General features: G+C 42.3%; 3 protein-coding genes, 1 long non-coding RNA gene and 1 pseudogene across 7 annotated transcripts; 3 read left to right on the top strand and 2 right to left on the bottom strand.

Moving 5' to 3' along the window:
• Window positions 1–86,170: 86,170 nt before the first annotated feature.
• Window positions 86,171–104,707, bottom strand: mad2l2 (mitotic arrest deficient 2 like 2). 3 transcript variants are annotated; one of them, XM_014135438.3, is made up of 9 exons: window positions 104,627–104,707; window positions 94,909–94,958; window positions 94,659–94,777; window positions 94,494–94,565; window positions 94,253–94,353; window positions 92,035–92,129; window positions 91,672–91,745; window positions 86,758–86,850; window positions 86,171–86,608 (listed from the first exon to the last, which is right to left on the bottom strand). In XM_014135438.3, exons 2-9 carry the CDS (start codon window positions 94,946–94,948, stop codon window positions 86,567–86,569), a joined length of 636 nt encoding a protein of 211 aa, XP_013990913.1. In that variant the 5' UTR covers window positions 94,949–94,958; window positions 104,627–104,707; the 3' UTR covers window positions 86,171–86,566. The 3 variants fall into 3 exon arrangements, with proteins under 3 accessions (XP_013990913.1, XP_013990912.1, XP_045549099.1); XM_014135437.3 differs by lacking the exon at window positions 104,627–104,707 and adding an exon at window positions 95,140–95,234; XM_045693143.2 differs by lacking the exon at window positions 104,627–104,707 and having other exon boundaries at window positions 94,909–95,175.
• On the top strand, window positions 103,902–105,383 carry LOC106566889 (uncharacterized). The gene is made up of 3 exons (XR_001319964.3): window positions 103,902–104,138; window positions 104,676–104,812; window positions 105,032–105,383. It is a non-coding gene; the product is annotated as an uncharacterized LOC106566889 (long non-coding RNA).
• Window positions 105,384–111,285: 5,902 nt separating this feature from the next.
• On the bottom strand, window positions 111,286–125,303 carry LOC106566887 (leucine-rich repeat-containing protein 47). Its single transcript, XM_014135436.3, has 7 exons — window positions 124,653–125,303; window positions 123,855–124,334; window positions 123,495–123,611; window positions 122,785–122,900; window positions 116,838–116,940; window positions 113,265–113,354; window positions 111,286–112,006 (listed from the first exon to the last, which is right to left on the bottom strand). Exons 1-7 carry the CDS (start codon window positions 125,214–125,216, stop codon window positions 111,785–111,787), a joined length of 1,692 nt encoding a protein of 563 aa, XP_013990911.3. The 5' UTR covers window positions 125,217–125,303; the 3' UTR covers window positions 111,286–111,784.
• Window positions 125,304–125,406: 103 nt separating this feature from the next.
• LOC106566926 (centrosomal protein of 104 kDa-like) lies at window positions 125,407–130,472 on the top strand. The gene is made up of 3 exons (XM_082960001.1): window positions 125,407–125,539; window positions 126,093–126,212; window positions 129,983–130,472. The coding sequence occupies exons 1-3, from the start codon at window positions 125,433–125,435 to the stop codon at window positions 130,218–130,220; spliced, it is 465 nt and encodes a 154-aa protein (XP_082816127.1). The 5' UTR covers window positions 125,407–125,432; the 3' UTR covers window positions 130,221–130,472.
• LOC145850349 (centrosomal protein of 104 kDa-like) lies at window positions 130,389–140,819 on the top strand (annotated as a pseudogene). Its single transcript, XR_014379937.1, has 6 exons — window positions 130,389–130,418; window positions 130,869–130,952; window positions 131,112–131,174; window positions 133,211–133,287; window positions 134,085–134,253; window positions 138,437–140,819. The product of XR_014379937.1 is annotated as a centrosomal protein of 104 kDa-like (transcript).
• The last annotated feature ends 3,360 nt before the right edge of the window (window positions 140,820–144,179 follow it).

Here is a 144,179-nt window from a genome sequence, read left to right as displayed (position 1 = left end):
GTGACGCACGCTTACTAAAACTTTGTGAACATATTAGTCCATCAGAGGAAAATACAGTAGAGCAGCTCATACATCAATCTCCTTTTGGCTCACTGAGGATGGGTTACGCGTATTAGCTTCTTAGTAACATGACAGGAGGATGCTCCCCTTAGCTTTACACTAGCTCTAAAGCCAACCTTTATCTGGTGTTCAGTATCCATTCACAGACTGGTTATCGTACATCATGTCATGACTCGTGTATCATGTTTGTCAGAGAAGTGAAAAGAACACATTTACAGTGTTCAGACCCCTTGACTTTTCCACATTTTGTTACCTTACAGCCTTATTTTAAAATGTATTAAATTACTGAAATATCACATTTACATAAGTATTCAGACCCTTTCCTCAGTATTTTGTTGAGGCACCTTTCGAGTCTTCTTGGGTATGACGCTACAAACTTGGCAGACCTGTATTTGGGGAGTTTCTCCCATTCTTCTCTGCAGATCCTCTCAAGCGCTGTCAGGTTGGATGGGGAGTGTTGATGCACAGCTATTTTCAGGTCTCTCCAATGATGTTTGAGTAGAGTTTAAGTCTGGGCTCTGGCTGGGCCACTCAAGGACATTCAGAGACATGTCCTGAATCCACTCCTGCGTTGTCTTGGCTGTGTGCTTAAGGTTGTTGTGTTGTAGGAAGGTGAACCTTCACACCAGTCTGAGGTCCTGAGCTCTCTGGAGCAGGTTTTCATCAAGGATCTCTAGGTACTTTTCTCCATTCACTTTTCCCTCGATCCTGACTAGTCTCTCAGTCCCTGCCACTGACAAACATCCCCACAGCATGATGCTGAAACCACCATGCTTCACTGTAGGGATGGTGCCAGGTTTCCTCCATACGTGACGCTTGGCATTCAGGCCAAAGAGTTCAATCTTGGTTTCATCAGATCAGAGAATCTTGTTTCTCATGGTCTGAGAGTCCTTTAGATGCCTTTTGGCAAAATCCAAACTGGCTATCAATGGCCTTTTACTGACGACTGGTGTAGTGCTGCAGAGATGGTTGTCCTTCTGGAAGGTTCTCCCATCTCCACAGAGGAACTCTGACCATCGGGTTCTTGGTCACCTCCCTGATGGGCGGCCAGCTCTAGGAAGTCTTGGTGGTTCCAAACTCCTTCCATTTAAGAATGATGGAGGCCACTGTATTCTTGGGGACCTTCAATGCTGCAGAAATGTTTTGGTACCCTTCCCCAGACCTGTACCTCGACACAATCCTGTCTCAGAGCTCTCCGGACAATTCCTTCAACCTCATGGCTTGGTTTTTGCTCGGACATGCACTGTCAACTGTGGAACCTTATATAGACAGGTGTGTGCCTTTCCAAATCATGTCCAATCAATTGAATTTACGACATGTGGACTCCATCAAGTTGTAGAAACATGTCAGGGATGATCAAAGAAAACAGGAGCACCTGAGCTCGATTTCGAGTCTCATAGCAAAAGGTCTGAATAGTTAGGTAAATAAGTGTCACGTCCGTCGTAAGCAGTGGACCAAAACGCAGTGGGAATGTAAGTGCTCATCTTCTTTATTTATAAAGAAACGTGATACAAAACACTTAAACAAAACAACGACGAAAAAACAGTCTCGTAAGGACAAAATGACTATACAGAGAAACAACTACCCACAAATCCCAATGAAAACACACCCCTATTAAATAGGACCTTCAATTAGAGGCAACGAGGAACAGCTGCCTCCAATTGAAGGTCAACCCAATAAACTAGACATCGAAATAGAAAACCTAGAACGAACATAGAAATACACTAACATAGAACATTAACCAAAAAGCCCCGAAATACCCTAAACAAACACCCCCTGCCACGCCCTGACCAAACTATAATAACAAACAACCCCTTTTACTGGTCAGGACGTGACAATAAGGTATTTCTTATATTTTTAATACATTTGCAAAAAATTCTAAAACCTGTTTTCGCTTTGTCATTATGGGACATTATGTCTAATACATTTTTTAATGAGGCTGTAACGTAACAACGTGGAAAAAGGGAAAAGGTGTGAATTATTTCTTTATGCACTGTACCTGTATACCATTCTTCAGATTCAATGCAAACAAAATTGTGGAATCACTGTTCACAGAATTGTAGAATTGTACAAGGGATAATGTAAAGCACATTCCTTGGGAAGCAGACAGAGGTAAATGCAGAGAGAAGGAAAGATAAAGCAGTTGGAATAGTATTGGTTATTTATCTTCCCAAGTCATCAAAGCTGCTCATCAACAGGGTGAAAATGATTTGCTATGGTTGCGACACCACTTACACTGCCTGGCTATATGGCAGCTTGTCAGACCCAATCATATATGGCCACACACACACACACACACACACACACACACACACACACACACACACAAAACCTCTTGCATGCACAGACACGTGCACACACTCTCTCGCTCGCGCCCACACACATGCACACACTCGTATACACACACACACACACACACACACACACACACACACACACACACACACACACACACACACACACACACACACACACACACACACACACACCCCCTTGCATGCACGGACACATGCACACACTCCCTCGCTCACACACGTCAGCAGATTAGAAATTCAATCAGCATACATCCCTTGTGCTTACACCTACAGTTCCCTCCCTTTACAACCAATGGAAAAGATAGGGAGCGCTGCATGGCAGTAATGTCCATCCTCTTCCATGGGCCAGACTCTCACCAAGTTCTCCATGTTATCAGCACCGAGGCCCCTGCTCCTTCTCCATCACCCTTGGGGAGCCGTGTCAATCCTTGGCCAGGCTAAAGGGGCTGGCTCCTCTGCTCGCTGGAGGGTGAAATTAGCCCAGGCGGCCAGTAGAAAGAAACAGTCAATGGGGCTTGACCAGCCAGGCCTTACCCTGCCTGCCCTGTTGTAAAGCCTCAGGTGAGACTAATTTAACCCCCACTAAGGGTAGAAAAACGAAGGGTGTTGGGTTGAAGTTGAGAAGGTTGCATCAGATGCGGTTAGAATACACCTCTGTTAGGGACTGTTTGTTATTCTCAGTTCAGGTTCAACCTGGAAATTTGAAATCTCAGGTACACCAACTGACTCTGAGTTCAGCACACACACAGTGTACACACACACACAGTGTACACACACTTATCCATGTTAGGATTTCATTTCAGCCTCTGAGAAATTAAAAATAATCTCACTTTCCAGTTTCCCTGGTAAGGTTTCAAGGAGAAGTAGACCACCCTCCTATCCAATCATAGCAGGTCCCAAATACTTGTTTGGCCCTGTCCAATCACTGATATTTTTTCCCAAAGTGAACAATGCATTCACAGTAAGTGTATTATCAAAGGATTGTCTGAGAGAGTACTAGTAGTAAAGTGACAAGGGACACATTAAAGAAGCCGGAAGGAAAGTGTGAAACCAAAGCTGCGAAAGATGACAAAATCAGACATTTTACATTTGAGTTATTTAGCAGACCCTCTTATCCAGAGCGACTTGCAATTAGTGCCTTCATCTTATGATAGCTAGGAGAGACAACAACATATCACAATCGTAGCAAGTACATTTTCCCTCAACAATGTAGCTATCAAAGACAAATGCGTTTTTTTAAATATTTATTTAAAAAACATTCCAACAGGATTCCTTCTGGATTTGTCCTGCAAAATTCAAAATCATACCGATTATAGTAGGGCTTTTGTAAAGGGTTATAGAATGAAAAAGTTTTTTTTCAACGTATTCTTCCAAAAAGCAGAGCTGCTCTCAGAAAACCATTACATTTCAACAAGACAGCTCCTGGTGAAATACTGCAGGGTAAAATGCTGCCTGCCTCTCCCACAGGCCACATTGAATATGCTGTTGTTGTCACTTTCAATTGACATCACAATAAAGACTACACCTTTCAGAAAATTTCCCTCCAAATGTCACAGCCATCCTCTAAGGCCTTGAAGGACAGGCAGTCTTAAAAGCAATATTGTCAGTAAACACATAAGAATGGCTGCCAGTCTATCTGGCTCCACCATCAGAATGTGCAGCAGGTGATAATCACTGTGGAGAAATGGCACCTGAAGTGTTTGAACTTTACTTTTCTCATCCATATGTGCTCGGTGTGTCATGTCCATGGCCTGTCTATCCAGATTCCATCCTTTCCTCGAAGCAAACTGCCATTTCAGAACTTATCACCATCTGCAGCTCAATCATGTTCATTCCCCTAGCAAGGAGTATATGGATGCAAGGTTACTATGCTATGGAAATGTTCTTATACATGCAATTCAATTAAATGTGTTGACTTACTTTTTGATTGATGTTTCCAACCACATTCACAATTTCCCATAATATGTCAGATAAACTAAGATCAGTAGATTAACAAAGTGAGTATTCATATTATTTTTCTGTGTATAAGTTAAACAAACTGAGCCAAATAAAATGTTCTGCTCCCCTCATGGATTCTCAATTTTCTGCACTGAATGGAATATTATTTGGTGTTATTTTGCACAAGTTGTTATATCACCATCAAGAAAATGTTGGTGGTTACTGAGAAAAATAAACTAACGCATTAAGCATGCTGAGAAATGTTCCTCTTCGCATGTTGAATTTTCTGTATAACCTATTTTTGCAAAGAAGAGCTAAAGCAAGTTGCCATGGATACCATTCTAATTAGCCAGCCTGTGCTTGTGTATGTGTTTTTCTCGAACTGTCATTTTCTTCCCGACAGCTTTCTTTAATGAAAAGAGAAAGCAAGAAAGATAAAAGTGCAAACTATCTTCGCAGCACATACAAACTCTGTTTGGGCACATTCAAATCCTATTCATTCTCTCAAAAGGATTACTGCACTTAAGTGAGCTATTTGCTACAATTGGTTGTCATCTTTTGTTTAGTTTACCCACTAAAATAAGAACCAGTAAATTTCCAGATTGTCTATACATTTCTAGCCATCGGGAAAACATAGGCTTTCATACAGTCTGCCAAACATGTCTTTATTAAGTCTTGTTGGTCTGCCCCATCATATCTCACTCATGATGTTTCACGTAAGCTGCAGTGCATGAGATGTCTAATTTTCAACATGAAAAAACTGTGTTCAGCTCAGGGGGCTAAACCTGTTGGGGATACCCCTTCCCGTTTGGATCCCGATTACGGGATTGCTAGACAAGATACAACGCGCGAAATTCAAAACAGAATAAATCGAATAATTTACATTTCTCAAACAATCAACTATCTTACACCCTTTGAAAGATAAACATCTCCTTAGTCGAACCACGTTGTCCGATTTTAAAAAGGCTTTACGGCGAAAGCATAAAGTTAGATTATTTACATTTACATTTAAGTCATTTAGCAGACGCTCTTATCCAGAGCGACTTACAAATTGGTGCATTCACCTTATAATATCCAGTGGAACAACCACTTTACAATAGTGCATCTAAATCTTTTAAGGGGGGGTTAGAAGGATTACTTTATCCTATCCCAGGTATTCCTATTATGTTAGGACAGTATATTGAAAATAGCTGTGTGTAATGTTTTGTCAATGCAAAGACAGGTGTCACCAAAAGCAGAAAACCAGCTAAAATGATGCACTAACCTTTGACAATCTTCATCAGATGACACTCCTAGGACATTCTGTTAGACAATACATGCATTTTTTGTTCTATCAAGTTCATATTTATATCCAAAAACAGCATTTTACAGTGGCGGTGAAATTCAGAAAATATTTTCCCTCAAATGCTGCTGGTGAATCATCGCCACAATTTACAAAATTACTATTCGAAAACATTGGTAAATTATAATATTGTTATTCAAAGAATTATAGATTAACATCTCATGAATGCAACCGCATTGCCAGATTTCAAAATAACTTTACTGGGAAATCACACTTTGCAATAAACGAGGTGCTATGCTAAGAAAAATAGGCTAGGCGATACATGTTAGCGCCATCTTGGAACCATCTAAAATCAAATATACTATTGTAAATATTTACTTACCTTTGATTATCTTCATCAGAAGGCACTTCCAGGAATCCCAGGTCCACAACAAATGTAGTTTTGTTCTTGTTAGCGCGTTCTGTAGGCTACTCAAAATGTACCGAAGCCCGCGGGACATGTCGCCACGAAAGAGCAAAAAATATATATTTACGTTCATTCAAACATGTCAAACGTTGTATAGCATAAGTCTTTAGGACCTTTTTCAATCAGAACTTCAATAATATTCAAGGCGGACGATTGCATTGTCTTATAAAACGTTTCGGGAAAGAAAGGGTCCCCACACGCAGGCGCGTCATAGTAGACATGGCCATCCGCCTATGACCAACTTTCCAGGCCTCTCGTTCGGTCAGTTTTTACAGGAGAACACTCAAACCACTTTGTAAAGACTGTTGACATCTAGTGGAAGCCTTAGGAAGTGCTAAATGAATCCTAACTCACGGTGTGTCTCATAGGCAAAGTGTTGAATGTGATTCCACAAATCAGATTTCCACTTCTTGCATGGACTCTTCTCAGGTTTTGGCCTGCCATATGAGTTCTGTTATACTCACAGACACCATTCAAACAGAGTGTTTCCTATCCAAATCTACTAATTATATGCATATTCTAGTTACTGGGCAGGAGTAGTAACCATATTAAACAGTGCTCTCCAGCTGCCAATAGGTAAGAAATACTGTATGTTCTCATTCCATTATATCTGCTGCTGAACCCATGGCCTTGATCTCTCCTGGGATTCTAGACCAAACATAACTTCACTGGCTGTTACAACAGTTATACCATGGTGTCATTCCAGGCAGAGCTCCTGTCCACATCTTATGTTGAATTATTGTTGTCAGACATTGTTTTTGTGTTTTAGTCTTGTAGTTTCTATGTATTGAATTTGTATTGCTTATTGTGTTCATGTTTTCTAAATTTGTTCTAATAAAATTGCATTTTAAATAGGAATGATTTGCTTCTGTAATATACATACCAAAACCATATTATGTTTTCATAGACGTTTGTGTACATGTATGTATTCTTTCAAACCATGTGTAAGTTTCCCATTACATGCTACACCCCCTCCATCACCTGGAAGCTGACCTCCAAAGTCCTTTGTTTCATCACCTGAGCTAATTACAATCATCATAATCACTATTATCTTGTCATTATCTTTATGTTAGTTAATTGACTCGGAGATCTAGATTTCCTTTCCTTTTGAACGTTTTCACTTTCAGACAATGCAACAGACGGAGATCTGGAGTCAACATCTGCCTGTTGAGAAAAGACTAGTCTGTCAAACTAATGACTATCTCAACAACTGTACACAATTATCTAAAGTAATTGATGGCTGTCTGACACAATGCCGCCTTTTGTGATTCCAAAGCTAATTGCATGGCAAGAGGGGAAGAAGCAACGTAATTACAGCAATCAAAAAAGTGTGGAAATCAACGTGAATTTCAACATCATTAATTTGTGTCCAAAAGATTTTAAACAGCCCTGGCACTATCGATTTCATGAAGTGAGGATGTCAAGCAAAAATAAGGTGTCAATTATTTTTGCCTAAATTATTTTCCTCTGCGGTCGCTGTTTTGAGAACCATGCAAAAACAAAAAAACTTCTCAACAAGTGAGGATTGTGTAACCTTCTATGACATGGCATGGCATGGTGACTGGCTGGTTCTTTGACTGCAGATCCCTTTTGCAGAGGCTTGTGCTGAGCTGTGGAGCCTGGTGTCACCGATAATAAGCCCCTTTGAGACCAAGTACAGTAGTGAGGTCTGGGAACTGTCTGCATATGAAAGGGGCTTGTGCTCATGTCCTAGTTTTGAAATTATTTTGGGGGACGGGGATTTATGGGATAGTGTGGGGAATTAGAATCTAGCCAGATAAAATTCAGTGACATGAAACCCAAGCGACATTCAAGTTCAAGGTGACAAAGTATAGAGGATTACACTTTTGAGATATTTAACTTGTTGTTAGGCCTCCTGTACAGTATGAGACCTTACATTTTGGATTCCACAGATTACTAATAATGCAGACTTTTGCATCATATTTGGTATCATAGTGTGTCTCCAAAAGAGTTTGCACAGGGGCGTTTCCATTGTGATCCCGTGTTGACTCAGGTGGGTGTTTCAATAAGGGACAGAGGCTGCGAGTGAGATGAGTAAAGCATTGTTTTATTGATCGTTTACTAGACAGGGATTCCTTGTCACCTCTGGGTCATCCTGTGGGACTGGGGGGAGGTAAGAAAAGGAAGACTGGAAAGGGGGAGGGGAGAGGAGGAGGAGAAGAGGTCCGGTGGAGTGTCTGTATCTGGGCAGAGGATCTGCCAGACCAGCACACGTCTTACGGAGGCCCAAAGGGTCAGATGTCCAGAGGGTCAGGAGCCTTTATCGGAAGGAAGGTTTTATCTGACATTTGTCCCCACACACAGACACACATGCCCGACAGATATTTGGAATGGGATTTTTCTCCCTTCTACACATTTATCTGGAGGGCACTTTATGCTTACTGACTGGTGTGTGAGCTTTCACATCTTATCTGAAAGTTTGTCAGCCAGGTTTGGCATTTTAAGAGAACACACACACAACAAACTCAGTGCACCCACACAAGTGTGCATGCACACACAAACAGGATGCATATAAAGAGTTATGTTTAGGGTTAGGATAAGGATTAACGGTTAGAGCCAGGGTTAGTAGATAGTCTGTAGAGCATCTACAGATGGACTATCCAAATGAAGTGTTACCAAAATTTCCACCACATGATTATGGTATCATAGTAACCAAATTTCAACATAGACAAAACTTTTATAAAATATGTTCAATTTGTACCTTTAAAACAACAGCAGATCTTCAATGTTATATCCACTATTAGAAAAACAACTATAGACTGGGCAGCACCTCCTACTGGATAATGTATCCATCTACTCCTATTCAGAGTTTTAACCAAGCCCAGACGTGCTAAGCTATGAAATTTGTTACTGACTATTACCAACGTGCTATCGGAAGATGATTGTTGTGCGATCTCCGCTTAAAAAACGAAATGGATTCTCACTGTTGTAATCGAAGTCATTCCAAAGGTTTAAAAATAATAGGGATCAGTGTCCCGTCCAAGGGACGGTTGAGCTAACGTAGGCTAATGCGATTAGCATGAGGTTGTAAGTAACAAGAACATTTCCCAGGACATAGACATATCTGATATTGGCAGAAAGCTTAAATTATTTTTAATCCAACTGCACTGTCAAATTTACAGTAGCTATTACAGTGAATGAATACCATGCTATTGTTTGAGGAGACCACAATTTTGAACATGAAAAGTTATTGATTAACAGTCTAAAACTTTGCACATACACTGCTGCCATCTAGTGGCCAAAATCTAAATTGCACCTGGGCTGGAATAATACCTTATGGCCTTTGGTTTTTTCTTTGTATTATCTTTTATCAGATCTATTGTGTTATTCTACTACATTCCTTTCCCATTTCCACAAACTTCAAAGTGTTTCCTTTTAAATAGTACCAAGAATATGCTTATCTTTGCTTCAGGGCCTGAGCTACAGGCAGTTAGATTGGGGTATGTTATTTTAGGCGAAGAATTATAAAAAAGGGTGGATCGTTAAGAGGTATTAATTTTAACAGAGCAAATGAAACATGACCATACTTTATCACTCATATATCAATGATGCTACTTTATTTAAGCCTGTATGGCATTTACAAAGTCATCAACAGCTATTGTTTCAATTCAACCCAGAATTCAACAAAAAATATATGATACAATAGGCCTATGGTTTCAAGTTCTGGTTGATTTCAAATACAATGATATTTAGTGATATTGAATTGTGATTGGTTGTCAATGCAACCAAATACCATAATTTGAAAGAGATCTATCTTCTGCTTGGATAGTTCCATACGTGCCACTGACGTAGTCTGGCTTTAATTCCAGTTTGTCTACAAATTAATAATTTATATATTGGATTCAAAGCTACATTTGAAGTATGAAGTTTACGTACACTTAGGTTAGAGCCATTAAAAATCATTTTTCAACCACTCCGCAAATTTCTTCTTAACAAACTAGTTTTGGCAAGTCGGTTAGGACATCTACTTTCTGCATGACACAAGACATTTTTCCAACAATTGTTTACAGACAGATTATTTCACTTACAATTCACTGTATCACAATTCCGGTGGGGCTATTTTTTTACTTCGATTTTTGGTTGAGATGTTCAGTTGAAGTCGGAAGTTTACATACACCTTAGCCAAATGCATTTAAACTCAGATTTTCACAATTCCTGACATTTAATCCTAGTAAAAATTCCGTGTCTTAGGTCAGTTAGGATCACCACTTTATTTTAAGACTGTGAAATGTCAGAATAATAGTAGAGAAAATTGTTTATTTCAGCTTTTATTTCTTTCATCACATTCCCAGTGGGTCAGAAGTTTACACACACTCAATTAGTATATAGTACCATTACTTTTAAATGGTTTAACTTGGGTCAAACGTTTCAGGGAGCCTTCCACAAGCTTGGCCCATTCCTCCTGACAGAGTTGGTGTAACTCAGTCAGGTTTGTAGGCCTCCTTGCTCGAACATGCTTTTTCAGTTCTGCCCACAAATTTTCTATGGGAATGAGGTCAGGGCTTTGTGATGGCCACTCCAATACCTTGACTTTGTTGTCCTTAACCATTTTGCCACAACTTGGAAGTATGCTTGGGGTCATTGTCCGTTTGGAAAACCCATTTGCGACCAAGCTTTAACTTCCTGACTGATGTCTTGAGATGTTGCTTCAATATATCCACATAATTTTCCTGCCTCATGATGCCATCTATTTTGTGAAGTGCACCCGTCCCTCCTGTAGCAAAACACCCCCACAACATGATGCTGCCACCCCCGTGCTTCACAGTTGGGATGGTGTTCTTCGGCTTGCAAGCATACCCCTTTTTCCTCCAAACATAACGATGGTCATTATGGCCAAACAGTTCTATTTTTGTTTCATCAGACCAGAGGACATTTCTCCAAAAAGTATGATCTTTGTCCCCATGTGTAGTTGCAAACCATAGTCTGGCTTTTTTTTATGGCGGTTTTGGTGCAGTGACTTCTTCCATGCTGAGCATTCTTTCAGGTTGTCGATATAGGACTTGTTTTACTGTGGATGTAGATATTTTTGCATCTGTTTCCTCCAGCATCTTCACAAGGTCCTTTGCTGTTGTTCTTGGATTGATTTGCACTTTTCGCACCAAAGTACGGTCATCTCTAGGAGACAGAACGCGTCTGAGCTGTATGACGGCTGCGTGGTCCCATGGTGTTTATACTTGAGTGCTATTGTTTGTACAGATGAACGTGGTACCATCAGGTGTTTGGTAATTGCTCCCAAGGATGAACCAGGTCTTGGCTGATTTCTTTTGATTTTCCCATGATGTCAAGCAAATATGCACTGAGTTTGAAGGCAGGCCTTGAAATACATCCACAGGTAAACCTCCAATTGACTCAAATGATGTCAATTAGCCTATCAGAATCTTCTGACATAATCTTCTGGAATTTTCCAAGCTGTTTAAAGGCACAGTCAACTTAGTGTATGTAAACTTCTGACCCACTGGAATTGTGATACAGTGAATTATAAGTGAAATAATCTGTCTGTAAACAATTGTTGGAAAAATTACTTGCGTCATGCACAAAGTAAATGTTCTAACCGACTTGCCAAAACTATAGTTTCTTAACCTGTTATGGCTAGGGGCAGTGTTTTCACGGCTGGATAAAAAACGTACCCGATTTAATCTGATTATTACTCCTGCCCAGAAACTAGAATATGCATATAATTATTAGCCTTGGATAGAAAACACTCCAAAGTTTCTAAAACTGTTTGAATGGTGTCTGTGAGTATAACAGAACTCATTTGGCAGGCCAAAACCTGAGAAGATTCTGTACAGGAAGTACCCTGTCTGACCATTTCTTTGCCTTCTTTGTCATCTCTATCCATTACAAAGGATCTCTGCTATTACGTGACACTTCCTACGGCTTCCATGGGCGCTCAGAGCCCGGGAAAAAGCTGAATGACGTAATTCAAAGCCCTGGCTGAAACACACGAGCCCTTTTGCTAAGTGGTCTATCAGAGGACAAAGGGCTTAGGCGCGTGCACTGGCCGCCCCCGTCTTTCTGTTTTTCCCTCTATTTACCGAAAAGCAGATTCCCGGTCGGAATATTATCGCTTTTTTACGAGATAAATTGCATAAAAATTGATTTTAAACAGCGGTTGACATGCTTCAAAGTACGGTAATGGAATATTTAGAAATTTTTTGTCACGAAAAGCGCCATGCGCGTGACCCTGATTTACCATTTCAGATAGTGTCTGGAACGCACAAACAAAACGCCGCTATTTGGATATAACGATGGATTATTTTGGACCAAACCAACATTTGTTATTGAAGTAGAAGTCCTGGGAGTGCATTCTGACGAAGAACAGGAAAGGTAATAACATTTTTCTTATAGTAAATCTGATTTTGGTGAAGGCTAAACTTGCCGGGTGTCTAAATAGCTAGCCCGTGATGACGGGCTATGTACTTAGAATATTGCAAAATGTGCTTTCACCAAAAAGCTATTTTAAAATCGGACATATCGAGTGCATAGAGGAGTTCTGTATCTATAATTCTTAAAATAATTGTTGTGCTTTTTGTGAACGTTTATCGTGAGTAATTTAGTAAATTGTTAGTAAATTCCCCGGAAGTTTGCGGGGGGTATGCTAGTTCTGAACGTCACATGCTAATGTAAAAAGCTGTTTTTTGATATAAATATGAACTTGATTGAACAAAACATGCATGTATTGTATAACATAATGTCCTAGGTGTGTCATCTGATGAAGATCATCAAAGGTTAGTGCTGCATTTAGCTCTCTTCTGGGTTTTTGTGACATTATATGCTAGCTTGAAAAATGGGTGTCTGATTATTTCTGGCTGGGTACTCTGCTGACATAATCTAATGTTTTGCTTTCGCTGTAAAGCCTTTTTGAAATCGGACAGTGTGGCTAGATTAACGAGAGTCTTGTCTTTAAAATGCTGTTAAATAGTCATATGTTTGAAAAATGGAAGTTTTCGGATTTTAGAGGAATTTGTATTTCGCGCCACGCCCATCATTGGATATTGGAGCAGGTGTTCCGCTAGCGGAACGTCTAGATGTAAAGGTTAACAAGAAATTTGTGGAGTGGTTGAAAAACGAGTTTCAATGACTCCAACCTAAGTGTATGTAAACTTCCGACTTCAACTGTATAAACTCAGCAAAAAAATAAACGTCATCTCACTGTCAATTGTGTTTATTTTCAGCAAACTTAACATGTGTATATATTTGTATGAACATAACAAGATTCAACAACTGAGACATAAACTGAACAAGTTCCACAGACATGTGACTAACAGAAATGGAATAATGTGTCCCTGAACAAAGGGGGGGTCAAAATCTAAAGTAACAGTCTGTATCTGGTGTGGCCACCAGCTGCATTAAGTACTGCAGTGCATCTCCTCCTCATGGACTGCACCAGATTTGCCAGTTCTTGCTGTGAGATGTTACCCCACTCTTCCACCAAGGCACCTGCAAGTTCCCTGACATTTCTGGGGGGAATGGCCCTAGCCCTCACCCTCTGATCCAACAGGTCCTAGATGTGCTCAATGGGATTGAGATCCGGGCTCTTCGCTGGCCATGATAGAACACTGACATTCCTGTCTTGCAGGAAATTATGCACAGATCGAGCAATATGGCTGGTGGCATTGTCATGCTGGAGGGTCATGTCAGGATGAGCCTGCAGGAAGGGTACCACATGAGGGAGGAGGATGTCTTCCCTGTAACACAGCGATGAGATTGCCTGCAATGACAACAAGCTCGGTCCGATGATGCTGTGACATATCGCCCCAGACCATGACGGACCCTTCACCTCCAAATTGATCCCTCTCCAGAGTACAGGCCTTGGTGTAACGCTCATTCCTTTGACGATAAACGCGAATCCGACCATCACCCCTGGTGAGACAAAACCGCAACTCATCAGTGAAGAGCACTTCTTGCCAGTCCTGTCTGGTCCAGCAACGGTGGGTTTGTGCCCATAGGCGACGTTGTTGCCGGTGATGTCTGGTGACGACCTGCCTTACTAAAGGCTTACAAGCCCTCAGTCCAGCCTCTCTCAGTCTTTCGCGGACAGTCTGAGCGCTGATGGAGGGATTGTGCGTTCCTGGTGTAACTCGGGCAGTTGTTGCTGCCATCCTGTACCTGTCCCGCAGGTGTGATGTTCGGATGTACCGATCCTGTGCAGGTGTTATTACACGTGGTCTGCCACTGCGAGGACAATCAGATGTACGTCCTGTCTCCCTGTAGCGCTGTCTTAGGCATCTCACAGTATGGACATTGCAATTTATTGCCCTGGCCACATCTGCAGTCCTCATGCCTCCTTGCAGCATGCCTAAGGCACGTTCACGCAGATGAGTAGGGACCCTGGGCATCTTTCTTTGTTTAAACCCTTTACAATGAAGAGCTGTGAAGTTATTTGGATTTTTACGAATTATCTTTGAAAGACAGGGTCCTGAAAGTTTAGATATTTATATATATATATATATATAATATATATATATATATATATATATATATATGTGTGTGTGTGTGTGTGTGTGTGTGTCTTTCAGACTCAGATGGTGAATGAATAGTGATTGTGCTATAATACCAGGGCTGCCAAAACTGTCAGAAAGTCAGGGCCCCAGCAGGAGGCCTAGAGGCACCAACCACTCAGCTGCAATGGCACTGCCAGGACCAGTCACTCCCAGTCACACCACAAGGTCTGGATGTCTGCAACATCTGTGTGATTATGTAGAGCAGAGAGGATGGTAGAACAGAAATATAATTCCTAGAAGGGACAGAGCCTCTCAGACCATGGTAATTTGACTGACCTCTCATTCTATTTCTATGGGCGGCACAACCAGAGCATCATAGTGTTGTTGTCTTCATGCTTTCATGCATTATGATTTCACAATTATACTCAGTATACATGATTTCCATTGGAAGATTAATTATACTGAATACAGTGAAGAAGCAGTAATTGCGGCACAATGGAAATGCTCCCACATCGAAGGATCTGAGGATCGCTAGAAAGCAAGATAATGAGACCTCCCTTGGGCAGAAGGGTTGATGGTGAAATCAACTTCCATTGAGGAATACAAGGTGTACTAAAGCTATGCAAATTCTTACACGCAAAACGTTACTCCTGCAATACAGCAATGTAATTACGTCAGATAATACATTTACTGTCAGTGGTAGTACAACCTTTGTGATCACTGAAACGGCACATTAGGTTGTGGGGCGTTAAAGCTAATAATCTCTCGGGAGATGAGTCGATTCTATTAACTCTATTTCACACAAGTGATTCTTTATTATAAGCTGAACAAAAGACGACCAGATGAAGAGGATGGAACTGGGTTGTGTTCCTGTGTTTGTCATTTTCTGCTTCAATGCGGACTGTGCTCTCGTTTTGTTGGGTGGTTGGAGAACAACATTTCTAGGGTCAGCAACATCTAGGCAATTAAAAAGTCCAGTTTTCTCAAATTGCATGAGCCTTTCAAATAGATAGCTAGAAGCACATACTGGTGGTAAATGAATATACCGATGCAGTTTTCAGCACCATGGACAGAGGCAGAGGCACACAGTGTACTGCACAGTAGAACAGGAGGGGTTTGAATTTCAACACCAGTGCTGAAAGTGCATGAGAAACAATGGACAAGGTAACTTGTAGATTTACAGCTCTCCTCATGAGATGTGTTATTGAGATGAAACATACAGTAGCTGTAAATGGTGGGGTTTGTGCTCCTTTCCTTACTCAAAACTTTCCAATGCAATCAATATGAATGTCTATTTCAGCACTTCTATTTCAAAGTATTTTCCACTGAGCCCCAGACTTCATGAACATTCCAGGAGGGTCTTCACACATTGCTGTACATGCAGCACAGTGATAGAGAAAGCGAGAGAGAGCGAGAGGGTGAGTCGGGGGGGGTGGCCTATCTCCTCAACCAATACTGCAGTGGTTGGTAGCACTGTGGGCTGCTCCCTACACTGTAGCAGGCTGAGCGGTCATTAATAGTCAACGAGGGAAGACCGTGGGGGATTTCAGTGGGAGCTTGATAATTCAATCTGTCAAGCACAAGCTACAAGCTTGGCCAATTAGCTGTAGAGAAGACAGCTTTGACCCTGGCCGTTCCACTTTCCTTCCTTCTCCGTGGAAGCATCCCTGGCGCATGTTAAAGCTGCCTCACCATCGAAGCCATCATGCCTGCGGAGGAGCCACTGGAGCAAGAGAAGTCCAATTAGGAGAGAAGACCCAGTTTAAAGGGGCTTCCTTTCCCACTGTGGACAATGCATAAGGCAACCACTGAAAAGATTATGAGCTTTGAGGTCCGGAGACATTCCCAGAGACATAGAGAAGGTGCTGTAGTCTTATGTCTTATGTATATGTTCTTTACCGAACAATAAGTATGTTTTACATTAGAGGATTTACACGCTCAAGTTATCCTCTCCTCACATACATCGGTTTGCCTTCTTCTGTAGCTGCTCAAAACCATCTACCTACCACTAAATGGTGCAATATGTCTACAGACAAAAATACTATTCCTTATTGAAATGTAGAAGATAAGGGCCAGATGAGTCTACTCTTTTGTGAGAATGGCTCTCAGTAACATTTTCCAAACCTCATCTCAGGTGCTCAATGCACAGATCTCACAAAGAACATGTTATTCTCCATGCTAAAGTAGAATGTGTTGATGCTATTTCTAGCCAAGCCAGATGGAAATGTGTCCCTATTACTGTAGGTGTTCTATTCATAGAAAAGTTTGTGTTCGTATACTCTTACATGTCACAAAGTATGTGATGCTTACTTTCTGACTGCTGGAGTGTGGAAGGTTGCTAATGTAGTAGGCACACTGATGTGCCTGCTCTCAAACAGTGCTAAAGGAGGGGGGAATGTTGCGTTTATAGACAGATGGTCAAGCAAGGACTGGTAATTGACAGTTAATTGACAGATAATTGTAAATGCTTGACAGGTGTACTAGAATGCTAACAAATGAGCCTTTAGTGAGCTCCCTTGCTTTCTCTCTTGCTGTCTGTCAGTCTCATTTGGGGGGAAGAATTCTCTCTTAGCTGGCCCTCCCCTCTTCCCTCCTCCCTCTTCCCTCTTCCCCCCTCCCTCCTCCCTCCTCCCTCTTCCCTCTTCCCTCTTCCCTCCTCCCTCCTCCCTCCTCCCTCTTCCATCTTCCCTCTTCCCTCCTCCCTCCTCCCTCCTCCTCTTGCAGAGCTGATGAGAGCCAAAGGGTCGGTCTCTGCTAAGTGCCACGTTCCAATTATCATCCTCCCACATTCTGTGGATCCAGATGCTTCTTAAAGTGATACAAAAGCAACTAATTAAACACTTAAGCGAGTGTGTGTGTGCGCCGTGCTTGTGAGCGGTTGAATGCTGGAAGCGTGGGGGTTTATGAGAAAAGAGAACTTGCTGAATGAAAGACAGAGCCTGGTGAAAGACAGTCCTCCTCCTTTCATCCTCAAGGAGTACATGGGAGAGAAAGAAGATGAAAAGGTTGACCTTCATATGGGAGGTTGGTCACATACTGGTTTTTATAAAAAAAGTCTCCCAAGCAGAATTCTCAGGCTGAGCCGTAATTGATTAGGCAATTATTATGAATTACTTTCAAGATTATCAAATTGACGCGCAATAAACCAGAAACATGCTTTTGGTTCCTTTACTTTCAAGAATTCTGTTCTTTCTCTTCATTTGGGTTTAATTGTGCTGCACACAGAGAGAGCCACGAACATAATGAGCATGTGCCATTCTATTACTGTGGATTGGTTCAATTGAAACTAAACCAGCTAAAGCAATCAGCTGCTTCATGCGTGGCTATTGGGGGAGACGCGGGTGGCAGAGCGGCAAACATTTGCGAAACCTCAAGGCAAAGCTTCAGTTGGCACAAGGCTGTAAGAAGCAGTATCTTGGAGCCATACCAAGCTCGTATTTTATCTGTAGATTAAAGAAACAGGAAGAAAAAGAGGTAATGTAAGAAATGCTAATTACCCAAGACAAAGGCTCCCAGCACTGTCTTGATGTGTGTGGCGGCACACACATATTTAACTTGCGTATCTGTCTCTCATCAATGGATGTGCGTGTTTGTGTGTGCTTGTGTATGTGTGTTTGCATGTGCATCCCCACAGCCTTTCAAGCCATCTGTATATTATGACTGTCTGAATGCCAGCTCCATCCAGAGACACCAGAAAATAGAGAAATCCCACACACTGGGCTCTGATACATAGTCCCTAACAAAAGCTCTCCGACTAATGATTCTCTACATTTCTATTCCCTAACACAAGGTCTTATTTTCAGAAGGTTGTGTCATAACACACCAAGGTCATTTATGTGTTCCCAACATTGCAGTCTGTTGCAGTGTCCAGCACAAGCAAGCCGTTGACATTTTGTATTGGAGGAGGCAGGAGGCCAGTCCACATTTAAAATGCAGCAATGTACATTTGTATTTGGCAAAGAGATTGCCCGCCTGTATTTTGGCACACGCTGTCTAAAAGAAAAGAGAGCTTGCATAACACCAGTGAGGCATCATGAATATTAACTCCACTGTTTAAAAGCTGGAGAACCATTAGCATTCTAAACACAGACTTCCCAATTAATATGTGATATCCTGTGCCTGGGTCCAGACAGGTTGACTCCACACGTGTGTCTCCGTGGTATTACCGAACCAGGTTCCAGTCTGGAATGATGTTGAGGAAACATCAAAGTGGGTGAGACAGACGATCAAACACAACTGGTACAACAGCTTTATCCCAACCTTTAGCGCTAGCTGCTAAAAACATTTTTTTTTTAAATCATCCATTAAAAAGCATGATTAAGCAGGCTACTTACACCAGTGTTGGCAGAGTTCAGAAATGTGTTGGATGAAAAGGAAGACGGACTTTTCTGATGATCCTTCACTGTGATCTACATATCTGTAGATATCTCATCCCACACACAAGCCTTTAAATCCCGTGACACCCTGTGGAGATTGGGCCTTGGTGGTCAAGTTACACTGTAAACTTGGTATCGTTTGATTGGTTCTTGGTTCTTGGTTTTGGGTTCTGAAGGTTACACCTTCAGATGTTATAAATGGAAGGAAATGCCTTTATTCTCTCTCTTATCCTGTATCCAGTCCATGGAGGAAGGTTGTATGATCAATTCTCATGTTCTAGCTTCTAGTCCTAGCTTCTTTGTTCATGCTTTGTATTGTAAGTTAACCTTAGAATCTATATGCCTAGAAGTATGCTTTGTAATACTTGTAACTTAAGCGTTATGCCTTGTATGCGAATCCATTCATTGTACAATGTTAATTAAATATCTGCCTTTAATATAGACAATTCTCAGGCCAATTATTGCTAGTCAATGTTAACTCATTGCCTAATGCTTGCTTGTATATTTTAATTATCTTTATGGAGTCAGATGAACATTTAAATAGGCTAATTGCTTAGTATTATTATGAGTCACATGTGAGGTGTATATAATATGCACCCAGATCATAAGATGGTCTTCATCTTTGCTTTTATGAACCCATGTTTTATAGACTGGGATCTTTCTAGTCTTCAGGAAAAAAAACACTAATGATTCAGGCATGATGAATTACATTATCTCCTTCACCCAGGTACATACACTTCTACTGTTAGTTTGATCCAGTACACTCTAAAATTATTATTTTTAAATAAAAGGGATTTACTTTGTGTACATGCAGATAAATCCCAGCTTCAAAGGCAGATAAATGGTAGAGTTTGCAGATGGAAAGAGAAAGAGAGAGAGAGCAAGAGCAAGGCTGAGGGGGAAAAGACACCGGAGGTGGGAGGAGAGAAAGAGGACAGAGAAAGACAGGAAGGGGGTATTCTGTAGAATCTGGACCTCCCTTCATCATCAGCGGGAGCCTCAGCGAAGCTGACTTTTTGGGGTTAGTGCAGCAGGGACCCCCCTATGCAGAACACCTAAGAGAAGTTAGCTCGGAGATAAACATCACAGCGAGACACCAGATTAAAGCAATGCACTGCTGCTACTGTATACATATAAACACTCAAACACCAAACAGTGTATCTGCTTAACTGCCTCACGACATGATTAGCAAAGCCACGAGGTCTGATTATCTGACTCACACATTCTGTAAAGAAAAAGCATAGACCTAACTAACTTATTCACATGAAACTGTCAAAGAGCAATGCTTACATATTTTGACGGTAAAAGTTTTAATGATCTTTTTCCCCCTTTCACTTACAATGCATGAGAGTGAATGTTAATTAGCTGATCCCAGTGGGCAAGGAGAGAGGCTGTCTGAAGCAGTGGAACATCATCACCCAGCCAGCCCAAATCAACTGCTCTATCTGCTTTGATAACAACGTGCTGTGTTGTATCTACAGTCTAGTGAGCTGTTGCTTTCATTTAGAAAAAGGACAAAAGACAAAGTTGGGTTGTTTCTTTTGGTCTCCCTCTGTCTTCTGGGGATACAATAAACCTGAGCTCCGGACAGAGGGACTGCTATACAACACTGCCCAGAATCAGGATCATACCCTTTCTTCTTTATTGGTTTAATAATAGAGACACTTTGGGCATTATGAAAATACTGTATCCTCCCTCTGAACTCATGCTATGACAAATATGAACAAGTTTGTTTTAGCGTCTCCTGAGAACAAAACAAGCACAGAGATATAATTACAGAGAGACCCCTGGGAGAAGACACCAATCACAAACGAACATATACACACAAGCATGTGCATACACGAGCGCACACACACACACTGTAGTGTGGAGTATTCTTACTGGTTGTCACATGGGTTAAGATACATTTTCAGCATATTATACTGTATATGAATGTTACGAAACCCATAACCAGCCTACTGATTTTGCTGCACTCGTTATGTCTAGAGGTCTTAGACCTAGTTAACTGGTCTGGAACCTGAATCAATGTGTGCATTTATGTGTGAAATCAGCATATGTTCCTAGGTGTTGAATATACATGTGGCCAGGGAGACAGAAGCCTTATCTTGGTCCAGGGCCAGCTCTGTCTTGACTCCTTTGGGTAGTGGGCCCAAGCGGATTATTAAGTTCAGATGGTGATGGGAACAAATATACACAAAAAGGAAAACTACAAATAGGCATGCCTAACAGTTAAGAGTGTCGGACCAGTAACTAAAAGGTTGCTGGTTCGAATCCCTGAGCCAACTAGGTGAAAAATTGGCCGATGTACCCTTGAGAAAGGTACTTAACACTAATTGCTGCTGTAAGTCGCTCTGGATAAGAGCATCTGCTAAAATGTTTTTAAAAAAACAACCAAAAAAAGAACCATCAGCCTCACGGCTTACAAGCCGGGACACTGACTGATGATCTTAATTGCCAGCACCTAATGTGCTTATCAAGCCTTGGTTCAGCACCTAGACCCGGTTGTTGCCCCCTGGTGGATGGAGTGTGGAAGTGTATCCTGGATAGTGGGTTTGTCTATGTCCTAACACTAACCTTCCCCCCAAACATCAGCTGTCTGAGCAGCTTACCAATCACTGTACCTGTACACAGCCAATCTGTAAGTAGCACACCTGACTACCTCATCCCCATATTATTACTTACGCTCTTGCTCTTTTGCATCCCAGTATCTCTACTTGCACTTCATCATCTGCACATCTATCACTCCAGTATTAATGCTAAATTGTAATTATTTTTGCCTCTAGTGCCTATTTATTGCCTACCTCCCTACGCTTCTACATTTGCACACACTGTACATAGATTTTTCTATTGTGTTATTGACTGTACGTTTGTTTATGTGCAACTCTGTGTTGTTGTTCTTGTTCCACTGCTTTGCTTTATCTTGGCCAGGTCCCAGTTGTAAATGAGAACTTGCTCTCAACTGGCCTACCTGGTTAAAAAAGGTGAAATAAATAAAAATAAATATCAAAGCAATGAAATGAAATGTAATTATTTTGTGGCTGTTACTTATCTCATATGCTAGGAAATTGAAAAGTTCTGTCTTTGTAGCTATGGTTGGTGTGACTAGGTGTTTAGTGGCTCAAGTTGCTTTAGGAAGGTTGTTACTTCCTCTGCTTTGAAGTTGAGAGGGCACAGGATGTGAGTGAATTGAGTATTCTGTGTAATCTAATGGAGTCTTCCATTTAAATGGGATTGATGCATTGGCACCATGTCTAAAAAATATGATCCATTCGTTCAAACATCTGAACATAAACATACTTTGCTGCAACTACATTAAGGAGAACTCTCCCAATCTGACAAGGTAAAACTCTGTTGTTCTGCCCCTGAGCAAGGCAGTTAACCCACTGTTCCCTGGGCGCCGAAGAAGTTGATGTCGATTAAGGCAGCCCCCCGCACCTCTGATTCAGAGGGGTTGGGTTAAATGCGGAAGACACATTTCAGTTGAAGGCATTCAGTTGTACAACTGACTAGATATCCCCCTTTCCCTTTCCTCTGGCCTCAAGGAAAGGCTGTAAGTAACAACTCAAACAAGAAGCGAAGCCCAAAACATTCCCTCCTGGAAACATCGTCTTCACTCACAACGGTTCCTCCTTATCTCTCCAGAAACACCTGCCATGTTGGTTCCTACTTATCTGGTGATTACAGCTGTAGTCATTTTGTTGTAATTCACAAAACCTTATTTTAAAAATAAATAAATATCATAAAATGCACAGTGGCTGTGGCCCGCTGACTGAAACTCTTGAAACGTGTTGTTCTGAGTGTAAAATGAATAAGTCTAGTCAAGCTATTGTTGGCTCTGGGATTGTTATTATTCTGAGTTGGTGAGGAAACGAGCAGAACTTCTAGACAGAGATCTGATCAACATTACAATGATTGGCTGTCGTGTTACACTCTATAGACCAAAAGTGAATAATGCCTTGACATAGCCTAGCAATTAAGACAAAGTGAAATTACATCAAGTTTAGATCTCTTCATAATTCCCAACTGACACAGGATATACTCTCTGAAGTGCCATTATCGACAGTTCAAACTGTGAACTATGACATCAGAATAATTTTGTTGTGGTGGTTATGAATTTTTGCCTACATAGTGCAAAGAAACTATTTCAGCGTGCATTCTGCCTAGAGATCTCTCACATCAATGTATCATCCAAAGACAAACAAAAGAGATGACGTGCTAATTAAAACATGTGAAGGTGAGGAGGATCATTTACTTCAGGCTATGACACACTGATAATGAAACACTTTGAACAGTCTCCATGTGACTGACACTGGAGCACAAACATACATTTACATTTACATTTAAGTCATTTAGCAGACGCTCTTATCCAGAGCGACTTACAAAATGGTGCATTCACCTTATGATATCCAGTGGAACAACCACTTTACAATAGTGCATCTAAATATTTTTAAGGGGGGGGGGGGGGGGGGGGGTTAGAAGGATTACTTTATCCTATCATAGGTATTCCTTAAAGAGGTGGGGTTTCAGGTGTCTCCGGAAGGTGGTGATTGACTCCGCTGTCCTGGCGTCGTGAGGGAGCTTGTTCCACCATTGGGGTGCCAGAGCAGCGAACAGTTTTGACTGGGCTGAGCGGGAACTGTGCTTCCTCAGAGGTAGGGGGGCCAGCAGGCCAGTGGTGGATGAACGCAGTGCCCTTGTTTGGGTGTAGGGCCTGATCAGAGCCTGAAGGTATGGAGGTGCCGTTCCCTTCACAGCTCCGTAGGCAATCACCATGGTCTTGTAGCGGATGCGAGCTTCAACTGGAAGCCAGTGGAGAGAGCGGAGGAGCGGGGTGACGTGAGAGAACTTGGGAAGGTTGAACACCAGGCGGGCTGCGGCGTTCTGGATGAGTTGTAGGGGTTTAATGGCACAGGCAGGGAGCCCAGCCAACAGCGAGTTGCAGTAATCCAGACGGGAGATGACAAGTGCCTGGATTAGGACCTGATAGTCATAGAGATGCACTTTGAAATAAATGAAGGAAATTAGGAATAATAATACCACTGATACATCATTTGAAAGAATGTGTTCATTGAACAAGTATTCACACAGCCTCTGGGATCTCCTCCTCTCCTACTGAAGCTCAAATCTGTCAAACAATAATTCAAAAGACAATTACAATAGCCAGTCCCTATCTACAGTTGAAGTGGGAAGTTTACGTACACTTAGGTTGAAGTTATTAGAACTTGTTTTTCAACCACTCCACACATTTCTTGATAACCAACTATATTTTGGCATGTCGGTTAGGACATCTACTTTGTGCATGACACATGTAATTTTTCCAACAAATGTTTACTGACAGATTATTTCATAATTCACTGTATCACAATTCCAGTGGGTCAGAAGTTTACATACACTAAGTTGACTGTGCCTTTATACAGCTTGGAAAATTCCAGAAAATGATGTCATGGCTTTAGAAGCTTCTGATAGGCTAATTGACATAATTTGAGTCAATTGGAGGTGTACCTGTGGATGTATTTCAAGGCCTACCTTCAAACTCAGTGACTCATTGCTTGACATCATGGAAAAATCAAAAGAAATCAGCCAAGACTTCAGAAAAAATTTGTAGATCTCCACAAGTCTGATTCCTCCTTGGGAGCAATTTCCAAATGCCTGAAGGTACCACGGTCATCTGTACAAGCCATAGTACGCAAGTATAAACACCATGGGACCACGCAGCCGTCATACCACTCAGGAAGGAGACGCGTTCTGTCTCCTAGAGATGAACATACTTTGTTGCAAAAAGTGCAAATCAATCCCAGAACAACAGCAAAGGACCTTGTGAAGATGCTGGAGGAAACAGATACAAAAGTATCTATATCCACAGTAAAACGAGTCCTATATTGACATAGCCTGAAAGGCCGCTCAGCAAGGAAGAAGCCACTGCTCCAAACCCACCATAAAAAGCCAGACTACGGTTTGCAACTTCACATGGGGACAAAGATTGTACTTTTTGGAGAAATGTCCTCTGGTCTGATGAAACAAAAATAGAACTGTTTGGCCATAATGACCATCGTTATGTTTGGAGGAAAAGGGGGACGCTTGCAAGCCGAAGAACACCATCCCAACCGTGAAGCACGGGGGTGGCAGCACCATGTTGTGGGGGTGCTTTGCTGCAGGAGGGACTGGTGCACTTCACAAAATAGATGGCATCATGAGGCAGGAAAATGATGTGGATATATTGAAGCAACATCTCAAGACATCAGTCAGGAAATTAAAGCTTGGTCGCAAATGGGTCTTCCAAACGGACAATGACCCCAAGCATACTTCCAAAGTTGTGGTGAAATGGCTTAAGGACAACAAGTCAAGGCATTGGAGTGGCCTTCACAAAGCCCTGACCTCACTCCTATAGAAAAGTTGTGGGCAGAACTGAAAAGGTGTGTGCGAGTAACGAGGCCTACAAACCTGACTCAGTTACACCAGCTCTGTCAGGAGGAATGGGCCAAAATTCATCCAACTTATTGTGGGAAGTTTGTGGAAGGCTACCCGAAACGTTTGACCCAAGTTAAACAATTTAAAGGCAATGCTACCAAATACTAATTGAGTGTATGTAAACTTCTGACCCACTAGGAATGTGATGAAAGAAATAAAAGGTGAAATGAATCATTATCGCTACTATTATTCTGACATTTCACATTCTTAAAATAAAGTGGTGATCCTAATTGACCTAAAACAGGGAATATTTACCGGGATTAAATGTCAGGAATTGTGAAAAACTGAGTTTAAATGTATTTGGCTAAGGTGTAGGTAAACTTCCTACTTCAACTGTATATCTTTTACATGACTTTAAAGCCTTAATATGACATGAGCTTGAAAAAGTGTTTCAGCAATGATGTTTACAAGCTACATTTTGACTTGCTGTGTTATAGGCTACAGGGTGGATTGCTCTACATTCGAGATAGTAACAGGTATATTTTAACATATCGACTATAAAAAAAAAAATTGGCTTCCACTTCTATTCCCGGTTAGACCATGTTAATCCTCAGCATACGTTCATTGTAGAACAGGAGCATTACAATCCCAGACCGTATGGATTATCAAAAAGTATGCAAAACTGAAAAATGGGTGCCTACGCCTTATTGGGTGTGTCCCCAATTATCTGAGTGGGATCCTTTATGACAGTGGGGAGGATAATAAGATCATGCATAGTGAACCAGCCAAGTCACTGCATTGTATAAGGACAGGTATAGTAACAGCAGCCATGAATCCCAGTCCATCTGAGTCCATGTATTCAATTTGAATGTAGTCAATGTACTGTACATGTCAGCCATTACCGACCCTCATTCAATATTTATCTGCAGGTTAAGCAGATAGAAGTATAGAATGAATCGAGTTAAAGCTGACAGCTGTAATAGAAAATGAACATCTACATTTCTTCTGAAGGCTTGTCCCATTTTGGTACCCTTACCTCAAGGAACTTCTTATTGATTCTAACTAGCCATCAACACAAATGGTGAAAAACTGGTTATTGCAACAACCAGAAACGAATACATTAGCATAATGTCTTTTCTTTTCCAGCATGTCTTGCATGAAATGTGTCGACTGAAAGGGGACTGACTACAGGTTTGTTCTAGTGAGGTGAGGCATGGCAGGAGAGCAGCAGCACCAAGCCTTAATTTACAACTGAACATAATACAGGGAGCAATATTGCCCTCTGCTGTTCAATTCACATGTAAACAGATACTTTATCAAGTAAATGTTTTTTACTTGAAGGAGAAAAGAGACTAGACCTACTAGTAAAAAAAGGCCTACTAGTAAGAAAAGGCCTACTAGTAAGAAAAGGCCTACTAGTAATAAAAGGCCTACTAGTAATAAAAGGCCTACTAGTAAGAAAAGGCCTACTAGTAATAAAAGGCCTACTAGTAATAAAAGGCCTACTAGTAAGAAAAGGCCTACTAGTAAGAAAAGGCCTACTAGTAAGAAAAGGCCTACTAGTAAGAAAAGGCCTACTAGTAAGAAAAGGCCTACTAGTAATAAAAGGCCTACTAGTAAGAAAAGGCCTACTAGTAAGAAAAGGCCTACTAGTAATAAAAGGCCTACTAGTAATAAAAGGCCTACTAGTAAGAAAAGGCCTACTAGTAAGAAAAGGCCTACTAGTAATAAAAGGCCTACTAGTAAGAAAAGGCCTACTAGTAAGAAAAGGCCTACTAGTAATAAAAGGCCTACTAGTAAGAAAAGGCCTACTAGTAAGAAAAGGCCTACTAGTAATAAAAGGCCTACTAGTAAGAAAAGGCCTACTAGTAATAAAAGGCCTACTAGTAAGAAAAGGCCTACTAGTAAGAAAAGGCCTACTAGTAAGAAAAGGCCTAGAAGCGTACATAAAGGTTGACATCCTGGCTTCTCAATCACACATATGATATCATTAGAGTTCAAGATTGGACCATAACATAGTATGTGTAGGATTCAGGGACTTCTCAGAAACAGATGTGTTGTACAGGTCTAGAACTAGTACGTTGTGCTAAAATTAAGGATATACATTGAACAACAACCAATCAAGACATGAATCTGCAATAAATAAAACCAAAACTGCACACAAAACTGCAGACTACCTCATTCTCATTCTAAGCATCTGAATGGTACAGTGACTTTTCTGTGTATTTGTTTTTAGCTATAGGCCTGTAGGCCTACATTAGTAAACTCATACATCTTGATTGAATTAAACAAACAAGTGGTAGGCTAACCCATAGGCCCTAAATGTGCAGAGAATATACTGTATCTGCAGGATATGCAGGGAATTCCACATCAACTCCAGTCAAATTAGAGTGTTAGATCTGTTGGGTTCTGTTGTCAAGATGTGAATGGCAGCAATTCCTTGAATGAATTGATTCCTAATCAGACATGACTAATCTTGGCTCGTCCCTGTCTCCGTGAAATGGTGGAATGCATTCAAGTGGCTTCCCTTTGTTTGCCAACCAGTCTCGCAGGGCCCCTGATATTGAGTCAAACCCAAGCCAGCTCACAATGAGGAACAAATCCCAACTCAAATCTCATAGCCTGACGATAGCACCGGCTATTGATTCCTTTCATAACCCTTGTACCATCATAGCAGGGTGTCTCCCTTCCCCCACACCACCTCTGTAAAGTAATTACAAAGTATATTATTTTATTTTGCGTCCTCTGTATCAGGGTTCTCATCTTTGAAAGCAGTGGCTCAAATTAAATTCTGCCATCTGATAATGAAATCTATTAGGTCCTCCTGGAACCGTCCAGACTTTCAAACAATGCCCCATACAAGCCCTGGTAATAACCAGGAACAATAGAACCTGCTTGTCTTGGTAGCAGAAATAATAAGCCTTCTGAACCCTCTCACTTGTTTAAACATTTTCAAAGTTTGAACAATAAAGCAACAGCCATATACTTGTACTTTTGAATTCCACTTCGGGAATTTCTCCTCCTTTTTGGTCTCCCGTCTTAACATCCTTACTGTAATGTGACTGTCAAACCCTGTGGTAAGACCCCTATAAAAGCCCAAGAACCTCTAGGAATATCCTCAGGAAAAAACGTATCAGTTAAATCTGGCCTTCCAACAGAATGCATACAGAGGGGATCAAAGCTCGAATCTTCAGGTTCATATGTAAAAAAATATAAATTCATGAATTTGCTCTTAAAATGGCATTTGCTGAGCGGTGGCAAAGGCCCTGTCAGCCTTAAGGGCTTGGTAACATTGTTTAATTGGTCTCAGTCTTTCACTCTGTTAATTACTGGATTCCAGGGAGGGGAGAAAAATGCAGAGATGCAGCCAGCTAAAGGCCCAGGGTTGGAGAGAAGAGAAGAATACAAGTGTTGCTCTAAGAGAAAAGGTCATGGTTATCACCATAAAGGGCACTGCACAAATGATTAAAGAAGAATAATTGGCTGGAGCTGTTTGTCTAATGGTCACTGCAGGAGGAAAGTAGCCTATCGACAGCGGTGGAAAAAGTACCCAATTGTCAATCAAATCAAATTTTATTTGTCACATGCGCTGAATACAACAGGCGTAGACCTTACAGTGAAATGCTTACTTACGAGCCCCTAACAAACGACGCAGTTTAATTTTTTTAAAATAAGGATAAGAATAAGAAATAACATTAACAAGTAATTAAAGAGCAGCAGTAAAATAACAAAAGCGAGACTATATACAGGGGGTACCGTTACAGTAATATGTACATGTAGGTAGAGTTATTAAAGTGACTATGCATAGATGATAACAACAGAGAGTAGCAGCAGTGTAAAAGGGGGTGGGGGGGGGGGGGCAATGCAAATAGTCTGGGTAGCCATTTGATTAGGTGTTATGGCTTGGGGGTAGAAGCTGTTTAGAAGCCTCTTGGACCTAGACTTGGCACTCCGGTACCGCTTGCCCTGTGGTAGCAGAGAGAACAGTCTATGACTAGGGTGGCTGGAGTCATTTACAATTTTTAGGGCCTTCCTCTGACACCTTTTAGGGCCTTCCTCTGACACCTCCTGGTATAGAGGTCCTGGATGGCAGTAAGCAGGCCCCAGTGATGTACTGGGCCATTCGCACTACCCTCTGTAGTGCCTTGCGGTCGGAGGCCGAGCAGTTGCCATACCAGGCAGTAATGCAACTAGTCAGCATGCTCTAAAATGGTGCAGCTGTAGAACCTTTTGAGGATCTGAGGACCCATGCCAAATCTTTTCCTGAGGGGGAATAGGCTTTGTCGTGCCCTCTTCACGTCTGTTTTGGTGTGCTTGGACCATGTTAGTTTGTTGGTGATGTGGACACCAAGGAACTTGATGCTCTCAACCTGCTCCACTGCAGGCCCCATCGATGACAATGAGGGCGTGCTCGGTCCTCTTTTTCTTGTAGTCCACAATTATCTCCTTTGTCTTGATCATGTTGAGGGAGAGGTTGTTGTCCTGGTATCACAAGGCCAGGTCTCTGACCTCCTCCCTATAGGCTGTCTCGTCATTGTCGGTGATTAGGCCTACCACTGTAGTGTCATCAGGCAAACGTAATGAAGGTGTTGGAGTCGTGCAGTCATGAGTGAACAGGGAGTACAGGAGGGGACTGAGCGCGCACCCCTGAGGGGCCCCTGTGTTGAGGATCAGCGTGGCGGATGTGTTGTTACCTACCCTTACCACCTGGGGGCGGCCCGTCAGCAAGTCCAGGATCCAGTTGCAGAGGGAGGTGTTTAGTCCCAGGGTCCTTAGCTTATTGATAAGCTTTGAGGGCTCTATGGTGTTGAATGCTGAGCTGTAGTCAATGAATAACATTCTCACATAGGTGTTCCTTTTGTCCAGGTGGGAACGGGCAGTGTTGAGTACAATAAAGATTGCATCATCTGTGGATCTGTTGGGGTGGTATGCAAATTGGAGTGGGTTTAGGGTTTCTGGGATAATGGTGTTGATGTGAGCCATGACCAGCCTTTCGAAGCACTTCATGGCTACAGACGTGAGTGCTACGGGTCGGTAGTCGTTTAGGCACGTTACCATGGTGGTCTGCTTAAGACATGTTGGTATTACAGACTCGGACAGGGAGAGGTTGAAAATGTCAGTGAAAACACTTGCCAGTTGGTCAGCGCATGCTCGCAGTACATGTCCTGGTAATCCATCTGGCCCTGCGGCCTTTTAAATGTTGACCATTTTAAAAGTCTTACTCACATCGGCTGCGGAGAGCGTGACCACAGTCTTGCAGGACAGCTGGTGCTCTCATGCATGTTTCAGTGTTATTTGCCTCGAAGCAAACAAAGTAATTTAGCTTCTCTGGTAGGCTCGTGTCACTGGGCAGCTCTCGCCTGTGCTTCCCTTTGTAGTCTGTAATGGTTTGCAAGCCCTGCCACATCCGACAAGCGTCAGAGCCGGTGTAGTACAATTCAGTATTAGTCCTGTATTGACGCTTTGCCTGTTTGATGGTTCGTCGGAGGGTATAGCAGGATTGCTTATAAGCTTCCGGGTTCGAGTTCTGCTCCTTGAAAGCGGCAGTTCTAGCCTTTAGCTCAGTGAGGATGTTGCCTGTAATCCATGGCTTCTGTTTGGGGTATGTACGTACAGTCACTGTGGGGACGACGTCATCGATGCACTTATTGATGAAGCCGATGACTGATGTGGTGTACTCCTCAATGCCATTGGAGAAATCCCGGGAACATATTCCAGTCTGTGCTAGCAAAACAGTCCTGTAGCTTAGCATCTGCTTCATCTGACCACTTTTTTATTGATCTAGTCAAGGCTTACATTTTTGCTTGTAAGCAGGAGTCAGGAGGATAGAATTATGGTCAGATTTGCCAAATGGAGGGCGAGGGAGAGCTCCGTATGCATCTCTGTGTGTGGAGTAAAGGTGGTCCAGAGGTTTTTTTCCTCTGGTTGCACATTTAACATGCTGATAGAAATTTGGTAAAACGGATTTAAGTTTCCCTGCATTAAAGTCCCCGGCTACTAGGAGCGTCGCCTCTGGGTGAACGTTTTCTTGCTTGCTTATGGCGGAATACAGCTCGTTCAATGCTGTCTTAGTGCCAGCATCTGACTGTGTTGGTATGTAAACAGCTACAAAAAAATACAGATGAAAACTCTCTAGGTAGGTAGTGTGGTCTACAGTTTATCATGAGATACTCTACCTCGGGCGAGCAATAGCTCGAGACTTCCTTAGATATCGTGCACCAGCTGTTATTTACAAAAATACATAGTCCGCCGCCCCTTGTCTTACCAGACGCCGCTGCTCTATCCTGCCGGTGCAGCGTATAACCAGCCAGCTGTATGTCGATAGTGTCGTCGTTCAGCCACGTCTCCGTGAAGCATAAGATATTACAGTTTTAAATTTCCCATTGGTAGTTTAATCTTTCGTGTAGGTCATCTATTTTAATGTCCAAAGATTGTTTGTTTGCTAGCAGATTGGAAAGAAGTGGGGGTTTATTCGATCGCCTACGAATTCTCAGAAGGCAGCCCAGCCTCTGGACCCTTTTTCTCCGCCTCCTCTTCACGCAAATCATGGGGATCTGGGCCTGTTCCTGAGAAAGCACTATATCGTTCGCGTCGGCCTCGTCAGACTCGTTAAAGGAAAAAAAGGATTCTGCCAGTCTGTGGTGAGTAATCTCAGTCCTGATGTCCAGAAGTTATTTTTGGTCATAAGAGACGGTAGCGGCAACATTATGTACAAAATAAGTTAAAAAAAAGAAGTTACAAACAACACAAATAAATGAGCAAAAACCACAATCGATTGGGGAACTGTAAAACGTCTGCCTTCTTCTCCGGCGCCATCTTACAACTAGATACAGTAATAGACAATGACTCAAGTAAAAGTGAAAGTCATCCAGTAAAGTTTTACTTGAGTAAAAGTCTAAAAGTATTTGGTTTTAAACATAATTAAATTTACTTTTGATACATATACTGCAGTTGAAAAGTTTGGGGTCGCTTAGAAATGTCCTTGTTGTTGAAAAAAAAGTAAAATTTTTGTCGATTAACGTAACATCAAATTGATCAGAAATACAGTGTAGACATTGTTAATGTTGTAAATGACTATTGTAGCTGTAAACGGCTGATAATTTTTTGGAATATCTACATAGGCGTGCAGAGGCCCATTATCAGCAACCATCACTCCTGTGTTCCAATGGCACATTGTATTAGCTACTCCAAGTTTATCATTTTAAAAGTCTAATTGATCATTAGAAAACCCTTTTGCAGTTATGTTAGCACAGCGGAAAACTGTTATGCTGATTAAAGAAGCAATAAAACTGGCCTTCTTAGACTAGTTGAGTATCTGGAGCATCAGCATTTGTGGGTTCGATTACAGGTTCAAAATGGCCAGAAGCAAAGGACTTTCTAATGAAACTCGTCAGTCTATTCTTGTTCTGAGAAATGAAGGCTATTCCATGCGAGAAATTGCCAAGAAACTGAAGATCTCGTACAACGCTGTGTACTACTCCCGTCACAGAACAGCGCAAACTGGCACTAACCTGAATAGAAAGAGGAGTGGGAGGCCCCGGTGCACAACTGAGCAAGAGGACAAGTACATTAGAGTGTCTAGTTTGAGAAACAGACACCTCATAAGACCTCAACTGGCAGCTTCATGAAATAGTATCCGCAAAACACCAGTCTCAACGTCAACAGTGAAGAGGCGACTCTGGGATGCTGGCCTCCTTGGTTCTTAACTGACTTGCCTAGTTAAATAAAGGTTCAATTGAAATGCAGAGAGAAAGAAAATAGAGAAATAATAGAAAAGTAAAATAATAAAAGTAATAATAAATACACAATGACTAACGATGACCTGGCTATATACACAGGGAACCAGTAATGAGTCAATGTGCTGGGGTACAGGTCATTTAGGTAGATATGCACATACTGTACAGTGCCTTCAGACAGTATTCACACCCCTTGACTTTTTACACATTTTGTTGTGTTACAGCCTGAATTTAAAATTGATTAAATTTACATGTTCTGTCATCATTGGCCTACACAAAATACCCCATAGTGTCAAAGTGGAATTATGTTTTTAGAATTGTTGTAGAAGTGAATTAAAAATAAAATGATGAAATGTCTTGAGTCAATAAGTATTCAATGCCTTGTCACAGCAAGCCAAAGTAAGTTCAGGAGTAAAAATGTGCTTAAGAAGTCACATAATACATTGTATGGACTCAATCTGAGTGCAATAATAGTGTTTAACATGATTTTTGAATGACTACCTGTCACGCTCTGGCCATAGAGAGGTTTTTGTTCTCTATTTTGGTTAGGCCAGGGTGTGACTAGGGTGGGCATTCTATGTTCCGTTTTCTATGTTTTGTGTATTTCTTTGTTTTGGCCGGGTATGGCTCTCAATCAGGGACAGCTGTCTATCGTTGTCTGTGATTGGGAGCCATACTTAGGCAGCCTGTTTTCCTTTGGGTTTTGTGGGTGGTTACTTTCTGTTTTGTTGAACCTGACGGAACTGTTGGTCATTTTGTTATTTTGTTTAAAGTGTTCTCAGTAAATAAATTAATGATGAGCACTCACCACGCTGCGCCTTGGTCTACTCCTTGCAATGGCCATTACACTACCTCATCTCTGTACCACACACATACAATTATCTGTAAGGTCCCTCAGTCAAGCAGTGAATTTCAAGCACAGATTCAACCACAAAGAGTTTTTCCATTGCCTCGCAAAAAAATCACACCAATTGGATGGGTAAAACAATTAAAAGAAGACAATGAATATTGCTTTGAGCATGGTGAAGTGAAGTTATTAATTACACTTTGGATGATGTATCAATACACTCAGTCACTACAGAGATACAGGCATCCTTCCTAACTCAGTTACTGGAGAGGAAGGAAACCGCTCAGGGATTTCACCATGAGGCCAATGGTGACTTTAAAACAGTACTCTGTACTTTGCTCTGTTCATCTTTCCCTCAATCCTTACTAGTCTCTCAGTCCCTGCCACTGAAAAACATCCCCACAGCATGATGCTGCCCCCACCATGCTTCACCGTAGGGATGGTTCCAGGTTTCCTCCAGATGTGACATTTGGCATTCAGGTCAAAGAGTTCAATCTTGGTTTCATCAGACCAGATAATGTTGTTTCTCATGGTCTGAGTCCTTTAGGTGCCTTTTGGCAAACACCAAGCGGGTTGTCATGTGCCTTTTACTAAGGAGTGGCTTCCATCTGGCAACTCTACCATGAAGGCCTGATTGGTGGAATGCTGCAGAGATGGTTGTCCTTCTGGAAGGTTCTCCCATCTCCACAGAGGAACTCGGGAGCTCTGACCGAGGGACCATTGGGCCCTTCTCCCCCGATTGCTCAGTTTGGCCAGGCAGCCAGCTCTAGGCAGAGTCTTGGTGGTTCTAAACTTCTTCCATTTAAGAAAGATGTGTGCCTTTCCAAATCATGTCCAATCAATTGAATTTACCACAGGTGGACTCCAATCAAGTTGTAGAAACATCTCAAGGATGATCAATAGAAGCAGATGCACCTGAGCTCAATTTCGAGTCTCATAGCAAAGGGTCTGAATACTTATGTAAATAAGTTACACTACTGGTCAAAAGTATTAGAACACCTACTCATTCAAGGGTTTTTCTTTATTTTGACTATTTTCTACATTGAAGAATAATACTGAAGACATCGAAACTATGAAATAACACATACGGAATCATGCAGTAACCAAGGAAAAAAAGTGTTAACCTGTTGGGGGTAGGGGGCAGTATTGACACGGCCGGATAAAAAAACGTACCCGATTTAATCTGGTTACTACTCCTGCCCAGTATCTAGAATATGCATATAATTATTGGCTTTGGATAGAAAACACCCTAAAATTTCTAAAACTGTTTGAATGGTGTCTGTGAGTATAACAGAACTCATATGGCAGGCAAAAACCTGAGAAGATTCCTTACAGGAAGTGCCCTCTCTGACAAGATCTTGTTCTTCTTGTCTCTGTTTATTGAAGACTGAGGATCTTTGCTGTAACGTGACACTTCCTACGGCTCCCATAGGCTCTCAGAGCCCGGGAAAAAGCTGAATGATATCGAGGCAGCCCCAGGCTGAAACACATTTGCGCTTTTGACAAGTGGCCGATCAGAGGACAATGGGCTTAGGCGCATGCACGAGTCGACCCCATGCTTTATTTGCTTTAGTCTTTTTACCTAAACGCAGATTCCCGGTCGGAATATTATCGCTTTTTTTACGAGAAAAATGGCATAAAAATTGATTTTAAACAGCGGTTGACATGCTTCGAAGTACGGTAATGGAATATTTAGAAATGTTTTGTCATGAAATGCGTCGTGCTCGTCACCCTTCTTTACCCTTTCGGATAGTGTCTTGAACGCACGAACAAAACGGCGCTGTTTGGATATAACTATGGATTATTTGGGACCAAACCAACATTTGTTATTGAAGTAGAAGTCCTGGGAGTGCATTCTGACGAAGAACACCAAAGGTAATAACATTTTTCTTATAGTAAATCTGACTTTGGTGAGTGCTAAACTTGCTGGGTGTCTAAATAGCTAGCCCTGTGATGCCGGGCTATCTACTTAGAATATTGCAAAATGTGCTTTCACCGAAAAGCTATTTTAAAATCGGACATATCGAGTGCATAGAGGAGTTCTGTATCTATAATTCTTAAAATAATTGTTATGCTTTTTGTGAACGTTTATTGTGAGTAATTTAGTAAATTTTTTGTAAATTCACCGGAAGTTTGCGGGGGGTATGCTAGTTCTGAACGTCACATGCTAATGTAAAAAGCTGGTTTTTGATATAAATATGAACTTGATTGAACAAAACATGCATGTATTGTATAACATAATGTCCTAGGTGTGTCATCTGATGAAGATCATCAAAGGTTAGTGCTGCATTTAGCTCTCTTCTGGGTTTTTGTGACATTATATGCTAGCTTGAAAAATGGGTGTCTGATTATTTCTGGCTGGGTACTCTGCTGACATAATCTAATGTTTTGCTTTCGTTGTAAAGCCTTTTTGAAATCGGACAGTGTGGTTAGATTAACGAGAGTCTTGTCTTTAAAATGGTGTAAAATAGTCATATGTTTGAGAAATTGAAGTAATAGCATTTCTAAGGTATTTGAATAACGCGCCACAGGATTCCACTGGCTGTTACGTAGGTGGGACGATTTCGTCCCGCCGACCCTAGAGAGGTTAAACAAATCAAAATACATTTTATATTTGAGATTCTTCAAATAGCCACCCTTTGCCTTGATGACAGCTTTGCAAACTCTTGGCATTCGTTCAACCAACTTCATGAGGTAATGCAAAGTCTGCATCCAACTCACACCCTCAAACACATAGATCCCCTGAATGCAGCGCGCTCTCCAGTTCCCAATCACCTGAATTCTAATCAACTGTTCACACACCTGTATGTCATTGTCACTCACTATTTAGTTCAGTTCTTTGCACCCCATCACTGTGAAGTATTGTTTGTTTTGTGACACACGTCTTTCGGAGCTCTGTTTTTCCCATGATTTACTCTCCCATGTATGATTGTTTTGCCTGCCTCAGTAACAACGCCTTTTGCCTATTCCCTCCCTGTACTTTAGCCTATCTACCTATTGCCTGATCTCCTGGACTATGTTACTAGGCTTTTCCCTGCCTGTACTGTTGCCCTTTTGGATCACCTGTGTATGACCTTCTGCCTGCCCCTGGACCCAGCTACCTGCCTCTTCCTGTGGATCTTTGCAATAAACACCTGCTGTGCCCTGGGGGGGTTTACAGAAGATAGCCCTATTTGGTAAAAGACCAATTCCATATTATGGCAAGAACAGCTCAAATAAGCAAAGAGAAACCACATTCCATTATTACTTTAAGATATGAAGGTCAGTAAATATGAAACATTTCAAGAACTTTGAACGTTTCTTCAAGTGCAGTTGCAAAAACCATCAAGCAATATGATGAAACTGGCTCTCATGAGCACCACCACAGGAATGGAAGACCCAGAGTTACCTCTGCTGCAGAGGATACGTTCATTGGAGTTAACTATACCTAAGAAATTACAGCCAAAATAAATGCTTCACATGGTTCAAGTAACAAACACATCTCAACATCAACTGTTTAGAGGAGACTGTGTGAATCAGGCTTTTGTGGTCGAATTGCTGCAAAGAAACCACTACTAAAAGGACACCAATAAGAAGAGACTTGCTTGGGCCAAGAAACACAAGCAACGGACATTAGTCTGGAGTCCAAATTGGAGATGTTTGGTTCCAACCGTCGTGTCTTTGAGACGTGGTGTGGGTGAATAGATGATCTCTGCAAGTGTGATTCCCACCGTGAAGCATGGAGGAGGAGGTGTTATGGTGTTGGGGTGCTTTGCTGGTGACACTGTGATTTATTTAGAAATCAAGGCACACTTAACCAGCATGGCTACCACAGCATTCTGCAGCGATATGCCATCCCATCTGGTTTGGGCTTAGTGGGACTATCATTTGTTTTTCAACAGGACAATGACCCAACACACCTCTAGGCTGTGTAAGGGCTATTTGACCAAGAAGGAGAATGATGGAGTGCTGTATCAGATGAGCTGCCCTCCACAATCCCCCGACCTCAACCAAATTGAGATGGTTTGGGATGAGTTGGACCACAGAGTGAAGGAAAAGCAGCCAACAAGTGCTCAGAATGTGGGAACTCCTTCAAAACGGTTGGAAAAGCATTCTAGGTGAAGCTGGTTGAGAGAATACCAAGAGTGTGCAAAGCTGTCATCAAGGCAAATGGTGACTACTTTGAAGAATCTTAAATATAAAATATATTTTAATTTTAACTTTTTTGGTTACTACATGATTCCATATGTGTTATTTCATAGTTTTGATGTCTTCATTATTATTCAACAATGTAGAAAATAGTAAAATAGAGAAAAACCCTTCAATGAGTAGGTGTTCTAATACTTTTGACCGGTAGTGAATTTCTGTTCTTTATTTGAATAAATTTGAAAACATTTAGTAAACCTGTTTTCATTATGGGATATTGTGTGTATATTGGTGAGGACATTTTTTTATTTAATGTGACTGTCACATCCTGACCAGTATAAGGGGTTATTTGTTATTGCAGTTTGGTCAGGACGTGGCAGGGGGTGTTTGTTTTATGTGGTTCGGGGTTTGTTGGGCTATGTTCCTATGTAAGAGGGGTGTTTGTTTAGAATGTTTCGGGGTTTGTTGGGCTATGTTCTTGTTAGTTTATTTCTATGTTAGTTCTAGTCTTTCTATTTCTATGTTTAGTTAATGGGGTTGACCTTCAATTGGAAGCAGCTGCTCCTCATTGCTTCTAATTGAAGGTCTTATTTAAGAGGGGTGTTTTTTTCTATGGGATTTGTGGGTAGTTGTCTCCTGTTTTGTGTCTGTGCACATGACAGGACTGTTTAGTGTCGTTTGTTGTTTTGTATACGTGTTTCTTTTGTTTTTCCTTCTTTTAATAATTATAAAGAAGATGAGTATACACGTTCTCGCTGCACCTTGGTCTAATCCGTACGACAACCGTGACAGTGACGATCGTCGTCGAAAGGAGTAGACCAAAGCGCAGCGTGGTAAGTGCTCATGATATTTCTTTATTTAACTCAGAACACTAAAACAAAGCAATAATCAACGGAAAACGAACGTCACGTTCTGCTAGCTAACTGAGCTGTACAAAAACAAGATCCCACAACTGAAGGAGGGAAAAAGGGCTGCCTATGTATGATTCCCAATCAGAGACAACGATAGACAGCTGCCTCTGATTAGGAACCATACTCGGCTAAACACAAAGAAATAGAAAACATAGAATGCCCACCCCATGTCACACCCTGACCTAACCACACAGAGAACAACGGCTCTCTCAGGTCAGGGCGTGACATTTAATCGATTTCAGAATAAGGCTGTAACGTAACAAATTGTGGATAAAGGGAAGGAGTCTGAATACTTTCTTTAGGCACCGTCAGTAAAGTAATTACAGCAGATGCACAGCAAAACATACTGTATCATCAGAGCTAATGAGCTTAGTGCTGTTTTTAGCTTAAGGCAAGGAATTGATATCCCACCATGGAGCAGTGTTTGTATTTTTTGTATTTATTAAGGATTCCCATTAGTTCCTGCCAAGGCAGCAGCTTCTCTTCCTGGGGTCCAGCAACATTAAGGCAGTTATGTACAATTTAAAATATTACATGTCATAATACTTTACCCAATACATTTAGTGTGTTTCCTCAGGCCTCTACTCTATCACATACTTACAATATAACACCCATGTATAACATCCATGTGTATGTGTAGAGTGTGTGTCTTATCATATGTATGTGCAGCAAAGGACACACTGCCTATTCCACTAGCGCTAATACATTATCATAACATCTATATTTAAACAAGAAGCAGAGTGGAACACTGTATTTAAACATGAAATTTCCAAAGATATGAGCAAGAGGAAAATCACAGGAGGCCTAATAGTTAGAAAAGATCAATACATGTAACACACACTAGCATGGCATTTAGTCAATGCAATATGAGGTGGATCACCTTAAATGTCATAGGAACACAGTGGTGAGTTAATTGTCTGTATATTCCTCATGTTGCTTATGATAGCTAATTAGGGTATTGTACTTGTTGGGGGTCCCTAAACTGAATGCATTTATAAAAACTGAGGTTCCTAGACTGTATACGCAATATAATGGCACTATAATGACTTTAATACAGGTTGTATTTAAGACAGACAATTTAATAATTCCTCATAAGTGTGAGAATGTAAGTGAATTTCAGAATGGTCTGTAATACCAATATTGTAACATTGAGGCAGTGAAGCCTTCTTGAATCATTGAAACACTCACATCTGTTGTCACAATGGGTGGCACTTAAAGATAATGCATCATAATAAACTTAATGCTTTCATTTAGATCTAGCAAAGTGGAAGCCAGAAAACAGATGGTAGATCTGTATTCACATTTTCAACACAACCTTAGTATTGCGATTGGGACTTGAGATTGTGCCTGTTTTTGTTGGTATCTAGCCTACTTGCATAGAGATTCACCTCCTGTCTTGTGTGAGATAACACATAGAAAAGACAAATCGGCAGTTGTGAGACAGATAATGTAGGGGGCTCCACAAGTGGCATAGATTCCCAAATGATGCTCCTGATGTTTCTACTCTCATTCAAACGTGTTCTACAGAATGATTGTCTGGAAAAGATAATATATTTTCATATGTCATATTTTCAGAGACAGAGAGAGGCAGAAAGAAAGAGAATGCCGGAGAAGGAAAATATGAGAAAAGCTCTGAGAGCGAAGCGTAGAGAGACTAGAGTGAGGAGCCCAGGAGTATCGTCATGCAGTTTCCCTCTTGGTGGTGGTGGAGGATGAGTCGTATGTCCAATAGAGCGTCACAATGCATTTTGTAGCTCTCACTGTTTGGGGATGACTGGCTCACTCCAGTGTCTTCTGCAAACACAGTGAACAGTGTTTTAAGGCCTGGTGTCCTGGTGGGATCCAGTTATTAACCCACACCTTCTGAAACACAAAATCCTCCTCATTCCCTCCCACCAAAACAATCACCTCTCTCCGCATACAGTGAGGGAAAAAAGTATTTGATCCCCTGCTGATTTTGTACGTTTGCCCACTGACAAAGAAAGGATCAGTCTATAATGTTAATGGTAGGTTTATTTGAACAGTGAGAGACAGAAAAACAACAAAAAAATCCAGGAAAACGCATGTCAAAAATGTTATAAATTGATTTGCATTTTAATGAGGGAAATAAGTATTTCACCCCCTCTCAATCAGAAAGATTTCTGGCTCCCAGGTGTCTTTTATACAGGTAACGAGCTGAGATTAGGAGCACACTCTTAAAGGGAGTGCTCCTAATCTCAGCTTGTTACCTGTATAAAAGACACCTGTCCACAGAAGCAATCAATCAGATTCCAAACTCTCCACCATGGCCAAGACCAAAGAGCTCTCCAAGGATGTCAGGGACAAGATTGTAGACCTACACAAGGCTGGAATGGGCTACAAAACCATCGCCAAGCAGCTTGGTGAGAAGGTGACAACAGTTGGTGCAATTATTCGCAAATGGAAGAAACACAAAAGAACTGTCAATATCCCTCGGCCTGGGGCTCCATGCAAGATCTCACCTCGTGGAGTTGCAATGATCATGAGAACGGTGAGGAATCAGCCCAGAACTACACGGGAGGATCTTGTCAATGATCTCAAGGCAGCTGGGACCATAGTCACCAAGAAAACAATTGGTAACACACTACGCCATGAAGGACTGAATCCTGCAGCGCCCGCAAGGTCCCCCTGCTCAAGAAAGCACATATACATGCCCGTCTGAAGTATGCCAATGAACATCTGAATGATTCAGAGGACAACTGGGTGAAAGTGTTGTGGTCAGATGAGACCAAAATGGAGCTCTTTGGCATCAACTCAACTCGCCGTGTTTGGAGGAGGAGGAGGAATGCTGCCTATGACCCCAAGAACACCATCTCCACCGTCAAACATGGAGGTGGAAACATTATGCTTTGGGGGTGTTTTTCTGCTAAGGGGACAGGACAACTTCACCGCATCAAAGGGACGATGGACGAGGCCATGTACCGTCAAATCTTGGGTGAGAACCTCCTTCCCTCAGCCAGGGCATTGAAAATGGGTCATGGATGGGTATTCCAGCATGACAATGACCCAAAACACACGGCCAAAGCAACAAAGGAGTGGCTCAAGAAGATGCATATTAAGGTCCTGGAGTGGCCTAGCCAGTCTCCAGACCTTAATCCCATAGAAACTCTGTGGAGGGAGCTGAAGGTTCGAGTTGCCAATCGTCAGCCTCGAAACCTTAATGACTTGGAGAAGATCTGCAAAGAGGAGTGGGACAAAATCCCTCCTGGGATGTGTGCAAACCTGGTGGCCAACTACAAGAAACGTCTGACCTCTGTGATTGCCAACAAGGGTTTTGCCACCAAGTAGTAAGTCATGTTTTGCAGAGGGGTCAAATACTTATTTCCCTCATTAAAATGCAAATCAATTTATAACATTTTTGACATGCGTTTTTCTGGATTTTTTTGATGTTATTCTGCCTCTCACTGTTCAAATAAACCTACCATTAAAATTATAGACTGATAATTTCTTTGTCAGTGGGCAAACGTACAAAATCAGCAGGGGATCAAATACTTTTTTCCCTCACTGTATCACTCAGCTACTGTTGTTGACATACAGTCTAATGAATAGCTGCATCAATCTGTTCAATCTACATCATTGACATCATAAGTGGCACAGTGTAAACAAAATGAAGAGAACAAAACAACAGCATAGGCCTACAGCCCTTAGCTCAGTACCTCAGGGTCTAGCATCAGACCACAACCTCATCAAATTCACAATATTCAGACATTAGTCTACATGAACATATCCACCTGGATCCTCAGAGTAGAAATGTAGTGTTTTCTATATGGTGTAAGTGTGTGGGGGATACATCCACATAGGTTTACAGGCAACCTGTCATTGAAAATGTCCTTTCTTTTGATGAGCCGTCATTTACAATGCATCAGAGACAAGAACATGATGGCAATTTCATTCAGCTCGCACCATCCATGCAAGGAAAATCCCCATTCTAATTAACATCCCCACTGACCCGAGAATAAACATTTATTTTCCCATCTGCAGACAGCAAAGTTTTCACATTGTCCTTTGATAGCTTCTGATTTACATTTTCTCCTTTTGCAACATTCCACACTCCGTAATTTATGCATACAATTCATGCATAATTAATTTTGAATTTACCACTAAGTTTTAAAATACCAAAACTAATTCTCTAATAATAGAGGTGTGTAGGTCTCCCTCATTAGAAAATGTTTCCATTTTATTTTGGGGGAAAATACAATAACATTTTGGCATAGTGCACACAGACAATTATTCATTTCCAGTGACAAGACTCTGTGAACTATATATTTGATTATTTACCATTTATGAAGGCGCCAGTTCAGTGTCAGACAACAAACTGGCTTAACACTCAGCAGCACTACAATTTAAAAAGTCCAATTCCGTCCACTTCCATTCCAAAGTGAGCACATGATTATGTATGATGTATAATAGAGGACAAAGTGTCCCTTTAAAGGAAACTGACAAGAAAGAAAATGTATATACACATTTTACCAGGATGCTGCTGCAAACACCTGTGTGAAAAATGCTTTGCTTTTTTTAATCTAACAATTTGTGTCACAAAAAGCTCAAAGGAATCTCCCGGACCTCTGGACTTCAGGTGTTTATCACAGAGCTAATGGCTGTCCTGTTCTCTGTTTTGATTGCTAAGCAATTGCGGTCACAAGCTCCACTGATTTAAACTCATACGTTAAATAATCATGGTGCGAAGTGAGCATACCCCTGTGAACACATGCAAATCTGTCCCAGGAAGGCTGTTAGGGTATGGAAATCCTTAAAGGGCTGTTTTCACAGTTTTCCTTAAAGGAGAATAATCACAGTTTTAGAGAGTAACGTTGCACTCAAGCATACCAAGAAGAGAGTGACACGAGTGTTCAAAAAAGACAGTTGTCATCAGTACGGTCATCTCTGTCCTCTCCGGTCAAATAATATATGCACTATACTGCCATATCACTGCTACTGCATGTACAGCAGTCCTATGAGTATGAACAGTAGGTCATGGAAGTCAGTCTACCGTATACTATGTCCCCTTATATAGGGGACCATACCTTAACAATATTGAATGTGACCTTGACAGAATGTTCAGTTATTTTTAATAACCAAACCATTAACATATAGTGATAGCAGCATCAATACAATAACAAAGCAGTTGAGTCTCTTTCATCTGCTTAGACTGTGGGGATGATAAATGAAGGTGAAAGTCAAACTGGCTAGTATGCTGAGCAGGGATGGAATTATCCCCACCAACACTACGAGTCAAATTAAAGCAGTCATGTGTCATAACTTGGCAATTAATAACCCCTCTTCCTGTGAGGCTTTAATGGAGCAGAAGATTTATCAAGCATTAAGAGCTTAACACTTCCTTGCTGGGGCACAGCTATTTGTCAATCACCAAAGAACTATTTTGCGCTTGCCAACTTTTGTCTCTTTCTTTACTTGAATGTCACATTAAATTCATTAGAATCTTGGGTGCACCTGTGTGACCAATCGTTTCCTTCTGGCATGTGCCCGCTGCTGTCCTGCCCTCTCAATTTGTCTTGTTTGAAATGTTGAGGCAGGAAAGAGGATAGATTATTTATATATATATATATATATATATATTGGACATCATTGTAAATGTATTGGAAAACCATTTTACCTTGAGTTGGAATTACTTTAAAATTAGTGCCAATTCTGGAGGATTTACCTACTGTAAATCTGAAGTGAGTTAATGTATAAAAATTAAGTGTTAGTGTGAGAGAGGTTACAATTCCATTCAAGTCTAAACAGAAACTGAACATAATGAGAGAAAAAAAGAGATCCCTAATAATGTATTCAGAGTAGAGCTGAATAGAAAAGTTAAAGCCTGGGGGAAAAACAGATTCACCTCAGCAGATGATACATTTCCATGGAGCTTTATCTTCCTAATGAGTTGAAATGAACTTGGCATTAGTTTGCAGATAGGTGAGGTAATGTACATTTAAAGATAGTGAAGAGAAACACAAGCAGATAGGGGTAAAACATAATTATTCCTCTTTACCATTACATTGCCTTCTATTTACCATTAATATGTGTCACACCCTGATCTGTTTCACCTGTCTTTTGCTTGTCTCCACCCCCCACCAAGTGTCTCCTATTTTTCCCCATTATCCCCTGTGTATTTATACCTGCATTTTCTGTTTGTCTGTTGCCAGTTTGTCTTGGCAAGTTGTCCCAGCTTGTTTTCATCGGTCTAGTTCTGTTTTCCTAGTCTTCCTGGTTCTGACCTTTCTACCTGCCCTGAGCCTGCCTGCCATTCTGTCCCTTGTTGACTCTGCCTTGGATTACGAACCTCTGCTTGACCTCGACCTGCCCTTTTGACTGACTCTTTATGATAAATATTCTGAGAACCGAACCATCCGCCTCCAGTGTCTGCAACTGGGTCATATCCGAGTCCTGATATGGGCATCTCTGGTGTCAGCAAGCCACGTGGAGCAGGGAAATAAATGCAAAAATCCCAACAATTCAACACCATGTTTTTCCCAGCACCAGCGTGATGCACTGTGCGCAAGACTAAAATTGCCTTCCTGGACCACAGGAACCATTTTCATTTCCCACATAAAAGCAGCGGGTGCTTGGTGGCAGTTTGTCAAGATTACACGGTGCAAGGATTTCGTTGAAACATTTTATTCATTGTTTTCTGCTGGGTAGATGAGCAATGTTCAATGAAGAGGGACAACCTATAAGCAAACGAGACAGGAAGTCAGGATAGTGTCGGAAGAAAAGTGTCAGAAAATACAATGTTCAAGACTGTTTCTTTGAATTAAGTCTTCAATAAGTGTATGGTAGTCAGTCTATAACTTATAAAATAAATATTTGAATACCCTGTTAAATCCATCTATTACATCTTTGCTGTTGAGCCTATGTTGTACGCATTGCATCAAACAATTGTTGCTTTCAAATACAAACTTAAAAATAAATGATATGTCAATCGTTTAGGAGTCAATGTTGGTTTGAATGCTTTAAAGTGACATCCACTTAATTAGTTTGACCTTTACGTTGTGAACTAAAGTAACCTGGTTTGGTTTAGCCAGTTAGCTGTCTTGTTACATTGTTGGGCCAATCACGTGAACTCTGTGTTTTCTGGTGCAAGGAACATTTTTGGATTCGTGACTCTGTTCGAGACATGAGAATGGAGACAACACTATTTATTTAGCTGGAACTTTTACATCCGTGAAGATATGAATTGCATTTAGAAAAAATACTGTTGCTTAATCTTATTCACCTGTTACAACTCTAGGGAAACTCTGGTTGAACATCTATAGAATTTACCTTCATTATCCTGCTGTGTGGAGGATTATCTGTGGTTCCTCATATGTAAGACAACAGTTGATAGAGGTGTTAGAATGATATATTATTGGATGTAATGTCACGTTCACTGTCCTCAAACTCCCTGTCATAAATCAGCCAATGCGCAGCGTGCCGGTAATTCCACATTCTTTATTTGAAGATAACCGAACAAAACAATAAACAGGTAAACAGAAATAAACGTGACGCAACTGTGGCGCACACAACACTCACAGAAATAATAATTACCCACAAACACAGGTGGGGAAAAGGCTGACTAAGTATGATTCCCAATCAGAGACAACAATAGACAGCTGCCTCTGATTGGGAACCATACCCGGCCAATCAAAGAAATACGAAAACTACATTGCCCACCCCACATCACACCCTGACCTAACCAAAACTAGAGGAAATAAAACGTCTCTCTAAGGTCAGGGCGTGACATGTAATGTATTTGTATTGTTAGTGAATATTTGTATAGTGGCTGTGTAAAGGCCCTTTAAAATTATTTTTTTAACCTTTATTTAACCAGGTAGGCTAGTTGTGAACAAGTTCTCATTTGCAACTGCGACCTGGCCAAGATAAAGCAAATCAGTTCGACACATACAACAACACAGAGTTACACATGGAATAAACAAACATACAATCAACCCCTTACCTGCCTCGGTACTATGGGTGCAAATTTGCTTTTTGCTAACCCCTGCACATTCACATGAATGTTGCATTATTGTAATATTGATGTTGATTAATGTGCGTTGTCCCTTTTATAAATAAATTAGCCATCGTCGCTTCAAGAAGTTAGCCTGGTTTCGTCTGATCGGGAGCTGTGGAGGAAGGCTTTGTTCCGAGCAAGCTGAGGACTCCTTTCGTGACGCTGGACGTCTCTTCTGTTGCATGCAAGGAATTTTCCGGCATGAATTATAGATAGGCATTTGTCTTAGAATTATTGTTTCAGGGAGCTTTGCTTCGATACCGTGAGTAACATTGGGTTTCCATTCATTTTCTTGAATGATTCCTCACGTCTGTATTGAGCTCAAACACGGGTGCCAACATTGTCAGTGGTGGATTTAATCAGCAGTTGAAAAAATAACAATGTTTTCCCCCACTCCTGTTTCAGTACAAAGCTGAGGGATAGGGCTGGAGAAATGTAACCAATCTAAAATTTATAGACAGAACTATGGATGCAAGGACTGAGCATGATATCAAAATTATAGTTTTAACCATGTTTTGAGGCAACCGTATATAGTGTTTGTTTACATTTGCTTGTTTTAGTAACATTGGAGTGAAACAGGCTTATATTTTGGGTTCTGATGGGGTACAACAGTTGAACTAAGCTCATGAGAAATGTATCAGTTATATTCTTCAAGAATCAATGGGTACAATTAATTCAGAAGTACAAAAATGGATGAAGCAACTGCAGATGTCCCCTTTAGGAGTGCACTCTTTACCCTGGGGTTATGTTTTTCTTTTCCGTATACTGTAATTGGTTGTATTGATCAAGTTTTTGGGAGAGATTGGAAACCAATTAGGTTCTGTTCCTCAAGGTTCTGTTCTAGAACCACTATTGTTTTCACTATATACGTTACCTCTTGGTGATGTAATTCGCAAACACAATGTCAACTTTCACTGCTTTGCAGATGACACAGCTGTACATTTTGATGAAACATGGTGAAGCCCCCAAATTGCCTATCCTGGAAGCCTGTGTTTCAGACAAATCCATGCTTTGTCACTTCAAGATTAGACTACTGCAATGCTCTACTCTCTGGCTACCCGGATAAAGCACTAAATAAACAGCTAGTGCTAAATACAGCTGCTAGAATCTTGACTAGAACCAGAAAATGTGATCATATTCCTCCAGTGCTAGCCTCTCTATACTGGCTTCCTGGCTAGGGCTGATTTCAAGGTTTTACTGCTAACCTACAAAGCATTACATGGACTTGCTCCTACCTATCTCTCCGATTTGGTCCTGCCGTACATACCTACACGTACGCTGCGGTCATAAGACTCAGGCCTCCTTATTGTTCCTAGAATCTCTAAGCAAACTGGAGGCAGGGCTTTCTCCTGTAGAGCTCCATTTTTATGGAATGGTTTGCCTATCCATGTGAGAGACGCAGACTCGGTCTCAAACTTTAAGTATTTACTGAAGACTCATCTCTTCAGTAGGTCCTATGATTGAGTGTAGTCTGGCCAGGCTGTCTCTGCCTGGTCGGCTCCCCTCTCTCCACTGGGATTCTATGTCCCTATTACAGGGGCTGAGTCACTGGCTTGCTCGTGCTCTTCCATCCTTCTTGTCCTCGGGCTCGTGCGGTGGGGGAGATCTTCGTGGGCTATACTCGGCTTTGTCTCAGGGTAGTAAGTTAGTGGTCTGTTGATATCCTTTTAGTGGTGTGGGGGCTGTGCTTTGGCAAAGTGGGTGGTGCTATATCCTGCCTGGTTGGTCCTGTCCGGGGGTAACCTTGTTGCACCCTCTATAACCACTGTGATTATTATTTGACCCTGCTGGTCATCTTTGAACATTTGAACATCTTGAAGAACAATCAGGCCTTAAGGCCATGTACTCTTCTAATCTCTAACAGGCACAGCCAGAAGAGGACTGGCCACCTCTCAGAGACTGGTTCCTCTCTAGGTTTCTTCCTAGGTTCTGGCCTTTCTAGGGAGTTTTTCCTAGACATTGTGCTTCTACATCTGCATTGCTTGCTCTCTGAGGTTTTAGGCTTGGTTTCTGTATAAGCACTTTGTGACAGGAAAGGAAATGGGGATACCTAGTAAGTTACACAACAATGCATTCAACCAAAATGTGTATTCCCCATTTAACCCAACCCCTCTGAACAAGAGCGGTGCGTGGGCTACCTTAATTGATGTCCATGTCATCAGTGCCCACAGAGCAGTTGTTGGTAGTTAGCTACCTTGCTCAAGGGCAGAATGGCAGATTTTTTCAATCTGGCCAGTTCAGAGATTCAAACCGGAGGCCTTTCGGTTACTGGCCCAATGCTCTTAACCGATAGGCTACCTGCCGCCCCAACTGCTGATGTAAAAAGGGATTTATAATCAAATGTTATTGATTCATTGATTGATACTAGATAATACATCCAAGTTAAATTGCATTCAGTGTGTAGTTGTATTTTCAGTTCATTCTTGTTGCATGAGAGAACATTCCTGAAACAGTAATCTAAGCCTTTAATATATTTATTAGTAATATCCCTTGCCTCTTGCATTTCCCCCTAGCGAGTCATTATCATACGAGTTAATTTACTGAGCTGTTCTTTTCACCAGTATTCCCATGATGATTTATCTGAGTTGTGGTGAGCGGGTTACAATAAGAGCAGGTTACAATAAGAGCGGGTTACAATAAGAGCGGGTTACAATAAGCATCATTACAACCGATGTGTGGTTCATACGGTAGTGAGGGTAATGCTAGTCGTCATAACAGAAGATGACATAACCATAACATAAGTGGCCCTTTTTATTGGTCATAATGGCCTATTGAACTCCTAATTAGCTAGCACTTTTTTTAATGCAGACTCTGAAAGTAAAATGTGAAAGTAATAGTTGATAATTCCCATTTAAACTTTATTCAACCTGCACTTGTCATGGTCAACTTAATGTTTGTCAGTTGCCAATAAAGAGGTCTTTCATTTAGTGATATCATCAATGATTATTTTTCCATTACTAATTCTTGTCATGAAATTAACTTTTGAGGAAGAGTGAGCAGAAAAGGATCATAATTAAAGAAAAGCTTCAAATGTCGGTTAGCTAGCTGAAAGTTCTCTTCCCACAATCATGTCATTATATATCAGAGTTTTTAATTCCCGCTGGCCCGAATGCTAATTTAATGCTATGCTAGCACTACTTCCAATGAATTGCTTATGCTAATAACAAGGATAAAATAACTTGGCAATTCAGCAATTGCCCCTGAACCAAGTCATGGATACAAACAAAAATCACACCTATTTTGCCCTTCTCCCTATTTTAAACCTCTTGGATGACATGTTTGAGAAAACAAGAGACATTGTACAGTAGGCTAACTTTCCTCTACTTGCCTATACAATACACTCTTAGAAAAAAGGGTTCCAAAGTGTTCTTTGGCTGTCCCCATAGGGTAACCCTTTTTGGTTCCAGGTAGAACCCTCTGTGGAAGGGTTCTACATTGAACCCAAAGTGTTCTACCTGGTACCAATAAGATTCTACGTGGAATCAAAAAGGGTTCTTCAAAGGATTCTCATATGGGGACAGCCAAAGAACCCTTTTAGGTTCTATAGTAGATAGGCTACAATCTTTTTTTTTTTAAAAGGTGCTGTCTCGCCAATCAAAAGTTTTTGCCCTCCCTACACCCACTCTCTCTCTCTCCTCCACTAATCTCTCTGTCTTTCCTATAGAATCTTCCTTGGACTAGTGCCATCTGATAGACAGATATGACTGGGAAGAGCAGAGCTCAGTGCCATGTCCGCCTCCTCTTCCATTAGCCATCTCCCCTGACACAGAGGAAAAGTGGACGTGTCGCTCCGCAACTGCACTGCTATGACATCGATCCCCTTCCTACCTTGTCTCTGATTATCATTACATTGAGCCACTTTACTTGACTGTTCTTTTTTAATTTCCCTAAAGCTCATTCTCTATCTCTGGCATAAGCACCGCCAACTCCAGAGAATTTGGTAATCAAGAAGCTTATTGATCCAATGCATTATTTGTTCCTTGTTGTAATGTCTGTAACACTGGAATGCGATATTGCTTACTGGATTATAAAATCATAGACCTATATACACAGTAGAGAAAAATGATATACAACCCTTGTCTTTTATTATCTGTGAATATCAAAAGCTATTTATTTTTTCTCACACATATAAACACAGGTCAAGTAATGTCTGTTCTATGAATTTGTTTTTCACTAAGTGAATGTGAATCTGGTGAAATCTGTTATGGTAGGTGGCATTGTTTTCTATTACTCATACCTGTGCCTGCAGGGAATGGAGGAAGATACAGATCCTGATCCTGCTGTTATTCCTCCCGCACAAAGACAACTTAACAAATACAGCAAAGCTCAACTCATTATAGACTATATCAAAAGGCTAATGGACCATTTACTTTGTTTATATTCACAGAGATTTTATTTTAGCTTGATTTTATTTGCTGCAGGTTTGTAGCTGTAAATGTGTGTTTGTGTGTGTGTGTCAATGTGAATGAGCATGTGTGTGTGTGACGTGTGTGTCTTTGCACATACATTTATGCATGGACTATACCACCATCCCTAGTCACTGTAAAGCTGTGAATGTAAACTTCAGCATGCGTGTCTCTCATGTGAACAAAATATCAGGAGTCAAGTCGTTCTTCTCAATCTCCTTCTCCCTACTGTACAGTTTATTGTGTGTCCACACTGAGAGATGGGTCTCTCCATGTTGAGGGCTCCTTTGAGGAGGCTAATCCATTTAGCTTGGCAAAGCATTTTGTTCCAAAGCCCCGATGAGTGCCCACTTCACTCCACCTATCAGATTAGCTGATTTAAGGCTGTAATTGAAGTTGGTGAGCCAAACTATGCCGAATATGTACTTTGTGGCCAGGAAAATGCTTTATTCTCGCCCGAGACTGCCAGCTCTGAGGCCCCCAGTTGACATGAAAGGTGATTCCTCCTCTGTCTAACTCACTGCTGTACTGAATACAAAAGTAAGTTAATTAAGCTTTTTCAGTTTAGAGTAGAGACATTATAAAATTGTGCCTTAACATGCAGTACATCACATACGGATTGTTAAATCAGCTCTCCTCAGATGTAAAAGTACTGATGCTGAGTGAAAGGAACCTCCACATAATCAACACTTTACTGAACAACAGTAGTCTCTAGGTCTAATGTCTATAGAATGAGGAGCGGCTTTCCTAATCTACCAATGTATTTTCTGATCTGCAATGAGTAATGACTTCATTAATGTAATAGGATTCTACTGTGTTTGTGTGTGTTCGTGTGTGTTCGCATGTTGCTGTACGTGTGTGTGTGTTTGTGTGTTGCAGTAAGTGCTTGGTCACATCAAATCCCTGTCAAAGGCACAGAACTTTACCTATGACTTCAAGAGAAGAGGGATTTCCTTGACTAGCAGTCGGTCTTTCATCACACAACTTTCCTAATCTCCTTATGTTAATTTCTAAACCTGCTGGAATGAGAGTACATAAAGCATCAGCACTGGCGCTTGTAGGTTTGTTTTATAGTGAAATGAAAGTGTAAATAAATCATATTAACGATCGAGAGTCACCGCTTTAAGCCTGAAAGCGCTTCAGATTGTGACACAACCATAGGCCTCTTTGTTCTCACTTGTCAACCCCAAGCGTAATCCAGCCCCTCCACCTAAGAGCTTAGTTTTAGGTGTGATTCTGGCTGAGAATGATTTAGTCTAGGTTTGACTTAGCATTCAGCCTCATTTTACGCTACCCTCCTCTCTCTTTTTAACCCTTTCTCTTTTTCTGTAGACCCTGTTTTCATGTTTTTTTTTCATGTTTCTTTACTAGTTGTTGTTTAAACGTTGTAGGATGTAGTTTGGTTTGACATATCTTTGGCCTTGGGGTATGAACTGTTTGACTTGAGGCATCAAAGGTTTTGTAATGGATTCCTATAATGCAATGTCCTCTGCCACTCATGTACAGCAATTGCTTGGGTTAAGCTCATGGGTTTGTCATCCATTGCAGATGAGAGCACCCTGGAGGTGAGAAACTCAGCTTAAGTTATTTGATTTGTGAATCAATTACTTGTAAGGTTATCAAGCCTGCACACTCAAAAGCAATAGCTGCCACCACCCCCCAATGGACATTTATCATTGTCACAGTTCTATATATTATTATTATTGTTTCATACACTTCTCCTTGACCTGCATTGTTGGAGCTCTCAGCTTAAGAATGTCACTGTACCCTGCTATTACATCTGCGACCCTGTGCATGTGACTAATAAACTCTAATGTGGTCAGACCATCACATAATGGGCATAGATATTACTCTTGCAGAATTTCCACGTGGGCGAGGATATTGGAAATGTAATCAAAGCCTATTGGATGATAATTTGTTTTTAACTAGGACAGAAGAATTTATAACTGACTTTTTCCGACACGACATATACTACCGTTCAAAAGTTTGAGGTCACTTAGAAATGTTCTTGTTTTTGGAAGAAAAGCACATTTTTTGGTCCATTTAAAATAAATGCAAATATATCAGAAATACAGTGTAGACATTGTTAATGTTGTAAATGACTATTGTAGCTGGAAACGGCAGATTTTTTATGGAATATCTACATAGGCGTACAGAGGCCCATTATCAGCAACCATCACTCCTGTGTTCCAATGCCACGTTGTGTTAGCTAATCCAAGTTTATCATTTTAAAAGGCTAATTGATCATTAGAAAACCCTTTTGCAATTATATTAGCACAGCTGAAAACTGTTGTTCTAATTTAAAGAAGCAATAAAACTGGCCTTCTTTAGACTAGTTGAGTATCTGGAGCATCAACATTTATGGGTTCGATTACAGGCTCAAAATGGCCAGAAACAAATAACTTTCTTCTGAAACTCATCAGTCTATTCTTGTTCTGAGAAATGAAGGCAATTCCATGTGAGAAATTGCCAAGAAACTGAAGATCTCGTTTAACACTGTGTACTACTCTCTTCACAGAACAGCGCAAACTGGCTATAACCAGAATAGAAAGAGGAGTGGGAGGCCCTGGTGCACAACTGAGCAAGAGGACAAGTACATTAGAGTGTCTAGTTTGAGAAACAGACGCCTCCCAAGACCTCAACTGGCAGCTGCATTAAATAGTACTCGCAAAACAATACCAGTCTCAACGTCAACAGTGAGAGGCGACTCTGGGGGATTGGAAATGATGCAGACAATTACATTGATGGAAGCTACAATCTATCCGAAATATTAAAGATGATCTACCCCCCCAAAAAAATACTAAAATAAAAAATCTAATCTAAATCTAATCTAATCAAGGGCACCAAATGTACGGCACCTGTCTGAGCCACCTCCAATACAAAACCATTTCATATTGTCTTCAAATACCATTCCAGAAAGTAACAACCATTTTCTTTGTTCATCCTCTGAGAGAGATGGTAGAGGAAGATGATCTTGCCAAGTGCTTTATTGTCTTCCCCAGAGTGCTAGGAGCGAACACATTTTGGGGACACAGTATTGATTTATAAACTCAATGTTCCTGCAATCCAGAATGGAGCGTTGCGACTGGGAGATAAGGGATTGCTCCAATGTGGCGAGGCCTTTTACCGGCTTCACATCAAATGGAAAAGCTCAGAGTTTAAGAAAGATTTGTACATTTGTGTATTATTATTGTGGTGTTTCACCACTGCATTGTACATTTTGGGACAAATAAGGTCATGGACTGTATTTGAATAATCTGCCACAACAGTCAACACAACATCTCAAACAAATGTTATAATGTAGCTTGTTATAATGTAGCTTGTTATAATGTAGCTTGCATTACTGATTAGAATTGAATTCTATTTCTATGATTACACCAACCTTTTTTCTTCTTTAACGGCTGCAAACCTCTTCTTTTTCTTCTTCCCGGCTGATGACCCTGTATGACCCTGACTCAGAAATGTCCAGCAGGTAACCACCAATCTATCTGTTCAAAGTATGTTCTTCTTCCTTCTTGTTGTTGTTGTTCTTCTGGAATAATGAACACATTTTATAACACATGAAATACATTGAGTCTTAGTTGGAATAACTGCAATACATCATCATGACTTCCCCAAAGTCAGTTCAATGTAAAGGGGAAGTTCTGTTGGAGTAGTTTGATTCAAAGAAAAAAACACCTCTGATAAAACGTGTGTTATGGAGCAATGCCACAGCCGTGTGGACATGAGTAGTATTGATGACACTACATCTCCAATTCATGTCTTAGCCGTCTTGTAACTTACAGCTCACTAATGTTGTTGTTGATATTTTCCTTTCATTTGAGTTATCATTAGGCTACAGTGTTCACTTCCTTGTTCTCCGGGAAGGTTGCCACAGAGTTTGGTGCCTTGGCGCGTATTCAAAACCGACTAGCTTAAAGTTGATTCATACCAGGGATAATTTATGTTATAATATTTCTGTAATAACTGAGTAGCCTACTCTGAAAAACGGACCTTTTATTCATTTGAAATTGGCATCCTGACATGGCACATGGGCATCATTGATCATTGAACAGCTGGCGGCAGGGTACCAAATATTACACCTGTTAATATGCAACCACCAGTTCATTCTTCAGATAGGACCACAGATTTCACCTATATGAGAAACTAGACCCATTTGCAACAAACCCACCCCACCCTCATTTATTTTGTCAACTGGAACGTTTGTAAATTACTCAAAAATATTGTTACACTGGACTTTGTGCAAACTGCAAACCTCATGTCCCGAGTCCGCATTTATTGTAGATGGAGACTTTAATAATGGAAATCTGAAGAAAACACCCCCTGAAATTCTATCAACACATCTCCTTTGCTACTCGCAGTGTGAACATTCTTGACCATTGCTACTCTCCCTTCCGGGATGGCTACAAGGCCCTCCCCCGCCCTCCTTTCGGGAAAGCTGACCACGCTTCCATCCTGCACCTCCCCACCTATAGGCAGAAACTTAAGCAGGAAGCACCCGTGGTAAGGACTGTTCAACGTTGGCCTGACCATTCGGGATCTACTGAATGCTTCAAGATTGTTTTGATCACGTGGACTGGGATGTGTTCTGGGTTGCCTCTGGGAATAATATTGGTTAATACACTGACTCAGTGACTGGGTTTGTCAGGAAGAGCCTAGGGGATGTTGTTCCTACTGTGATTATTAGAAATTATTCTAACCAGAAACCATGGATAGAAGGCAGCATTCACCCAAAAGTGAAATCAGGAACCACTGCATGTAACCACGGCAAGATGACTGGGAACATGGACGTGTACAAACAGACCAACTATGACCTCCGTAAGGGAATCAAAGAGGCAAAACGTCAGTATAGAGACAAAGTGGAGTTGCAATTCAATGGCTCAGACACGAGACGCATGTGGCAGGGACTCCAGCCAATCACATATTATAAAGGGAAAACCAACGCCTCGCTTCCGGAAAAGAAAAACACTTTTTGCGTGTGATTCGAGAGAGCATGCGCTCATTCCCAAAGATGGGCCACAGTGGAGAGGATCAAAAGCTTCAAGTTCCTCGGCATGCACATCATTAAGGTCCTTAAATGGTCCCTTCACAACAACAGTGTGGTGAAGAAGGGGTAGATCAGCTTTAATGTTGCAGATAGATTGTGGGTTCTATCTATATAATTGTCTGCATCATTTCCAATCCCCCATATATATATATATATATATATATATATATATATATATATATATATATATATATATTTTATTTTTTATTTGTATTTATTCAGCCACACCCATTGCTGACAGCTGTATAAAACTGAGCACACAGCCATGCAATGTCCATAGACAAACATTGAAAGTAGAATGGCCTTACTGAAGAGCTCAGTGACTTTCAACATGGCACCGTCATAGGATGCCAACTTTCCAACAAGTCAGTTCGTCAAATTTCTACTCTGCTAGAGCTGCGCCCGGTCAACTGTAAGTGCTGTTATTGTGAAGTGCAAAAGTCTAGGCACAACAACGGCTAAGCCGCAAAGTGGTAGGCCACACAAGCTAACAGAATGGGACCGCCGAGTCCTGAAGTGCGCAGCGTGTAAAAATTGTTTGTCCTTGGTTGCAACACTCACTACCGAGTTCCAAACTGCCTCTAGAAGCAACATCAGCACAAAAACAGTTCATCAGGAGCTTCATGAAATGGGTTGCCTTGGCTGAGCAGCCGCACACAAGCCTAAGATCACCATACACAATGCCAAGAGTTGGCTAGAGTGGTGTAAAGCTCGCTGCAGTTGGACTTTGGAGGAGTGGAAACACTTCTATGGATTGTTGAATCATGCTTCACAGTTTGGGGAAAGGGCCCTTTCCTGTTTCAGCATGACAATGCCCCGTGCACAATGCAAGGTCCATACAGAAATGGTTTGTCGAGATTGGTGTGGAAGAACTTGACTAGCCTGCACAGACCCCTGACCTCAACCCCATGGAACACCATTGGGATGAATTGGAATGCAGACTGCGAGCCAGGCCTAATCGCCCAACATTAGTGCCGACCTCACTAATGCTCTTGTGGCTGAATGAAAGCAAGTCCCCGCAGCAATGTTCCAAAATCTAGTGGAAAGCCTTCACAGAAGAGTGGAGGCTTTTATAGCAGCAAAGGAGGAGACCAACTCAATATTATTGCCCATGATTTGTTCGACGAGCAGGTGTCCCTTACAGTGAAATCAGACCTTCTTGCTGAGTATCTGCAATAGTACAGTTTGTCAATTTTGAGACGCAATAGCCAGTATACACTACTTGTATTTGTGAGGTATTGACATGTTGAAAGCACCAAGCTGTCTGATTAAATGACCAGCACACAGCTCAGACACCCATGCATACCCCACAAGACATGCCACCAGAGGTCTCTTCACAGTTCCAAAGTCCATAACAGACTATGGGAGGCACACAGTACGACATAGAGCCATGACTACATGGAACTCTATTCCACATCAGGTAATTGATGCAAGCAGTAGAATCAGATTTAAAAAAACAGATGAAAATACACCTTATGGAACAGCTGGGACAGTGAAGCAACACAAACATATGCACAGACACATGCACATACACACACATGATAACATACGCACTGTACACACGTACACATGGCTTTTGTGATATAGATACAGTATGTGGTAGTGGAGTAGCGGCCTGAGGGCACACAGTGTGTTGTGAAATCTGTTTTGAATCTATTGTAATATTTTTATAATTGTATAACTACCTTAATTTTCCCAGACCCCAGGAAAAGGGAATCCATAATGAATACAAATACAAAAATGCAAATACACTTTCTCAAAATAGTCACAATGAAGGCATTGGTTAAATCAAGTAGTTAAGTAGAATCAGGTGGGTAAATAATTGGGTATCAAATGAAGCAATCAAAGGAGAGATTGTTAGGAAAGAGTTTAGGTGGGACTCTGGTCAGTTTGGGGTTACCCAAAGCACATCATGCCGAGAGGAAAGGAGATCTCAGAGGACATCGGGACTAGGGTAGTGAGAGCACATCAGTCTGGGGAAGGCTATAAAATCATTGAGCTCCATCAGTCCACTGCGAGGCAAATCCTTTACAAATGGAAAGCATTTAACATGACAGCAACTTGGCCTAGAAGTGGACGCCCTTCCAAAATATCCCCAACAACCACAAGAACAATAATAAATCAGTAAAAAAGTGAAAACCCAACACTGCCTACCTCCAAAATAACCTTATCCCAACAGTCAAGCTTGGTGGTGGGAATGTCAAGATCTGGGGCTGCTTGTCCTCCTCTGGACTTGGACGACTACACATGATTAAGGGAACCATGAATTCTGAGGTATACCAGGAGATTCTTGAACAGAACGTCAGGCCATCAGTCAAGGAGCTAAAGCTGGGCCGAAAATTGGTCTTCAATCAAGACAACGACCCAAAGCATTGAAGCAAATCTACCAAAGAATGGCTCAGGAGAAAGAACATTTGTGTTTTGGATTGGCCAAGTCAAAGTCCTGACCTAAATCCAATTGAGATGCTGTGGCAGGACCTGAAACTGGCAGTTCATTCCAGACACCCCTCAAACCTCGCTCAATTAGCTGAGTTCTGTAAGGAGGAGAGGGCAAAAATCCCTCAAAACAGATGTCAGAGACTGATTACTGGCTATAGGAGACGTTTACTCCAAGTTATCACTGCTAATGGAGGTGCCACAAGCTATTGACTGAAGGAGTTCACATATTTTTGCACACATCAAATCTGAGTTTCTGTTAAATAAGCCACTTTTGCTAAAAATAATAAATATATATGTAGAGAGAGCTTCTATATCAGACTGTTAATCAGCCACCACTAGACGGCCTCCAACCATACCCTACTCTGCCCATTAGTCACTAGCCGGCTACCACCGGGTACTCTACCCTGCACCTTAGGGACTCCTGCCCTATGTGCATAGTCATTGAACAATGGTCACTTTAAGACACTTGCCAGCTGATCAGCGTAAGTTCTGAGTACGCACCTTTTGGTAGGTGGGTATAAAAATACAAAATAAGATAATGAATATCCCTTTGAGCATGGTGAAGTTCTTAATTACATGTCATTACAACGACACAGGTGTCCTTTCTAACTCAATTGCTGGAGAGGAAGGAAACGGGTCAGGGATTTCACCATGAGGCCAATGGTGACTTTAAAACCTTTACAGAGTTTAATGGCTGTGATAGGAGAAAACTGAGGATGGTTCACCAACATTGTAGTTATTCCACACAATACTAACCTAAATGACAGAGTGAAACGAAGGAAGCCTGCATAGAATAAAAAATAAAAAAGCAAAACTGCAAAATGTACTTTATGTCCTGAATGCAAAGCGTTATGTTTGGGGCAATACATCACGGAGTACCACTCTCCATACCTTCAACCATAGTGGTGGCATCACATAATGGGTATGCTTGTCATCGGCAAGGGCTAGGGAGTTTTTTAGGATAAAAATAGACTGAGTAGAGCTAAGCTGAGGCAAAAGCCTAGAGGAAAACCTGGTTCAGTCTGCTTTCTAACAGACACTGGGAGACATATTCACTTTTCAGCTGGACAATAACCTAAACACATAGCCAGACTTTTAAAAGTTGCTTACCAAGACGAAATGTTCCTGGGTGGCCTAGTTATAGTTTTGAATTAAATCAGCTTGAAAGTCTATGGCAAGACTTTTAAAACTAATAATGGGCAAATATTGTACAATCCAGGTTTGCAAAGCTTTTAGAGACTTAGTGTAATGCCCTGGCCATAGAGAGGGGTTTTTGTTCTTTATTTTGGTTAGGCCAGGGTGTTACATTGGGTGGGCGTTCTATGTTCATTTTTCTATGTTTTTTGTATTACTTTGTTTTGGGCCGTGTGTGGCTCCCAATCAGGCACAGCTGTAGTTCGTTGTTGCTGATTGGGAGTCACACATAAGGAGCCTGTTTTTCCTTTGGGTTTTGTGGGGGATTGTTTCGTTTTAGTGTTTGCACCTGACAGGACTGTTTGGCTGTCGGTTTTCTTGTTTTGTGTGTATAGTGTTCTTACGTTTATTAAAATTCAAAGATGAACACTAACTCCGCTGCACCTTGGTCTACTTCCACAGACAGCCGTTACACTTACCCAGAAAGACTCACAGCTGTAATTGCTGACAAAGGTGATTCTAACATGTATTGACTTAACATGTATTGACTAAGGACTGTCAATAATTATGTAAATTAGATATATCTGTATTTAATTGTCTTTTTTTAAACATTTTTAGAAACATGTTTTCACTTTGCCATAATGAGGTATTGTGTGTAGATGGATGAGAGAAAAACATATATTTTGTATTCAGGCTGTAACATAAAAAAAATGGAATGTGTCAAGGGGTATGAATACTTTTTGACAGGCACTGTACATGTTTCAAGCAGATGACAATAGTCCCTGTACCCAAGAATGCCAAGGTAACCTGTCCAAATGACTATTGCCCCTTAGCACTCACATCTGTAACCATGAAATGCTTTAAAAGGCTCACATCAACACCATCATCCCAGACACCCTGGACCCACTCCAATTCACATACCGCCCACAGATGACGCAATCTCTTTTACACTCCATGCTGCCCTCTCCCACCTGGACATGAGGAACACCTATGTGAAAAGGTTGTTCATTGACTACAGCTCAGCCTTCAACACAATAGTGCCCTCCAAGCTCATCACTAAGCTAAGGACCCTGGGACTGAACCCCTCCCTCTAAAACTGGATCCTGGACTTCCTGACAGGCCGCACCCCAGGTGGTGAGGGTAGGCAACAACACGCTGATCATCAACACGGCGTCCCATCAGGGGTGGGTGATTAGTCCCTCCCTGCACTCCCTATTCACCCACGACTCTGTGGCCGCGCTCGACTCCAACACCATCATTTAGTTTAATGACGACACGACGGTGGGACAGCCTATGGAGGTGGTCAGGTACCTGGTAGTGTATAACCAGGATAACATCCTTTCCCTCAACATCAGCAAGATAAAGGAGCTGATTGTGTACTACAGGAAACAGAAAGCCGAGCACACCCCTTACACATTGATGGGGCCGTCGTGAAATAGATTGAGAGCTTTACACACACCAACACAATCGTGAAGTAGGCACGACAATGCCTCTTCCTCCTCAGGAGGCTGAAAAGATTTGTCATGGGCCCTCAGATCCTAAAAAAATTATACAGCTGCACCAATGAGAGCATCTTGACTGGCTGCATCACCACTTGGTATGGCAACTACTTGGCATCTGACTGCAAGACTCTACAGAGAGTAGTGAGTAGCACCCAGTAAATCACTGGGGCTGAGCTCCCTGCTATCCAGGACCTCTATACCAGGCAATGTCAGAGGAAGACCCTAAAATTGTCAAAGACTCCAGCCACCCAAGTCATTGACTGTTCTCTCTGCTACCGCACGGCAAGCGGTACCGATGCACCAAGTCTGGAACCAACAGGACCATGAACAGCTTCTACCCCCAAGCCATAAGACCATTAAATAGTTAACCAAATAGCTACCCAGACTAACTGTATTGACCCCCCTCTTTTGACTCATCACATTATTATCTTATTATCTATCCTGTTGCTTAGTGATTTTTCCCCTAACTATACCCCTACATGTACATGGCCAACAGTATGTGGATGCCTAATCGTTGAACATCTCATTCCAAAATCATGGCCAACAATATGGAGTTGGTCCCCCCTTTGCTGCTATAACAGCCTCTACTCTTCGGGGAAGGCTTTCCACTTGATGTTGGGACATTGCTGCGGGGACTTGCTTCCATTCAGCCACAAGAGCATTAGTGAGGTCGGCACTGATGTTGGGCAATAAGGCCTGGCTCGCAGTCGGCATTCCTATTCCTCCCAAAGGTGTTCAATGGGGTTGAAGTCAGGGCTCTGTGCAGGCCAGTCAAGTTCTTCCACACCAATATCGACAAACCATTTCTGTATGGACCTTGCTCTGTGCACGGGGCATTGTCATGCTGAAACAGAAAAGGGCTGTTGCCACAAATTTGGAAGCATAGAATGGTCTAGAATGTCATTGTATGCTGTAGCATTAAGATTTCCCTTCATTGGAACTAAGGGGCCTAAACCGAACCATGAAAAACAGCTCCAGACCAGTATTCCTCCACCATCAAACTTTACAGTTGGCACTATGATTTGGGGCAGGTAGAGTTCTCCTGGCATCCGCCAAACCCAGATTCGTCAGTAGGACTGCCAGATGGTGAAGCGGGATTCATCACTCCAGAGAACGCGTTTCCACTGCTCCAGAGTCCAATGGCAGCGTGCTTTTTAAAAATATTTACGCGTTATGCGCTTCAGCACTCGGCAGTGCCATTCTGTGAGCTTGTGGGGCAGAAATTTGACGGGTGCCACGTTGAAAGTCACTGAGCTCTTCAGTATGCGCCATTCTACTGCTAATGTTTGTCTATGGCGATTGCATGGCTGTGTGCTTGATTTTATACACCTGTCAGCAACCAGTGTGGCTGAAATAGCCCAATCCACTAATTTGAAGGGGTGTCCACATGCTTTTAGCCATGTAGTGTATATGTACATACTGTATCTACCTAAATTACCTCCTCCCCTGCACATTGACTCGGTACTGGTACCCTGTGTATATAGCCAAGTTATCGTTATTTATTGTGTATTTATTCCTCATGTTATTATGTTTCTATCATTTTTCTACATTGCTAGAAGGGCCCGTAAGTAAGCATTTCACTTAGTCTACAAATGTTGTTTTCGAAGCATGTGACAAATACAATTGTATTATAGTTGATCAAGCTGTGGGATGAACAGAGCTCTCTGCTGGCTGAGGTGCTGCTGGACTCCTCTCTGAGCTGTGCCTGTTTCCTCAACCCTCTGGAAGACCTGCTAGTGGGCTTCAACCTCATCAGACTGTCCCACCATCACCTGCTGCACTCGACCCTCAAGAAGTCCTCCGCCTCACAGACCTCGCTCACATATGAACAGTGGTATTGATCTGTACTTTGGTTCTTCTGTAACAACCAACATGTAATTTCCCAAAACACTGTCTGTTTGCATCATCACAGAATCCCTGCTTGACCGACAATAATAAGTTAAGGAAGGAGATGGATCCTATTGACATAGAAAATGACATTGTATGAGTGAACATCAGTTTGACTGAGGTTTGACTTCACTAGCCAGTTCACTCTTCAGCCACTAGAGGGCCCATATTTCTCTTAGGAGGAAGAGCAGGAGGTTGTTTGAATTCTGTCTGTCTGTCTGTCTGTCTGTCTGTCTGTCTGTCTGTCTGTCTGTCTGTCTGTCTGTCTGTCTGTCTGTCTGTCTGTCTGTCTGTCTGTCTGTCTGTCTGTCTGTCTGTCTGTCTGTCTGTCTGTCTGTCTGTCTGTCTGTCTGTGTTTTCAGAGCCCTGCTCCTCACACCTGGACAGTTCACCACTGATCTCACACAGATTTAGAGTGTTTTAAATATATCAGTACCAGACAAAAGTTTGGACACGCCTACTCATTTCAGGGTTTTTCTTTATTTGGACTATTTTCTGCCTTGTAGAATAATATTGAAGATGTCAAAACTATGAAATAGCACATATGGAATCATACAGTAACCAAAAAAGTGTTAAACAAATCAAAATAGTTTATATTTGAGATTCTTCAAAGTAGCCACCATTTGCCTTGATGACAGCTTTGCACAATATTGGCATTCTCTCAACCAGCTTCATGAGGTAGTCACCTGGAATGCATTTAAATTAACAGGCGTGCATTGTTAAAAGTTAATTTGTGGAATGACTTTCCTTCTTAATGTATTGTGACAAGGTAGAGTAGGGGTATACAGAAGATAGCCCTATTTGGTAAAAGACCAAGTCCATATTATGGCGAGAACAGCTCAAATAAGCAAAGAGATATGACAGTCCATCATTACTTTAAGACATGGTCAGTCAATCCGGAAAAATCTCAAGAACTTTGAAAGTGCAGTCGCAAAAAGCATCAAGCACTATGATGAAACTGGCTCTCATAAGGATCACCATAGGAAAGGAAGACCCAGAGTTTCTTCTGATGCAGAGGTGAAGTTCATTAGAGTTACCAGCCTCAGAAATTGCAGCCCAAATAAATGCTTCACAGAATTCAAATAACAGACACATCTCAACATCAACTGAAGGCTCTGGGCTGCAGACCGCCGCTGAAGACTCTGGGCTGCAGACTGTCGCTGAAGGCTCCAGACTGGGGAGCGTCGCTGAAGGCTCCGGACTGGGGAGCGTCGCTGAAGGCTCCGGACTGGGGAGCGTCGCTGAAGGCTCCGGACTGGGGAGCGTCGCTGAAGGCTCCAGGCTGAGGAGCGTCGCTGGAGGCTCCGGACTGGGGAGCGTCGCTGGAGGCTCCGGACTGGGGAGCGTCGCTGGAGGCTCCGGACTGGGGAGCGTCGCTGGAGGCTCCGGACTGGGGAGCGTCGCTGGAGGTTCCGGACTGGGGAGCGTCGCTGGAGGCTCCGGACTGGTGAGCGTCGCTGGAGGCTCCGGACTGGTGAGCGTCGCTGGAGGCTCCGTACTGGTGAGCGTCGCTGGAGGCTCCGTACTGGTGAACGTCACTGGAGGCTCCGGACTGGGAAGCGTCATTATCTGGCTTCGTGCCAGGGTTTATCCATACAGGCTCCGGACCATTTATAATCCCTTCAGGCTTTTTGCCAAGGATTATTTCTACAGGCTCCGGGCCATGGATTACCTCTAGAGGCTTTGTGCCATGGAATATCCCTACAGGCTTCGGGCCATGGACCATCACTAGAGGCTTCGTGCCATGGATCATTTCTATAGGCTTCGCCCAGTCGCTTATCACTGGAGGCTTAGATCGTGGAGCTGAAACAGGTCTCACCGGACTAGGAAGACGCACTGAGGACCGAGTGCTCAAAGCAGGCACTGGCCGTACTGGGCTATGGGGGCGAACTGGAGGGAGAGTGCGAGGAGCTGGCACAGGACGTACTGGGCTAAGGAGGAGCATTGGAGAGAGAGCACGAGAGGCAGGCACATGCTCACCACAATAAGCACGGGGAGTTGGCTCAGGTCTCAGTCCTGGCCCAGCCAAACTACCCGTGTGCCCCCCAAACATTTTTTTGGGGGCTGCCTCCCATTCTTCCCATTCTCCCATTCTTCCCGCTAGGCTCCGATATCTCTCTATTACTTGCCCCCAAGTCCAGTTTCTCCTTTCTATCCACTCCTCACTTGACCAGGTGTCCATTTCTGCCCGGGCACACCGCTTGATCCAATCATGGTGGGTAGTTCTGTAATGCGGGTCGTACGAAGGGGACCAAGGCGCAGCGTGTAGAGTGCTCATAATTACTTTAATGATGACACTTAAACAGAAAACAACAAACGACAGGCAACAGTTCCGTCAGGTACTACTTACAAAACGGAAAACAATTACCCACACCAACACAGGAAAACAGGCTGCCTAAGTATGGCTTCCAATCAGAGACAACGATAGACAGCTGCCTCTGATTGGAAATCATACCCAGCCAAAACATAGAAAACAAAAACATAGAATGCCCACCCATCTATCACACCCTGACCTAATAAACAGAAAAACACAGCTCTCCTAGGTCAGAGCGTGACAACCTGCAGGATCGTATGAGACCAGCCACCCGGACAGCTGATGAAACTAATGAGTATTTCTCTATAATAAAGCCCTTTTGTGGCGAAAAAATCATTCTGATTGGCTGGGCCTATGCCCTCCCAGGCCCACCCATGGCTGCACCCCTGCCCAGTTATGTGAAATCCATATATTACGGCCTAATTCATATATTTCAATTGATTCATTTCCTTATATGAACTGTAACTCAGTAAAATAGTTGAAATTGTTGCATGTTGCATTTATATTTTTGTTCAGTGTACTATTTCCTTTGTACTTTTCAGTAGATTATATAAAGGTACACTTTAAAGATGTGTTTCAGGTTCAAACTACATTGTCAAACTATGGTTGTGCTCTCCGCTTATGAGTCGTAAAGGCATACTTTAATGACCGCCTTACAGTGAGGGAAAAAAGTATTTGATCCCCTGCTGATTTTGTACGTTTGCCCACTGACAAAGAAATGATCAGTCTATTATTTTAATGGTAGGTTTATTTGAACAGTGAGAGACAGAATAACAACAAAAAAATCCAGAAAAATGCATGTCAAAAATGTTATAAATTGATTTGCATTTTAATGAGGGAAATAAGTATTTGACCCCTCTGCAAAACATGACTTAGTACTTGGTGGGAAAACCTTTGTTGGCAATCACAGAGGTCAGACGTTTCTTGTAGTTGGCCACCAGGTTTGCACACATCTCAGGAGGGATTTTGTCCCACTCCTCTTTGCAGATCTTCTCCAAGTCATTAAGGTTTCGAGGCTGACGTTTGGCAACTCGAACCTTCAGCTTCCTCCACAGATTTTCTATGGGATTAAGGTCTGGAGACTGGCTAGGCCACTCCAGGACCTTAATGTGCTTCTTCTTGAGTCACACCTTTGTTGCCTTGGCCGTGTGTTTTGGGTCATTGTCATGCTGGAATACCCATCCACGACCCATTTTCAATGCCCTGGCTGAGGGAAGGAGGTTCTCACCCAAGATTTGACGGTACATGGCCTCATCCATCGTCCCTTTGATGCGGTGAAGTTGTCCTGTCCCCTTAGCAGAAAAACACCCCAAAGCATAATGTTTCCACCTCCATGTTTGACGGTGGGGATGGTGTTCTTGGGGTCATAGGCAGCATTTCTCCTCCTCCAAACACGGCGAGTTGAGTTGATGCCAAAGAGCTCCATTTTGGTCTCATCTGACCACAACACTTTCACCCAGTTGTCCTCTGAATCATTCAGATGTTCATTGGCAAACTTCAGACGGGCATGTATATGTGCTTTCTTCAGCAGGGGGACCTTGCGGGCGCTGCAGGATTTCAGTCCTTCACGGCGTAGTGTGTTACCAATTGTTTTCTTGGTGACTATGGTCCCAGCTGCCTTGAGATCATTGACAAGATCCTCCCGTGTAGTTCTGGGCTGATTCCTCACCGTTCTCATGATCACTGCAACTCCACGAGGTGAGATCTTGCATGGAGCCCCAGGCCGAGGGAGATTGACCATTCTTTTGTGTTTCTTCCATTTGCGAATAATCGCACCAACTGTTGTCACCTTCTCACCAAGCTGCTTGGCGATGGTTTTGTAGCCCATTCCAGCCTTGTGTAGGTCTACAATCTTGTCCCTGACATCCTTGGAGAGCTCTTTGGTCTTGGCCATGGTTGAGAGTTTGGAATCTGATTGATTGATTGCTTCTGTGGACAGGTGTCTTTTATACAGGTAACAAGCTGAGATTAGGAGCACTCCCTTTAAGAGTGTGCTCCTAATCTCAGCTCGTTACCTGTATAAAAGACACCTGGGAGCCAGAAATCTTTCTGATTGAGAGGGGGTCAAATACTTATTTCCCTCATTAAAATGCAAATCAATTTATAACATTTTTTACATGCATTTTTCTGGATTTTTTTGTTGTTATTCTGTCTCTCACTGTTCAAATAAACCTACCATTAAAATTATAGACTGATCATTTCTTTGTCAGTGGGCAAACATACAAAATCAGCAGGGGATCAAATACTTTTTTCCCTCACTGTAGCGTTCAATCAGAGTGCATTACAAGTAAAGCGACCAGACTCTGAGAAAGAGGAACAAGCTCCCACATTGCTCCAATCACCAGTCACGGTACTAACACTACTTCCTTTTTACTAACAGGATAATGACCAGTAGCCTTTCCTGCAGTCAAATGACCTAGTGGACTCATGGGTGGAATGTTATTAATATTTTTCATAATATCACACTTATTTTTTATGCAGAAAATCTGGTGTTTCTTTGTCAAACTGTTTTGTTATATTTCAGTCTTCTGTGATGTCTGCATATAAAGTGTAATATTGGGATGTAAACTGAACACATTTCATCTCCATATCTGACATGGTACAGGTGTCTTCTTTTCTTTAAGCCCATAACCATGTGTGGTGTATAGTTTTGTTTCAAAGTAGATTTGTTTAAGACTACCAAGAAACATTGTGTGTGACCCTGATTTAGCCCACTGCAGGTAAAGGTTGAACAAAACTATTCCTTAATGAAGGAGTGTTGTGTAATCAGATGTGTTAGATTTATTTTACTCCATGTTACATTTCTTTGGCACTGTTAGATTGTTAGATCATAGCCTCAATGGCACTGGCCAGTGTGTGGAACAGAGCTGAGGTAATGTTTGGCCTAACGTAGCACAATATTTGGCAGATATCCCCACCAGCAGAAGCAGTGGAGCACATTTTGCTGATCTTTGTCCAGAAACGGCATCGTGAAGGAGTCGCCTGCCTTGCGCTTTGCCAACGTCCTCATTACCTACCCCGACATTCCCAAACCCACCGTCACTAATAGGTTCGCTGTCTGCCATCCTCTGTTTCAAGGCTGTCCATCAACATTATGTCCTCAATGTTTTTTATTGCAAAACTGAAATCTCAACAATGGAGTCTTTATTTGATCCCACAGATGTTCCCAGACCACCACCTCTTCATGCTCCAGCTCCTCCAGCTGCAGAGCCCAGACAGCAGTAGAACCCTGAGTCACAGGCTCCCCCGCCCCTCCCTACAGAGGCCATGTACATTTCCCATACACAGCTCATGTCAGCTCCACACCCTGGCCCTTTGTTATGGCTATTACAGAGCCATTAAGTGTATTCCTCATCATTGACATTGTGTTTAAGGGGGGGGGGGGGGGGGGGGGGCTGTTTTCATGTCATCTAACCATAGCACTGCCTGAAGTTTGCTAAACGGCATTGGCACTTGAATTGGAACCAGTGCTGTTTTTGCTGACACAAAAATTGAGGTCTTTGGCCACACACACCAGTTCTGGGTTTGGTCTTTGAAAGAGAAATGCGTATGCAGAAAATACCTCATTCCTACTGTAAAATATGGTGGTGTGTCTTTGATGTTATCGGGCTAGTTTGCTTCCACTGTACTTGGGGCTCTTGTTAATGTCAACGGGGGTGGCAGGTAGCCTAGTGGTTAGAGCGTTGGGCCTGTAACCGAAAGGTTGCTAGATTGAATCCCCGAGTTGACAAGGTAAAAATATGTCGTTCTGCCCCTGAACAAGGCAATTAACCCACTGTTCCCAGCCTGTCATTGTAAATAAGAATTTGTTCTTAACTGACTTCCCTAGTTAAATATAAAAAATAAAACAGCATCATGAACTTCAGCCAAAAACCTGTTTGCCTCTGCCAGGAGGCTGAAACTTGGTTAGAAGTGGATCTTCCAGCAAGACAATAACACCAAGCACACATCAATGATCTGGAAAGATTCTATATGGAGGAATAGTCTAAGACCCCTCCCAATGTGTTCTCAAATCTCATAAAACATTTTAGAAAAATGCTCAGTGTTGTTATCCTCACAAGGGGAGGGTGCTGGAATATTGAAAACGGGATACAGTCATTTTTACACCTATCTATTTTACTTGTTAAACAAAATATATTTCTCTGGGCAATTGTATTTTGATTAAAATAATAATAATACAAATTTGGCATACAATTTAGATAAGTATTTGTACTATATATTTTATACAGTCTTTTTTGATCATCTTTATGAAGGGATCCAATAATAACACCATCTAAAATAGAATTTTCGCCTCCAGAAATGAGCCTAACAACATATTGGTCCATATTATCAGGCTGCTGTGCTGTCATCTTCCCCAAATCGATGAACTGCTACTATTATTTCACAAAAATATGGTATAAGAATAACCAAATTATTCAAATACAATTAATAAATTAGCCTTTTACTCAACAATAACTAGTACATACAAACAAACACCAGTACCTGGTTTCCCCTCCATATTGAAATCAAGAATAAAACAATTAAAAAAGGAGAAATAAACCAACTTACTTCTGTGCAATGTCACATACAATGAAGCTAGCCCCTGTGCGGCCTCCGTCCCGTATGCGGGACGGACATCCAGCGAAAAATCATATTCCTATTAGCATAACAAAATTTAATAATTTTTTTTTTCTTTTTTTTTTCAAATTATATCGTTTTATAGATACACCTCTCCTGAATCGAACCACGTTGTCCGATTTCAAAAAGGCTTTACAGCAAAAGCAAAACATTAGATTATGTTAGAGGAGTATATCGTAAAAGTAGCCACATAGCCATTTTCCGACCAACCACATGCATCACAAATAACCAAAAAACAGCTAAATGCAGCACTAACCTTTGACAATCTTCATCAGATGACACACCTAGGACATCATGTTACACAATACAAGCATTCTTTTGTTCGATAAAGTTCATATTTATATATAAAAACAGCATTTTACATCGGTGCGTAACGTTGACTAACTATTTTCCCTCAAATGCATCCGATGAAACAGAGCTACAATTTACTAAATTACTATTCGAAAACATTTTTAAAATGTAATGTTGTCATTCTAAGTTTTATAGATGAATATCTCTTGAAAGCACCTGTAATGCCAGATTTAAAATTAACTTTACTGGGTAATCATACTTTGCGATGAAAGGGGATGCGATACTCTGAAAAATAGGCTAACGTTACAGGTCAGCGCCATCTTGGAACAATCGCATATCACATCTAGTCTTGTATACTATTGTCAATAATCCCTTACCTTTGGTTGTCTTCATCAGAAAGCACTTCCAGGAATCCCAGGTCCACAACAAATGTATTTTCGTTCGAAAAAATTACTCCTTTATGTTCCAAGAGCTTGTTCTTGTTAGCGCGTCTGAAGGCTGATCAAAATGCTTCGTCGGCCGCGGGACAGCCATTTCGAGAAAATTCATTTTTTTCCCATTTAGGTTCGTTCAAACATGTCAAACGTTGTATAACATAAATCTTCAGGGCGTTTTTCAACAAGAGAGCCAATAAGATTCGAGGGGGAAGATTGCATTGTGTTTCAAAACGTTTCGAAAGGGGAGGGTAACCAGGGGCGCCGGCGTCATAATGGTGATGGCCCTCTCCGTGTGACCACGTTCCACAGCGTCTCATTCATTCAGTTTTAACAGTAGGAGACTCAAACCACTTTGTAAAGACTGGGGACATCTAGTGGAAGCAATAGGAAGTGCTCAATGAACCATAGCTCACGGTGTGATTATTAGGCAACATGATGAAGTTGAGTTCGCAATTCAGAATTCCACTTCCTGTTTCGATCTGTCTCGGGGTTTTGACTGCCATATGAGTACTGTTATACTCACAGACACCATTCAAACAGTTTTAGAAACTTTAGGGTGTTTTCTATCCACAAGTATTAATTATATGCATATCCTAGCTTCTGAGTTTGAGTAGTAGGCCATTTAAAATGGCCACAAATTTTTTTTTAAATGCGCTGTGGCACCCCCTATCCTAGGCGACCGTCAAGAGGCTAGGGTGGGCCAATTTCTATTGTAGATTTTCAAATTGAAATAAAAACTAAAGTTGGTTCTATATGTATTCCGATTGTGATTATTAGGTTTCATAAACATGATCAGTGCTGTTGGTCAATGGTCAGAGTCTGGGAGACAGGCAGGCTGCCTCTGAATGGGAAGAGAAACAGGCTCGCTTGAGCGTACTGCCTGAGGTTCATAGAAACATTCCTTCACTAATTCTGTAGTCTACTAGAAACTAGATATTTTAAGGTTTATAATACTACCAAAGAGCCCACTATAACCATTACCAATTTGTAACGACTGCAGTAGTGGGTGTGGAGTCAGGCGCAGGAAACAGGAGTAGTTGCTAACGGGCTTTTAATGAATTGCACCGTAAAAGAAAAGTACACCCACGAAAACACAACTGGGTTTGATCCAACAAACACAAGGATCCGATAACACGTACCACTGCATAAACAACAGACGACAACAGAAAGTAAGCCCGCACACAGAACAGGTGGGGAAACGGGCTTAAATACTAAACAAACACTAATCATATACAGGTGCAAACGATCAAGACAAAACCAACAGAAAAGGGAAAAAGGGATCGGTGGCAGCTAGTAGGCCGGTGACGACGACCGCCGAGTGCCACCCGAACAGAGAGAGGAGTCACCCTCGGCAGGAGTCATGACAGTACCCCCCCCCCCTGACGCGTGGCTCCCGCAGCGCGCCGACACCGGCCTCGGGGACGACCCGGAGGGCGAGGCGCAGGGCGATCCGGGTGGAGACGATGGAAATCCCTCAATAGTGTTGGGTCCAGTATGTCCCCCACCGGCACCCAGCACCTCTCCTCCAGACCGTACCCCTCCCAGTCCACGAGATACTGCAGGCACCTCACCCGGCGTCTAGAGTCCAGAATGGCACGTACTGTATACGCCGGGGGCCCCTCGATGTCCAGAGGGGGCGGGGGGACCTCCGGCACCTCACCGTCTTGTAAGGGACGAGCTACCACCGGCCTGAGGAGAGACACATGAAACGAGGGGTTAATACGATAATAAGAAGGGAGTTGTAATCGGTAACACACTTCGTTTATCCTCCTCAGGACTTTGAAGGGCCCTACACGCTGCGGACCCAGTTTCCGGCAGGGCAGGCGAAGGGGCAGGTTTCGGGGTCGAGAGCCAGACCCTGTCCCCTGGTTGGAATACGGGGGCCTCACTGCGGTGGCAGTCAGCGCTCCTCTTCTGTCGTCCCCCTGCTTCCTTAAGGGCCTCCTGGACAGCCCTCCAGGTCTCCTTGGAGCGCTGCACCCAATCCTCCACCGCAGGAGCCTCGGTCTGGCTCTGATGCCACGGTGCCAGGACTGGCTGGTAGCCTAACACACACTGAAATGGTGAAATGTTAGTGGAGGAGTGGCGGAGTGAGTTTTGGGCCAGTTCGGCCCAAGGTATGTATCTGGACCACTCCCCTGGCCGGTCCTGGCAGTCCGACCGCAGAAACCTACCCACCTCCTGGTTAACTCTCTCCACCTGCCCATTGCTCTCGGGGTGATAACCGGAGGTCAAGCTGACCGAGACCCCCAGGCGCTCCATAAATGCCCTCCATACACGGGACGTGAACTGGGGACCCCGATCAGAAACGATGTCCTCCGGCACCCCGTAGTGCCGGAAAACATGGGTGAATAGAGCTTCCGCAGTCTGTAGGGCCGTAGGGAGACCGGGCAACGGGAGGAGACGGCAGGACTTAGAGAACCGATCCACAACTACCAGGACCATGGTATTCCCCTGAGACGGGGGAAGATCGGTGAGAAAGTCCACCGACAGGTGGGACCACGGCCTCTGTGGAACGGGGAGGGGTTGTAACTTCCCTCTAGGAAGGTGCCTAGGAGCCTTACTCTGGGCGCACACCGAACAGGAAGAGACATAAAACCTCACGTCCTTAGCCAAGGTGGGCCATCAGTACTTCCCCTTAAGGCCTAGCACTGTCCTCGCCACCCCAGGATGACCCGACGAGGGTAACGTATGAGCCCATCGAATCAATTGATCATGGACACCAAGCGGCACGTACTTACGCCCTGCTGGACAGTTGGAAGGCGCAGGCTCCAGCTGTAGCGCCCGCTCGATGTCCGCGTCCACCTCCCATACCACCGGTGCGACCAGCTTAGAGGCTGGAAGGATGGGAGTAGGATCGATGGGCCGATCCTCAGTATCATAAAGACGGGACAGTGCGTCGGCCTTCGTGTTCATGAAACCTGGTCGATATGAAATAGTGAACTGGAACCGGGTGAAGAACATGGCCCACCGTGCCTGACGCGGGTTCAGTCTCCTAGCTGCCCGGATATACTCCAGGTTCCGGTGGTCAGTCCAGATGAGAAAAGGGTGTCTAGCCCCCTCAAGCCAGTGTCTCCACACGGTCAAAGCCTTGACCACAGCCAACAGCTCCCGGTCCCCCACATCATAGTTACGCTCCGCCGGACTGAGCTTCCGAGAAAAGAAGGCACAGGGGCGGAGTTTCGGTGGCGTACCCGAGCGCTGAGATAGCACGGCACCCACCCCAGCCTCGGACGCGTCCACCTCCACTATGAATGGTAAAGAAGGGTCCGGGTGCGCCAACACAGGTGCATCAGTGAACAGTGCTTTCAACTGGGTGAAAGCCCTGTCCGCCTCTGTTGACCAACACAAACGCACCGGTCCCCCCTTCAGCAGTGAGGTAATGGGAGCCGCTACCTGGCCAAAACCCCGGATAAACCTCCGGTAGTAATTGGCAAAACCCAAAAACCACTGCAGTTCCTTCACCGTGGCTGGAGTCGGCCAATTACGCATGGCCTTGACGCAGTCACACTCTATCACCACCCCCGAGGTGGAAATGCGATAACCCAGGAAGGAGATGGCTCGTTTGGAGAACTCACACTTCTCAGCCTTGATATATAGGTCATGCTCCAGCAACCTCCCAAGCACCCTGCGCACCAGGGACACATGCTCGGTGCGGGTGGTGGAGTAAATCAGGATGTCATCGATATACACTATCACACCCTGCCCATGCAGGTCCCTGAGAATCTCGTCTACAAAGGATTGAAAGATGGCTGGAGCATTCTTTAACCCATACGGCATGACGAGGTACTCATAGTGGCCTTATGTGGTACTAAATGCGGTTTTCCACTCGTCTCCCTCCCGAATACGCACCAGATTATACGCGCTCCTGAGATCCAGTTTCGTGAAAAAACGCGCTCCGTGAAATGATTCCACCGCCGTAGCGATGAGAGGTAGTGGGTAACTAAACCCCACTGTGATGGAATTGAGACCTCTGTAATCAATGCACGGACGCAGACCTCCCCCTTTTTTCTTCACGAAAAAGAAACTCGAGGAGACGGGTGAGATGGAGGGCCGAATGAACCCCTGTCTCAGAGATTCCGTGACATATGTCTCCATAGCCAACGTCTCCTCCTGAGACAAGGGGTACACGTGACTCTTGGGAAGCGCAGTGTTTGCCAGGAGGTTTATCACACAATCCCCCTGTCGATGGGGTGGTAATTCAGTCGCCTTCTTCTTACAGAAGGCGAGAGTCAAATCGGCATACTCAGGGGGAATGCGCACAGTGGAAACCTGGTCTGGACTCTCCACCGACGTGGCACCGATGGAAACTCCCAGACACCTACCCGAACACTCCTCTGACCACCCCTGGAGAACCCCCTGTTTCCACAAAATCTTGGGATTGTGACTGGCCAGCCAAGGCACTCCCAGCACCACTGGAAACGCAGGTGAATCGATAAGGAAAAAACTAATTTGCTCCTTATGATTCCCCTGCGTTACCATGTCCAGCGGCACCGTAGTCTCCCTGACCAGCCCTGACCCTAATGGCCGGCTATCTAGGGAGTGCACGGGAAAGGGGGAATCTAATGGTACTAACGGAACTCCCAGCTTAAGGGCGAGTCCGCGATCCATTAAGTTCCCCGCTGCGCCTGAATCGACTAGCGCCCTATGCTGGGAACAAGAGAAAAAATCAAGAAAGAAAATTAAAACAAACATATGACCAACAGAGGGTTCTGGGTGAGTTTGGTGCTGACTCACCTGGGGTGAACGAGGAGTGTTCTGCCTGCCTTCTCGACTCCCAGAGGGACCCCCCCAGCACCGGTCGACCGTGTGTCCTCGGCGACCACAATTGGTGCAGGAGGAACGCCCTCCTCCGGTTCCCTTTGATGCAGCCACTCCCAGCTCCATGGGAATGGGCGCAGGAGGGCTAGGAGGTGGAACTGACAGGACCCCCTCTGAACGCCCGCGGGCAGCCAGCAGATTGTCCAGTCGGATTGACATGTCAATCAGTTCATCCAGGGAGAGTGTGTTGTCCCGACACGCTAGCTCCCTGCAGACGTCCTCCCGGAGACTGCACCGGAAATGATCCATTAGGGCCCTGTCGTTCCACCCGGCCCCCGCAGCTAAGGTCCGGAACTCCAGAGCGAAGTCTTGCGCGCTCCTCGTCTCCTGCCTGAGATGGAACAGTCGCTCACCCGCCGCCCGGCCTTCTGGAGGGTGATCAAATACGGGTGAACTCAGGGTAATTCTCCCTCGCTTAGTTGGGGCTGTTCCAGACCGCGTTGGCCCATTCCAACGCTCGCCCCGTTAGGCAGGAGACGAGGAGGCTGACACTCTCCTCTCCTGAGGGAGTCGGTCTCACGGTAGCCAGGTATAAGTCAATCTGCAGCAGAAACCCTTGGCATCCTGCTGCTCCTCCGTCATACTCCCTTGGGAGTGCAAGACGCAATGCTCCAGAACCTGACGTAGGAGGGAGCGGAGTAGGTGGACTACTCTGGTGAGTCGATGGCGGAGAGAGGAGATCACTCCTCTCCCATCGATCCATCCTCTCCATCATTTGGTCCATCGCCGACCCGATTCGATGGAGCACGGTGGTGTGGTGGAGGACCCGTTCCTCCATAGACGGGAGAGGGGTGGTGGCTGATCCTGCTGACTCCATACTTGAGAGGTGCGGGCTTCTGTAATGACTGCAGTAGTGGGTGTGGAGTCAGGCGCAGGAAACAGGAGTAGTTGCTAACGGGCTTTTAATGAATTGCACCGTAAAAGAAAAGTACACCCACGAAAACACAACTGGGTTTGATCCAAAACACACAAGGATCCGATAACACGTACCACTGCATAAACAACAGACAACAACAGAAAGTAAGCCCGCACACAGAACAGGTGGGGAAACGGGCTTAAATACTAAACAAACACTAATCACATACAGGTGCAAACAATCAAGACAAAACCAACAGAAAATGGAAAAAGGGATCGGTGGCAGCTAGTAGGCCGGTGACGACGACCGCCGAGCGCCACCCGAACAGGGAGAGGAGTCACCCTCGGCAGGAGTCGTGACACAATTACTACTCCTTTGATAAATAGCACTCATACTCAAGATGTGCATTTCATCACTTGGCAATAGAAACTTCATTAATTTGAAAAATAAAATGTTCTATTTAATTCTTATTAGTGCTTATGAATGTTCAATTTTACTGTACTATTTTATTTGTTCCATGTTAGCTCACAGATTTGAGGGTTTGTTAAGAAGATAGAGTAGAGTGAAAGACTGTTCTCCTTAAAAGCCTTCCTCAACTTTTTTTCCCTCCACAAACCAAGGCTTCTGAGGACTGAACCAAAAACGTAATTAGCTGTGTGGTGTAAAGACAGAAATCTAGTAACTGCCTGGCACTCTTCCTATCAATCAAATAAATTATTGAGGGGGTCAAATTGACCTGTCTCTAATATTGGGGGGGGGGCCATGACCCCCCGTCACCCCCGCAAGTTACGCACCTGAACACATTCATACATGACAAAACAGACAAAAAATTTTATCATAAGGATTAAGGTTTTAAAGTGTCTGTCCTATATCTAGCAAAGCTCAGGAAATATGTATATTTTTTGGGACACATTCTACTTCCATTCATTTTTTAAAACTGTACCGGGTTACCTTCAGTCTTGGAGAACACCACCGTTTGTGAGAATTTCCCATTTCCATAGAGTGGTCGTATTAGTTTTGTAGGCCAAACCGTTCAGAATCTACAGATGTTTTCCTGAGAAGACAGATTTTCTGGACGTCTCCTGGTCTGCCACTTTCCACCGCAGATGCAGATGGCTTTTGATGGGGATTTAGGCACGGGTGCGTCAATCGACTCTTAAGGATTAAGTCAAGTATTAACATTTTCAAATTCAATTTCAAATCGCTATCATCTAGTCATGTTCCTCAGAAAGCTAGGCAGCCTGTAATCTCTTGCCTCCGTACCTCACTAAGGACAGGCAGGGGGAGGCAGACTGCTGTTGTCTCCATGAGCAGGCCCAGAGAGAGCACACCTGACCTCAAACAGCAGTCTCAGAGGAGAGCAAGCTCTCATAGGCCACCTACACCTACAGTGAACGGTCAAAAGGTCAAGGTACATAATACAGCAGAGCCAGTAATAATGCTTACATTACATGAGTTAATAGTTGTAATTACTTAAAAATACACTTAGGTACACTTGCAGGATGTACTGTATCAACTGTAAATATATATTTAGGGACCTATTCAATCAAACATGGATATTTATTTTCCAGGAAAGCCAAAACATTGTTATTTGTATGCTGCAAAAAATGCTTCTAAGATCTAGGTACCTGTTATCTTGAACAAAAATGTTGTTTTGTGAACAGCAGAAGGAGAGTTAGAATAGGACTCCCAAGAAGAGAGTCCAGCCACAACCCCAGTCCTATACCTGACAGAAGACCCAGCACTGTGCCCATTACAGTATATTACCCAGGCCTGTGGCCATCCCACACCCCAGCCACACCCTTACCTCAGGTAAAGCACCCATCATAGCTCACACTGACTCAGGTAACATAGTGAGCTAGGTATGTATAATAACACATTGTACTTCGCATCACAGGAAGAGTTTGAGGCATGGAGGACAAGTGTCCAGTAGAGGAATAGTGATTGTCCCGACAGACTCATCCAGGGAGGAGGAACAGGGAGACACTTGGAGAAGCTGAGGATGGATGAAGTAGAGAGGAAGAGTTAGAGAGAGTTGAAGAAGAATGTGATGGGAGGAATAAAAGTGGGGTTACGGTAGAGAAGGAAATTGATGGGAGCGACCTAGAGGAGCGACAGAAGAAAGGCTCAAAGATGGAGTGAAGAGAGAGAACAGATCAGATGATGAAACCAGAGCGTTGACACCAGGGGGGTGAAGAAGTTTGGAGCACAGAGCTTTACCCTGATGTAAGTTCACAAACCTTTGTAAGCAGATAGATTCAGTCAAAACATTCATATTTACAATTCAAAACCAAAATAGTTCTACTCCAGTGAAATACTTTAGTGGAGAATGCCATGGCATGTGAAGCATGTCTTGGGAATTGTATGCATGATATGTCTCAATGCAGTGTTTACTTTGCATAATGAAATGCTTAACAGCAGAGAGGGAGAATGATTCATCCTTTCCATGGTACGGTTAATGGGTCAATAAAACGATTTCCCCAATCCAGTAATCGATGCATGGTTTACACCAGGGCTCTCCAACCCTGTTCCTGGACAGCTGCCCTCCTGTAGGTTTTTGCTCCAAACCCAGTTGTAGCTAACCTGATTCAGCTTATCAACCAGATAATTATTAGAATCAGGTGCGCTAGATTAGGGTTGGAGCGAAAGCCTACAGGACGGTAACGCTCCAGGAACAGGTTTAGAAAGCTCTGGTTTCCACTATAAAATGACTAGTCATGCTAGACAAGTACTTTAGCTGTAACACTGAAACAAATGACAAAACTTAGTGTACATGTTCGAAAAGGCTATCATAGAATGAACAACTATTTATCATGATCTTTATTATGCTGGATTATAGTAAATGAGATATGTTTTCTGTTTTCCTCAAGAGTGCTGACTTTTCCTCTGTCCTAGACGTTGAGTCAGATTACAGTTACCCAGAGATTACAGTGGTACAGTAATCTTCATAACATGACCCATATTCATGGTATTACCTCCGTTCATCATTTAACACTAATGTATGAATTTGGTATTAGGCAGTAGTATCAGGTCCCTGAGTACCTCTGGAGTCTTTACTCCCATCCATCACAGACATGGACCAATATACACATCCACGTGAGTGAAGGCAGTATTACCTCAGACAACTAACTCCTACAGTATATAGGGCTTATTGCATATCATATAATCCATATGTACATTCCCTTCAATTCATTCAACGCTACAACTTTCTAGTCTTCTCTCTAGTGACAGATCATCAGTTGTCCTCCTCCTTCGTGAAGGTCAACACAGATAAGGTAGGTGACAAAGAAAGGAAGCTTTTTACCACTATAGTTAAATAACAAATTGCTATTGAATATGTTATTTTCTCACCATCAGAGTTCTGCCAAAGACCCAGCCAAGAAAGGCAGGACACAGTGGCGTTCTGCTCTACCTCAGCTGGAGGACAGTGTTGAGGTCTGGGTAGAGAAGGAACTCCTGAGGTGAGGGGGCTGGTGCATGTATTACAGTAGTGTGTTTCTCAAAACAATTTCATCAGATACTAATCACTGAACAAAAATATAAATGCAACATGTAACAGTATTTAAGATTTTAATGAGTTACTGTTCATATATGGAAATCAGTCAATTGAAATAAATTCATTAGGCCCTAATCTATGGATTTCACAAGACTGGGAATACAGATATGCATCTGTTGTTCACACATACCTTTGCTGATGTCACAATGTTGACATCAGCAAACCCCTTCACCCACACGTCGCCATACAAGCTGTCTGCCATCTGCCCGGTACAGATGAAACCGGGATTCATCGGTGAAGAGCACAATTCTACAGTGTGCCAGTGGCCATCAAAGCTGAGCATTTGCGCACTGAAGTCGGTTACGACGTCGAACTGCAGTCAGGTCAAGACCCTGGTGAGGACGACAAGCACACAGATGAGCTGCCCTGAGACGGTTTATGACAGTTTGTGCAGAAATTCTTCGGTTGTGCAAAGCTACAGTTTCATCAGCTGTCCGGGTGGCTGGTCTCAGACGATCCCACAGGTGAAGAAGCCAGATGTGGAGGTCCTGGGCTCGTGTGGTTCCACGTGGTCTGAGCTTGTGAGGCAGGTTGGACACGCTGACATTATCTAAAACGATGTTGGATGCGGTTTATGGTAGCGAAAAGGACATTCAATTCTCTGGCAACAGCTCTGGTGGACATTCCTGCAGTCAGCATGCCAAATGCATACTTCCTCAAAACTTGAGACATCTGTAGCATTGTGTCGTGTGACAAAACTGCACATTTTAGAGTGGCCTTTTATTGTCCCCTGCACTGGTGTAATGTGCACCTGTGCAATGATCATGCTGTTTAATCAGCTTCTTGATATGCCACATCTGTCGGGTGTATGGAGTGTATTGGCAAAGGAGAAATCCTCACTAACAGGGATGTAAACTCATTTCTGGCAAACATTTTAGAGGAATACGCTTTTTGTGTGTATGGAACATTTCTGGGATCGTTTCAGCTCATGAAACATGGGACCAACACTTCACACTTCACATGAGCGGTTAAAATAGTGTGGGTCAGTGTACGTAGTGTATTTCGCTCTAACTCGTTCCCCTGCCAATCCTAGATATGAGTACCTGCAGAATGTGGGGAGAGAGTGAATTTCCATTAGAGGAAAGGGGACCTGGCGCTCCAGCAGTGGGTCAACCAGCCACACCACACCCGCTATCAGAGTTCCCACTCTGGGGGCCATGGTGAGGCATCATACTGCTGAACCATGGCTCCTGTACAGCACTTTACAGCACTTAAAACCAAGCCATGAGGTCAAAGGATTTGTCCGTAGAGCTCAGAGACAGGATTGTGTCGAGGCACAGATCTGGGGAAGGGTACCAAAAAATGTCTGCAGCATTGAAGATCCTTGTGGAGTAACAGAAGCCACTCCTCAGTCAAAGGCACATGACAGGCCACTTGTGTTTGCAAAAAGACACCTAAAGGACTGTCAGACCATGAGAAACAAGATTCTCTGGTTTGATGAAACCAATATTGAACTCTTTGGCCTGAATGCCAAGCGTCACGTTTGGAGGAAACCTGGCACCATCCCTAAGGTGAACCATGGTGGTGGCAGTATCATGCTGTGGGGATGTTTTTCAGCGGCAGGGACTGGTAGACTAGTCAGGATTGAGGCAAAGATGAATGGAGCAAAGTACAGAGAGATCCTTGATGAAAACCTACTCCAGAGCGCTCAGGACATCAGACTGGGGCGACGGTTCACCTTCCAACAGGACAACAACCCTAAGCACACAGCCAAGACAATACAGGAGTGGCTTCGGGACAAGTCTCTGAATGTCTTTGAGTGGCCCAGCCAGAGCCTGGACTTGAACCCGATCGAACATCTCTGGAGAGACCTGAAAATAGCTGTGCAGCAACGCTCCCCATCCAACCAGAAAGAGCTTGAGAGCATCTGCAGAGAAGAATGGGAGAAACTCTCCAAATACAGGTGTGCCAAGCTTGTAGTGTCATACCCAAGAAGACTCGAGGGTGTAACCGCTGCTAAAGATGCTTCAACAAAGTACTGAGTAAAGGGTCTGAATACTTATGAAAATGTCATATTTCAGTTTTTATTTTATAAAAAAATTAGCAAAGATGTCTAAAAACCAGTTTTTGCTTTGTCATAATGGGGTATTGTGTGTAGATTAATGAGGGGGGAAAACAATTGAATCAATTTTAGAATAAGGCTGTAACCTAACAAAATGTGGAAAAAGTCAAGGGGTCTGAATACTTTCTGAAGGCACTGTATGTATCCTTTGGGTGTCCTGTCCTCTACCATTTTTTGTCAGAGGCATATATTTGACACTCTAGGATCGAGGCTCGGTGAGCAGGGTAGGTACCTGCGAACCAGCCATCCAGCTCCATACTGGGAGTACCCCCCCACAGTTGCCTGCCTCTCCCCAAGGGAGTACCCCCCACAGTCGCCTGCCTCTCCCCAAGGGAGTACCCCCCACAGTCGCCTGCCTCTCCCCAAGGGAGTACCCCCCACAGTCACCTGCCTCTCCCCAAGGATGTACCCCCCACAGTCGCCTGCCTCTTCCCAAGGGAGTACCCCGCACCGTCGCCTGCCCCTCCCCAATCATGCTCCATTTCCACCCCTGGTCTCAGAACCAATATTTTACTTCAGGCCTGGGATGAAGATCAGCCTTACAGGTAAGAGTTGTGACTATGAAACACATTTCCTTCCATTGGACATGGAAGCTCAGTAGGTGAGATAATGTGTATAGTCTCTTATGCTCTTATGCTCACTGTACTTGGCGTTGACTGATCAGATCAAATGATTGACATAAAGAGCCATTGTGTTGAACACTGTGCGATGTTTAACAGTGAGAATGGCAGAATGGTGAACTTACTAAATGACTGAGTTTGACTGTGTGATATTAGGTTGCTTCTTGTGTAAATATTTTCCGTCTGGATTTTTATGATTTGTATGTGAGTACAGTAATGCCACATCAGTCCTGGTGTGTGCTGAAGTCTTCTGTTGTCCACCATAGGCTCTCGATGTCTCACCTCTCTCTGCCGTGGACCATGGAAACCAGGCCTGTGACCAAGAAAATGTGTAACATTTTTGTTACATTGATGGCATTGATGTTTTCTGCAGACACTACATCCTGGCCAATACACTCCCTGTACTTCTCAAGCATCCAGCCTTACAACTTGAAGACAGGCTACTGAGGGAACGCTTCCCTAAACACAACCGTGCTGTATAAGCCAAATCTACTTCCCCCACACTCCTACTGTGAAGACTCATACTACACACCATCAACCAAAGCTACCTCACCTATATGCTCCCAAAGTATACAGTTGTGGCCAAAACTTTTGAGAATGACAAATATAAATTTTCACAAAGTCTGCTGCCTCAGTTTGTATGATGGCAATTTGCATATACTCCAGAATGTTTTGAAGAGTGATCAGATGAATTGCAATTAATTGCAAAGTCCCTCTTTGCCATGCAAATGAACTGAATCCCCCCAAAAACATTTCCACTGCATTTCAGCCCTGCCACAAAAGGACCAGCTGACATCATGTGAGTGATTCTCTCATTAACACAGGTGTGAGTGTTGACAAGGACAAGGCTGGAGATCACTCTGTCATGCTGATTGAGTTCGAATAACAGACTGGAAGCTTCAAAAGCAGGGTGGTGCTTGGAATCATTGTTCTTTCTCTGTCAACCATAGTTGCCTGCAAGGAAACACGTGCCGTCATCATTGCTTTGCACAAAAAGGGCTTCACAGGCAAGGATATTGCTGCCAGTAAGATTGCACCAAAATCAACCATTTATCAGATTATCAAGAACTTCAAGGAGAGCGGTTCAATTGTTCTGAAGAAGGCTTCAGGGCGCCCAAGAAAGTCCGGCAAGCGCCAGAACCGTCTCCTAAAGTTGATTCAGCTGCGGGATTGAGGCACCACCAGTACAGAGCTTGCTCAGGAATGGCAGCAGGCAGGTGTGAGTGCATCTGCATGCACAGTGAGGCGAAGACTTTTGGAGGATGGCCTGGTGTCAAGAAGGGCAGCAAAGAAGCCACTTCTCTCCAGGAAAAACATCAGGGACAGACTGATATTCTGCAAAAGGTACAGGGATTGGACTGCTGAGGACTGGGGTAAAGTCATTTTCTCTGATGAATCCCCTTTCCGATTGTTTGGGGCATCCGGAAAAAAGCTTGTCCGGAGAAGACAACCCACCATTCATGTGTGGGGTTGCTTCTCAGCCAAGGGAGTGGGCTCACTCACAATTTTGCCTAAGAACACAGCCATGAATAAAGAATGGTACCAACACATCCTCTGAGAGCAACTTCTCCCAACCATCCAGGAACAGTTTGGTGACGAACAATGCATTTTCCAGCATGACGGAGCACCTTGCCATAAGGCAAAAGTGATAACTAAGTGGCTCGGGGAACAAAACACCGATATTTTGTGTCCATGGCCAGGAAACTCCCCAGACCTTAATCCCATTGAGAACTTGTGGTCAATCCTCAAGAGGCGTGTGGACAAACAAAAACCCACAAATTCTGACAAACTCCAAGCATTGATTATGCAAGAATGGGCTGCCATCAGTCAGAATGTGGCCCAGAAGTTAATTGACAGCATGCCAGGGCGGATTGCAGAGGTCTTGAAAAAGAAGGGTCAACAATGCAAATATTGACTCTTTGCATCAACTTCATGTAATTGTCAATAAAAGCCTTTGACACTTATGAAATGCTTGTAATTATACTTCAGTATTCCATAGTAACATCTGACAAAAATATCTATAGACTCTGAAGCAGCAAACTTTGTGGAAATTAATATTTGTCATTCTCAAAACTTTTGGCCACGACTGTACACTAGATGCTTTAGACCCTAGCATGGGTAACACTATAATAAAGTTAATAAACCATTTATTAGGCATTCACAGTTCTCACCAAATGTTAAGCTAGTTATTTACACATTTATAAAAACGTTTAAATTACATATTAATGATTAACGTAAGATAATTTATAAGATGTTTAATATAGGTCCTTATAAACCATTCACTAATCATTAGCAGTCTTTTTGCAGTCACTAATCGAAATAATTTCATCTTCAGTGCATTTAATATCGTAACACACTACATAAAGTAGACAAAATATAGACACATTAATATAGGAATTAACATTCATTTTAAATGAACAGGATGAAAAGCTAACACAATAAAACAGTAAAACCAAAGAACAATATAATGATTGGAAGAAGGCGTGTTTGATATACAACCCTCAATGCTATTGTAGATACCCCTACCTGCATTCTCCATCAAATAATAAACAGAGCAAGTGCACTTCTCTAAAGGTCAAATATTATTTGCATTGTACTCAGTCCGTCCATTAGATTTACAACCCCTCCTTGTGTTAAGCAATTCTAATCAGTATCCGAGATTTAAGGAACTTTTATGGTAAGGTGCATTACAGTGGAATGGAACATAACTTGACAAAAAAGTATTATAGTCTACTAAACACTTTATTTTCCAAAGTAGAATGCATTATGAAAAAACAAAACTCAAATACTAAACAAATCAAAAACAACTAAATCCACATTTATTTACAAAGCATTTTTGCAGTTTGGGTTGAGTACTTTCTTATGGAGCATGTCAGTGTTCAACACTTACAATATCAAACCATGCAACCTGTTTGGTCATTCCTGTTATCGACTGTCTAGAATCAGGGCTATGCAACTCTGTTCATCGAGAGCTGCCGTCCAGGAACAGGGTTAGAGAGCCCTGGTCTAGAACTTTAACCAGGTAGACCGTATCCACCCGAGACTGCCCCAAAAAACATGTTTTCGTGAACACAATAATTAACATCATAGTGTAAACATAGCTTCATACAACACAAAAGGGCTGCATTTAGACAGGCAGCCAAATGCAGATCTTTTTTTCACTAATTGCTCTTTTGTTTAACCAGATCAGCTCTGAAAAAAGATCTGTGAAAAGATGTGGTTGGTCAAAGACCAATGAGGGGAAAAGATATCAGTATTGCGCTGCTTGTGTAAACGCAGCCTATGGTACATTTAAACATTGCTTTATACACCAACTGGAAACAAATAGAATGGGAACAAAAGTGCCCACTATACCACAGATAATTCCTCTTAGGCTTTGCTGTAATAACTATGTACATACAAAATTATTTTCATTGTGATGAGCAATGATACAGTACTGAACCGATAACTGACTCTGCCTATCCCCTCTTGCCAAGTCAAACTATGACAAAAAAAACTATTTTTCTCAAAGTTTTCACAGTTCAAGCATTAGAATGAAGATCCAGAGATCCCCACTTTTCCAAATGCACACCTCAACTAGTTGATTATTGTGGCAGCTGCAGTGCAGAGATTGCCATCTTGTTTTGTCAAGCTTGATCTATGAAGCCTTTTGTGCCCTCTCCTCCACATACAGTTGCATCTAAACAAAGAAAATATGTTGTTACATACAAATTGTACACAACATGAAATTATTCACATTCAAACAATATTATCGTCTATTACTATGGGCTTTCATACAAGTGTTGTAATCTTCACAAAGAACCATGCCATTGTTGACCTCCGGCTTACTTTCACAATGTCTGATGTAATGGTCTTCAGGGGTATGAGTCTGGGCTCCTGCATGTGTACTTCCTGCTCATCTGCAACTATCCATGGAAAATCCTGGAGGGGAACATGACAACATCACATGTGGAGTGTACAGGCCCACACACTAGAATACAACATGTGTTTATTTTATTTATTTCACCTTTATTTAACCAGGTAGGCAAATTGAGAACAAGTTCTCATTTACAATTGCGACCTGGCCAAGATAAAGGAAGCAGTTTGACACATACAACAACACAGAGTTACACATGGAGTAAAACAAACATACAGTCAATAATATAGTAGACAAATAAGTCTATATACAAAGTGAGCAAATGAGGTGAGATAAGGGAGGTAAAGGCAAAAAAGGCCATGGTGGCAAAGTAAATACAATATAGCAAGTAAAACACTGGAATGGTAGATTTGTAGTGGAAGAAAGTGCAAAGTAGAAATAATGGGGTGCAAAATAAATAAATACAGTAGGGGAAGAGGTAGTTGTTTGGGCTAAATTATAGATGGGCTATGTACAGGTGCAGTAATCTGTGAGCTGCTCTGACAGCTGGTGCTTAAAGCTAGTGAGGGAGATAAGCGTTTCCAGTTTTAGAGATTTTTGTAGTTCGTTCCAATCATTGGCAGCAGAGAACTGGAAGGAGAGGCGGCCGAAGGAGGAATTGGCTTTGGGGGTGACCAGAGAGATATACCTGCTGGAGCGCATGCTACAGGTGGGTGCTGCTATGGTGACCAGCAAGCTGAGTTAAGGGGGAACTTTACCTAGCAGGGTCTTGTAGATGACCTGGAGCCAGTGGGTTTGGCAACGAGTATGAAGCGAGGGCCAGCCAACGAGAGCGTACAAGTTGCAGTGGTGGGTAGTATATGGAGCTTTGGTGATAAAAACGTATGGCACTGTGATAGACTGCATCCAATTTATTGAGTAGGGTATTGGAGGCTATTTTGTAAATGACATAGCCGAAGACGAGGATCAGTAGGATGGTCAGTTTTACGAGGGTATGTTTGGCAGCATGAGTGAAAGATGCTTTGTTGCGAAATAGGAAGCCAATTCTAGATTTAACTTTAGATTGGAGATGTTTGATGTGAGTCTGGAAGGAGAGTTTACAGTCTAACCAGACACCCAGGTATTTGTAGTTGTCCACATATGCTAAGTCAGAACCGTCCAGAGTAGTGATGCTGGACAGGCGGGCAGGTGCAGGCAGCGATCGATTGAAGAGCATGCATTTAGTTTTACTTGTATTTAAGAGCAGTTGGAGGCCACGGAAGGAGAGTTGTATGGCATTGAAGCTCGTCTGGAGGGTAGTTAACACAGTGTCCAAAGAAGGGCCAGAAGTAGCCTTCCCTGTAGCTCAGTTGGTAGAGCATGGTGTTTGCAACGCCAGGGTTGTGGGTTCGATTCCCACGGGGGGCCAGCACAGAAAAAAAATATATGAAAAATGAAATGTATGCATTCACTACTGTAAGTCGCTCTGGATAAGAGCGTCTGCTAAAATGTAAAATGTAGCCTCGCTACTGTTATAGCCTTTCTACTGTTAAGTATACAGAATGGTGTCATCTGCATAGAGGTGGATCAGAGACTCACCAGTAGCAAGAGTGACATCATTGATGTATACAAAAAAGAGAGTCGGCCCAAGAATTGAACCCTGTGGCACCCCCATACAGACTGCCAGAGGCCCGGACACCAGGCCCTCCGATTTGACACACTGAACTCTGTCTGAGAAGTAGTTGGTGAACCAGGCGAGGCAATCATTTGAGAAACCAAGGCTATTGAGTCTGCCGATGAGGATGTGGTGATTGACAGAGTCGAAAGCCTTGGCCAGGTCAATGAATACGGCAGCACAGTATTGTTTCTTATCGATGGCGGTTACGATATCATTTAGGACCTGGAGCGTGGCTGAGGTGCACCCATGACCAGCTCTGAAACCAGATTGCATAGTGGAGAAGGTGCGGTGGGATTCGAAATGGTTGGTAATCTGTTTGTTGACTTAGCTTTCGAAGACCTTAGAAAGGCAGGGTAGGATAGATATAGGTCTGTAGCAGTTTGGGTCAAGAGTGTCCCCCCCCTTTGAAGAGGGGGATGACCGCAGCTGCTTTCCAATCTTTGGAAATCTCAGACGACACGAAAGAGGTTGAACAGGCTAGTAATAGGGGTTGCAACATATTCGCCAGATAATTTTAGAAAGAAAGTGTCCAGATTGTCTAGCCCGGCTGATTTGTAGGGGTCCAGATTTTGACGCTCTTTCAGAACATCAGCTGACTGGATTTGGGAGAAGGAGAAATGGGGAAGGCTTGGGCGAGTAGCTGTGGGGGTGCAGTGCTGTTGACCGGAGTAGGGGTAGCCAGGTGGAAAGCATGGCCAGCCGTAGAAAAATGCTTATTGAAATTCTCAATTATAGTGGATTTATCGGTGGTGACAGAGTTTCCTATCCTCAGTGCAGTGGGCAGCTGGGAGGAGGTGCTCTTATTCTCCAAGGACTTTACAGTGTCCCAGAACTTTTTTGAGTTTGTGTTGCAGGAAGCAAATTTCTGCTTGAAAAAGCTAGCCTTGGCTTTTCTAACTGCCTGTGTATATTGGTTTCTAACTTCCCTGAAAAGTTGCATATCACAGGGGCTGTTCGATGCTAATGCAGAACGCCACACGATGTTTTTGTGTTGGTTAAGGGCAGTCAGGTCTGGTGAGAACCAAGGGCTATATCTGTTCCTGGTTCTAAATTTCTTGAATGGGGCATGCTTATTTAAGATGGTGAGAAAGGCATTTTTTTAAATAACCAGGCATCCTCTACTGAAGGGATGAGGTCAATATCCTTCCAGGATACCCGGGCCAGGTCGATTAGAAAGGCCTGCTCGCTGAAGTGTTTTAGGAAGCGTTTGACAGTGATGAGTGGAGGTTGTTTGACCGCTGACCCATTACGGATGCAGGCAATGAGGCAGTGATCGCTGAGATCTTGGTTGAAAACAGCAGATGTGTATTTAGAGGGCAAGTTGGTTAGGATGATATCTATGAGGGTGCCAGTGTTTACGGCTTTGGGGTGGTACCTGGTAGGTTCATTGATCATTTGTGTGAGATTGAGGGCATCAAGCTTAGATTGTAGGATGGCTGGGGTGTTAAGCATGTCCCAGTTTAGGTCACCTAGCAGCACGAGCTCTGAAGATAGATGGGGGGCAATCAGTTCACATATGGTGTCCAGAGCACAGCTGGGGGCAGAGGGTGGTCTATAGCAGGCGGCAACGGTGAGAGACTTGTTTTTAGAGAGGTGGATTTTAAAAGTAGAAGTTCAAATTGTTTGGTTACAGACCTGGATAGTAGGACAGAACTCTGCAGGATCTCTCTGCATTAGATTGTAACACCGCCCCCTTTGGCCGTTCTATCTTGTCTGAAAATGTCCTAGTTAGGGATGGAGATTTCAGAGTTTTTGGTGGTCTTCCTAAGCCAGGATTCAGATACGGCTAGGACATCCGGGTTGGCAGTGTGTGCTAAAGCAGTGAATAAAACAAACTTAGGGAGGAGGCTTCTAATGTTAACATGCATGAAACCAAGGCTATTACGGTTACAGAAGTCATCAAAAGAGAGCGCCTGGGGAATAGGAGTGGAGCTAAGCACTTCAGGGCCTGGATTCACCTCTACATCGCCAGAGAAGGAGTAGGATAAGGGTACAGCTAAAAGCTATGAGAATTGGTCGTCTAGGACGTCCGGAACAGAGAGTAAAAGGAGCAGGTTTCTGGGGGTGATAAAATAGCTTCAAGGTATAATGTACAGACAAAGGTATGGTAGGATGTGAATACAGTGGAGGTTAACCTAGGCATTGAGTGATGATGAGAGAGATATTGTCTCTAGAAACATCATTGAAACCAGGTGATGTCATCGCATGTGTGGGTGGTGGAACTGAAAGGTTGGATAAGGTATAATGAGCAGGGCTAGAGGCTCTACAGTGAAATAAGCCAATAAACACTAACCAGAACAGCAATGGACAAGGCATATTGACATTAAGGAGAGGCATGCTTAGCCGAGTGATCAAAAGGGTCCAGTGAGTAGTGAGGTTGGTTGCGGTCACGGCGATTCAGACAGCTAGCCAGGCCATGGGTAGCAAGCTGGCAGAAGATGGTCTGTTTTTAGCCACCTCGTGCGTTTCCGTCGGTAGATTAGTGGGGTTCCGTGTGGTAGAGGGGACCAATCCAATTGGAAAAATGTTTATAGTGGCCCAAGAAAATTGGCCGATAGACCTATTCAGATAGCAGCCGATAAGACAGCTAACGATTAGCTGGCCGCAGATGGGCGTTCAGGTTACGGCGCGACGGAGGGGCCAGTTGGATAACTCCCTCGGGCAGATAATGTCGGTAGACGTTATAGTCGTGAAGGCCCGATGGGGCTCCGCATCGGCAGTAAAACGGGTCTGGATAGGGGATTGTAGCCCAGGAGTGGCTGATGGAACTCTTCAGCTGGCTAGCTCCGGAATAATTGATGTTAGCTCCGGGACCGACGTTTGCCAATAGTCACTCGGATAGCAGCTAGCTAGCTGCAAGATCCAGGTGTAAATGTCCAGAGCTTGCGGTAGAAATCCGGGGATATGGAGAGAAAATAGGTCCGGTATGCTCTGGTCTGAGTCGTGCTGTACAAAACTGGCGATAGCTTTTCGAGCTAAGGGATAGCTGATGACCGCCAACCGTGGTTAGCTGAGTTCTAACGTTAGCTAGTGAACTGGCTAACTTCTGGCTAGCTTCTGTTGTGGATTTCAGATATGAGGTAAATAATACTTCTTTTTTTTTTTTTATTGGTGAGGCGAGTTGAATGAATGTGATTGAATATGATTGAATGTAGGTACACAAACAAGTCAGTGTATTACAATCAACACACATTCTGCATTGAAATGTCATGTTTTTGACAACACTGACCTTGATGACCTGAACCTTCTCCATGTTGCGCGTGGCAGCCTCCCTGGTGTGGACCAGCACTGTAAACGTACATCCTGGGACAGTGGAAAGTAAATAGACATATTAGAATACTATGACCGCTGCTAGACAACGACTTAACAGAAATTGTATGTATAATGTGTATTTTTATATTGTATAATACAGGGCACATTTGGAAAAGAGACCTAGGTCTCAATATGACTTCCCTGTCAAAACAAATATCCACAAGGGAATTTGTTTGGGAATGCAAGACTTAAATAGCAGCAGACCTCCAGCTATCGATTTTCACTGAGATGTTTTTCACTGAGTGTCTCTCCATTCTCCAATATAGCTTTTCTATCTTACCCGGTGGGTTGTTTTCCAGAACTGCATCACATACACTGATCTTCAGGATAACCGCCCTCAGTAACTGTTCCACGTGTGACAGCAATGTATCAGAGCTGTAGAACCAGAAGAGTAAGTCGTAAAAGCTCAAGGTATCGAAAAGGGCATTCTAACAACAAACCATATTAAATCAAATAAAATTGTATTTGTCACATGCGCCGAATACAACAGGTGTAGACTTCACCTCGAAATCCTTAATTACAAGCCCTAAAAAGAAAGAACATTTGAGAGAAAAAAAAAAAAGGAAAATAGTAACACAATAAAACAACAAGGCTATATACAAGGAGTAACGGTAGAGAGTCAATGTGTTTGGGGTACAAGGTAGTTGGTGATTGAGGTAATATGTACATGTAGGTAGTGGGTAAAAGTGACTAGGCAATCAGGATAGATAATAGCAGTAACGTATGTGAAGAGTGTGAAAGTGTGTTTATGTGTGTGTCTATGTGGCGTCAATATGCATGTGTTTTGTGTGTGTGAGCATATGTAGTATGTGTGTGTGTGTGTGTGTTTGTTGGAGTGTCAGAGTGGTGTGTGAGTAGAATCCAGTGAGTGTACATAGAGCCAGTGTAAGAGAGTCAGTGCAACAACAAAAAGGGGGACAATGCAAATAGTTCAGGTAGCCATTTGATTAACTGTTCAACAGTCTTATGGCTTGGGGGTAAAAGCTGTTCAGAATCCTTTTGGTCCCAGACTTGGCGCTCCGGTACCGCTGCCGTGCGGTAGCACAGAAAACAGTCTATGACTTGGGTGGCTGGAGTCTTTGAAAAATGTTTGGGCCTTCATCTGAAACCGCCTGGTAAAGAGGTCCTGGATGGCAGGAAGCTTGGTCCCAGTGATGTACTGGGCCGTACGCACTACCTTCTGTAGCGCATTACGGTCGCATGCCAAGCCGTTGCCATACCAAGCGGTGATGCAGCCAGTCAAGATGGTCTCATTAGTGCAGCTATATAACTTTTTGAGGATGTATTTCAACCTTCTGAGGGGGAAGAGGTGTTGTCATGCCCTCTTCCCAACTGTGTTGGTGTGTATGGACCATGATAGGTCCTTAGTGATGTAGACACAGAGGAACTTGAAGTTCTCGACCCGCTCCACTACAGTCCTGTTGATGTGAATGGGGGCGTGCTCGGCCCTACATTCCCTGTAGTCCATGATCAGCTCCTTTGTCTTGCTTACGTTGAGGGAGAGGTTGTTGTACTGACACCACACTGCCAGGTCTCTGACCTCCTCCCTGTAGGCTGTCTCATCATTGTCAGTGACCAGGCCTACCACTGTCGTATCGTCTGCAAACTGAATGATGGTGTTGGAGTCATGCGCGGCCACACAGTCGTGGGTGAACAGGGAGTACAGGAGGGGACAAAGCACGCACCCCTGAGGGGCCCCCATATTCATGGTCAGCACAGCTGATGTGTTGTTGTCTACCCTCATCACCTGGGGGCTACACATCAGGGGCTGCCCGTCCAGGTGCAGAGGGAGATGTTCAGTCCCGCGGTCCTGAACTTAATGATGAGCTTAAAGGAGAACTCTGGTGTTGAACGTGATGAGCAGTAGTCAATGAACACCATTCTCACGTAGGTGTTCCTTTTGTCCAGGTGGGAAAAGGGCAATGTGGAGCGCAATAGAGATTGCATCAGAGATTGCATCATCTGTGGATCTGTTGGGGCAGTATGCGAATTGGAGTAGGTCTAGGGTGTCTGGGATGATAGTGTTGATGTGAGCCATGACCAGCCTTTCAAAGTATTTCATGGCTACAGATGTGAGTGCTACTGGACAAAAGGTCATTTAGACACGTTACCTTGGCGTTCTTGGGGACAGGGACTATGGTGGTCTGTTTGAAACATGTAGGTATTAAAGATTAGGGTTGTCATGATGCCAGTATCGCAATACTACAATACCTGATTTTCCATGGCAAAAAGGAAAACACAAAGCAGACTAAACACTTTGGTCCTTTAAAAAGCCTACTGTACATAAAATATGTGCTGTAGCTTGGAAAATTAACGTGATTCTGGGTGACAACATAAGGCTTTCCAACATTAAGACTGTTTTCCTCAGGTAATTTTGCCCATTTCATGTTTTTTTTCCTTGCCATGATACATCTGTGTATCGCAATACTGGTATCGTGACAACCCTATTACAGATTGGGTCAGAGAAGTTGAAAATGTCAGTGAAGATATACACTCACCTGATGGATAAAAGAGGAGGCTGTGAAATCTCAAAGACAAATCTCTCAACTGGATGATGCTCTTTGTCCATGATGACCACCACCACTTTTTCTGCATCATTCTGAGGGAGCAATGTAGAACTTCATGTGAGTAATATGTACTCAAAAAAAGTGTGCCCTCATGCAATAACATATTTAGCATGATGAGCCATTGGGTTTGCAAGACTATGTCAATTATTTGTAGGCTAATGTATTCTCTCACCTTCTCAATGAGGGGTTTTACACAGTGAAGAGTATCATGGATGTATTGGTTCAGCTCTGGGTGGCATGACATCTAGAAGGTAATGCAACATGAGTGATGGATATTTTGCAGATAACCGTTAATAGTAGCTGAATAGTTATTACAACGGTGATATTATAACCTTACCTGTACAGGTACATTGTATTTCTTTCTCTTCTGGAATATTCCAGATGGGTACACCTCTCGTACATAGAGGATGAGATGAATAGCCACTTCCAAAAACTCACACAAGATGTCAGCCACCACTGCAAAAGAAGATAGGCAGTAACGAAGATTAAGTCTAAGTAACGAAGCTTGAGTCTATATAAAAATTAAATTGCTCAATTGAAATGCACATTTTACAGGTCGATGTAAAATAATTGATATAGCTAGCTACCTTGGCCAAAATTGAGGTCTTGTCTTGTTAGCGTTGTCATTTTCTGGTGGCTGAGGGATGAGAAAACAAATAATGCCGAATGATATGAGGCCACCTAACGAACGTTTCAAACGTCAAAAAAGTAATTGCAACATGGAACAATTCAACCTCTGAAAACCGTAAGACTGTCGTTTGTAAATCTGTTCTCAGGATTTAATCATAATATGCAGCAAAGATGCGAATAATACCTACAATGTCTGTTTATTTGTTTACATCCACTACTTCTTGTCGTCGCTTGGTTATGACGTTACATGGCGCACACTTATATCGTGTATACACACACTAGCTGACTAATTGTGTGCGCTGTGTTGAATTCTCCGTTCCTCCATCTTGGCATTCCCCCACCACTGTAAAATAAAATATTTTGGAAGCTATAGAATACCTTTATTAATTTCTACATTCGTTTTGCCACATTTATTATATTACAGATCCCTTAATGCATACCTTAAAATGATAGTATGTGAGCTAAGCATATGTATATGCTTAGCTCACATACATACAGTACCAGTCAAAAGTTTGAACACACCGACTTAAGTGTTTTTCAATATTTTCACTATTTTTACATTGTAGAATAATAGTGGGGACCCCAAAACCGTGAAATAAGACATTTGGAATTATGCAGTAACCCAAAAAGTGTTAAACAAATCAAAATATATTTTATATTGGAAATTCTTCAAAGTAGCCACCCTTTGCATTGATGACAGCTTTGCACACTCTTTGCATTCTCTCAACCAGTTTTTTATTTTACCTTTATTTAACCAGGTAGGCACATTTACAATTGCGACCTGGCCAAGATAAAGCAAAGCAGTTCGACACATACAACACATGGAGTCAAACAAACATACAGTCAATAATACAGTAGAAAAATATAAGACTATATACAATGTGAGCAAATGAGGTGAGATAAAGGAGGTAAAGGCAAAAAAGGCCATGGTGGCGGAGTAAATACAATATAGCAAGTAAAACACTGGAATGGTAGATTTGGAGTGGAAGAAAGTGCAAAGTAGAAATAGAAATAATGGGGTGCAAAGGAGAAAAATAAATAAATAAATACAGTAGGGGAAGAGGTAGTTGTTTGGGCTAAATTATAGATGGGCTATGTACAGGTGCAGTAATCTGTGAGCTGCTCTGACAGCTGGTGCTTAAATCTAGTGAGGGAGATAAGAGTTTCCAGTTTCAGAGATTTTTGTAGTTCGTTCCAGTCATTGGCAGAAGAGAACTGGAAGGAGAGACGGCCAAAGGAAGAATTGGCTTTGGGGGTGACCAGAGAGATATACCTGCTGGAGCACGTGCTACAGGTGGGTGCTGCTATGGTGACCAGTGAGCTGAGATAAGGGGGGACTTTACCTAGCAGGGTCTTGTAGATGACCTGTAGCCAATGAGTATGGCGACGAGTATGAAGCGAGGGCCAGCCAACGAGAGCGTACAGGTCGCAGTGGTGGGTAGTATATGGGGCTTTGGTGACAAAATGGATGGCACTGTGATTGACTGCATCCAGTTTATTGGGTAGGGTATTGGAGGATATTTTGGAAATGACATCGCCGAAGTCGAGGATCGGTAGGATGGTCAGTTTTACGAGGGTATGTTTGGCAGCATGAGTGAAGGATGCTTTGTTGTGAAATAGGAAGCCAATTCTAGATTTAACCAGACACCTAGGTATTTGTAGTTGTCCACATATTCTAAGTAAGAACCGTCCAGAGTAGTGATGCTGGATGGGCGGGCAGGTACGGGCAGCGATCGGTTGAAGAGCATGCATTTAGTTTTACTTGTATTTAAGAGCAGTTGGAGGCCACGGAAGGAGAGTTGTATGGCATTGAAGCTGGTCTGGAGGGTTGTTAACATAGTGTTCAAAGAAGGGCCAGAAGTATACAGAATGGTGTCGTCTGCAGAGGTGGATCAGAGACTCACCAGCAGCAAGAGCGACATCATTGATGTAAACAGAGAAAAGAGTTGGCCCAAGAATTGAACCCTGTGGCACCCCCATAGAGACTACCAGATGCCCGGACAACAGGCCATCCGATTTGACACATTGAACTCTATCAGAGAAGTAGTTGGTGAACCAGGCGAGGAACCAGGCGAGGCAATCATTTGAGAAACCAAGGCTATTGAGTCTGCTGATGAGGATGTGGTGATTGACAGAGTCGAAAGCCTTGGCCAGGTCAATGAATACGGCAGCACAGTATTGTTTCTTATCGATGGCGGTTACGATATCATTTAGGACCTGGAGCGTGGCTGAGGTGCACCCATGACCAGCTCTGAAACCAGATTGCATAGCGGAGAAGGTGCGGTGGGATTCGAAATGGTTGGTAATCTGTTTGTTGACTTGGCTTTCGAAGACATTAGAAAGGCAGGGTAGGATAGATATAGGTCTGTAGCAGTTTGGGTAAAGAGTGTCCCCTCCTTTGAAGAGGGGGATGACAGCAGCTGCTTTCCAATCTTTTGGAATCTGAGACGACACGAAAGAGAGGTTGAACAGGCTAGTAATAGGGGTTGCAACATATTCGGCAGATCATTTTAGAAAGAAAGGGTCCAGATTGTCTAGCCCGGCTGATTTGTAGGGGTCCAGTAGCTGAGTAGCTGTGGGGGGTGCAGTGCTGTTGACCGCGGTAGGGGTAGCCAGGTGGAAAGCATGGCCAGCCGTAGAAAAATGCTGATTGAAATTCTCAATTATAATGGATTTATCGGAGGTGACAGAGTTTCCTATCCTCAGTGCAGTGGCTTGCTGGGAGGAGGTGCTCTTATTCTCCAAGGACTTTACAGTGTCCCAGAACTTTTTTGAGTTTGTGTTGCAGGAAGCAAATTTCTGCTTGAAAAAGCTAGCCTTGGCTTTTCTAACTGCCTGTGTATATTGGTTTCTACCCTTCCCTGAAAAGTTGCATATCACAGGCGCTGTTCGATGCTAATGCAGAACGCCACAGGATGTTTGTGTGTTGGTTAAGGGCAGTCAGGTCTGGAGAGAACCAAGGGCTATATCTGTTCCTGGTTCTAAATTTCTTGAATGGGGCATGCTTATTTAAGATGGTGAGGAGGGCATTTAAAAAAGATAACCAGGCATCCTCTACTGACAGGATGAGGTCAATATCCTTCCAGGATACCCGGGCCAGGTCGATTAGAAAGGCTTGCTCGCTGAAATGTTTCAGGGAGCGTTTGACAGTGATGAGTGGAGGTCGTTTGACCGCTGACCCATTACGGATGCAGGCAATGAGGCAGTGATCGCTGAGATCTTGGTTGAAAAACAGCAGAGGTGTATTTAGAGGGCAAGTTGTTTAGGATGATATCTATGAGGGTGCCCATGTTTACGGCTTTGGGGTGGTACCTAGTAGGTTCATTGATAATTTGGGTGAGATTGAGGGCATCAAGCTTAGATTGTAGGATGGATGGGGTGTTAAGCATGTCCCAGTTTAGGTCACCTAGCAGCACGAGCTCTGAAGATAGATGGGGGGCAATCAGTTCACATATGGTGTCCAGAGCACAGCTGGGGGCAGAGGGTGGTCTATAGCAGGCGGCAACGGTGAGAGACTTGTTTTTAGGGAGATGGATTTTTAAAAGTAGAAGTTCAAATTGTTTGGGTACAGACCATCTCTGCAGTAGATTGCAACACCGCCCCCTTTGGCCGTTCTCTCTTGTCTAAAAATAGTGTAGTTAGGGATGAAGATTTCAGAGTTTTTGGTGGACTTCCTAAGCCAGGATTCAGACACGGCTAGGACATCCGGGTTGGCAGAGTGTGCTAAAGCAGTGAATAAAACAAACTTAGGGGGAAGGCTTCTAATGTTAACATGCATGAAACCAAGGCTATTACGGTTACAGAAGTCATCAAAAGAGAGCGCCTGGGGAATACGAGTGGAGCTATTTACTGCAGGGCCTTGATTCACCTCTACATCACCAGAGGAACAGAGGAGGAGTAGGATAAGGGTACAGCTAAAAGCTATGAGAATTGGTCGTCTAGGACGTCCGGAACAGAGAGTAAAAGGAGCAGGTTTCAGGGGGAGATAAAATAGCTTCAAGGTATAATGTACAGACAAAGGTATGGTAGGATGTGAATACAGTGGAGGTAAACCTAGGCATTGAGTGATGATGAGAGAGATATTGTCTCTAGAAACATCATTGAAACCAGGTGATGTCATCGCATGTGTGGGTGGTGGAACTGAAAGGTTGGATAAGGAATAATGAGCAGGGCTAGAGGCTCTACAGTGAAATAAGCCAATAAACACTAACCAGAACAGCAATGGACAAGGCATATTGACATTAAGGAGAGGTATGCTTAGCCGAGTGATCATAAGGGTCCCGTGGGATTCAGACAGCTAGCCGGGCCATAGGTAGCAAGCTGGCAGAAGATGGAGGGAGGTCTGTTTTTAGCCACCTCGTGTGTTTCCGTCTGTAGATTAGTGGGGTTCCGTGTGGTAGAGGGGACCAGTCTAATTGGCAAAATAGTTATAGTTATAGTGGCCGAAGAAAATTGTCCCATAGACCTATTCAGATAGCAGCCGATAAGACAGCTAACGATTAGCGGGCTGCAGATGGGTGTTCAGGGTACGTCGCGACGGAGGGGCCAGTTGGATAACTCCCTCGGGCAGATAACGTTGGTAGTCCAGTCGTGAAGGCCCGATGGGGCTCCGCATCGGCAGTGAAACCGGTCCGGATAGGTGATTGTAGCCCAGGAGTGGCTGATGGAACTCTTCAGCTGGCTAGCTCCGGAATAATTGATGTTAGCTCCGGGACCGACGTTTGCCAATAGTCACTCGGGTAGCAGGTCGCTAGCTGCAAGATCCAGGTGTAAGTGTCCAGAGCCTGCGGAAGAAATCGGGGGATATGGAGAGAAAATAGGTCCGGTATGCTCTGGTCTGAGTCGCGCTGTACAAAACTGCCGATAGCTTTTCGAGCTAAGGGATAGCTGATGACCGCCAACCGTGGCTAGCTGAACTCCAACGTTAGCCAGTGAACTGGCCAACCTCTGGCTAACCTCTGGCTAGCTTCTGTTGTGGATTTCAGATTTTAGGTAAATAATACTTGTTTTTTTTAAATTGATGAGGCGGGTTGCATGAGAGTGTTTTGAGGTTGAGTTTATAGAAAAAAATATATAAAAAGGTATGCGAAGAAAATATGTAAATATATATATATATATACATACATACATGGGACACGACAAGATGAAGGACAAAGACGTCTGACTGTTACGCCATCTTGGATTTAGGTTTTGGTTTCATGAGGTAGTCACCTGGAATGTGTTTCAAGTAACAGTTGTGCCTTGTTAAAAGTTAATTTGTGGAATTTCTTACCTTCTTTATGTGTTTGAGCCAATCAGTTGTGTTGTGACAAGGTTGTGGTGGTATACAGAAGATAGCCCTATTTTGGTAAAATACCAAGTCCATATTATAGCAAGAACAGCTCAAATAAGCAAAGAGGAACGATAGTCCATCATAACTTTTAGACATGAAGGTCAGTCAATCCGGAACATTTCAAGAACTTTGAACGTTTCTTCAAGTGCAGTCGAAAAAACATCAAGCGTGATGATGAAACTGGTTCTCGAAGGATCACCACAGGAAAGGAAGACCCAGAGTTTCTTCTTCTGCAGAGAAGTTCATTAGAGTTACCAGCCTCAGAATTTGCAGCTCAAATAAATGCTTCACAGAGTTAAAATAACATACACATCTCAACCTCAACTGTTCAGAGGAGACTGCCTGAATCAGGCCTTCATGGTCAAATTGCTGCAAAGAATCCATTACTAACGGATACCAATAATAAGAAGAGACTTGCTTGGGCCAAGAAATACGGTGGAAATCTGTCCTTTTGTCTGATGAGTCCAAATTTGAGATTTTTGGTTCCAACAGCCATGACTTTGGAAGACGCAGAGTAGGTGAACGAATGATTTCCACATGTGTGGTTCCCACCGTGAAGCATGAAGGAGGAGGTGTGATGGTGTGGGGGTGCTTTGCTGGTGACACTGTCAGTGATTTATTTAGAATTCAAGGCACACTTAACCAGCATGGCTACCACAGCATTCTGCAGCGATACACCATCCCATCTGGTTTGCGCTTAGTGGTACTATCATTTGTTTTTCAACAGGACAATTACCCAAAACACACCTCAAGGCTGTGTAAGGGCAATTTGACCAAGGAGAGTGATGGAGTGCCGCATTAGATGACCTGGCCTCCACTATCACCAGACCTCAACCCAATTGAGTAGGACCATGGAGTGAAGGAAAAGCAGCCAACAAGTGCTCAGCATATGTGGGAACTCCTTCAAGACTGTTGGATAAGCATTCCGCATGAAGCTGGTTGAGAGAATACCAAGAGTGTGCAAAGCTGTCATCAAGGCAAAGGGTGGCTACTTTGAAGAATCTAAAATCTAAAATATATTTTGATTTGTTTAACACTTTTTTGGTTACTACATGATTCCATATGTGTTATTTCATAGTTTTGATGTCTTCACTATTATTCTACTAGGTAGAAAATTGTAAAAATAAAGAAAAACCCTTGAATGAGCAGGTGTGTCCAAACTTTTGACTGCTACTGTATAAAAACATTTTAATTAAAGTATACTTGTTTTTAGATTACTGTTACTGTCCCTACTACAAAAATATATATACTTAAATAGATATAATTTTGTCCTTGAAACATTGATTTGAAATACTGTATAATTCTATTCATTCCTTTGGAGGACTGCTCCTACTGGGGAATGCCAAATTATGGCCGACCGGTTGCTTCAAAGCCTCTCAAGGGCCAATATACTGTATAGCATCAGCAATCCAGGTTTATATCCATCATTAGCACACAAAAATAGCCAATGCACAAAAATGGCTACACTTTTGAGCTCCATGGGGGCATTTTCATGTGATAGAGAGAATCCCCTGGTCACCAATAGAGACCTGCCAAGAGGAAGGATGTTAAGTGCCACATGCCTTTCAATGCATGACTTTGAACACATTGAATTGTATTTGTTGTAAGAAATGTGCAATATAAATAAAGTTTGATTTGATTGATGACATTACAGCTGTAGAATATTTAATACACTAATTTTCACGAGGACAAGTGCAGTTTTTCCATAAACTTTAATTGATAACTTGGGATTTTATCACTTGACATATAAATCATATAGTGGGAAGGATCCTACAAATGAAGACTGTGTGAATGCATGTACCACTTCTAATAAACAAATACTATTCCTTTGAATATTTGTCTCTGGTCATGAAACTACAACACAGGCTGGATGTCTTAACAAAGTCAATTCTGAATGTCAATAGATTTATAGATTCCTTATGATCAATGACAACATTCTAGAACTGAGTTATCACTCATCTAAGTCTGGTATCTGGTTAATGATAATAAAATTGATTAAGTGTCTCTTTCCTTGTAGAATGTTGACAGCAGTATAGAACACATTGTATTGCTAAGATGCTCAAACGCAACTTAATAGCTACACTCACCGACACAGGATAAACTTTATCCCTCATGCGACTAAACCGATAAGTTGCCCCTCACAATAGCTGCACTTCTCCACATGGCCAGACTTTATTGGTCTTCCCCTTTTAATGCTCATATACTCATCCTTGAAAAATGTCATAAGGTCTGAAATAAAAGTCAACATACTGTACAAACAATTATCTAGGCTAAGTAATACAATATTATTTTTTGATCTACTGTTCTGCTAACTAGCTAGCTAAAGTGTCGTCAGTGGCTAGCTAAGACAGAGAAAGGAGACGGAAGAGGTTCAACACTTTATTAAATTAATTTCAGTTATCACGTCCTGACCAGTAAAAGGGGTTGTTTGTTATTGTAGTTTGGTCAGGGCGTGGCAGGGGGTGTTTGTTTAGTGTGTTTGGTCAGGGCGTGGCAGGGGGTGTTTGTTTAGTGTATTTCGGGGGGTTTTGGGCAATGTTCTATGTTAGTATATTTCTATGTCTGTGTCTATTTAGTCTATTTCTATGTTCAGGGTTTTGGTTGTCCTTCAATTAGAAGCAGCTGTTCTTCGTTGCTTTTAATTGGAGGCCATATTTAAGTAAGGGGTTTTTGTCACTGTGTTTGTGGGTAGTTGTTCCGTGAATAGCATGTTGCCTTACAGGACTGTCGGTGTTTGTGATTTTGTTCAGTGTTCACGTTCCTTCTCAATAAAAGAAGATGAGTATACACATTCCCGCTGCATTTTGGTCTAATCCATACGACGAACGTTACATCAGTACAGCACATGGATTGTGCAAAGGTCTTTGATCGCGCTGGTTAATGGTAGCTAACAGTGTCGGCTAGAGATGACGTGCAGGAGCTTCCTGTAGGAATTTGTAGTCTTACTGAGGTTCTCTGTAGCTAATTAGCATTTTTTCTAAGTAAATTGAGGCAAAAATATTGATAAAACTCACCTTGCCTGAGATAATTAAAGCGATTATCAAAACGTCATGCCAAGCTAAGGCTACACCAAACACATACTTAGTTTGAAGAGTTTATAAAATTCACTGTGAAAAATTAATGGTGAAAAAATGTATCAAACCATCGAAGGATAAAATAATTTATCATCATTGGAAAGAGCCATATAACTATCGCATAAGCCTTATCAATTTATGACCAGGTGATGAATGCTGACCTTGATGAAATCATGAACTTTGTTCAAGGCTTCATAATTATAGAGCAAGAGGCATACTTTAAGACTATCTGCCTTCAGTCCTTGATAGAGCACAGTGGTGAGTAGACTTCCAGTTATTTTCAGGTTAATTTGGGTGACTAACATGCTGACCACACTGCTTGCGTCACGTGCGCGAGCGTTGAAAAATAAATGTACACATACATGTTATTCAATCATTGCACCTACACTGCTTGTGCTTGTCAACTAGTGTCTGCGTAGCCAGGCGCTAAAATAGAACTTGGTTCTATATGTGACGCTTTACGGGCTGCTAGTCCCGCCTCTCCCATCTCCTCATTGGTTTTTAGGAACATATACCGACACGCCATCTCATTGGTTTTTAGGAGCATATATCCACTTGCGTGATTGGAAGATAAACTGAGGTCCAAACTCCAGTCCAGTTGGTAGTGGAAATGCACCTTAAAGTAGTTGGTGGTGGTGGTGATGCACCTTAACGTTGGCTGCCAACCACCATATAATGTCCAAAGAAGAAGAAACCTGAAGGAGGAGAGATTACTAGAAACAAAAACTCAGTTTATCCTTTTATCTGTGGATTAATTTTCGGAGAACCTTGTGCATTTCAGGTAAAATAACGGCCAATGTTTATGTCCCAGGACAAATTATCCAGCAACAGCAAGCTAGCTAGCTAAATTGCCATAAATGTTTAATGCTTTTCAACCTGTCCCCAAATTAATATGGTTGGTTCAGAGTTAATTTTGATATTTCAACCTGCGTGTCCTGATCGCGTCTGGTGTGGGTGGACAAAATCAACATGCACGCGATGGTGTACGCGGACACGCTCGAGCGGTCTGGTCAGCATGTACTGTAACAGGAATAATTTCCAGCGGATAATTTTTGAGCAAGCTGATCAATGTCCCACAGCTCTAGTCACCTGTTGAGTTTTAATGTGTCATAGAAATACTTATTGTATGATACAATTACATATAATAAAATAAAACAAATATTGAAATTGTCATTGGCCTGAATGGGGGGGGGGGGGGGGGGGACTGAATTGGTCTAAATTGATTAAGACAATTGAAAGACGTGTAAAAATGTCTTATGACGCAGTTACCTATTCTGTGTCCATATTGCGCAACTCCATCACCATCTTCTCTTCACAGGTTGTTGAAGTATTTGCAGTATATAAAGTTCAGGGAAGAATGACTTCTGAAACGGACCCCAACACTGCTGGTGTTCAATACAACCGCTGGAATGAAGACAACATCAATCTGAATGTGGCTGGAACAGGTGTAACGGGGTAAGCTCTGAGGAAGACGTATAAGAAACACTTACTTTACTTTCAATAAAGGTGTATCACATTGAAATTCTATTCAGTGCACATTGTTTTCATCCATTAAATCCTTTTTGATTAACTTCTCCAAATTCTGACCTCTTGAGTTTACTGATAGTGTATGTAACTGACCACAACAGTAATCACTGGCCATATTTATAACATGACATGTTCTACTTACCAAAGGCTCTACAACAGGGTCTGCACTGGCACCCTGGGCGTTGCTATCAAAGTGGCTGGAGCTTTGGCTGCACTGGTGGCTGTTTACATCATAGGATACCTCATTGGATATTACGCCCACAAATGCTGACCAGCCACTGACCGAAGGACCTTTGTTCAGAGAGGAAGGACCCTCAACGGATGGAATTATGTTATGTATCAATTATATATGGTTTTTAAATGACCAAATAATGGCTGTATGAGAGGATCAAAGATTATTGGAGCCACACTTTCAATAATAGTCAGGATTTTTGGTTTCCTTTTTAGAAATGTTGGGATTTCAGTTTGCTTGTTGTAAAGTGATTTTACAGCTTCCCCACAGCTTTGTCTTTTTTGTGAAATGTCAGAGCAACTAAGCGATTAAGTCCAAAAATACAGTTCATGGTATTCAATGTTCTTCTCAGTAAGTGATATTACAGTGCTTTCAGAAAGTATTCATACCCCTTGACCTATTCCACATTTTGTTGTGTTACATCCTGATTTTAAAATGGATTACATTTTTACCACATAACAAAGTGAAAACATGTTTTGACTAAATTGTGCTAATTTATTGAAATACAGAAACATTTCATTTAGGTAAGTATTCACACCCCTGAGTCAATACGTTAGAATCACCTTTGGCAGAGATTACAGCTGTGAGTCTTTCTGGGTAAGTCTCTAAGAGCTTTGAACACCTGGATTGTACAATATTTGCACATTACTATTTTTTTAATTCTCCAAGCTCCTTCAATTTGGTTGTTGATCATTTCTAAATACACTTTGACATTATGGGGTACTGTGTGTAAGCCAGTGACACAAATTCTCAATTTAATACATTTAAAATTCAGGCTATAACAACAAAATGTGGAAAACGTCAAGAGGTGTGATTACTTTCTGAAGGCACTGTATTCATTTCTGTAGTTTTAAGATTGTACTATTGGGCTTGTTTTGTAAGCCTATTCAACTGTACATCAAGGTCATGTGGCTTCACTATTTCAATGAAAGGACATAGTGAATACTAATAGTAATAAAACATTGTGTGTGAAATATGTGGTCAAACAAGATGTTTTCCTCTTGAAAAGGACTGGAAACAATGTTATTCAGGTAGATGTACAATTGATTTCAGTATTGAGGTGTAATCATCTGCAAATATCAAACCTCATATTTACAAAAATACACTTTAATATGTTTAGTTTCAGCCTTTTCTCACTTAAAATCTGCCAAGTCTGCAAAGAGAAATATCTTTATAATGTAGCTTAGATTGTAGGATGGCCGGGGTGTTAAACATATCCCAGTTTAGGTCACCTAACAGCACAAACTCTAAAGATAAGTGGGGGGCAGTCAATTCACATATGGTGTCCAGGGCACAGCTGGGGGCTTAGGGGTCTATAACAACCGGCAACAGTGAGAGACTTATTTCTGGAAAGGTGGATTTTTAAAAGTAGAAGCTCGAAATGTTTGGGTACAGACCTGGATAGTATGACAGAACTCTGCAGGCAATCTCTGCAGTGGAATGCAACTCCGCCCCCTTTGGCAGTTCTATCTTGACGGAAAATGTTGCAGTTGGGATAGAAATTTCAGAATTTTTGGTGGCCTTCCTAAGCCAGGATTCAGACACGGCTAAGACATCAGGGTTGGCGGAGTGTGCTAAAGCAGTGAATAAAACAAACTTAGGGAGGAGGCTTCTGATGTTAACATGCATGAAACCAAGGCTTTTACGGTTACAGAAGTCAACAAATGAGAGCAACTGGGGAATAGGTGTTTTACTGGTGGCTACAGGGCCTGGGTTAACCTCTACATCACCTGAGGAACAGGGGAGGAGTAGGATAAGCGTACGGCTAAAGGTTATCAGAACTGGTCGTCTAGTGCGCTGGGAACAGAGAATAAAAGGAGCAGATTTCCGGGCATGGTAGGATAGATTCAGGGCATAATGTACAGACAAGGGTATGGTAGGATGTGTGCACAGTGGAGGTAAACCTATGCATTGAGTGACGATGAGAGAGATTGCATCTCTGGAGGCACCAGTTAAGCCAGGTGAGGTCTCCGCATGTGTGGGGGGTGGGACAAAAGAGCTAAGGCATGTTGAGCGGGACTGGGGGCTCTACAGTGAAATAAAACAATAAGTACTAACCGAGACAGGAGTAGACAAGGCACATTGACATTAGAGAGAGGCATAAAGCAATCACGGGTGTTGATCGGGGACCTAAGACAACAACGGGTAAATGGCGATGAATGGGCAGAGAGGGTCAGTTAGGTACACACAAGACCTGAGTTCGAGGCTGGGGCCGACAGATAAACAAGGACTGAGCACGCCCCCATTCTCATCGATGGGGCTGTAATGGAGCAGGTTGAAAGCTTCCAGTTCCTTGGTGTCCACATCACCAACAAACTATCATGGTCAAAACACACTAAGACAGTCGTGAAGAGGGCACGACAAAGCCTATTCCCCTCAGGAGACTGAAAAGATTTGGCATGGGTCCTCAGATCCTCAAAAGGTTCTACAGCTGCACCATCAAGCGCATCCTGACTGGTTGCATCACTGCCTGGTATGGCAAGTGCTTTGCCTCCAACTACAAAAGATGGTGTATACGGCCCAGTACATCACTGCCATCCAGGATCTATACACCAGCCGGTGTCAGAGGAAGTCCTTAAAAGACTCAGACTCCAGCCACCTTAGTTACATTTTACATTTTAGTCATTTAGCAGACGCTCTTATCCAGAGCGACTTACAGTAGTGAATGCATACATTTCATTTCATGCATGTCTTTTTTTTTTTTTGTACTGGCCCCCTGTGGGAATCAAACCCCCAACCCTGGCATTGCAAACACCATGCTCTACCAACTGAGCCACAGGGTATCCTGGAAGGATATTGACCTCATCTGTCAGTAGAGGATGCCTGGTTGTTCTTTAAAAGCGTCTCCCTCACCATCTTAAATAAGCATGCCCCTTTCAAAAAATGTAGAACCAGGAACAGATATAGCCCTTGGTTCTCTCCAGACCTGACTGCCCTTGACCAGCACAAAAACATCCTGCGGCGTTCTGCATTAGCATCGAATAGCCCCTGTGATATGCAACTTTTCAGGGAAGTTAGGAACCAATATACACAGGCAGTTAGGAAAGCTAAGGCTAGCTTTTCAAGCAGAAATGTTCATCCTGTAGCACTAACTCAAAAAAGTTATGGGACACTGTAAAGTCCATGGAGAATAAGAGCACCTCCTCCCAGCTGCCCACTGCACTGAGGTTAGGAAGCACTGTCACCACCGATAAATCCACTATAATTGAGAATTTCAATAAGCATATTTCTACGGCTGGCCATGCTTTCCACCTGGCTACCCCTACCCCATTCAACAGTCCTGCACCCCCCACAGCAACTTGCCCAAGCCTCCCCCATTTCTCCTTCACCCAAATCCAGATAGCTGATGTTCTGAAAGAGCTGCAAAATCTGGACCCCTACAAATCAGCCGGGCTAGACAATCTGGACCCTCTCTAAAATTATCTGCCGAAATTGTTGCAACACCTATTACTAGCCTGTTCAACCTCTTTCGTATCATCTGAGATTCCCAAAGATTGGAAAGCTGCTGAGGTCATCCCCCTCTTCAAACCCAAATTGCTATAGACCTATATCTATCCTACCCTGCCTTTCTAAGTTCTTCGAAAGCCAAATTAACAAACAGATTACCGACCATTTCGAATCCCACCGTACCTTCTCCTGTCACGACTTCCGCCGAAGTCGGCCCCTCTCCTTGTTCGGGTGGCGCTCGGCGGTCAACGTCACCGGCTTACTAGTTACCACTGATCTATGTTTCCCTGTTCGTTTGCTTTTGTCTTAATTATACACACCTGTTTATGATTCCCTGATTATGTTCATTATTTAACCCTCTGGCTTCCCTGTTTGTCTTGTCTGTGATTGTTTCCTGTTTTGTATTGTTGGAGGTGTTTCTCCCAACCCTGTATGATTGCTGTGGAAGAGGTTTTATTATGGTTTTGAGTAAACACGTTTTGTTTGCAGTCATCCCTGTGTCCTGCGCCTGACTCCGATACTTCTCCTAACGAAAGCATTACATCTCCACTATGCAATCTGGTTTCAGAGCTGGTCATGGGTGCACATCAGCCACGCTCAAGGTCCTAAACGATATCGTAACCTCCATTGATAAGAGACATTACTGTGCAGTCGTCTTCATCGACCTGGCCAAGGCTTTCGACTCTGTCAATCACAACATTCTTATTGGCAGACTCAACAGCCTTGGTTTCTCAAATGATTGCCTTGCTTGATTTACCAACTACTTCTCTCATAGAGTTCAGTGTGTCAAATCAAGGGGCCTGTTGTCCGGACCTCTGGTAGTCTCTATGGGGGTGCCACAGGGTTCAATTCTCGGGCTGACTCTCTTCTCTGTATACATCAATGATGTCGCTCTTGCTGCTGGTGAGTCTCTGATCCACCTCTACGCAGAAGACACCATTCTGTATACCTCTGGCCCTTCTTTGGACACTGTGTTAACTAATCTCCAGACAAGCTTCAATGCCATACAACACTCCTTCCGTGGCCTCCAACTGCTCTTAAATGCAAGTAAAACTAAATGCATGCTCTTCAACCGATCGCTGCCCTCACCTGCCCGCCCGTCCAGCATCACTACTCTGGATGGTTCTGACTTAGAATATGTGGACAACTACAAATACCTAAGTGTCTGGTTAGACTGTAAGCTCTCCTTCCAGACTCACATTAAGCATCTCCAATCCAAATTTAAATCTAGAATCGACTTCCTATTTCGCAACAAAACATCCTTCACTCATGCTGCCAAACATACCCTCGTAAAACTGACCATCCTACCGATCCTCAACTTTGGCGATGTAATTTACAAAATAGCCTGCAATACTCTACTCAACAAATTGGATGCAGTCTATCACAGTGCCATCCGTTTTGTCACCAAAGCCCCATATACTACCCACCACTGCGACCTGTACGCTCTCGTTGGCTGGCCCTCGCTTCATACTCGCCGCCAAAACCACTGGCTCCAGGTCATCTACAAGTCTCTACTAGGTAAAGCCCCGCCTTATCTCAGCTCACTGGTCACCATAGCAGCACCCACCCGTAGCACGCGCTCCAGCAGGTATATCTCACTGGTCACCCCCAAAGGCATTTCTTCCTTTGGCCGCCTTTCCTTCCAGTTCTCTGCTGCCAATGACTGGAATGAACTGCAAAAATCACTGAAGCTGGATACTCATATCTCCCTCACTAGCTTTAAGCACCAGCTGCAGAGCAGTTCACAGATCACCTGTACATAGCCCATCTATAAATAGCCCATCCAATCTACCTCATCCCCATACTGTATTTATTTATTTATCTTGCTCCTTTGCACCCCAGTATCTCTACTTGCACATTCATCTTCTGCACATCTACTATTCCAGTGTTTAATTGCTCTATTGTAATTACTTCGCCACCATGGCCTATTTATTGCCTTACCTCCCTTATCCTACCTCATTTGCACACACTGTATATAGACTTTTTCTACTGTATTATTGACTGTATGTTTGTTTATGCCATGTGTGACTCCGTGTTGTTGTATGTGTCGAACTGCTTTGCTTTATCTTGGCCAGGTCGCAGTTGCAAATGAGAACTTCTCAACTAGCCTACCTGGTTAAATAAAGGTGAAATAAATAAATTAAAAATAAAATAAGACTCCTGAACAGCTAATCAAATGGCTACTCAGACTATTTGCACCCCCTCCCCCCTCTAACACTGCTGCTACTCTGTTTATTATCTATGCATAGTCACTTTAACTCTACCTACTGTACATGTACATAACTCAATTGCCTCGTCTAACCACATTGACTCTGTACCGGTACCCCCTATATAGTCTCGCTATTGTTATTTTACTGTTGCTCTTTAATTATTTGTTACTTTATTTTTTACTTATCTATTGTTTACTTAACACTTATTTTTATAAGGGCCTTGTTGGTTAAGGGCTTGTAAGCATTTCACTGTAAGGTCATACCTGTTGTATTGTGACAAATACAATTTGATATGTAACAGTACCACCCTGCTTTTCTAGTTAACCTGTAAATTCCCAAGCTGTTTTACAATTCAGTCAAATGGCCGTGCACAATGCATGCACAGTAACTGACCATGGAGGCATTTATGAAACCAACTTTCAGGGGTTTCCTGTGTTATTGAGGCCAAACACGTGTCTACGTAGAACAAAGCACTGGCAGTCAACATGTCCAATAAAGAAATGCATAACCACTTCTGCTTTCAAAGTTCAATTTATTTGAGAGATCTTTTAAATATTACACATTATACACATTCCCTGCCCTTAATTAATTAAAGAGAGGAATGGAAAAAAGGTTTTACACTTGTTTCAATGGTCATTAATTTTGTCTCCACTCTACAGACCAAAAGCTTGCTACAGGCTTATACCGTTATTGTGCATGTCAAAAATAATAATAATCTTAAACAAACAAGTTGCCTTTAGTGTGAAACAATATAAAAGTATAAAAAGTTGGTAGTTTAATTATTTTATACCTTAAAACAGCAGAAGCAGCAAATAATAATAAAGAACATTAAGCAAGGCTATAATACACTATTTCCTTGTTTGAGAAATTAGTGGCTGTAATAGATATTGCTACAAAAGAGAACCTGGCAAACCCAACACATTGAACACTGGCATCTCATATACAGTACTGTAATTTTAACTGTTTGAGACTGTAATTTTATAAATCAAAAAAGGCGCAACTGTGGCACAACTACCAGATGACGTTCAGGTTGCCGACATCCGTGGAGAGGTCCGTTTTGGATGGGTAGACGACCTTGAGGTTCCCGTCAGGGTCCACGGTGCGAACCTGCTGGATGATCAGCTCTCCTGAGGTGGTACCATCTGAGGCGGGGTCTGGGGGTACGTCTGACTCCCCCTCTGACCCAGCCTCCTCTCTGTGCTCCAACGTGAACTTGTTCAGCTCCGCCATTTTCTGACAACGGAACAGAGACAGATGTGTTAATTGCTGACCATTGGGACAATGTGGTTAAGGTCTATTTAAGGAAGGAACTATGTGGAAAGGAACTCCTAGAGCCCTCATATTCAATTCTGGACCTCGATGCAGACCTGGGACACCAGGTGTGTGCAATTAATTATCAGGTAGAACACCAAACCAGCAGGCTCCAGGGTCAGAACTGAATACCCTGCCATAGAGAATGGTTGTTGAATTGAGATTTAAAGGCGGGATTGAAATCTGTACACATTCAATTGAAAAACAAAATAGATAATATGTATAACCTCAAATTCTTTACATTACCCTAATTTTATAAGAAATTAAATGTAATGTAAAGACTGAGGTTATACATACTGTATCATCAATTTAGTTTTTCTATTTACACACAATGAAATGTGTATGGTGGCAAATTGGGTTGAAGGTTTTCTAAACTTCTCACAGACTTGCCCTGCTCAACTTATGTTTGTTGACACGGTAAAATATTCAGGGGGATATATATATGATCTGTCAGTGAGATTGTGGAAATACAGGACAAGCACTCCCAGAGCAGGAAGTCGCATCTCAACAGCGCAAAGTTTTACCTTTCACGTCGTTCTCCTCCAAATGCCCTCTCTACCAGTCAATTCAAGTTCAGCTAATTTCAGTTACATTTCAGTTAGTCATTTCAGGAAATGAATGATTCAACACATTCACTAAATTCTCAAAATCAGCCCCAAACTGACCTTCATGCCTTTCATCACCACACCAAATCGAAAATGTACCCTCCCACAATGGATATTCTAGAATAGGATTCATAGTGTGGATTAAACCCTTATCGGCTGCTTTGTTTCAACAAGGCTGTCATTGAAACGCATCTGCTGCTGTGTGTACCGGTGGGTGCGAGGCACGCAGGCAGCTCTAGGGTTGAAGCTGCATTTTGAGCAGTATGTTTAGGTGGTGACATCGTACACCGCCGGGCCAGTCATGCCAGGCCAATGAGGTCACTGATTCCATTGGGAGCCAGTGGGGCCAGGGTACAGATGTCAAAACAGCATGACACCCTGAGACTGAGCAAGACACTTGATGAGACTTTTCTGCTCTCACCAATCGCCACTGTGTGTGTCTGACCGATGCATTTATGTGCAAATGTTGTTTAATTCATGCAATCAAAGGCAGTTTGTGTTATGTATGTGCATTGCAATATAGGATTCAGCCCTACTGTATGTCTCTTTGTATACAGGGGAAGAGATGAGCTTACCACTATGAGGGCATCCATCACGTCTTTACAGATCTGCAGGCTGGTAGAACTGGTAACTTCTAAGAACAGCTCCTTAGTCGTCTTCCTGATCTAGAATACGGGACAAAGGTACAGTACATCAATTGTATGTAATATTGTCTACAGCTAAAGCAGCTAACTATTTTTTATTATAAAATCGATTAAATATGTACAAATATTTGAACACGTACAGTATCAGTCAAAAGTTTGGACACACCTACTAATTCAAGGGTTTTTCTTAATTTTTACTATTTTCTACATTGTATAATAGTGAAGACATCAAAACTATGAAATAACACATATGGAGTCATGTAGTAACCAAAATCATGTAGTAAACAAATCAAAATATATTCTTCAAAGTAGCCAGCCACCTGTCACGACTTCCACCGAAGGTGGTTCCTCTCCTTGTTCGGGCGGTGCTCGGCGTCGCCGGCCTACTAGCCATCACCGATCCATTTTTCCTTTTCTGTTGTTTTTGTCTTTGGTTCAGTCACACCTGGTTTTCATTTGCTTTAATTTCTGTGTGTATATTTACCCCTGTTTCCCCACTTAGGTTTGTGCAGAGTTATTTTCTTGTTGCTCGTGGAGGTTTTTTCCTCAGTTTATTTCACGTGTGTACCGGTTGTTTAGTATAGTAGGAGCGTTGTTTTCCTCCTTCCGTGAGTACTGTGTGTTCCATTGTCTTGGGCGTTTATGGACCTTGTACCTGTACCGTTTTGGGACTTGCCTATTAAAGACGCTACATTGACATCTCTGCTCTCCTGCGCTTGCTTGACTCCTTAACTACCTTCAGTACGATTATGCAACACCACCCTTTGCCTTGATGACAGCTTTGCACACTCTTGGCATTCTGTCAACCAGTTTCATGAGGTAGTCACCTGGAATGCATTTCAATTAAAAGGTGTGCCTTGTTAAAAGTCAATTTGTGGAATTTCTTTCCTTCTTAATGCATTTGAACCAATCAGTTGTATTGTGACAAGGTAGGATTTGGGATACAGATGATAGCCCTATTTGGTAAAAGACCAAGTCCATATTATAGCAAGAACAGCTCAAATAAGAAAAGAGAAACGACAGTCCACCATAGCTCTAAGACATGAAGGTCAGTCAATACGGAACATTTCAAGAACCTTGAACGTTTATTCAAGTGCAGTCGCAAAAACCATCAAGCGCTAGTATGAAACTGGCTCGCATGAGGACCGCCACAAGAAGGGAAGACGCAGAGGTTCCTCTGCTTCAGAGGATAAGTTCATTAGAGTTACCAGCCTCAGAAATTGCAGCCCAAATAAATGCTTCACAGAGTTCATGTAACAGACACATCTCAACATCAACTGTTCAGAGGAGACTACGTGAATCAGGCCCTCATGGTCGAATTGCTGCAAAGAATCCACTACCAACAAACACCAATAAAAAGAAGAGCCAAGAAACACGAGCAATGGACATTAGACCAGTGGAAATCTGTCCTTTGATCTGATGAGTCCAAATTTGAGATTTTTGGTTCCAACCACTGTGTCTTTGTGAGACGCAGAGTAGGTGAACAGCTGATCTCCGCATGTGTAGTTCCCACTGTGAAGCATGGAGGAGGTGTGATGTGTGGGGGTGCTTTGCTGGTGACTGTCAGTGATTTATTCAGATTTCAAGGCACACTTAACCAGCATGGCTACCACAGCATTCTGCAGCAATACACCATCCCATCTGGTTTGCGCTTAGTGGGACTATCATTTGTTTTCATTCCAGGTGAATCTGGTTGAGAGAATGCCAAGCGTGTGCAAAGCTGTCATCAAGGCAAAGGGGGGCTACTTTGAAGAATCTCAAATATAAAATATATTTTGATTTGTTTAACCTGTTAGGGCTAGGGGGCAGTATTGACACGGCTGGATAAAAAACGTACCCGATTTAATCTGGTTACTACTCCTGCCCAGTAACTAGAATATGCATATAATTATTGGCTTTGGATAGAAAACACCGTAAAGTTTCTAAAACTGTTTGAATGGTGTCTGTGAGTATAACAGAACTCATATGGCAGGCAAAAACCTGAGAAGATTTCATGCAGGAAGTGGCCTGTCTGACAAGGTGTCGTTCTTCTTGTCTCTGTTTATTGAAGAGTGAGGATCTTAGCTGTCCCGTGACACTTCCTACGGCTGCCATAGGCTCTCAGAAGGCGGCAAAACGCTGAATCGTGGCTTTGCAGGCTCTGGCTGAAACAAAGTAGCGCGTTTGGGTAGTGGCTGGTTACAGTACTGTGAGACTCAGGCTCGTGCCCGCGTTGACCGAAAGCTTTGTTTTCTTTCCTCTGTTTAGCTAAATGGACATTCCCGGTCGGAATATTATCGCTTTTTTACGAGAAAAATAGCATAAAAATGGATTTTAAACAGCGGTTGACATGCTTCGAAGTACGGTAATGGAATATTTAGATTTTTTTTTGTCACGAATTGCGCCATGCGCACGACCCTGATTTACCATTTCGGATAGTGTCTGGGACGCACGAACAAAACGCCGCTATTCGGATATAACGATGGATTATTTTGGACCAAACCAACATTTGTTATTGAAGTAGCAGTCCTGGGAGTGCATTCTGACGAAGACAACAAAAGGTAATCAAACTTTTATAATAGTAAATCTGATATTGGTGAGTGCTAAACTTGCCGGGTGTCTAAATAGCTAGCCCGTGATGGCTGGGCTATGTACTTAGAATATTGCAAAATGTGCTTTCACCAAAAAGCTATTTTAAAATCGGACATATCGAGTGCATAGAGGAGTTCTGTATCTATAATTCTTAAAATAATTGTTATGCTTTTTGTGAACGTTTATCGTGAGTAATTTAGTAAATTGTTAGTGAATTCGCCGGAAGTTTGCGGGGGGTATGCTAGTTCTGAACGTCACATGCTAATGTAAAAAGCTGGTTTTTGATATAAATATGAACTTGATTGAACAAAACATGCATGTATTGTATAACATAATGTCCTAGGGTTGTCATCTGATGAAGATCATCAAAGGTTAGTGCTGCATTTAGCTGTCTTCTGGGTTTTTGTGACATTATATGCTAGCTTGAAAAATGGGTGTCTGATTATTTCTGGCTTGGTACTCTGCTGACATAATCTAATGTTTTGCTTTCGTTGTAAAGCCTTTTTGAAATCGGACAGTGTGGTTAGATTAACGAGAGTCTTGTCTTTAAATAGCTGTAAAATAGTCATATGTTTGAGAAATTGAAGTAATAGCATTTCAAAGGTTTTGAAAATCGCGCCACAGGATTCAACTGGCTGTTACGTAGGTGGGACGAATTCGTCCCGCCTGCCCCAGAGAGGTTAACCCTTTTTTGGTTACTACATGATTCCATATGTGTTATTTCATAGGTTTGATGTCTTCACTATTATTCTACAATGTAGAGAATAGTAAAAATAAAGAAAAACTCTGGAATGAGAAGGTGTGTCCAAACTTTTGACTGGTACTGTATATTTTTTAAATATATAAATTAAAATAAAAAATCTGGGAGTGCTGCAGGACCCTCAGCACCCATACTTCCCGCGGGCAATATGCTCACTCGCACACACACTTTACCTTGGTTTTCTCGCTGTTGGTGATTGGTGGAAATGAGATCACATGATCCTCTGCATCCACCAGACATGGGTAGAGTTCTTTTCCATCAAGAAGCTGCAGGTATCTGAGTAAAATAAAAAAGCCAGGTAACTTAAGCTGAGAAAAGTTGAATAATTATCCTCATGCCAACAATTAAGCAATAAGGCCCCGAGGGGGTGTGGTATATGGCCAGTATACCACGGCTAAGGGCTGTTCTTACGCACAACGCAATGCGGAGTGCTAGGACACAGCCCTTAGCCATGGTATATTGGCCATATATCACAAACCCCCAAGGTGCCTTATTGCTATTATAAACTGGTTACCAATGTAATTAGATCAGTAGAAATACATGTTTTGTCATACCCACGGTATACGGTCTGATATACCACGGCTTTCAGCCAATCAGCATTCAGGGCTCAAACCACCTAGTTTATAATAGCCAATATAATCCTTTCATAACAGCATATTGTTAGTATAAGGTCCACACCTATACTCATGGTGCAGATTGAAACCAGATTAAAGTGACAGTGGTTTGAGCTTTTTTAAAACCGCCCAAAATACTGTGGCATGTTATTTACAAGTTGTTTACTTACTGTAAGTCAAACTTACCTTTTACCATATCTAATCTTATTTACTTTATCTAACCAAAACTAAGGAATTGCTTGATAAAAACAATGTTTAGCGAGTAGGAAACCACACCAACATACTGTAAATGGAAAATGAAATAATATAAATTAATTTATTACAAGAGCATAACATTTAAGAAGACCGGCATCAACTGAAAGAGGCCACTTTTCGTGAATTTGTTTTGCTTTAATAAAAAGAAAAAGGAATTGGCATCAGGCCAACTTCAGCTTTTATTTATTTAACCTTTATTTAACTAGGCAAATCAGTTAAGAACAAATTCTTATTTTCAATGACGGCCTAGGAACAGTGCGTTAACTACCTTGTTCAGGGGCAGAACGACAGATTTTTACCTTGTCAACTCAGGGATTCGATCTTGCAACCTTTAGTCCAACGCTCTAACCACTAGGCTACCTGCCGCCCCTCATTCTCCAGAAGGGTGCACTTTTATATTTCCTGACAATCATTGGCTGTATAGAGTTTCCATCATTGGTGAATCCATGATGGGAAGTCTGCAAATGTGCACCTTGGAAGTAGGGCTGTTGTGGTGACCGTATTACCTCCATACCAGCAGTCATGACCGCTGTAAAATTCCACGTGACCGCACGGTAATCTGCTCTTATGCACTCTGGACATGCGTTGGTAGTACCCAACTCGCTAATGACCATCAGGTCGCTAATGGTCTGGTCCTCAGCGCTCGATTGTCCCTCTAACCACTCACAGCAATGCAAATGTATTCCAAAATCACATCAAACACTTATCATCAAAACAGTATCGTGTTTTTAAAACTCACCTCACTGTGATCAATCAATTTGAAGAAAGAAGTTGAAACGGAGTTGTTGTGGATGTTGTTTCAAAGTCTAACAACAAAAATGACATCGCTTTTCTAAGGTGATGATTAACTCAACACCCATATGCATATTACAGCTTATGCATATGCATAGGCCTATATATGAGCCCAAGCCCAAAAACAACTGAATTAAAATAATGATTATGCAGTTATGAAATACATAGACTGCCGCATCTTACGCACGTCAGAAAAACATAAAAAGATGTCTTTGGTACATAATTGGTCTAGCTTATACTCCAAAATTCAACAAATAATCACCTTTGAGTGTGGACTGTATTATTATGCATACTTATGCTACGCTCCAAACGTTCTATCCATGAGTCTGGGAGAGAACGTATAGGCCTAGGTGATGCTGTTGGTTCATTGATTGTGCAGGGTGGCTTAGAGTTAACCTGCAATTATAGTGAATTTGTATATGATTTTAAATAGCCTAGTAATAGGGCATGTTTTATATTTTCATAATTAATAGGCTGACACATGACCTTTTTAGCTACAGAATATCTCACCACCGTGCGTTTCCATCTCCTAGAAGCTGCATGCTCCTCAAACAGTGGTTGATGGAGTGAAATAAGTGAAAGCAGAGTTTTGATGGTAGTCACTAAAAAGATGCTACTATATTTATTTATCATTTGCTCATATTAAGCACATGCTCTGCTATAAAAACGGAGTAGCCTACACGGCATGAATGAAAAACGAACAAGCGGGAAAGCGTGTCCATTCGCCTTTCTAGTGCCTACGGATGACATCTTTTTACACTGCCTCTGTTCCTTCCCATTTGATAATGGCCATTCTAAATCAAAACTAACGATACATATTAGTAAAGACTAGACTAATTGATAATTGTCTGAGGATGAAAATATGACTTGATGAGAGAACAGCGTGTGCAGCCTGAGGCAAGGAGCAGAGCGCAAGCTTTTTTTGGGTCTTCTCAAATCATCAATAGCCTATAGTCGCATCATGCAGCCCATATATCTTTTGATTTCTAAGACATTCTAAGGTTTGTATTAGAGGTCGACTGATTATGACTTTTCAACGCCAATACCGATTATTGGAGGACCAAAAGAATCCGATACCGATTAATCGTCCGATTTTTATATATATTTGTAATAATGACAATTACAACAATACTGAATGAACACTTTATTTTAACTCAATATAATACATAAATAAAATACATTTAGTCTCAAATAAATAATGAAACATGTTCAATTTGGTTTAAATAATGCAAAAACACAGTGTTGGAGAAGAAAGTAGAAGTACAATATGTGCCATGTAAAAAAGCTAACGTTTAAGTTCCTTGCTCAGAACAGAACATATGAAAGCTGGTGGTTCCTTTTAACATGAGTCTTCAATATTCCCAGGTAAGAAGTTTTAGGTTGTAGTTATTATAGGAATTATAGGACTATTTCTCTCTACCATTTATTTCATTTACCTTTTGACTATTGGATGTTCTTATAGGCACTTTAGTATTACCAGCCTAATCTCGGGAGTTGATAGGCTTGAAGTCATAAACAGCGCTGTGCTTCAAGCATTGCGAAGAGCTGCTGGCAAACGCAGGAAAGTGCTGTTTGAATGAATGCTTACAAGCCTGCTGCTGCCTACCACCGCTCAGTCAGACTGCTCTATCAAATATCAAATCATAGACTTAATTATAATATAATAAACACACAGAAATACGAGCCTTAGGTAATTAATATTGTAAAATCCGGAAACTATCATTTCGAAAACAAAACGTTTATTCTTTCAGTGAAATAAGTCTAGGACAAAACGGCTTCTCAACAGTTTTTAACCCCAAGCCATAAGACTCCTGAACAGGTAATCAAATGGCTACCCGGACTATTTGCATTGTGTGCCCCCCCAACCCCTCTTTTTTACGCTGCTGCTACTCTCTGTTTATCATGTATGCATAGTCACTTTAACTATACATTCATGTACATACTACCTCAATTGGGCCGACCAATCAGTGCTCCCGCACATTGGCTAACCGGGCTATCTGCATTGTGTCCCACCCACCACCCCCTCTTTTACGCTACTGCTACTCTCTGTTCATCATATATGCATAGTCACTTTAACCATATCTACATGTACATACTACCTCAATCAGCCTGACTAACCGGTGTCTGTATGTAGCCTCGCTACTTTTATAGCCTCGCTAATGTATATAGCCTGTCTTTTACTGTTGTTTTATTTCTTTACTTACCTATTGTTCACCTAATACCTTTTTTGCACTATTGGTTAGAGCCTGTAAGTAAGCATTTCAATGTATTCAGCGCACGTGACAAATAAGCTTTGAATTTATTTGAGGTACATGGGTGCAACGATAGTGCTTTTTTCGCGAATGCGCTTTTGTTAAATCATCACCCGTTTGGCGAAGTAGGCTGTGATTCGATGACAAATTAACAGGCACCACATTGATTATATGCAACACAGGACAAGCTAGTTAACCTAGTAATATCATCAACCATGTGTAGTTAACTAGTGATTATGTTAAGATTGATTGTTTTTTATAAGATAAGTTTAATGCTAACTAGCAACTTACCTTGGCTCCTTGCTGCACTCGCGTAACAGGTGGTCAGCCTGCCATGCAGTCTACTCGTGGATTGCAATGTAATCGCCGTCCAAAAATGCCATATACCGATTGTTATGAAAACTTGAAATCGGCCCTAATTAATCAGCCAGGCCATGCCGATTAATCGGTTGACCTCTAGTTTGTATCATTCACAACTAAATTAGCCAAATCTCTAAATCTAGCATACAGGACCTGTTTCAAATGATCACTTTTACACTCAACATAGCCACTTCATATGCACACTCCGGGATAGGAAACATATCCTTTGTATTTTATTCAGCTAAGTTCAATTATATTCTTCTTACTATAAAATAATGGCACCGGTATTATAAGCATATTTTGTCTGCTAAATTAACAAGCCTACCACCCATGGCATGGCATATAGCCAGATAACATACAGTAGGCCAACTCATATTCTGTTCTTCTGAAATACATTTTCTTCGTATCATGTTTCTTTAGACCTGCCTAAAGTAAGTAATGGATTTATTGTGATGTTGTATATTCAATTGGTTTATTATACTTTTTTAAATGTAGATGTTCCAAAGACGCGCATCAGCTGTTTGTATACAGCGTGGAGGCCTCGAGATGCTAAATGTGTTAATGTTAATTAACAATCAATTACCGTTAAACCGGCAGACTTTTGCATGACAGTAACCGGCTGACAAAATTTCATGACCACCACAGCCCTATAGAGCCCCACAGCGGAGGTGCCATAATACCCATAAAACCTGGCGGTCAAACAGGGAAATGGTTCCAATCGTTTTTCCACCATTCATTTTTCCCATAGAGGATTATAGAAACACTTACAATAAGGATTGTGTTTCGTGTAGGCTTACCCTGGCATGACGTTTTGATAACCATGTAAATCTCTCAGACAAGGTGACCTTTATCAATATATTTGTCTCTCCAGCCGACACTCCACATAATTTTGTATAAATAGTGGAGCTAGTTAGTGCAGTTTGTTTAGGCGATTTTACAGCTATCAATTTAGGAGTCTACAATCTCACCATGTTTTTATTTAGTTCTGTCTTTGAGCTGTTCTTTTCTATTTAAGGGATACTTCGGAATATTGCCAATGAGTTTGAAGGAAGTTGCTAACTAGCGCTAGCGTACAGTATGGGTATCTACCATAGACTTCCATTTTTTTTTAACTAATGCTAGTTAGCATTGTCTCGCAAAACTTTAACTTCCTTCATACTGGACACAGAGACATTAAAATGGTATCCAAGAGTTTATCTGGCACTGGGGAAGTACGTAAAGGTCTCATTGACAAAATCCCAAAGTATCCCTTTAATGTTCTATGTTATGTCATGTTTCAAGTTTTGTATGCACCCCATGAAGAGTAGCTCCTGCTTTCGCAACAGCTAATGGGGATCCAAATAAAATACCAAATACGAAATGTTCAACCTGTAGATTGATGTGCCTCGCAGAGTGGAGTCTGACATTCGCAACGGCCACGCAACGGCACCATGCAATGCACCTTGGACTGAAGAGGCAGACAAATAGGACAAATGTGGTGAAACCTCTGTTAAATTACACATTTCTCGAGGTAGGAATATCGCAAAAATATGATCAATGGCTCATTCGAGAGAAGACAACATCCTGTGTAATGACGTCGCCCAATATTGAAATCTGACATGTATGATAGACGTTTTCGCAATCTAAAAGTCATATTCCTATTAACTTCCAGTGTAGTGAGAGACGCTTTATCACAATGCTACATCATCCCTGCCAAATTTCTGCCTGCTTGAATGGCAATAGCTCAGAACACATGAAAACATGAAAGGACCCCGGGAATCAATAGAACATTGTTCAGAGATGCACAAAAACAATATAACATTCAAAATGGGTGAATCTTTCCTTTAAAGACAGGTGCTAATACTCACTTGTGGAGGCCAGAAACATTCTGCCTCTTCCTCTGTTTCCTCTGGTCCTCTGCCTCCAGCTGCAACTGCCTCATCAGCTCCACCGCAGTCATCTCCTTACGGCCCAGGGGGACTATCTAGTAAACAACAGTTTATGAGAGAGTTGTACTCCTTTCAAAATAGTATTTGCTTGTTTGAATGACCTTGAATGGGACTGAAATGCATTGACACAAACCTGAATGCAGTTTTTGAAAACAATGATTTGCCAAGAGTGACAGACAACAACTAGCAACAATGTTATTTTGTGTTCAAACTGTTGCTGTGAAGACATATGCAGGTCCTTCAATAAGACTGGTAATACTATTAACAGGTGGTGCGTTGCCTGGCATTGGCATAACATATGGATAAAAGGATAATGTATTATTAAGAATGGAATAATGTGATGGCTCACAATTGCTGATTTGAGTGTCCTTCAAAATACTGGATTCTACTCAAGAAAACTGAGTTACCATGTCCAATAGAAAATCAGCTTTCTTTAGAGACCTTTATACAACTGTCTGCATAAACTACTTGAAGAAAGACATGGGACAAGGTCCTGAGAAATGTCATCATAAACCAATCAAATGCAAAGAGTTTGAAATACATAGCTAAATAGCTCAAGCGAGTTAACTTGAGTTTTTGTGGCTGTCTAACGTGGTATGAGAAAAATGTAATGCAATGTTGCATCATACCTTTAATATGGGAGGAAGCCTGGCATCATACATGAGAGGTCCCTTGAGTAGCTGCATGTCATGAGTTGCGATGGTTGCAGTTGTCCTTTTACCACATAGGTCATCGTGAAGTTTGGTCTGAAACACAACAGATAAGAGAGAAAGAGTTGTGAATAATACAAAAGAGGCTATTGAGGCTCGAGAGCTTATGTCCATTTTGTAGCGTTTTCTTAGTCTGGGTCCCATACTGCATTAAGAAACTTCTAGCCTACATTGTTACCTTGCCAAATATGACTGTCAAAGACAGCAACGTAAGAGTTGGCTAACGCAGAAACAGACTGGCTCCTAGATTAACATGTTCTCATCTCAAAACAACATTACCTGAGCAGCCAGGAATCTCTTAAGCGCATTCCCGGACCTGAAGTTCATGCCTCTGACCACACAGCACACCAAGTATGGCCTCACATCCTTCAGCTCGTTGGCCACCTTTACAGTGAACGCCCCGGGGTTGTCAGAAATGTGAAGCACCTTCACGACCAGCCGGTTCAACTTATCCACCTCATCCTCGTCCTCCTCCTCCTCATTCTTCTTCTTCTGCTTGCGCTGCTTTTTGGTCTGGGTCTTCTCTGTGTTCCGGCCCCCTTCTGCCTTATCCCCATCGGCCTGCTTGCTGCCTTTGCCTTTCCCTCTGCCACCGGCCCGAAGGTAGTCCAGGATGGACTTGGTCTGGCAACCATTGACCATCTTCTCCAGCCGCTTGTCTTTTAGTTTGTTTCCCTTGAAGTTGATCTCCTTCAGCTTGGAGCAGTCGCTCAACTCGTAGGGGATGTCACTGAGCTTGTTGTTGGATAGGTCCAAAACCTGGAGAAGAACATTTCATATTTTTGTTGTCGTAGTTTATGTTATTACATTCAGTGTTACATGCATGTTACTACATTCAACTAAGATGAATAACCAAACAGGGCCTCATCCAGGTCTCAGTTGTCTCACAATCTGAAAGGCCTTGTGCCAGGAAAATGTCATGACAGTCTCAGGTCCGTTCAATACATTGTTGATGAGTAGAACTGAGAGGTATCTTGTCAATCATGACCATAATAATGCAGAAGGAATAGAAAACTTGCAATAATGCATATTTTAGGTAGCAGTACAATATATGATCCATCTATTTTATTCACAAACCTTTAGAGCAGAAAGCATGTGAACATTTCCACTCAGGTCTACAATGTCATTCTCAGAGGCGATGACAGTACTGAGGAGATCCAGGCGATAGAAGTCATCAGGGAACCGAGTGATGCCATTTTTTGAGATGTTGATGATGGAGAGCTTCGTGCAATGACACAGTCCATCTGGCAGTGACTCGATATTGTTGCAGCTCACGTTGAGGGTATTGAGCTCGCTTAGCTGGGTTATCTCATCTGGCAAAGCTTTCAGGTTGTTGACTGAAATGTCGAGGACTTTCAGTAACTTCAGATTTCCAATAGTTTTTGGAATAGAGGAAAGCTTATTCCTACAAACAATCAAGCTTGTAAGGGTGGTCAGATTTTTGATGTCTCCATGAATTTCTGTCAAACTAGGGCATTGGATGATTTCTAGGTAATTTAGGAGCTTGAGAGAATAGATAGTGGAACACAGCCCTCCATTCGAGGATATCTTCTCATCGATAACTGCACCTTGCAGGACCAGTTCGCGTCTCTTCTCTTTTGCGGCTTTCTCTATTTCTGGCCAATTCTCTTGAACATCCATGATGCTATACCAGACCCGGAAGAAAGCGAAGTCATGCCACCCGGAAATACTTGAGCACAGACTCTTTAAAACGTTTATATGCCAAATGGAAGACGCATTGAAACATGCAACCAGCAGTGGAGATATAAATGCACAGCGCACGTACAGACTGGACGCTCCAACATGTTTTTGAATGGATAGAAAATGTAACGGACTACAGTCCTTCGCGGTGAGACGATGGAGCTGCCCATGCGCACCGACGTGTACGAGTTGTTGTTAGCGGTGGTTATGGAGATGAAATGGGACATGAGCAAGCTGTATATTTTTTGGTTGCAATGTTCATGGTAAGATATACTTGATATATTAGTAGTAATACCATACTTTAATAGAAAATACTTTGTATTACAACTGTGGTTTTATTGTGCGTCAGGTGTCACTGTATTTATATTAATTCAACGAATTTTACAATTCTAAATAGGAAAACTGTAAATGTATTCCTTCCCACCGCAGGGACGTCAAACACAAACAATGCAATACCATAGGTAATAGTTTAGAGTATTTAAATGTATGCTACAGTATTTCACTTTTTTTGGGGGGGCATACATTCGACATTTGAAAATATTTTGGCAGAATGATATCCCAGGTTATCCAACACATCTATGCTAGATAGCTATATGGATCATCTGAATATTAGTATGTCAATTCATTGTAAAGTGTAGTTAGCTATCAATGTTTATCCAAATCCCAGGATGAAGATTTCTTCCATGGTTTATGAGCTTAGGTAGCAGCTTATTACAGTGTAGCCTATCTATTTGATAGTGAAAGGTCCTTCCGATAACTCAGGTGATATTCAGTGGTAGATTATGTTAATGTTTCTCCATATTTGATAGTGTGCAGCAGCAAGATGCCCCGGAAGATAGAATTCACGGTGGTCAGCTCCTTCGATCACGAAGATAACTTTAGTGCCAAGGAGCTGATGGTCCATGCACCTACTGTCAATGACTGGAGATCTGCCAGGTAGACACACACACACACACACACACACACACACACACGACAAGCGCACACACAGACACACACATAATTGTCTCGAAATTCTGCTCGGCTGAGGTAGAATACCAGAAATTAATGTAACCAAATAATGTAACAAAATGATGGGTTTTAATGGTACATTTACTAGGCCTACTGATTACACATGTAATGAGAAATTGATTTTAAAAAATCAAAGGGCAAACATTTCACTATTAAATAATTCATGTGCCACAAAGGAGCACATTCTGGAGATCTGAGTCCATGCATTCTGGAGAGAGACGCCCATATCTTCACCACACATCCCTCCCCTTCTTGTCTCAACATTTTTTTTAAATAATATCCTAGGCACATTATCTTAACACATTTAAGGTGCTTTTCACTGACAGCTGCAACTCAATAATCAGTTAGGCCTATTGCCACGCGAGGTGCCCAAATTGCTGGCTTCCCAAATAGGTATAGACCTATGCACTTGTGATTTGAAACAATCCACAGCAGAAGCCTGTATATAATGACGAGATGCTCATGTCTCCGCCCTAGCAATGCGAGTCCTTGTCCCAAAGGCGTGAATGCAGGCGACAAGCTTAGGTCTGCATATTATTACAGATTTTGGGGAGAGTGAGCCCTCTCGCTTTGCCTCTTCCTCTCTGCTGAAACTAGTGAGCGAAACAGTGGCCACTCTTGTCTTACTAAATGTAGCCCAGGTATCTAAAGCGGTACCGGAGCGCCAAGTGTAGGTCCAAGAGGCTTCTAAACAGCTTCTACCCCCAAGCCATAAGACTCCTGCACATCTAATCAAATGGCTACCCAGACTATTTCCATTGCCCCCCCCCCCCCCCTTTTACACTGTTTCTCCTCTCTGTTATTATCTATGCATAGTCACTTTAATAACTCTACTTACATGTACATATTACTTAAATTACCTCGACTAACCGGTGCCCCCGCACTTTGACTCTGTACCAGTACCCCCTGTATATAGTCTCGCTATTGTTATTTTACTGCTGCTCTTTAATTATTTGTTACTTTTATTTCTTAGTCATATTTCATTTTGGGGGGGTATTTTTTTTGGGGGGGGGGCATTTTTTAAACTGCATTGTTGGTTAGGGCTTGTAAGTAAGTATTTCACTGTAACCTGTTGTATTCGGCACATGTGACTAATAAAATTTGATTTGATGCTGCCTGGCCAGACCAAATATGACATGCCATACTCCTTATGTCCAGACAACATTAGATACTTGGTCTACACATACAGCGACAGAGGGGCGCTGTTTTGCTCCCGCGGATGCTTTATCTGAGATTGATGCGTCATTCTATTGGTGTGCGTCTTGGTCAAATAAATTATCAATATTTCAATATTTTATTTGGACGGGCAAGGAGGTACGGTAGGGCGGGCTCAGCCATACCGCCCTGGTACACCGTTACTACGTGTTTTACTTTTCTGTTATTTCTCTATGTTCTTTCTCTCTGCGTTGGTGGGAAGGGCCGGAAGTAAGCGTTTCACTGTTAGTCTACACCTGTTGTTTACGAAGTATGTGATGAATAAAATTTGATTTGACACACACACACGACACACACTCATGCTCAATCCCAAACCGGTTCCTTCCCCTTGGCCCTCCATTTGAGCGTTAACGCACAGCTCTGCTATATGCACAAATGTCCCAAAGCTGAGGGAGTGACAATTATCTAGGGTGTATGCTTAATAAGTGACACAAACAAATATTATAAACTGGGTGGTTCGAGCCCTTAATGCTGATTGGCTGACAGCCGTGGTCTATCAGACCGTATACCATGACAAAACAGTTATTTTACTGCTCTAATTACATTGGTAAACAGTTTATAATAGCAATAAGGCACCTCTCGGGGGTTTGTGATATATGGCCAATATACCACGGCTAAGGGCTGTGTCCTAGCACTCTGCGTTGCGTTGTGCATAAGAACAGCCCTTAGCCGTGGTATATTGGCCATATACCACACCCCCTCGGGGCCTTATTGCTTAAATATACACTGAGTGTACAAAACATTAGGAACTTTCATGACATAGACAAACCAGGTGAATCCAGGTCACAGCTATGATCCCTTATTAATGTCACTTGTTAAATCCACTCCAATCAGTGTAGGGGAGAAGACAGGTTAAAAGATTAGACAATTGAGACATGGATTGTGTATGTGTGCCATTCAGAGGGTGAATGGGCAAGACAAAATATTAAAGTGCCTTTGAATGGGGTATGGTAGTAGGTGCCAGGCTCATCGGTTTGAGTGTGTCAAGAACTGCAATGCTGCTGGGTTTTTCATGCTCAACAGTTTCTCGTGCATATCAAGAATGGTCCACTACCCAAAGGATATCCAGCCGACTTGACACACCTGTGGGAAGCATTGGAGTCAACATGGGCCAGCGTCCCTGTGGAATGCTTTCAACACCTTGTAGAGTCCATGCCCTGACGAATTGAGGCTGTTCTGAGGACAAAAGGGGGTGCAACTCAATATTAGGAAGGTGTTCCTAATGTCTTGTACACTGTGTATGAAGATAACTTTATCCCATTACTCAACAATATGAAAGCAGATCTATTTAAATGGAACAGTCTTCCCATAAATCTTACAGGTAGAATAAATGTCTTCAGAATGGCCTGGCTCCCAAAGGTTTTATATTTATTCTTGGTAATACCAATTACCCCTCCAAATTTATATGGGCAAATAACAGACTTTATATGGGCAAATACAACTCTGAATAGAAAGGGGAAGTTTTACATCTCCCCAAGTCTGAGGGTGGTTTTAACCTCCCAGACTTGGAATTGTATCATCTCGCCACCCAAGGCTTTTACTTGAGACATATTGTTAAATACACTAAAAAGGAACAATGGGTACATATTGAAGAAATGCGCATTCTCACCCCCAGAATCTTTTCTCATCTTCATAGTTAAGAACACTATAACAATATGGAAGAAAATGAAACGGATTCTACAAGAACCAATATCACTCCCAAAGAACACAACCCCATGGAACAATCATTGCATAGCTTTTCAGAATGTTCGCGATAAATTGGTCCATTTCGAAAACTAAAGGCATAGAAACCGTAAATGCCTTGGTAACAGGAAATACAATTATTTCAACGACAGAATTAAAAAGTGATTTTGGACTGACCATTGTAGATATTTTCAGATACGTGCAACTTAAAATAAATAAAATATTGATTTGTAATCTTCAGGGAATCCTATTTGAGTCAGAAAAATATATTCATATGATAGGTAAGATATACAAAACCTTGCAGAGAGCCAATCCAACTGACAATCTCTTAGGAAAAAATATAAACTATGAACATACAGTAACTAATGAAAACCAGGTAACAAAAATGTACGCTTAATCCAGTATAAACTAATGTATAGAATGTAACCCTAACCCAAAATTCACAAATTCTACAGCACAACGACAGAGTCACGTCGTAATTGTAAAACTAACAATGACTCAATAATTTATGTCTTCTAGGAATGTTATGAACTTGAAAGGTTCTGGCCAGAGTTCGAAAGTTGGCTGTCAGAAGTATTATAATGTAAATTTACTTCTAATCCATCTGTCTGCATATTTCGAGATGTCATATGCACACACTGGAGATAGGGGTGAGAACAGGTGGATCTGGGCAGAAGTGATGTTGATAAAAAAAATTGCCGTCTGTATGTTGTCTTTTGTATGTGTATGTTTTGTTTATTTAATAAAAAATAAATACAAATACAAATAAGTTCCAACCTCACTTGTTTCTTCCACAGGTTCTGTCCATACCCTCAGGAGGTCACTCTGCAGTTGGCAGGGCAGAGTCGGGTCCGTAAGATGCTGCTGCTGGCCCACCAGTACCTGATCTCAGGCAAGATAGAGTTCCACATCGGCGACAGACTACCAGAGGCCCACTCACCTAGTCTCTTTGGAACCCTCTGCAGATTAGGGTGTGTCAGTAGAATCAGCGAACAGAGATGTCTGACCAATACGTACAGGGGTCATATCCATTAGGCACCAAAAGGAAGAAAATGGACTGAAACAGGGAGGGACTACCTGAACTTGTCCCATAGAAAATGTGTGCCCTGATGTATATGCGTCTGGCTTACTTGGATGGAGCATCTAGCCTGGATGGCAGTCTGTTTCTGCTGTTCTCTATGTTGTTGTTGTAGTTATGATTCTATGGAGCATGGTGGTGGGAACACCAAGGTTGTAGGTTCAATTCCCACTTGACGCACATATAGTGATTAAACATGTTGAACTTCAGCATTGGTTATTGCTAAGTAACTATATTACTATTATGATATACACTGAGTGTACAAAACATTAGGAACACCTTCCTACTCTTGAGTTGCACCCCCTTTAGCTCTCAGAACAGCCCCAATTCATCGGGACATGGACACTACAAGGTGCCGAAAGCATTCCAGAGGGATGCTGGCCTATGTTGACTCCAATGCTTCCCACAGTTTCACCTGGATTCACCTGGTTAGTCTATGTCATGGAAAGAGCAGGTTTTCCAAAGGTTTTGTACACTCAGTGTGTAGGCCTACATTTTCATCATTTACTGCATTTTTGTTACAAGAAATGTCCACAGTAATAGGAATTGGTATGCAAATTTTGCCATAGGTATGTTTCTATATGTTTCTCTATGTTTGTCTATAGTCTGTTCACATGGATGCCATTGGAACTTACCTCCGGATAACCTTTCACAGAAACCATGTCAACCGCTGCAACCTTTACAACCAGGTACTCCACTATGTCACACTCACAGTCAATCATTACCTACCGGTACTACACATAAAGTAATTCCCCATAACCTGTTGATTGAACTTACATACTACCACATTCATATCATTTCATTGTTTATTAGATCTTTTTTTTATAGGATTTTGTTTATCATTTCAGGTTGCATTGGTTACTATAAATGTTTTGGGAGATTATGTGGATGGCAATGCTATTGACACAATTGTAAGTGGCTGCTCTTTAACATGTGTAGGTGTTCTTTCGTGTTTTATTTTACTGGATATTTAAGGTGCAGTACTACTGTGAAACACCAGATGGAGCTGCTGTGTTTGTGAGGCTGCCAATGTGAAGTCATTGGTTGTGTCCGAATACCCACACTAGTGTACTTAAGTGGGCGGCAGGTAGCCTAGCGGTTAAGAGCGTTGGGCCTGTAACCGAAAGGTCGCTGGTTCCAATCCCGAGCCGGCAAGGCGGAAAAATCAGCCGTTCTACCCTTGAGCAAGGTAGTCAACCCCAACAACAACTGCTCGGGCTCCGATGACGTCGATTATGGCAGCCCCCCCCGCACCTCTCTGATTCAGAAGGGTTGGGTTAAATGCGGAAGAGACATTTCGGGTTTAATGTATTGTTGTGCAACTTTCTTAAAAATAATGTTTTATAGTATGTTGACATTTTGAAAATAGTACTCTGAATGGATCATCTAATGTGCGATTGCATTGACTCCCACCATTTGTTCATTATGGTACAGCGCGTCACTTTATCTGATTATCAGCTGTACATAAGAAAATACGAGTGATTATTAAACGCCGAAATGTAGTACTCTAGTATGTGTATTCCGACACAGCCATTTACTTGAGACATGTTTTTATTGACATGACTGATTTCATGACTTGTCCATAAGCATTTAATCGAGGACAGTGAGTATAGCACATGAAGTGTTAGTCGATGGTACAGTAAAATCAAAAGCATTTTGTGCTTTATATGACTATAACCATATACACATTATAGGCCTACATTGATCTGCATATAATCATAGTTGATATTTCTGAATATTATTGATGTTATAATATGCGTCCATAATGTGTTTATGTAAAAAAAAAAAATATATAGAAAAACACATTTTCCACTGTTTATGTAACTGTGTGTCAGTGTATGTTTACAGTATGCACACAGACACCTGTTTTTCTTTTTGTTAGAGTGTTGCCTGGTTCCATGGTGGTCACTGTGTGTGCCTGTATTGCCGTGTGTGTGTCTGCCCTGACGGACGTGGGGCAGGAATGTGGTAATCAGACTCAGAGGGCAGAGTAATCACAGAGGAGGCCGTAGCCAGTGTAATCAGATAGACCTGCGGACGGACAGCCCCTGGAGGAGAGTGGCCCAGCTCCGGGTTGAAGTTTCCCCTTGCTGCAGATCCAAGATCAGCTTCCCCTCCCCAAGCCTAACCTTAACCATTAATTAGGAAAATGCTAAACTGACCAAAGATCAGCATCTAGGGGCAACTTCACCCTACAACGAGTGGTCCAGCCTTACCTCTCCAACACACAGGAAGGCAGATTCCACAGGACAAGCTCCACATTGTTGCTCTCTAATCCCACGCTTAAGCACCTCCACCATGGCCACAGTGTTAGCTGGCCTGGTTATCTCTCAGAGCTTTAGTGTTCTCACTGTTCCATGTATGTTGTGATTGTACAGATGAAACCTATAGAGTGACATATTTAAGAGTATGGAGTGCTGCATGCAGTACTAGTTCTGGTCATATCATTGAGATGTGTAGATGTACATGAATTGACGAGACTACTTGTGGTAGATCACCTATCTCTGATGACTTGCCTCATCTATTATATACAGAGTTGAGTAGTCCTCATATCAAGTCCATGTTACTGTTAGTTCTCTAATTTACTAGAAAATAAAGGAAAGCCGCACACTCTAAGAGCTCAGATGCAAAAATTTAATCACCAACGTTTCGACAGCGAAGCTGTCTTCATCAAATTTTTGCATCTGAGCTCTTAGAGTGTGCGGCTTTCCTTTATTTTCTAGTGTTCTACTCCGCTAGCCAGCACCTCGCCTTTAAAGGTGTGCGTTTCTTTTTTCTAGATAGTTCTCTAATTTACAACTAGAATATGCCCCATTTGGGTTTCCATAATAATGAGTCAGTTGGTTGTGATTGTTGTGTTTTACTGAGCAGATGACCTGTGCCTTTTGGCTGTGTGTTTTGAGGCCTGTCATTGAGAGAGGTTAATTGTACCTCTGTTTGCCCACAGCTAAGCAGAGAGAAGCTGATTGAGCACTACCTTAACAGCAGTCAGCATGTGACCGCCTTGGTTGCAACATACATGGGGTAGGGTTGAAGGCTCATTGGCCTGTGAAGTGCTTTGTGACAATGCTGTTTAATAAAAAATAAAAAAACATTAGCCTGGAAGTTGACATGATTGCGACTAGAGGTCTTCACGGGTCCACCCGAACCCGAGTACCTGAGACCCGCCCCGGGACACAAGCGGGCCCGGGTCCAAAATTGTTACTTTTCCCTCGGTTTGATTGTCATCGGGGCTATGTAACTACAGCTGATAGACCCGAATGGACCCGACCACGGCTCTGCATAGCCTGTAGCATATTTATTTTACGCTAATTTGGTGAATTCATTGACTTATAGAAGGGCTAGCCAACATATAAAGACAGTTTCATTAATCAGAAGAGCAACTTGGCGTATAAACATTGTCAGTCGGGTACGAGAAGACCTCTAATCACCACTGTTTGCCAGTTCAATTGTTATGTTTTTCTCTTTAGCTTGGGCTACAGTCTGTTAATATAAATGGCTAACGTAGAAGCCCAGCAATCCAGGCTAAAGAGAAACACAAATTACACTTAAATTGGAAAAGTTGTCAAATAGTCACTCTGAAATGTATAAAAAAAAAGCAATATCCCATAGATGAAAAAAATGAAAAACATCAACAACATGTAAATGACTGTACTAACAATAATCTGTACAGAATATTTGTTTACCTAATCACACAATATCAGGTAATATTTTGAATACCTAATTTGGCTAATAGGGGTACCTAATAATCTACAAGTGTAAACCGAGGCTACAGTATGTTCTATGCATTAAAAGCGTCTCTATCCCATTGTGTCTTTCAGTAAGTGTGAGTCCATCTCTCCTCTGGATGACCTGGCTTTTGACATGTATCAGGACCCCGAAATAGCCCACATCATCCACCTACTGGATGACAATAAGCAGGAGATGGTCCGTCAGGAGAGATAAGAGTTCGCCAAAACACTCAAGCAGGCTATCGCTGACCTGCAAAAGGTGCTTCTAGGGTCTTTCGGTGTGGAAATTGAATAAAAATACCCAATACCCCATTTCCCCTTGGAACTTGTGTGTATCTGAAAATATGTATTGCATAGTTAGATATACATTGTAGAATATTAGTGAAGACATCAAAACTATGAAATAACACATATGGAATGAAGTAGTAACCAAAAAACTGTTAAACAAATCAAAAGGTATTTTATAATTGAGATTCTTCAAAGTAGCCACCCTTTTACTTGATGACAGCTTTTCACACTCTTGGCATTTTCTTAACCAGCTTCATTAGGTAGTCATCTGGAATACATTTCAATTAACAGGTGTGCGTTGTTAAAAGTCAAAAGGCAAAAACCATCAAGCACTATTATGAAACTGGCTCTCATGAGGACCGCCACAGGAAAGGAAGACTCAGAGTTTCCTCTGCTCCAGATGATAAGTTCATTAGAGTTAACTGAACCTCAGATTGCAGCCCAAATAAATGCTTCACAGAGTTCAAATAACAGACACATCTCATCATCAACTGTTCAGTGGAGACTGTGTGAATCAGGCCTTCATGGTCGAATTCCTGCAAAGAAACCACTACTAAAGGACACCAATATGAAGAAGAGACTTGCTTGGGCCAAGAAACACGAGCAATGGACATTAGACCGGTGGAAATCTGTCCATTGGTCTGATAAGTCAAAATCGTCTGTCCTCGATTGCAACACTTACTACCGAGTTCCAAACTGCCTCTGCAAGCAACATCAGAGCAATAACTGTTCGTCGGGGGCTTCATGAAATGGGTTTCCATGGCCGAGCAGCCACACACAAGCCTAAGATCACCATACGCAATGCCAAGCGTCAGCTGGAGGGTTGTAAAGCTCGCCGCCATTGGATTCTGGAGCAGTGGAAACACATTCTCTGGAGTGCTGAATCACGCTTCATCATTAGGCAGTCCAGCAGACGAATCTGGGTTTGGTGGATGCCAGGAGAACGCTACCTGCCCGAATGCATAGTGCCAACTGTAAAGTTTTGGTGGAGGAGGAATAATGGTCTGGGGCTGGTTCTCATGGTTCGGGCTAGGCCCCTTAGTTCCAGTGAAGGGAAATCTTAACATAACAGCGTACAATGACATTCTAGACGATTCTGTGCTTCCAACTTTGTGGCAATAGTTTGGGGAAGACCCTTTCTTGTTTCAGCATGACAATGCCCCCGTGCACAAGCGAGGTCCATAAAGAAATGGTTTGTCGGGATCGGTAGGGAAGAATTTGACTGGCCTGCGCAGAGCGCTGCCCTTAACCCCATCAAACACCTTTGGGATGAATTGGAACACCGACTGTGAGCCAGGCCTAATCGCCCAACATCAGTGGCCGACCTCACTAATGCTCTTGTGGCTGACTGGAACCAAGTCCCCGCAGCAATATTCCAGCATCTAGTGGAAAGCCTTCCCAGAAGATTGGAGGCTGTTATAGCAGCATAGGGGGGACCAACTCCATATTAATGCCCATGATTCTGGAATGAGATGTTTGGTGAGCAGGTATCCACATACTTTTGGTCATGTAGTGTAGAGAAGCTAGCATTGCATTACAAATGTACACATAAAGTATACTCAAAATATAGTCGTTGAATTCATCTTTTGACTTTTTCACTTCCTTATTGATTTGCAATTTTGCAGTCTGATTTTGTCTGTGTCTGTAATCGTAGTCATTAAACATTGTTCAGATTTCTGTCACCAACCACCTATGTGTACGCGGTCGTCATACCAACCATGAATACTTAATAAGCACAACAGCTGCGGTGAAGGCCAGTGAGTGTTTTTTCTTTGTTGTGACAAACCAGACGCTAGCCTGTAACCAAAGAACGGTTTCTTCCCAACCCAAAAGCCTCTTAGCATTGCATACACTGCTGTTGCCAAGGTGATCTAGCCGAAACTCTCTCCATAGCCCCTTGATTGCATAACTCACACCTATGCAGGATTGATAGAAAAATATATTACTACATATTGTCACATACTTGAAATATGTCTACTACTAATTGTCTGTCACATTAGTAGCTAATGCAGTAGACTTATATAAATATATGTGTTACCTGGCACCGACTAGCAAGCTCCCTCAGTTCTATGAAATTTCCCAGTAAAATGACACATTGGACTTACTGGAACCTATGGGCTGTGTCCAAAATGGCAGGCTATTCATTATGTAATGCACTACTTTTGACCAGAACCCCATGGGCCCTGGTCAAAAGTAGTGCACTATGAAGTAAATACAGTGCCTTGCGAAAGTATTCGGCCCCCTTGAACTTTTCGACCTTTTGCCACATTTCAGGCTTCAAACACAAAGATATAAAACTGTAATTTTTTGTGAAGAATCAACAACAAGTGGGACACAATCATGAAGTGGAACGAAATGTATTGGATATTTCAAACTTTTTTAACAAATAAAAAACTGAAAAATTGGGCGTGCAAAATTATTCAGCCCCCTTAAGTTAATACTTTGTAGCGCCACCTTTTGCTGCGATTACAGCTGTAAGTCGCTTGGGGTATGTCTCTATCAGTTTTGCACATCGAGAGACAGACATTTTTGCCCATTCCTCCTTGCAAAACAGCTCGAGCTCAGTGAGGTTGGATGGAGAGCGTTTGTGAACAGCAGTTTTCAGTTCTTTCCACAGATTCTCGATTGGATTCAGGTCTGGACTTTGACTTGGCCATTCTAACACCTGGATATGTTTATTTGTGAACCATTCCATTGTAGATTTTGCTTTATGTTTTGGATCATTGTCTTGTTGGAAGACAAATCTCCGTCCCAGTCTCAGGTCTTTTGCAGACTCCATCAGGTTTTCTTCCAGGATGGTCCTGTATTTGGCTCCATCCATCTTCCCATCAATTTTAACCATCTTCCCTGCCCCTGCTGAAGAAAAGCAGGCCCAAACCATGATGCTGCCACCACCATGTTTGACAGTGGGGATGGTGTGTTCAGGTTGATGAGCTGTGTTGCTTTTACGCCAAACATAACGTTTTGCATTGTTGCCAAAAAGTTCGATTTTGGTTTCATCTGACCAGAGCACCTTCTTCCACATGTTTGGTGTGTCTCCCAGGTGGCTAGTGGCAAACTTTAAATGACACTTTTTATGGATATCTTTAAGAAATGGCTTTCTTCTTGCCACTCTTCCATAAAGGCCAGATTTGTGCAGTATACGACTGATTGTTGTCCTATGGACAGAGTCTCCCACCTCAGCTGTAGATCTCTGCAGTTCATCCAGAGTGATCATGGGCCTCTTGGCTGCCTCTCTGATCAGTCTTCTCCTTGAATGAGCTGAAAGTTTAGAGGGACGGCCGGGTCTTCGTAGATTTGCAGTGGTCTGATACTCCTTCCATTTCAATATTATCGCTTGCACAGTGCTCCTTGGGATGTTTAAAGCTTGGGAAATCTTTTTGTATCCAAATCCGGCTTTAAACTTCTCCACAACAGTATCTCTGACCTGCCTGGTGTGTTCCTTGTTCTTCATGATGCTCTCTGCGCTTTAAACGGACCTCTGAGACTATCACAGAGCAGGTGCATTTATACGGAGACTTGATTACACACAGGTGGATTCTATTTATCATCATTAGTCATTTAGGTCAACATTGGATCATTCAGAGATCGTCACTGAACTTCTGGAGAGAGTTTGCTGCACTGAAAGTAAAGGGGCTGAATAATTTTGCACGGCCAATTCTTCAGTTTTTTATTTGTTAAAAAAGTTTGAAATATCCAATACATTTCGTTCCACTTCATAATTGTGTCCCACTTGTTGTTGATTCTTCACAAAAAATTACAGTTTTATATCTTTTTGTTTGAAGCCTGAAATGTGGCAAAAGGTCGAAAAGTTCAAGGGGGCCGAATACTTTCGCAAGGCACTGTATGGTGCCATTTGGGATACCAGCTAGTAAACATTAACGATTCCATCCATGTAATACCGTGATGCTCTGGGGGCATGGCAATGACCTGTTGCATAGTAACCACAATTTAAGGAGTACTTAACTATTTTTATTTCATATGCGGTCCTGTTGAACAACATAATATATAGTTTGACATCTGGGCCTTTGGTCGTCCATTCATGGACATCAAAATATTTAAACACAAAAAAATAACCTTTGAAAACCACTCTCTCTTTATCCATTCATGTGCCTCCTTCCTTCTCCATCTGTCCCCATGTGTGACTGGGCTAGGTAGGAGAATGCCTGGGCCGATCCAACGTGGAGAAGCGCTGTGCCATAGAGAAGGAGGACTGTGACACGGCCAAGAAGAAGAAGGAGCAGATGGAGGAGTACAGGATGACAGTGTACCATCATCTGGAGGTCCACAACCTACTGGACATGGGCATGGTCAGCAGCTCTATGTGGCTTTTTGGGTCATTTCAATAGTTGTGACTGGGAACTTAAGTTAATGCCTTGTTTTGTTAATTTATCTTACTTCCCGAGCCCTTATCACAGTCAAGACAGACCTACAGTACAGCACCTTCAGAAAGTATTCAAACCCCTTTACTTTTCCCACATTTTGTTGTGTTACTGCCTGAATTTAAAATTGGCCTACACACAATACCCCATCATGTAAAAGTGCAATTATGTTGCCAGAAATTTTTACAAATTAATAATTAATTAAAAAAATTAAGCTGAAATGTCTTGAGTCGATATGTATTCAAACCCTTTGTTATGGCATGCCTAAATAGGTTCAGGAGTTAAACATGTCCTTAATAAGTCACATAATAAGTTGCATTGACTCACTCTGTATGCAATAATAGTGTTTAACATGATTTTTGAATGACTACCTCATCTCTGTACCCCACACATACAATTATCTGTAAGGTCCCTCAGTTGAGCAGTGAATTTCAAACATGATTCAACCACAAAGACCAGGGAGGTTTTCCAATGCCTCGAAAAGAAGGGCACCTATTGGTAGATGGGTAAAAAAAAACATCCCTTTGAGCATGGTGAATTACACTTTGGATGGTGTATCAACACACCCAGTCACTACAAAGTTACAGGCATCCTTCATGAGGGATTTCACCATGAGGCCAATGGCGACTTTAAAACAATTACAGATTTTTCAGAAGTTTCAAGTCTGTAAAAGATCACTGTAATAACCCCATTACACTTAACACACTCAAAGTATGGAGGTCAGTTCAACATTTCCTGGGAAGGTCCAAACTAACCTCTGCTCTTACCCCAATTCATAACAACCCAGATTTTGGTCCAGGATTGCTGGATGCTGGCTTTAACTTTTGGCTTAATAAGGTCATACGCAGACTAAATGACTTATTTGCTGATAAGATTTTATTGTCATTTGAGCAGATGGTCGAGAAATATCGACTCCCAAAGCAGGACTTTTTCCGCTTCCTACAAGTAAGACATTATATTCTGAAGAGCACCAGCTTAATTGGCAACCCTGATATGTCTGTCATTGAAAGAATGCTTTTTTTCCCACAAAGGAAAATGTCTGTAAGTGTGTTTTATGATGCTTTAAGGTCCTTTTCTGATGTCGACACACAGAGGATGAAACAAGTGTGGGAGAAAGAATTGTCTGTTACTATTGACAAAGAGATGTGGGAGGACATTTGGAAATATGCAAAAACAATATCTATATGTAATCGTACTAGAGCAATTCAATTAAGAATAATACACAGATTGCATATATCCCCAAATCGCAGACATGCTTTTAGCCCCTCTTCCTCCTCTCCTCAGTGTCTTAAATGTAAAACTGATACAGGCACCCTAACACATTGTTTATGGTCATGTACCAAAATACAAAGATACTGGTCTGGTGTTCTGCAAGAAATTGAAAAGATCCTAGGGGTTGATCTAGAATTGGACCCAGTTTCTCTACTGTTAGGTCTCCCCAGTAGGCATGTAACTTCTGTGGGTAAGAGGAGGCTTTACAACATCCTTACCTTCGCAGCGAGGAAAAACATCCTTTTACAGTGGATTAGTGATAAGGTTCCTTCTATTAAAGATTGGCATAAGATACTATTTCAATGGGTGCCACTGGAATATCTGACATGTACATTGCATTCTAAGACAGATCAGTTCTACAAAGTATGGGAACCTTACCTAAATTACCTAGAACCTGAAGTATCAGCTATTATGCTGCAAGGATTCTCTTAGAATGGTGGTGATCTATGCATTTCAGAGTTACACTGTACGTTCCATGTGGGGAACCTAACTTCTTGGTTTAAACGGAGCTTTTTTGTTTTTAATTTCTGTTTGAATGTTTGTTTAAAATGTATGTATTGAGAGACGCAATGATGGGGATGGGGTAAGAGAAGCGCTGAGCGGGGAGAGGAAAATGGTGTGTGTGTGTGTGTGTGTGTGTGTGTGTATATATGTGTGTGTGTGTGTGTGTGTGTGTGTGTGTGTGTGTGTGTGTGTGTGTGTGTGTGTGTGTGTGTGTGTGTGTGTGTGTGTGTGTGTGTGTGTATGTATGTGTGTACGTGCGTACGTGCATGCATACATACATGCATACATACAGGTATGTGTAAGTGAGTGCTGTTTTTTTGCTTTGTCTTTGTTGTTGTATCTCTTAATATGGGTGAAAATTGTGAAACTCCAATAAAAATACTGTTTCAAAAAAATAAAAAAATTACAGAGCTTATTGGCTGTGATAGGATCAAACTGAGGATGGATCAACAACATTGTAGTTACGCCACAATACTAACCAAGTTGACAGAGTGAAAAGAAGGAAGCTTGTACAGAATAAAAATATTTAAAAACTTGCATCCTGTCCTCAACAAGGACCTAAAGTAATACTGCAAAAAATGTGGCGAAGCAATTCACTTTTTGTCCTGAATAAAAACAAAAAACTGTTTGGGCCAAATCAAATACAACACATTACTGAGTACCACTCTCCATATTTTCAAGCATAGTGGTGTCTGCATCATGTTATGGATATGCTTGTAACAGTTAAGGACTGGGGAGTTTTTCAGGATGAAAGACAAATAGAATGGAGCTAAGCACAGGCAAAATCTTAGAGGAAAACCTGGTTCAGTCTGCTTTCCACCAGAAGATGGTGAATGTTCCTGAGTGGCCAAGTTACAGTTTTGACTTAAATCTACTTGAATATCTATGGCAAGACCTGAAAATGGTTATCTAGCAATGATCAACAACCAATTTGACAGTGCTTGAAGAATTTTGAAAAGAATAATGGGCAAATGTTGCACAATCCAGGTATGGAAAGCTCTTAGAGATTTAACCAGAAAGACTAACAGCTATAATCACTGCCAAAGGTGCTTCTACAAAGTATTGACTCAGGGGTGTGAATAGTTATGTAAGTTAGATATTTATGTTTTACCAATTTTTTTTAATAAAAACATTTCTAAAAACATGCTTTCACTTTGTCATTATGGAGTATTGTGTGTAATTGAATACATTTTGAATTCAGGCTGTAACACGAGAAAATGTGGAATAAGTCGTGGGGTATGAATACTTTCTGAAGGGACCGTACGTATGCTATAGTAAAAAGCATGATGTAATATATAAAATAGAACAGAATATTTTTCCAAATGACAAAAACTTGCCAGTGCTAAGTGATCCGCATCTTGTGTCTGGAACAGTTATTCTCAAAGAGTGATCATTTGAAGCGAGTTGGAAGACAATTTTTTCAAGGTTACAAACCAAAATTGATCTTCTTTTCGATATACTGACATTCGATTTATACTGAACAAAAATATAATCGCAACATGCAACCATTTTTTGGATTTTACTGAGTTTAAGTTCAAATAAGGAAATCAGTCAATTTAAATAAATAAATTTGGCCCTATTCTATGGATTTAACCTTACTGGGAATACAGATATCCGTTGGTCACACATACCTTAACAAAAAGGTGGGGTCTTGGATCAGAAAACCAGTCAGTATCTGGTGTGGCCACCATTTTCCTCATAGCGTGACACATCTCCTTCACATAGAGTTGATCAGGCTTTTGATTGTGGCCTGTGGAATGTTGTCCCACTCCTCTTCAATGGCTGTGCAAAGTTTCTGGATATTGTCAGGATCTGGAACACGCTGTCGTACATGTCGATCCAGAGCATCCCAAACATGCTCAATGGGTGACATGTCTTGTAAGTATGCAGGGACTGGGACATTTTCAGCCTCCAGGAATTGTGTACAGATCCTTGCATTATCATGCTGAAACATGTTGTGATGGCAGCGGATGAATGGCACGACACTGGGCCTCGTCACAGTATCTCTGTGCATTCAAACTGCCATCGATAAAATGCAATTGTGTTCATTGTCCGAAACTTATGCCTGCCCATACCATAACCTCACTACCACCATGGGGTTCACAACGTTGACGCAAACCGCTAGCCCACACAACGTCATACACATGGTCTGTGGATGTAAGGCTGGTTGGAGCTGGCATATAGTAGAGAAAATAACATTACATTTTCTGTCATGGCAACAGCTATGTTGTCATTCCTTCAGTCAGCATGCCAATTGCACGTTCCCTCAAAACTTGAGAAATCTGTGGCATTGTGTTGTGTGACAAAACTACACATTTTAGAGTGGCCTTTTTTTGTCCCCAGCACAAGGTGCACCTGTGTAATGATCATGCTGTTTAATACATTTTTTGATAAGCCTCAGGTGGGGATTATCTTGAAAAAGGAGAAATGGTTACTATCAGGGATGTAAACAAATTTGTGCACAACATTTTAGAGAAATAAGCTTTTTGTGCGTATGGAAAATTCCGGGGATCATTTATTTCAACTCATGAAACATGGGACCAACACTTTGCATGTTCCATTTATATTTTTGTTCAGTGTAGTTTATTATGCCTGTTTTGGGAATTTTCCAAATGGATTAGCAATTCCACTTAAAAGGAAATTTAGGGAGAAGAACTGTGTGATGCTTGGCTTGGAACACTAGAGTCAGCAAATTAGCATTGTCTTCTAGAAGACATAAACATTTTCAGGCCCAAGTTTCACTTGCCCGTTTGTGCAGCCACAAAGCACATTCCACCAAATAGTTTTACAGTATGTGAAAAAAAAGTGATCTTTGGTTAAAGTTTTGAGTTTTGATGTCTGTTCGAGTACTCAATTACTCATGACCATCCCTAACACTGGGGCCCTCCTTTTAAACTGCAGAGGTGTTTGGAACGATCAAACATGGGATTATGACCAAGCGTTTATATGGTTTACTCACCAGTGTGACCACAGACAGATTGAGTTTCACAATTTAATTAAAAGTGTGAAACAGTTGGGTGACTTTAGCGTGTGCCAACCTGGCTGGAAGGCTCGGCTTTTAGCCTTTTACAGAACAGGAGTATTGTGTCAGTTGGCTGGCAGAGTTGTACTTGGAATAGATATTATACCTTGGCTCTTCATAGAGGGAGTACTATAAATCATGATACATTCAATGACATTATAGTTAATGAAAGCCACATTTGTTTTAGTAGATCATCTAATCCAGTGGTTCTCAATCCTGGTCCTGGGTTTTTGCCCTAGCACTACACACTTGATTCAAATCATCAAAGCCTGATGAGGAGTTGTTGATTTGAATCACGTGTGTAGTGCTAGGGAAAAAACAAAAATGTGCACCCCTTTGGGTCCCCAGGACCAGAATTGAGAACCACTGATCTAATCAATCAATCTTTTCAAGAGGACTTTCTTTCACCAGTCTTTCCAGCTCAGTCTGTTTGGTCTATTACATGATCTGTTTCTCTTGAACACTGTACATTTCTCAACGCTTGAGATATCTTGGTGTAATAAATGTAAACATGCTTAAATATTCTATCTAAATCTATATAGAAACATTATCTAAACTAATCTCTCTGCCTTAATCTTTGGATCAAATTTTCCACAACAACATGAATTAAACAAAAGTTATACATTTGACATTGGTGTCCCATTGAATGACTGTATTCACAGCTCACCGCCCTGCCTTATGACAAGAGACCCCTACCTGCTCTGCAGAGGAAGGGGG

Source organism: Salmo salar, chromosome 13 (genome assembly GCF_965601325.2).
Source record: "Salmo salar chromosome 13, fSalSal1, whole genome shotgun sequence".
Classification (NCBI taxonomy): Eukaryota; Metazoa; Chordata; class Actinopteri; order Salmoniformes; family Salmonidae; genus Salmo; species Salmo salar.
The sequence above is the reverse complement of the archived record's forward strand: the minus strand, read 5'-3'. Positions and strand labels throughout refer to the sequence as shown.

Excerpts from the sequence above, each read along its gene's own strand:
- mad2l2 (XM_014135438.3), bottom strand. The coding sequence starts at position 94,948 with ATGACAACGCTAACAAGACAAGACCTCAATTTTGGCCAAG. Across the intron at positions 92,130-94,252 it reads CCTCCTCTTTTATCCATCAG|CTCTGATACATTGCTGTCAC; the intron begins GTGAGTGTATAT and ends CTGGTTCTACAG. Across the intron at positions 86,609-86,757 it reads TTACATCAGACATTGTGAAA|ATGCAACTGTATGTGGAGGA; the intron begins GTAAGCCGGAGG and ends TTCTTTGTTTAG.
- LOC106566887 (XM_014135436.3), bottom strand. The coding sequence starts at position 125,216 with ATGGATGTTCAAGAGAATTGGCCAGAAATAGAGAAAGCCGCAAAAGAG. Across the intron at positions 113,355-116,837 it reads CCAACAGCGAGAAAACCAAG|ATCAGGAAGACGACTAAGGA; the intron begins GTAAAGTGTGTG and ends CCCGTATTCTAG. Across the intron at positions 112,007-113,264 it reads TGATGGATGCCCTCATAGTG|AAAATGGCGGAGCTGAACAA; the intron begins GTAAGCTCATCT and ends TTCCGTTGTCAG.
- LOC106566926 (XM_082960001.1), top strand. The coding sequence starts at position 125,433 with ATGGAGCTGCCCATGCGCACCGACGTGTACGAGTTGTTGTTAGCGGTG. Across the intron at positions 125,540-126,092 it reads TTTTGGTTGCAATGTTCATG|CAGCAAGATGCCCCGGAAGA; the intron begins GTAAGATATACT and ends GATAGTGTGCAG. Across the intron at positions 126,213-129,982 it reads AATGACTGGAGATCTGCCAG|GTTCTGTCCATACCCTCAGG; the intron begins GTAGACACACAC and ends TTTCTTCCACAG.